Source organism: Pistacia vera, unplaced genomic scaffold, assembly GCF_008641045.1.
Source record: "Pistacia vera cultivar Batoury unplaced genomic scaffold, PisVer_v2 Contig973, whole genome shotgun sequence".
NCBI classification, from domain to species: Eukaryota; Viridiplantae; Streptophyta; class Magnoliopsida; order Sapindales; family Anacardiaceae; genus Pistacia; species Pistacia vera.
In genome coordinates, this window is record NW_022196860.1 from 411,754 (window position 1) to 537,500 (window position 125,747).

The 125,747-nt window shown below is 35.3% G+C and overlaps 13 protein-coding genes and 1 long non-coding RNA gene across 27 annotated transcripts; 7 read left to right on the forward strand and 7 right to left on the reverse strand.

The window, feature by feature from the left end:
- Positions 1–4,038: 4,038 nt before the first annotated feature.
- Positions 4,039–8,526, forward strand: LOC116121329 (U4/U6 small nuclear ribonucleoprotein Prp31 homolog). Its single transcript, XM_031407286.1, has 9 exons — positions 4,039–4,190; positions 4,315–4,371; positions 5,231–5,296; positions 5,536–5,673; positions 6,174–7,066; positions 7,164–7,234; positions 7,414–7,516; positions 7,668–7,743; positions 8,146–8,526. Exons 2-9 carry the CDS (start codon positions 4,369–4,371, stop codon positions 8,251–8,253), a joined length of 1,458 nt encoding a protein of 485 aa, XP_031263146.1. The 5' UTR covers positions 4,039–4,190; positions 4,315–4,368; the 3' UTR covers positions 8,254–8,526.
- A 4,290-nt stretch (positions 8,527–12,816) lies between these two features.
- Positions 12,817–17,000, forward strand: LOC116121347 (aldehyde dehydrogenase family 2 member B7, mitochondrial-like). The gene is made up of 11 exons (XM_031407311.1): positions 12,817–12,967; positions 13,474–13,608; positions 13,758–13,900; positions 14,016–14,169; positions 14,326–14,555; positions 15,058–15,147; positions 15,529–15,702; positions 15,790–15,927; positions 16,234–16,371; positions 16,462–16,523; positions 16,611–17,000. Exons 1-11 carry the CDS (start codon positions 12,904–12,906, stop codon positions 16,882–16,884), a joined length of 1,602 nt encoding a protein of 533 aa, XP_031263171.1. The 5' UTR covers positions 12,817–12,903; the 3' UTR covers positions 16,885–17,000.
- Positions 17,001–23,648: 6,648 nt separating this feature from the next.
- On the reverse strand, positions 23,649–25,013 carry LOC116121350 (probable xyloglucan endotransglucosylase/hydrolase protein 33). The gene is made up of 4 exons (XM_031407316.1): positions 24,747–25,013; positions 24,566–24,666; positions 24,284–24,492; positions 23,649–24,186 (listed from the first exon to the last, which is right to left on the reverse strand). Exons 1-4 carry the CDS (start codon positions 24,991–24,993, stop codon positions 23,775–23,777), a joined length of 969 nt encoding a protein of 322 aa, XP_031263176.1. The 5' UTR covers positions 24,994–25,013; the 3' UTR covers positions 23,649–23,774.
- A 4,728-nt stretch (positions 25,014–29,741) lies between these two features.
- LOC116121335 (U-box domain-containing protein 19-like) lies at positions 29,742–35,443 on the forward strand. The gene is made up of 2 exons (XM_031407295.1): positions 29,742–30,737; positions 33,959–35,443. Exons 1-2 carry the CDS (start codon positions 29,812–29,814, stop codon positions 35,085–35,087), a joined length of 2,055 nt encoding a protein of 684 aa, XP_031263155.1. The 5' UTR covers positions 29,742–29,811; the 3' UTR covers positions 35,088–35,443.
- On the reverse strand, positions 35,392–38,079 carry LOC116121316 (probable receptor-like serine/threonine-protein kinase At4g34500). Its single transcript, XM_031407264.1, has 8 exons — positions 37,425–38,079; positions 37,203–37,304; positions 37,031–37,141; positions 36,834–36,947; positions 36,252–36,470; positions 36,047–36,162; positions 35,701–35,961; positions 35,392–35,619 (listed from the first exon to the last, which is right to left on the reverse strand). Exons 1-8 carry the CDS (start codon positions 38,077–38,079, stop codon positions 35,392–35,394), a joined length of 1,806 nt encoding a protein of 601 aa, XP_031263124.1.
- A 6,941-nt stretch (positions 38,080–45,020) lies between these two features.
- Positions 45,021–48,224, forward strand: LOC116121338 (equilibrative nucleotide transporter 1-like). The gene is made up of 2 exons (XM_031407298.1): positions 45,021–45,777; positions 47,450–48,224. The coding sequence occupies exons 1-2, from the start codon at positions 45,246–45,248 to the stop codon at positions 48,178–48,180; spliced, it is 1,263 nt and encodes a 420-aa protein (XP_031263158.1). The 5' UTR covers positions 45,021–45,245; the 3' UTR covers positions 48,181–48,224.
- A 657-nt stretch (positions 48,225–48,881) lies between these two features.
- Positions 48,882–61,405, forward strand: LOC116121320 (methyl-CpG-binding domain-containing protein 9-like). Of its 2 annotated transcripts, none has more exons than XM_031407269.1 (10): positions 48,882–49,372; positions 50,209–50,812; positions 50,951–52,078; positions 52,185–52,784; positions 54,360–54,665; positions 55,430–55,765; positions 56,085–56,183; positions 56,373–56,807; positions 57,595–59,892; positions 60,570–61,405. In XM_031407269.1, the coding sequence occupies exons 1-10, from the start codon at positions 49,122–49,124 to the stop codon at positions 60,924–60,926; spliced, it is 6,414 nt and encodes a 2,137-aa protein (XP_031263129.1). In that variant the 5' UTR covers positions 48,882–49,121; the 3' UTR covers positions 60,927–61,405. The 2 variants fall into 2 exon arrangements, with proteins under 2 accessions (XP_031263129.1, XP_031263130.1); XM_031407270.1 differs by having other exon boundaries at positions 50,245–50,812.
- Positions 61,406–62,878: 1,473 nt separating this feature from the next.
- Positions 62,879–68,730, reverse strand: LOC116121321 (RNA-binding protein 25). 5 transcript variants are annotated; one of them, XM_031407275.1, is made up of 8 exons: positions 68,195–68,322; positions 67,515–67,562; positions 66,770–67,029; positions 66,475–66,627; positions 65,168–65,582; positions 64,291–64,983; positions 63,576–64,177; positions 62,879–63,134 (listed from the first exon to the last, which is right to left on the reverse strand). In XM_031407275.1, the coding sequence occupies exons 3-8, from the start codon at positions 66,995–66,997 to the stop codon at positions 62,883–62,885; spliced, it is 2,343 nt and encodes a 780-aa protein (XP_031263135.1). In that variant the 5' UTR covers positions 66,998–67,029; positions 67,515–67,562; positions 68,195–68,322; the 3' UTR covers positions 62,879–62,882. The 5 variants fall into 5 exon arrangements, with proteins under 5 accessions (XP_031263135.1, XP_031263131.1, XP_031263134.1 ...); XM_031407271.1 differs by lacking the exon at positions 67,515–67,562 and having other exon boundaries at positions 68,195–68,730; XM_031407274.1 differs by having other exon boundaries at positions 66,770–67,559; positions 68,195–68,321.
- A 3,470-nt stretch (positions 68,731–72,200) lies between these two features.
- LOC116121327 (ubiquitin-like-specific protease 1D) lies at positions 72,201–85,020 on the forward strand. 3 transcript variants are annotated; one of them, XM_031407280.1, is made up of 14 exons: positions 72,201–72,651; positions 74,438–74,480; positions 74,962–75,056; positions 75,145–75,413; positions 75,692–75,740; positions 76,184–76,284; positions 76,387–76,419; positions 76,515–76,610; positions 78,209–78,311; positions 78,838–78,932; positions 80,346–80,468; positions 83,913–84,027; positions 84,597–84,704; positions 84,798–85,020. In XM_031407280.1, exons 1-14 carry the CDS (start codon positions 72,292–72,294, stop codon positions 84,939–84,941), a joined length of 1,734 nt encoding a protein of 577 aa, XP_031263140.1. In that variant the 5' UTR covers positions 72,201–72,291; the 3' UTR covers positions 84,942–85,020. The 3 variants fall into 3 exon arrangements, with proteins under 3 accessions (XP_031263140.1, XP_031263142.1, XP_031263141.1); XM_031407281.1 differs by lacking the exon at positions 72,201–72,651 and adding an exon at positions 73,315–73,377; XM_031407282.1 differs by lacking the exons at positions 83,913–84,027; positions 84,597–84,704; positions 84,798–85,020 and adding an exon at positions 79,073–79,203.
- A 517-nt stretch (positions 85,021–85,537) lies between these two features.
- Positions 85,538–91,576, reverse strand: LOC116121351 (serine/threonine-protein kinase STY13-like). 2 transcript variants are annotated; one of them, XM_031407317.1, is made up of 6 exons: positions 91,194–91,576; positions 86,718–86,839; positions 86,446–86,612; positions 86,125–86,299; positions 85,895–86,032; positions 85,538–85,815 (listed from the first exon to the last, which is right to left on the reverse strand). In XM_031407317.1, the coding sequence occupies exons 1-6, from the start codon at positions 91,453–91,455 to the stop codon at positions 85,648–85,650; spliced, it is 1,032 nt and encodes a 343-aa protein (XP_031263177.1). In that variant the 5' UTR covers positions 91,456–91,576; the 3' UTR covers positions 85,538–85,647. The 2 variants fall into 2 exon arrangements, with proteins under 2 accessions (XP_031263177.1, XP_031263178.1); XM_031407318.1 differs by lacking the exon at positions 91,194–91,576 and adding an exon at positions 87,083–87,303.
- Positions 88,504–91,021, reverse strand: LOC116121352. The gene is made up of 5 exons (XR_004126717.1): positions 90,883–91,021; positions 90,648–90,728; positions 89,527–89,618; positions 89,379–89,394; positions 88,504–88,920 (listed from the first exon to the last, which is right to left on the reverse strand). It is a non-coding gene; the product is annotated as an uncharacterized LOC116121352 (long non-coding RNA).
- Positions 91,577–92,605: 1,029 nt separating the features above from the next.
- LOC116121340 (deoxynucleoside triphosphate triphosphohydrolase SAMHD1 homolog) lies at positions 92,606–99,810 on the reverse strand. 5 transcript variants are annotated; one of them, XM_031407299.1, is made up of 19 exons: positions 99,675–99,799; positions 99,448–99,589; positions 98,849–98,886; positions 98,730–98,752; positions 98,079–98,185; positions 97,944–97,995; positions 97,771–97,855; positions 96,970–97,060; positions 96,515–96,547; positions 96,331–96,398; positions 95,791–95,853; positions 95,543–95,598; positions 95,389–95,462; positions 95,181–95,273; positions 95,002–95,103; positions 94,767–94,847; positions 93,629–93,720; positions 93,481–93,496; positions 92,606–93,022 (listed from the first exon to the last, which is right to left on the reverse strand). In XM_031407299.1, exons 2-19 carry the CDS (start codon positions 99,562–99,564, stop codon positions 92,870–92,872), a joined length of 1,344 nt encoding a protein of 447 aa, XP_031263159.1. In that variant the 5' UTR covers positions 99,565–99,589; positions 99,675–99,799; the 3' UTR covers positions 92,606–92,869. The 5 variants fall into 5 exon arrangements, 4 of the variants coding, with proteins under 4 accessions (XP_031263159.1, XP_031263160.1, XP_031263161.1 ...); XR_004126716.1 differs by having other exon boundaries at positions 92,910–93,022; positions 93,481–93,541; positions 99,675–99,798; XM_031407300.1 differs by lacking the exon at positions 94,767–94,847 and having other exon boundaries at positions 99,675–99,810.
- A 1,138-nt stretch (positions 99,811–100,948) lies between these two features.
- On the forward strand, positions 100,949–103,555 carry LOC116121345 (photosystem I assembly factor PSA3, chloroplastic-like). 2 transcript variants are annotated; one of them, XM_031407309.1, is made up of 3 exons: positions 100,949–101,338; positions 101,493–101,657; positions 103,086–103,555. In XM_031407309.1, the coding sequence occupies exons 1-3, from the start codon at positions 100,982–100,984 to the stop codon at positions 103,404–103,406; spliced, it is 843 nt and encodes a 280-aa protein (XP_031263169.1). In that variant the 5' UTR covers positions 100,949–100,981; the 3' UTR covers positions 103,407–103,555. The 2 variants fall into 2 exon arrangements, with proteins under 2 accessions (XP_031263169.1, XP_031263170.1); XM_031407310.1 differs by lacking the exon at positions 101,493–101,657.
- Positions 103,556–117,510: 13,955 nt separating this feature from the next.
- Positions 117,511–121,404, reverse strand: LOC116121344 (formate dehydrogenase, mitochondrial). Its single transcript, XM_031407308.1, has 6 exons — positions 121,146–121,404; positions 119,912–120,083; positions 119,001–119,541; positions 118,518–118,642; positions 118,174–118,286; positions 117,511–117,863 (listed from the first exon to the last, which is right to left on the reverse strand). The coding sequence occupies exons 1-6, from the start codon at positions 121,221–121,223 to the stop codon at positions 117,750–117,752; spliced, it is 1,143 nt and encodes a 380-aa protein (XP_031263168.1). The 5' UTR covers positions 121,224–121,404; the 3' UTR covers positions 117,511–117,749.
- Between the last annotated feature and the right edge of the window lie 4,343 nt (positions 121,405–125,747).

Here is a 125,747-nt window from a genome sequence, read left to right on the forward strand (position 1 = left end):
ACTGTTACATTACATAGTTGATTATGAATGGACACATTAAATTCATTAACAAAATATACAGTTGGCCAGGAAGCTCAGGCACCTGACTTCTTTCAACAGTCAATCTCTTTTCAACCATATGCAAGTAATAACACATCTCCAAAATGCTTTAACAAAGTACCAATCTCAAAATCATTTACTAAAGCCTCAAAACACCACAATTAATACACCAAAACTGAGACCACAAACTCAAAACCTTGGATTCGGTTTCAAATTTATCATTAGAAACTAATCATACTTCTCTCTCCAAGTTTTCACCAAAAACAAGACCCAAGAAAGCGCCAGTAAACAATCCCCAATTACCTGCCTTGGCCAATCCCATGCCAAATCTTCAAGCTTTCTCTCAAAAGTAATCCTCCAAACGGCCATTGATTCCATGTCCTTCATAGAGGCAACCATCAGCGGCAAAAATCCAACAACAAATAGAAGCAAACCCGCAAAAGAACTGGAAATCTAGAGTGACAATTCATCTTGACGGGTTGATCCTGAAAGCCTTGTAGTCGTCTCAACACCCAAAACAAAGACATATGTTTCTTTGAGATAGAGTTACAAACGCACTCCAAACAAATCACGAACCATACAATCAAAAGAGGGCAAGGGACTTATTAGAAATGATGATCGGACTAACGAACTGGCGAACGAGATCGAGAAGAAGAAGACTCCAGTGGCAACGATGGAGGTTTAGGGCAAAATCTTGGTCGAAATGTTTATTAGAGCTGAGAATTTTCTTTTTCTTTTTATATTGTAGTTTTATTGAAATAAAAGGGCATATTGGTCACAATATGCAGATATGTGAGGATAATATAGGTACACCAATATTTCGTGGCATTTTAAAAAAAAATGATAATAACCAGGGCAATTTTGTTCGGAAAATTAAAAGACTGAGGCCAAATCCGTATGTTTGTGCAAATTGTGTAAATCGGTTGTTTTGTATGTGAGGATAGAATAAAACTATGTGCACTAACCAATGTGTACTAATCCAAGTACTAACATTGGAAATTTGCAATTCCCTTAAAAAAAATATTTAAATTTTCAATGTTAGTACTTAGATTAATACACATTAGTTAGTGCACATAGCAATACTCATGAGGATAATATGGGTAAACCAATACACTCTAGTGTACCATGCAACAAAGAGCCTGATCATTTTCGGCTATAAAATAAAGAATACTTAATGAATGGTTAGATTTCCATGATTAAAGGTTGAATGCGTCCACCATGCATGCCCCTAATATTGCTTTTAAATAATATATAATATCATGATCCTTGTTTTTTTTTTTTTTTTTTTTTAAATTATGATACGGTGATCGCATGTGTCTATATACATATTTGGATTATAATCAAGGGCCTCATTTTTTTTAAACAAGTTTTGAAGCGTGAAATTAATACATTTGAGTAATTGAGTTTTTTTTATTTTGTGTGATTGAGGATGTTTAGACCAACTTACATATATCTCAACTAATTCTTTAGGTCTTGAAGTTAATGACTGAATAAGCCTTTAATAGTCACCTTTATTAGGAACTGAGGTGGATTGAATTCATAATCTCCTGAGTAATATACCCAAGAGTCCTAATTGATCGCTTAAGCACCCAGTGGTGGTTAAGAGTGATTGAGATTGCATTTAAATATAATATTTCTAAAGTACATTAATTATGCAAGTTATATTAAATCTCAACCATTAAAAATGTTACTTTTACAAAGTTTATGTACAAAGTGACATGGAATTACCTGTTGATTAACACAAAACTTTGTATATTAACTTTATATGCACATTTTGTAAGAGTAATATTATTCTCATATATATATTAAGAATTATACTTGTAAATAGGGGTGAAAACCGAGTCGAGCCACTTGCGAGTGACTCGAGCTCAGCTCGGCTTTGGTTTAAATTTGACTAGCATTAGTTGAGTCGAATCGAGTTAAAGTACTGCACAAAAAGCTCGAAAAACTTAATTAAGTTTGAGTAAAACTCGATTAACTGAGCTCACGATTCAAACTCAAATTTGACTTTTAGGTACCGAGTTCGAACTCGAACTCAATACTGTAGCAAAAAAGTTGAGTTTGAGTACTCGACTTGATTTCAACCCTACTTATATATGATTAGACTAAAATGATATTTTCACAACTTAAATTCGATAATAACATACATAATCCTAACAAAATGTAACGTTTTGGCCCAAGCATCAATAATAGCTTTACCTCTAAATAACCTTAGAAGGATAATAGTAGACTTTAGTAGTATATAATTAGGCAATTAGCGAATGAAATTAAATGAGATCATATATAATTTTATTCTGTTTAGGACACTCATTGACTATTGATGAGGGCTAAAGGTAAAGGAGAAGTCGATAAACAATTGAAAAGCTCATAGAATATTCTCAGTCACAATTTCTTAAATAAATTTCAAGTATAATTTTACTCATCTTATAACAATATAATACTTATTAAAGGGTACTGTATAGTATGAGGCATCAGTGAATAGTTGACGGTGGAGTTGAGTAAGTGATAGATCATAGATTATAAATGTCAGTAAGATTACAGAATTTGGGAGATACACGTGTGTCTTGGAGAAATCATTGTCCTTTGCTATCTGAGAATCAACACATGTACAATGAATGGTTGCTATGCAAAACACTTATTGGGCTCTGTGATTGATTGTATTTGTCCCACCAAAATCATCAATTTGATCATGTTTTTTCAAATTTCAACTGTAAACCCAAAAAGTAAGGAATGAATGATTAAATGGTCATCGGTGGTTTGATGGGGCGGTTGCTTTCATTATAGTAAACTAGACTAGAATAAAACGATGACTTATTTGAAAGCGTGTGTGAAAGCAGTTTGATTTTCCACTTGTGGTGGTGGCAGTGGTCGGCAGCTTTTTTTTTTAATCATTATTTGAGTTAATTTATACACAATTCAACTAATTTTTTAAGATTATGAAATTATTGATTAAATAAGAATTATAGTAACGGCTCTTATTAGTGTTTGAGAGGATTTGAATTCAAAAACTCATAAGATCTACTTTTACCTTTTATTATCAAACCACCCAGCTGCTTCCCCTGCATGCTCATGCTTCCATTTTCAAAAATATTTTATTTTATATTTAAATAAGTATCTGATTGGATAATAAATATGTCATTTTTGAAAGAATTAATAACATTTTTATTTATTTAAAATCAATTAAATATACCCAATTTTACATGATTAACAATGTGGGGTCGAATTGGTTACAAGTTATAACTACACCACTTGACCTGGGCACTTCCTAGTTCCCACTAAAATTTCACAACAGGCAATGTAATTATGAGTGTGTTTCAAGAAAATGTGCCTCACTAAATTCACCTTCTTGTATGTCCTTTGGCCAAACACCCGCGTAAATGTTTTTAAAATAATAAAAATTAATTCACAATTAAATCTTATAAACTTTTTTTTTATAATTTGATATAACAACTCACAATTAGGTAGACGGGGTTCGTAATTGGATAAACGAGACTCGTTATGATCTATCATGTCGAAATTGTGAAAGAAAGTTTATAAAATTAGATTGTAAGTATAATATTACCTTTTGTAAAAGCACTCTTAAAAAAGAACGCTTTTATTAAAAAAAAAATTAAATTAAAACATTTGAAAGGTAACTTTTTCTCTTAGAAAGTGCTTTCAGGAATATAATAATATTCATGCGTAAGTGCTTTGGAATAATATTTCTGTCAAAATTTCAAATGCTTCTTTAACGTTCTTTGAATTGAAATAGAAGGTCAAATATATACAAATTTATGTTCCATTCCACTCACTCTTATCATACATTGACCATTGACCAAGCAGGAACCACATTTTCTTCTTCTTTCTTCACTGAGATTTCCACTGCAAATATGAAACGACTTGGTTGACCTGACTCTCCAAAGTCCAAATTATCTCTATTCTCTACTGGAAAAACTTGATGTGACATTAATAGAGCCCTTTCCCTGATTAAAAAGCCCAATACAATATCATCGGGTTTAACCCAAGTCGCCAAACCCAGATCCAGGCCCAGATATTTCTAAATTCTCAAACTGACAAAAAAAAAAAAAAAAAAAAAAAAAACTGTGTCCTAGCTCTATCTGCTCAGTAGAGTCGGTTCTCTCTCGAATTAGGGATTTTCATTTATTTGGAAGGTATTCGTTAGTTAATTGGGTTCTATACGATTCGGTTTTATATTTTTTTCCTCGAGTCTTGATCTTGAGATTTCAATATCTAAATTTTGGCTTCTCCACTTGTTTATTCGTTTTCTGTGTCCAGGAGCAAACCCTAGAGGAGGACTCAACCTGAGTTTATCCACCTGATCGCGAAAGAATGGTATTCCTCTTCGATTTTGTTATAATTATAATCATTACTGCTTTTTATATTATTTACTAGGTTTTTTTATTTCTTTACTATGCTCTTTGATGCGACCACAAATTTAAGCATGTCGTTGTACTATTTAGTTCATCATTAATTTTTTGTGATTGCATGATTGCGAGAATCGTAGTTTTTGTTTTGTGTTTTTGGTAATTATGGTATATCTAGTCCACCTATGGGTAGCCCAGCGTTAAGGGTGAACCAAGGGGGCTGCAAATGGTCTAACCCATAGTCCCAGGTTCAATTCCCCACCCGGGCGCAAAGATAGTACTTTTACCCATGATTTAACCCGTGTGCACATCTTGGGGGGATGCATGGCAGTGGGTTGCTGTGAGATAGCTCTCCATGAGTATTATTTGGGGTGCGCGTAAGCTGGCCAGGACAACTCAGTTATTAAAAAAAGAAATTATGGTATATCTGTTTTGTGCATGGGAAAACCTCATTATTAGAACTTAGTATACTATTGTTATCGTGGAAATTATCAGTTTTTTTTTTTTTTTTTTTTTTAAATTCTATTTTATATTAAACTTCATATGTAGGTTTGCTAGATTTGTTTACTGAAACTGAAATCAACGCAGGTTTGTACTACATTGTTCAGTGTAGGATTTAGGGTTAATAAATTTTTTGTGAGAAAGTTCTGTTATACTCATTTTACTTCTTGGGGAGTTTTTTCAGGTGACTCTTGCTAGATTTGTTTATTGACGCTGAAATTTAATTTGGGCTTGTATTACATTGTTCAGTGTAGCATTTAGGGGTACTAATAATTTTGTAAAGAAACTTCTCTTGTCCTCATTGTCTTTTTTTTTTTTTTTTTCAGGCGACTTTGGCTGATTCTTTCCTAGCTGACCTGGATGAGTTATCTGACAATGAAGCTGATATTATTGTAAGTTCATGTAATTATACTACATTTTTTCTTTTTCAATTTTGCTGCTGCTATTTTTTTTTTAGCATTACAGTTGATTTCTGCTAAGATTCTTTAATTAACATGACACTACATTGTTTTTGCTTATCATTTACTGCTGGGCGTTCTCATCCTGCATCCACCCATTTCTATGATTTTATAAGGGAGAAAGTCCATCTGCATATTATTTTTGACATTATGTTTATGTCTATATATTCCAGGAGGAGGATGAGGTCGATGCCTCAAACATGGAAGAGGACATCGATGGTGACATGGCAGATATAGAAGCGCTTAACTATGATGACCTGGACAATGTTTCAAAATTGCAGAAAACTCAGAGATATACTGATATAATGCAGGTCAGTTCATATATCATATTTGCTTCTATTTACACTATATCTAGTATCAGTGTGTTAATTTAAATTATTTTATTTATTATCACTATTATTTTGAAATTCTCATGCTTGTTCTATGTGGATTGTGGAGAGCATTGATGTCTCATAATGTGCTCTCTTTTAAATTTTTTTTGATGTTATATGATGCACACTTAATAGCATATTGTTTTTCTAGTATCAAGATTTCATTTCTTGTCTGTCCTCTCTGATCAGCTTTTTTTCTTAGCAACTGTATACAAATATACGCTCAATTTCCTAGAGTTGCATGCTTAACTAGGATTTTCCTCACAATTTAGATTCCGTATGCTACCCTTTGTTCATTCCTTGTTTCAAGTTTTAATTATAGATACACGTGCTTGGTTATGGGGATTGACGTTTGAAGTGACTATTTTCAGTTCTAATTCCATTTGCTATAATGCGCATATTGACATCTGTATAATGGGAATATGGTGTCTGCATTGCAGAAAGTTGAAGATGCACTTCAGAAGGGTTCTGATACATCAGATCATGGATTGGTATTAGAAGATGATCCAGAATACCAGCTGATAGTAGATTGCAATGCATTATCGGTCGATATTGAGAATGAAATTGTTATCATCCACAATTTCATTCGTGACAAGTATCGCTTGAAATTTCCAGAGCTCGAATCTCTTGTGCATCACCCAATTGATTATGCCCGTGTTGTGAAAAAGATTGGCAATGAGATGGATTTAACCCTTGTTGATCTGGAGGGGCTTTTACCCTCAGCTATTATTATGGTGGTTTCAGTTACAGCGTCAACCACTAGTGGTAAGCCACTCCCAGAAGAGGTCCTCCAAAAGACAATTGATGCATGCAATCGAGCTCTTACTCTTGATTCAGCGAAGAAGAAGGTCCTTGATTTTGTAGAAAGTAGAATGGGATATATTGCGCCAAATCTATCTGCAATTGTTGGAAGTGCGGTTGCAGCAAAACTTATGGGAACTGCAGGCGGTCTCTCAGCATTAGCTAAGATGCCTGCTTGTAATGTTCAGCTTCTTGGTGCCAAGAAAAAGAATCTTGCAGGATTTTCTACTGCAACATCACAATTCCGTGTTGGTTATCTTGAGCAGACAGAGATTTTTCAAACCACCCCCCCTTCTTTGAGGATGCGTGCATGTCGGCTCTTGGCTGCAAAATCAACCCTTGCTGCACGTGTAGATTCTACTAGAGGAGATCCTTCTGGAACTGCTGGAAGAGCATTTAGGGAAGAGATTCGCAAGAAGATTGAAAAATGGCAAGAGCCTCCTCCGGCAAAGCAACCTAAACCACTTCCAGTTCCAGATTCAGAACCCAAAAAGAAGAGAGGTGGTCGTCGGTTAAGGAAGATGAAGGAAAGGTGGTGCAGCCATTGTTGTCTATACTGGATATTTTATTCTCTTTTTGGAGTTTCTTGTATTGTTTGATGATGTTTTGCTTTTTATTTTTTTTTATAGATATGCAGTAACAGATATGAGGAAGCTGGCTAACAGGATGTTATTTGGTGTGCCTGAAGAGAGTTCCTTAGGTAAATTTGTAGTAGTACAAATCTGCATCAATTTTAACCTTTTTTCTTGGCATATATTATGACTTACGGGGTTGAAATTTCATTTGATTATTTATTAAATTTAAGAAGACTATGTTTTGTTAGGTTGAGACTCCTTTAAGATGCACCTTTCTTACTATTTATATGTTTTCTGGCGACAGGTGATGGGCTGGGGGAGGGTTATGGAATGCTTGGGCAGGCTGGGAGTGGCAAACTCCGTGTTTCAGTTGGGCAGAGCAAACTTGCTGCAAAAGTTGCAAAGAAGTGGGTCTTGTTTTATTTATTTTTCCTGCTTTTAGTTATTGTTCAAGTAGCAATTTTTTTTCGATTGCTTTTAGTTTTTGATTGTCAGTAATCTTATTTCATGCTGATTTATTAGTTGGTTTTGTAAGTCATGAGCAATTTTGTTTCTCAGGTTTAAGGAAAAGAATTATGGAAGCAGTGGTGCTACTTCTGGACTGACATCAAGTCTGGCATTTACTCCTGTGCAGGTATATGTCTAGTTTAAAATGAGTTAGGAATGCTAATATTATGCTATTTAGAACTTCCAGAGTGGTGATGCTGAAATTTCTGATCAAAATATTTGAAAGATAAAGCATTGTTTTTAATGTACAACGTGGACCATACAGCATAATTGTGCATCTCACTGTTTTTGTCTTCATACATATGTTTTGTTTCTCTGTTATTGATGAGTTGCGGTCGAGTTAAATTTTGAGTTAATCTTTAGAAGTTCTATGTAAAAGACTTGGTAGTTATGGATTCATATTTCTTTGAATGCGTTTGCTTTGAATTCACTATTAAGTTTTGTGAATTTTTTGGTGGTCTTTATGTTATTGATGTTTCTCTTAAAATTTTGATGCAAATGTTAATATATTGCATTTCTTTGCTTTCAGGGGATTGAGCTTACAAATCCGCAGGCTCATGCACACCAACTTGGCAGTGGAACTCAAAGTACGTACTTCTCAGAGACGGGAACATTTTCAAAAATCAAGCGGAACTAAATCATAAATGAACTTGCTTATATTATATATGCTCATAAGTTTGAAATTGTTTGCAAAGCTAATGACTTTAGTCTGCGGAAATCATGTATATATATCTGAAAAGAATGTGAGACTACTAGCTTAGTATTGTTGATTATGCTTCAACGTGCCCAGAAATCCTTGCATATGCAAACTGTCTTTGGTGGTATTGTATCAGTTTTGAAGCTTCTGTTGTCTGTGCTTCCCAATTTCTTTGGGGATTGATTTCCTTTAGTAGCCTGTATGAATTGTTAAGAGAGTTTCTTCCTATGATTATAGTTTTCACTGGTAATTAATATAGATAATATTTTGGGGACGTTTGGATCATATAATGTTTTATTATAGGGAGATTTTATTAACGGAATAAAAGATTATTTTAAAGATTACTAGGAATGTTTAGAAAATGTATTTGGTGGGTTCGAATAAATTGGTGAATAATATGTTTGGTTGGGAGGATAAATTAGTAGATATGTTATATAGATTATTAAATTGTCTTCCTTTTTAAATATGACAGTATTTTTTATTATTATTTTTTTAATAACTTCTTTTAACCCTTTACTTTTTAGATTTAGCAAAAACGCCTTAGCAACTAAAACGTTTTAAACTTAACAAAAGCACTCCTACCCATCCCAAGCTATTGTCGGTAGTTAACCATCACCGTTGGCAATGCCACAGATTTGGTCGTGATGTTGGTAGTGCTATAGATCTGGTCGTGAAACAGTCAGATCTGTGATTGTTTCATGGCCACATCTGTGGTTGTGAAACGATCATAGATCCGGTCGTGAAACAACCAAACGGTGCACAGTCGGCCATATACAGTCGATCGTACGCCATTATGATGACTTTTGGCAGCCTTCGGTGACGATCGACAATGGCTTGTGGTGGTGGCTAATTCTATGTATAATGACATTTCTGTAAATAAGGACAATAACAAGGGCAACATCGTCCAAAAAATTTAAAAAAATGAGGACAAAAGTGTCTGCATGAGTGAATTTGGTGTTTATACCCCCCAAATGTTACTATTTATTGTAAAATATTCCGAGAATATTTTTTTACAAACCAACCAAACATCGTCATCTGCTCAATTTAAAAAATATTACCCTAATTATCTAATATTAACCTCATCCAAACGGCCTCTTTATGTGAAAACTTTCTATATAAACTTTCTCATATAAACTAGTGTATTTTAAAAATGATTGGACGGTTTTAAATTAAAAATAAATTAAATAATAAAGAAGATTATATTTCAAACCTATATGGTTGTTACATCAATTTTTAGGGAATAATTTGTATACATAATATTACTCAATTAATATTTGATCATTTACCTCACTTTATGCATTATGTTTTCTTCTATTTACTGCGGTTTGTTGGCACCAACTGTTCCATCTTTATTACATGTAATAACGATTAGCAATTTAGCATGTTGCTTGTAATCACATGGTTTACAGTAAAATTTCTACTTTTTAGGGTCCTACTACCTTTACACCTTGTACCCAAGTAAGGACTCTCTGTTTTAAAACTTGGATTGGACTGGTCCGATCAGGACCAGACAGCTTCTTTGGACTGGTTTAGGTTTCAGGCAGGTATTTGTATATTTGAAATTTGTAGGGGTTACTTTGTGAATTTTAGGAGTATTTTTGTAATATTTCAAAACATTAGGGACTAATGAATTGTTGGGTATGTCAAGGTAGATTAAAATTTAAGGTACTAATTGTAATTTTTAAGAGTATTTTATAATATAATAAAATTTAAGGAATTAATTTGAAATTTTTTGAAAATACTTTTGTTGTTGTTGTGATCGATTGGACCTTCGACTTTTGACCCGATCACCTTGTCGGGTCTCACAACGGGTCGGTTTTTAAAACAATTAAATAAGAAGGAGATTGGATGATTCAAGGGCTAAGAGCCGCCTTATTTTCGTTGTTAGTTTAATCCTTGGTAGGGGCGGACCCATATGGGGTCAAGTGACCCCACTTGGGTTTTATTTTTTAATTTTTTTTCAATTTTTCCCCATGACAAAACTAAATTACAAAATTATAATAAACTAAATTAATTAAAATTTTTGACTTTCTCTAATAGTATCTTTCCCTATTTTTTCTCTTGCCCAACTCTTTCTCTTGCCCAACTGCCCCACTCCATCTCTCCGATCCCTGTTTTTCAAGAAATGTATTAAAATTGATGCAATCTTTAATTTTGTATTTAGTCTATTTATGATGAAAGATTTACATAGCTTTACAAATGAACTTTTTCAAGCAATAAAAAGAAAAGATCATGATATTGTAAATACTATGAATTTGGTTGAAACGTGTAAGCAACCTTTACAATTGATGAGGGATAGTGGATGAGAGAACTTACTTAGCAAAGTTTATTATTATTATTATTATTATTATTTTTGTGCCAAACATGACATTGATAATTCAAATATAGATGACAAATATTTTTATTCAAGGGCGATCACAACGGAAGACTAAAGGTATCACAAACGTGCATCATTACCGCATTAAAGTATTTTATAGTGTTCTAGATATGCAGCTTCAATAATTGAATAATCGTTTCAATGAGGTAAACATTGAATTACTTATTTGTTTGATATGCTTATGTCCAAATGAAAAATTTGTTATTTTTTATAAGCAAAAATTGATGCGCCTTGCTGAACTTTATCTAGAATATTTTTTTGATTTAGAACTCATGATACTTGATTCTCAATTTGATATTTACATTTTGGATATACACTCTAATATCAAATTTATGAAATTGAATGGGATTGGAAGAATGATAGAGTGTTTCTATTAGTTTATCTATTGATAAAATTAGTATTGATTCTACCGGCTGTTATTGCTAGTGTAAAGAGAGCATTTTCAACAATGAATGTTGTGAATAATCGTCTGCAAAATAGAATGAGTGATAAGTGATTGAATCATAATTTAGTTGTATATATAGAGAATAATGTATTTGATCATATTGACAATAAAATCATTATGCAAAATTTTCAAAAGATAAAATCTCATAAAAAAATAATTATAAATGTATTATTTTTTTATTAATATAAATATAAGTTTTTTTATCAAATTTATATTTATATTTATGTTAATTGTTACTTTAACATCGGAGCCTTTTAAGTTTCACTACTGGTCCGTCCCTGATCCTGGGCTTGTTTGTGTATTGACTTTGATTAGGGTATTTTATTCACAGTTTCACATGTTCTCTTCAGGGACTAATTTTAAATTTAATGGTGTTCCAGACTTCCAGGTAGATGTGACTTACCTTAGTATGGAGTGGAGGAGCATTTAATACAGGATATGTAAGATAAGAGATATAATATGATAGTCAAGAGAGAGACTGAGATCAGCATTTAATATTTGATACTAGTTCTCCAGGTAGGTCCTCCGAATCCTTTTAACGAAATCGGTTGACGTTATATGAGATGTAATTGAGTTTGACAACTCATTAGAACTCCAATTGTTATACATTCCCAATGGAATCTCTATCTCTTCACTTTAATTATTGCCCTTGATTTCTGGGATATGAAATCGTATCCTGGATCAGTGAGTTGCTGAGACGTGAATGCTCCTTCAACCAAAAAAAAAAAAAAAAAAAAAAACAGTTATATTAATGGAGTGTTGGAAGTACGAGAAGCATTCCACGCACCAGGGAGAGTTATGGCTACCAGGAGCGTCTCGTTTATGCTGTCGACTTGTTCTCTTCCACGCTCCTTCACATCTACCCTATTTTCAAGAGGTATACACTAACTCTCTGCCTTAATTTTATGTTTGATAGATATAAGTATGTTGACATTAATATTGTAATTAGAATTTGAATGTGATGAATTATTGAGGTAACTCGTCAAATTTGATTTGTTTGGGAGTTTCCGTATATAATCTTATATGAGATAAAAACAATGACGTGAGTTATGGGGCGATGACCACGAAAACGAAAGTTGCTACTTGCTGCGTCGTCATAGATATGAAGGCAGTCGTTGGTTAGTTCCGGTGAATGGATTGGCATAAATATTGTCTTTATCCTCTCTCGGGATTCTGGAACAGGCCCACTTCAACTCCCTCTGCTCAATATTCTCAATTATCGACAAGCACAAACTCTTAAACAAATGGGGCCGGCCAACTGCATGCAATTGAAAAGTACAGCCTTCCATTTTTGACACATATCCGCAAAATTGAATGTTTCTAAGAAATGTCAAAACTTGTATTAAATGCATTAAAAATTACATTATCATAAGAATTATGCACAAATATTCTCGTGATCCTATCGTCAAATTCATATGATCAGACTTTTTCTTTGATAACTTGTGTTTCTAAAATTGCCCTGTGTTTAGTGGGTTAGTCATGCGTCACAGCGCACACACAAACTCTCTCTCTCTCTTTATTGGTTTGATCATCCATACCCCACCGCTCCAGCCAAATTCATTTTAATTTTTCCTTAAAAAATTAGGAAAATATCATTATTGGATAACGACGAAACGTAAAAGGAAGGAAACAAAAAACAAAAAATAAAATAAAATAGTTGTAACCTGTGACAACTATAAATTATAATATACATAATTACATATAGACTGGAAAGCTGAGTTGAAAATCAAAGACATTCAGCAAAGACGAGTAGAGAGTGAGAGTTTTGATGGCTGCCAGGAGATTATCGCTTTTGCTTTCACGCACTGCTTCATCTAATCCATTTCTTAGAGGTAGTCCGGGTGACACAGTTAGCACTCTGCCTCTTTTGATTTGGTTTTCATGTCTCATGATACTCTCATTCATCTTTTCGATTGAAAATCATCTTTAATTTACAACTTTCTTAATAATATCTATCACTCTTCCCAATATTAGCATCTTACTCGGAGAAAAATGAGAACTTCAAGCTGTGAATCTTTCATTTGCGGTGATCAGAATATGAAATTTGTCTTTGTTAAAGAAAGAAAGAATTTTTAAGAGAAACGATCACGATCTAAGAGGCTTCTCTAACGTTGTTTTGCTTTTTGTTCAGTTAAAGGTTGATTCTGGGTCTGGGGCCAGGGGCCTATAATTATTAAATTCGTTTTGGTTCTTCTGTCTTCATGTTACTACAAATCTGAAATGTTTTTGAAATTATTTATCGCTCTGTTTGTTCTTCCTGGTCCACAGCTCTAAATAAATGCTTGGTTGTTTTCCTTTTATTTACAATTGAGTGACTGAGATTGTTTGTTTTCTTCAGGTAACAATTCTAGGCTGACCAGAGGAGCCTTTAGTTATAGCACCTCCGCTGCTATTGAGGAACCACTTACTCCATCTGTCAAAGTAGATTATACTCAGCTTTTAATTAATGGAAAATTTGTTGATTCAGCATCAGGTGAACTTTATATCACATGAAATAGTCTTTTCTGTTCTTTTGGGGAATTAAGGTTTTTTGAAAAAAAAAAATATTTTTGTTTTTTAAGTTTAGTATATTTTTTTTTTTTTTGGGAAGAATCTTATGCCTGGGGCTTTCTTTTGTTTTAGGCAAAACTTTTCCCACTTTGGACCCTAGAACTGGTAATGTGATTGCCCATGTTGCCGAAGGTGATTCTGAAGATGTAGACCGAGCAGTCGCTGCTGCTCGCAAGGCATTTGATGAAGGACCATGGCCCAAGATGACTGCTTATGTAACTACTCTTCATCTTAGATTGTTAACTTTTACTTATTTTATGGTATTACATGAAGTGAAATATATAAATATATCGTCTGAAATCTATCTTAATTTTTACTTTTTTCCCTCAGGAAAGATCAAGGATACTTCTGCGCTTTGCTGATTTGCTTGAAAAACATAACGATGAAGTTGCAACACTTGAGACTTGGGATAATGGAAAGCCATATGAACAGGCTGCCAAAATTGAAATACCAATGGTTGTGCGTTTCTTCCGGTATTATGCTGGTGAGTAAACTGAAAAAGATTTAACATTTCCTTCTGCCGATTGCTGTATTTTAATTTTAATTGTTCCTTGTATTCTCTATGTTTATGAAATATCTAACTTGTATTCTCTGTATTTATGAAATATCTAAGATATATGTCTTTGCTCAAATTCCTCAGGTTGGGCAGATAAGATTCACGGTCTCACAGTTCCAGCTGATGGAGAGCACCATGTGCAAATCTTACACGAACCATTTGGTGTTGCTGGACAGATTATACCATGGAACTTTCCACTTCTCATGTTTGCTTGGAAGGTTGCACCTGCATTAGCATGTGGGAACACTATTGTTCTTAAGACAGCAGAGCAGACTCCTCTCTCTGCCCTCTATGTTGCAAAGCTATTTCTTGAGGTATTTTCTGGAAGTAACTTTTGTTCACATTCTTTTCTTTTTTCAAATGAGCGCTTGTTTCTGTTTTTTTGATTTCAGGGTTTCTTTTATTTGTTGAACTCCATTATGAGTAAGATGTGTACCCGGACCTGAACTCTAACGATACCCTTAGTTTACAACTTTACATATAAGCATATGAGATGTGTATACACATTAACCATTTTCAATGATAAGAACATTTATCACATGTTATGAATGCCAAAATGGGCGAGTACATTTCTTGATGAGTAATTTTCACAATTTCATCATCATTTCAAGTGATACCAGAGTTGTCTGAAGTTGTACTTGAACTTTTTGTACATATACCGTGCACATATTTAAATCTTTCATTCTGATTGCATAATATCTGATACTCAACTTGCCCAGGGAATGCTCAAACATCTGCTCAGATAAGAGGAACTAACACATCTATAGGCCTATGGTCTTATCATACTTGTTCTGATGAGTTAAACTGTTATGACAGGCTGGACTTCCTCCAGGTGTTCTAAATATAATTTCTGGGTTCGGCCCAACTGCTGGTGCAGCTCTTTCTAGTCATATGGATGTGGATAAGGTATTATAAAACCTTAAAATCTTTACTACATGCATTCTTGAATTTGGCTTTCTTTGTAATTTGTTTGGAAGAATTATAAACTAGAGGTTAGTTATCCTCTCTGACTAATAAATGTAGCTCCACATATTTTTTCTGATTTTTAGTAATCTACTGTATTATGGAGTGAATCTATGTAATGGGGAGGATTCTAAAATGTGTAGTTGGGAACATTTTTGTTGATCAATTCTTAATACTTTTTTGTTGATCAATAGAAAAACACTATAAATCAGTACAACAGTTTATCCTTTGTATTGAAGGGTTGGTTTCATACTATAGTAGAATTTCTTATCTTTTTCAGATCATGAATTATAATGTCTACAATTATTTGCTAATTTCTTGCAGCTTGCTTTCACTGGATCAACTGAGACTGGAAAAATTGTGCTTCAATTGGCAGCAAAAAGCAATCTTAAGCCAGTAACTTTGGAGCTTGGAGGGAAATCTCCTTTTATCGTATGTGAAGATGCAGATGTAGAGAAGGCAGCTGAGTTGGCGCACTTTGCTTTATTCTTTAATCAGGTATTGCCTCAAAAAATGTTTTTTAAAAGTTTACTATAGGTTTGTATATTTTTTACTTTTGTTGATCATATTTTGTACCATCTGCAGGGACAATGCTGCTGCGCAGGTTCTCGTACTTTTGTACATGAGCGAATATATGATCAATTTCTGGAGAAAGCTAAGGCACTTGCAGTGAACCGTGTTGTTGGTGATCCATTCAAGGCAGGAATTCAACAAGGACCTCAGGTAAATCAGCAACAATTTCTTTTTTAAATTAATATTCAGGACATCATATTTGATCTACAATTCTAACCGGTGAAAGTTGTTTTAGCCTTACCTAGCACCACCACTTCTTGCATCCTGTATTGCAAATGCATGACTGCTGACAGTGTTATTACAATTTGCAATTGATACAAAACCATAATTTTTTTTTTCTAGAGAGATAAAATATTTAAATTAGTGAGAAAATTCTTAAATTGCAGAAGTTGCAATTGTTATTTTATTTTTAAACATGATGTAATTGGAGGCGCTGATACCAGTCTGCTCAATCAGATTGATACAGAACAATTTGAGAAGATCCTGAGATACATAAGATTAGGTGTTGATAGCGGAGCAACCCTTGAAACTGGGGGTGAGAGATTTGGCAGCACGGGCTACTATGTTCAGCCTACTGTTTTCTCAAATGTTCAGGTATTTCATTTACATTACCTAGTAACCGGTTAACCAAGAAATTTAAAATATGTGATGGAGTTAATAACTAATGACTACTGTTAATAATAGGATGACATGTTGATAGCGAAAGAGGAGATATTTGGTCCAGTGCAATCCATCTTGAAATTCAAGTGAGCAATGAACCTCCTCAATGCTGTTATTATGATTATCAGGGATTTCTGCATTACAGATATTAATGCTATTCATGGTGGCTGCAGGGACCTTGGTGACGTTGTCCGAAGGGCAAACACAACCCGCTATGGATTGGCTGCAGGGGTGTTCACCCAGAACATAGACACTGCCAACACCTTGACGCGTGCATTGCGAGCTGGAACTGTATGGGTAAACTGCTTTGATGTGTTTGATGCTGCAATTCCTTTTGGTGGATACAAGATGAGCGGACAAGGAAGAGAAAAGGGTATTTATGGTCTAAACAGTTACTTGCAAGTGAAGGCTGTTGTTACTCCCCTCAAGAATCCAGCATGGATTTAAACCTTTCTCATGCCTCTTCTTCTTCTTCTTCTCCAAAGCCAAGAATAAATAGAACTTTGAGAAATTTAGGTTCCTTTGCATAATAATAATAATTATGGTGGTTATGCTGATGAAAATATATTGCTTTGCTTATTTGATTGAAAGTTAATACATGGGATTAATATATTGCATAAATCTCCTAATAATAGTTTGTAAGAGTGATATTTGAATTTCTAGAGAGTGCCCGATAGAAAGAAAGAAGATAGAAGAAGAGTTGTCTTAATGGAATATAATAGAAATATGCCATTGCTACTCACTTTTTTTATATAACTCTTTAACATTTACACAAAATGAATCAAAAAGTTAATTAAAAAAAAATCAATTTTATAAATCCCCACATGAATAATACTATAATAAAAAGGTAATGACAAGACAATTTCAATACATTAGTTTAGGGAAAACTATTTAAAAGACATTTTTTTTTTTATATATAAATTAAAATCTCGCATTTTTTAATTGGTTTAGTAAATAAAACCTTTCATCCATTTTATTTTCCATTTCAATCCCTCCGCAACTTTCACGCCGTCACTATAGCTGTTTTAGCGCTAAAGTGACTACATTGAATATTTTTAATTTTTGTTTTAACTATTCTCCATATTATTCTTAGAAATTAATTATTAAAATTTCCTTAATTAAAACTTTTTTACTCGAACCCAAGAGTGGTTATCTCTGCTAGAGTAAAAATGATAAAAGTGGAAACAAACTTGATAAAAGGAAATAGGATAGATTTCAATTTGATCCCCGAATTTTTTTTTTTTTAAGTAATTATTTCATTAGTTTGTAAATAATTTAAATTAGGATTCTCTTCTAATTTGAGTTTTTAAAGATTTGTAATTGATAGGAATATACAAAATAAATATTTTTTATATGCAGTAATACTTAATTAATAAAACATTTTTTAAAAGTATGTCAAGTGTTTTGCCTTACCAGAATTCTTACAATAAATTTGAAATATTACACAAAAATTGGCAATAGTTGACAGCAATTAAAAGGAAGGTTCTTCGCAGTTTCGAGCTAACGCAGGCTTGTACCACTTCTTTAACAACTATCCAACTGTGCCATTTATAGCTACAGCTGTCTCTCACCTTATATCTTTACTTGGATCGTCCCTATTCCTTGATGTCACAATCTCCCCTTAATTCTCTAATTATAAAATCTTTTAATTATAATTAGAGTTAACGACATCTTCCCACCCAAAAAATGGCCATTTGACAAATTCATACCCATCCATCTTTTAAATACCCTTTTACTACTCAGAGCAGAAATCTATTAACAATTTTCATTGTGATAAACGGTAGTATGATCATAAGTCATTTGTAAGTAAGGGTAAAATGGTCAGTTGATAATTTGCACAAGAAATCAAAATCTCAAATTGCAATATGGGGAATGGGGTGATGAAGGTGTGCTCTGCATTGATTCCCCACCCTCCATTGACCAACTCAGGCTCGATTTGGGTTGTTCCCGTTGCCGTTGGCCTTCCCCGATCCCACCACTAACATCCCCACCCTCCATTGACCAAAATCCCCAAGGTCCTCGCTTGTCTACTCCCACCGATCGTCGGTTGTTGTTACGTTAGGGCTTCAGATTTCTTAGCCAAATTCCGATCGATTCTGATAGCCAAAACTACCCCCGCCACCACTCTTGGCATCATTGGTGCCTCCTCTTTAAAACCCATGTAACCGCACCTTCTAGCAACTCGCCTATCGACGTCTGTGATAGCACCGCCTACCACCGCATTTGCTCATCACCTCACCTGCCCCTTGCACAACGCCCACTAACTGTTCAACCATTTGCCCCAACCAGTTGTGCAAACACAAATCTAGTGGTGGCCTGCGATTGGTTGAGGCGCGAACACAAAAATAGAAATATTTTTAGTAAAACAATCAAGGGCATTTTCGTCTTTAAAATAAAAATATATGTTTTTAACGGAACTATTAACAGAATTTATGCTCCAGGTGGGTATGAATTTGTCAATGGGCAATTTTTCCGGTGGGAAGATGTCATTAACTCTTATAATTAAGTTTTATATAAAACAATAAATTAAAGCATAAACCTTGAGCTGTGATAAGATTTATGAAATAATAAAAATCTTTATGTCGTTAAATTGTACACTAATGAATATTGCTAAATTTTTATTCGACCATTTATTTAACGAGTAAACGACTTTTTCCCACCCAAGTTTTGCCTTAATGACACTTTCTCACCCTAAGTTAATATTTCGTTACTACCCAAAGCCGATTCCAAAAGTCGTTTACTCTTATTTTAACACCTAGGGTGCGTTTGGATCAGGGGCATATAAGATAATAGAAGAAATCTTCGTTTATTTTGCAAAATTCCAGTGTTTGGTTTGCAAGTAATAAAATACTATGATAATTTTTTTATTGCAAATAGTGTTTACTGTTAGTAATGTGGGGGTAATCTGATACCCTCCCCCATCCCTAGGATTAAAAGATTACCGAGTAATTTGATTTTTATACCTATTTTGCCCTTAATTAAATACTATTTCAAACACAATTGCCCTCAAATGTCTACCAGATAACAATTACATCCCCCCTACATTTGAGAAATTAGCTAAAACACCCCAGCCATAAAAAAAAGTTGAAAAGTTAACAAAATACCCCTAGCCACCCAAAACCACCGTTGGCCATTGCTTACCACCATGGGCCACTGGTGTCAGTCACTGTAATGGTGCACGGCCAGCGAGATCGGCCAGTCGAGCACCGGTAAGGCCTTTTCGGCCAGATTTGGTCTTTTCTATGGTTGTCAAATGGCCATGGATTTCTGATCCATAGTCGGAAATGGCTTTGTCGGCACACGGTCGACCATATACAACCAGTCATGCCCATTCTGTCGATAGCGGCTGGTGGTGGTGGCTGGCTGCCGACAGTGGCTTGGGGTGGGTGAGGTGATTTTCCTACAAATTAAAGTTTTATATGACTGAGGTGTTTTAGATAAATTTCAAATGTAGGAGGTTAAAATAAATGATTCAAAAAATAATATTATATTATTATTTAAAAAAGAGGGCGATTTAGTAATCTATATTCTATATAACATACTCACCCATTTATCCTCCCAACCAAAAATATTATTCATGAATTTATTCGAACCAACAAAACACATACTCACCCATTTATCTTTCCGTTAATATAACATCCCCCTATAATAAAACAATATATGATTCAAACGCCCCCCTAAAAGACTAAAACTTAACGACATGGAAATCTTTATTATTTATGAAACCTAAAGAAAGATTTTTATTATTTTATCATATAGGATTAATCTATTATGCTTAAAAAATCAAGGCTGATATAAGCTGATGTTAGAACCACCAATTAGAGCTTAAGAAGCACTTAAAGGCAAAATAACCTTAGCTGTCAAGACCAAATCGACCTAAGAGATATTTTATATCAATCCTATCCCATTTGGAGATAAAGATTAAGGAGTGGCTCCCACGTGTCAAGGTAACTTGCAAAAACACTCATTGCATTGACCTCAAAGGTATAAATGGGAATATCTCTTCATGAATGACAAGGCTAAAGGTTGGACATAAGAGAGCTTATTTTTTCTCTGTAAATAATATATTTCTCCATTTTTGTACGCATTACAGGCAATATCAAAAAAGTAGTCAGAGAATAATAAAATAACAGTGGATGTAGGACTCGCTTTAAGCATCCAAACCACTATAAAAATGCATCTTATCAATATTTTATTTATGTTTCTTCAAACATATATCATTTCAGCACCATAATCAACTCTCACAAATTAATCACGTGTAATTTCTAAAGTCAGCTTAGCACTTTACATGTTCAAGGTCATTGGTGTCAAAATCATGCATCAACAGTTTGGTGTTAGAAGGAGGGCATGATTCACACTAGCTCTCCATGTTTTTCTAGTAAGCCTCAAAATCTTCACATTATCTAATGTGGAAATCTGAGTAGGATGAAGTATGAATCTGGAGAAGCCACAAACATAATAATTGTAGCCCTTTGAGTTAGCTTTCTAATGGTCTAAGAATCATCCAAATCCGAGGTCTACAGCTCAAGTTATCGTCAAAAAACTGAAGTATGTTCTTGATCAGATAACTCAAATCGCACGCGTCAGATCTCTCAGATTGCGCGCTCAGATCGCCTAGATCATGTGCATCAAAGCTCTTAGATCACATAGTCAGATTGCTCAAATCGTATGCTCAGATCACTATGATCTTCAGATTCAGATCATGTGGCTAGATCACTTTGATCTTTAGCTTTAGATCGCATGGCCAGATTGCCCAGATCGCATGCTCAGATCACTCTGATCTTTAGCTTCAAATTGCGTGGCCAGATCGCTCTGATCTTCAACTTCAGATCGCGTGGCTAGATCACTCAGATCGCTCTGATCCTCAGCTTTAGATCGCGTGCATCAGATCTCTCATATCGCACGCATCAGATCGTCCAGATCACATGCAACGGAGCTCTTAGATCGCCTGGCCAGATCACTCTAATCTTCAGCTTCAGATTGTGCGCATAGATCTCTTAGATCACGCGCATCAGAACTCTTAAATCACGTGGTTAGATTGCTTAGATCACTCTAATCTTTAAATTTAAATCGCGCTGCCAGATCACTCAGATTGCGCGCTCAATCTTTGAGATCAGAATGAGCTCCTAAGCTCTGTAGCTCTCTAGCTCCTAAGCTCTTGAGATCATGCATTCAAGATCGTTGAGATCATGTGTTGAAGATCGTTGAGATCACGTGTTGAAGATCGTTGAGATCACAAGTTCAAGATCGTTGAAATCATGCATTCAGATCGCACTTTCAAGCGACCAAATCGTGCTTTTAAGCATCCAGATCGCGCTTCCAAGCACTCAGATCACTAACCTCGTGTTCTCAGATCAAGCTCCGCGCTTTTTGATCGAACTTCTTGTGTTCTCAGATCTAGCTTCGCGTTTTATGTTCGAACTCCTTGTGTTCTCAGATCAAGCTCCACATTTTCTGATTAAATTCCTGGTGTTCTCAGATTAAGCTTCGCACTTTCTGATCGAACTCCTCGTGTTCTCAGATCAAGCTTCACGCTTTCTGATCAAAATCCTCGTGTTCTCAGATCAAGCTTCGTGCTTTCTGATCGAACTCCTCGTGTTCTCAGATCAAGCTCTGTACTTTCTAATCGAACTTCTTGTGTTCTCAGATCAAGCTCCGTGCTTTCTGATCAAACTCCTTGTGTTTTCAAATCAAGCTTCGCGCTTTCTGATTGAACTCCTTGTGTTCTCAAATCAAGCTTCGTGCTTTCTAATCGAACTTCTTGTGTTCTTAGATCAAGCTTTGCGCTTTCTGACCGAACTCTTTACGCTCTTTGATCGAGCTCCTTACACTCTCTGATCGAGCTCCTTATGCTTTTTGATCGAGCTCCTTATGCTCTCTGATTGAGCTCATAAGCTCGCTCATTTGCTTGAGATCGTGTGCATTAGATCGTTCAAATCGCTTAGATTGCGTGCACATATCGAGCTCCTTAAACTCTCAAATCGCGCACTTCAGATGAAGCTCCTCATCTTGAGGTCGCACACTTTGGATTGTTCAGATTGCACTCCTCAAACTCTCAGATCGAGCCCCTATCATATCGCGATCAACCCCTAGCTCTCAAATTGCGATTAACTCTCAGCTTTGAGATTGCGAACAACCTCAGATCATGTTCTCAACTCTTAGATCGCGATCAGTTCGCAGTTCTCATATCACGGCCAACTGCCAGCGTTAGAAAAAACACATAGAAAACTCAAAATAGCCTTGAAACATGCCAAAACGATGGATTTTGGCCCTAAAAATGGCCTCAACCAGGTTCCCGAGCTTTTCGTGGATATCTTACGGGCTCCAAAACTCCTTCCAGATAAAAATTTATGGTTGTTTTAAGTTGACATGTTCATTTAAGACCTTTGAACCGTGCGTTTGGGCTTCTGACGTCAACTCTCTCCAGGAATTCATCTACTAGTCAGTTATCAGATCATGATCAGCTTCGAATCGCTCCAAGTTCTCAAATTGCAGTCCTAGTTCGCAACTCGAAGAGTAAACATCTCTGAAGACAGGTCCAGTCGCGACATAATCATGAAGTTTTTAAGATCCAATTCCTTGAATCTTAAGAATTGGAGAGCTTCTGTTATGCTTAAAAAATCAAGGCTGACATAAGCTAATGTCAGCACCACCAATTAGAGCTTAACAAGTACTCAAAGGCAAAATAACCTTAGCTGTCAAGACCAAACCAACCTAAGAGATATTTTGTTCAATCATATCCCATTTTGAGATGAAGATTAAGGAGTAGTCCACACGTGTCAAGACAACTTACAAAAGAACTCATTACATTGACCTCAAAGGTATAAATGGACACATCTCTTCATGAAAGACGAGGCTGAAGGCGGGACATAAGAGAGCTTATTTTTTCTCAGTAAACAAAGCATTTCTCCATTTTTGTACGCCTTACAGGTAATATTAGAAAAATAGTTAAAGAATAATAAAATAACAGTGAATGTAGAATTCGTTTTAAGCATCCAAACCACTGTAAAAATCTCTTTTGTCAATCTTTTATTTATGTTTCTTCAAACATATAGCATCTCAGCACCATAATCAACTCTCACAAATTAATGACGTGTAATTTCTAAGGCCAACTTAAAACTTTACATGTGTGAGGTCATTGGTGTCAAAATCACGTATCAACAAATTCATTTACTCTAAAATAAATATTAAGATAAATTCTTATACAAGGTTTATTAACATTTCACATGATACAATATTACAATAAAATCGTTTAATAGGTTTCATTTTCTCCTTGCAAGAAGGAAAAATCTAAGTATATGAAATTAAAAATGAAAAAGTGAAGTCTTTCTCTCAGTTTATTTGCACTCTGATGGCATGACTTTGAACCTGGATGTATCCTTACAATACGAGTAAAACATATGCTTGCTTCTTGCCCAATCCAATGCTGTAATTTGTTGCTTCGATAGCGAGATAAATTCTTGTCCATAAACCGGGTCGGACCTTGAACTACTTGAATGACTAGCCTTCGAACACGAAATAGAATTTGGGAGAACCGTTTCATTCGACATGCAGCCACTCATTTCCATTTCCGCCAATGAAGCAACAAACGGCGCATACTTATAATTAATCGGGTATTTTCCTCCATGAGTCGCCCAATCTGATCCGTCCCATATTGTCACGTAAACTGACATTGGCTTTGAAGGGTACACAGAAGAGAAGGCGCCCCTGTTGGGGAATTCTCTTACTGGTATACTGTCCACCAGAAACCTGCAATATTTTCATTCAAGTATATGCTTTTACCGTATATATTTTTTGTAAATGTTTCAACAATACAATTCACTTAAGAAAGTTACTGTAAACTTACACTACATGATGAGTGTTCCAGATAATGCTATAATAATGGTGTTGCGCCGTTGGGTCGAACCAAAAATAGAATTTCTCTTCTCTTCCTGTACTAACACCTCCATTAGCGTAAATATTTGTTTGCAGAACCCAGTTGTTTCTCTTATCGTGACCAAGAAGTTCAATATCAATCTCATCATGATTATGAGGATACTTATCTGCATTAGACAGCTGCAATGTATATATAGATATCTGATTAATTTTCAGCAAATTCTAGATGTTGAAACAACTAAAAACAACTTACATAGAAGGCAAGTACAACTCCTGAGGAGATACCAGCCGGCAATTTTATCGCGGCACTGAAGAATCCATAGTGAAAATCGTTCCGGGAGATCAGTCCGGAGCCTAAAGAAAATGAGAATGAAATTAAATTAAATAAATTTGATGATGCTTAGTTCATTAGTCAAAGAAAGCCAATTGATCACCTGAGGATTTGTCAAGAGCGATAGAGGCCATGGAGCCATTGTTGATGATCTTGATATTTGGTCCTCCAAAAAATGCAGAGAAGCCCTGATCAACCGAGAGTGGAGTAAAAAGATCGGTTAAGGGAGCAACAGTGGGAGGCGTGTAATGCCTGCTAGCAGTGTTTGAACAAACCAGTGTTGTTATGCAAAAAAAAAAGAGCCCAAAAATAAAAAAATTGTTTTGGAAAAGTGCCATATTATGATTCATCAAAGGCTCATTTGATGGATGGGCCACATAAGTTTATATATATACATACACAGAGAGAGAGAGAGATTGAGATCGCAATCTTGCTGGGTTGTAAATAGCTGGCCATCTATTTCCTAGTAACACTTTTGGTGTATAGTCTGGGATCTTGAAAGACAGTGATATAGAGTTCATGTGGGGATGATTTTGATAGGCTAAACAAAGCTCGTGGGGTTGTCCAAAAGTTGGGACCATGAAACTGACATTTACTTGATGCAATTTTAATGATAAATGTCGTCGACTAAATGGAAGTGTGGATGGTAGTATGGTACAGATTCTCAAATGGGCCAAGAGGTTAATAAATAACTTGTTTTTTTACTGTGATTGATTCTCCTTGCCCCTTGGTTGCATGCCAGTGCATGCACAGCTTTATTACCATTTTCTTTCTCTTTCCTTTTCCTATCAATTTAATTTAATATATATATAAGATTATTATTAAAATAATGTTATACTTACTCACAAACTTACTAACCGTCTTATCTATCTTTGTTAAAATTATATATGACATCCGTATTATGTTTTATATTTACACACATTAGTAAGATCGTTAATAAGTATAATATTATTGTTATTATTAACCACTTGCTTCTCAGTCCATGTATGTATTATTATGATATTATACCTCAAAAATGAACCTTTTTAATATATATATATTTCTTTGTAATAATGTTGAGGGTTTATGGGAGCTTGTTAGTTTGTTAAGTGCTATAATCAAATATTGCAATTAATTTCAATTGAGGTGGTTCTGAGAAATGTCTGGTTATTATATATTATATATATAATTAATTTGTTGGTGTGTGTAAAGTCAATCAATAATGAGCAGAGTTTTGCCAGCAGGGTTATAGCTGGCATTTGATATGACGGATGCAGGAGATTTATGGAATATGAGCATTTGATATAATGTCGGTTCTGTTTGTTTTGGGTGCCCAACTTGTTTATTGGAGTTTCTGTTTTGTTTTCGTGAATTCAATTCAACTATGAGTTTCCACTATTACAAAGTGCTTCCTTTTTTAAATCAATGTCAGATCTACCATCAATAATACACGTCAAAAAAACTCAATTAAGTGAGAAGAAAGAGTCTTAGTCTGTTTGGAGTATCTCCCATTTTCCTTTTTTTTTTTTTTTTTTTTTAAGTATCATTCGTTTAAATCAAGAACATCTTTATTAATTTTAAATATAAAAATATAATTTTTATTCAAATCTAAAAATTTTTTAAATTTAATAAAGATATTCTTTATTTTTAAGAAAAAAACTTAATGAGAGAGATAATTAATAAATAAATACATTGAAATTTATAGTTCATTAATTAAAATTAGGATAGAGAGTGAAATTTAACTCTCTAAATGTGGAGAGTCAAACTCACTCTAATTTATTTTAAAGATAAAGAGTATGTTGTATTCTTGTTTTCATGGTAAACTATAAAAAAGAGTTTGGGTTATATAAAGAGTCATTTGAAGTGCTCATCTTCAAAATATTTTATATGACCCAACTTTTTGTTATAAAGAGTTTGTTCATAAAAATAAGAGTCCAATAGACTATTTATTCTTAAAATTAAATTAAAGGAGAGTTTGACTCTCTATATCTATTTATCCCAATTTTATTTAATAAATATAAGTTTTTATGTATTTTATTATTATTCTCTCTCCTATTATTAAGTCTAATTTAAAGAGTTCATTGGATTTGAATACAAATTTTGTTCTTTATATTTAGAAATTAATAAAGATACTATTTATTTATGTAAAATATATTATTTAAAATGAATAACACTATTAGAAATGTTCTTAACATATAGTAATTAAAAATTGCATGTGAGTGCAAACTTTTTAGTATACATGGGATCACATGAATCAGACTGATTATATGATGCAGCTTTACTTTAAGCATTTACTATACACTGTATATAAGTTATAAGATAACCCATCCGATTTATTTAATTAAATTGGCTTTAATGAGTTTGGATTGCTTTAACACAAGGGCAAGTTTACCAAACTTATTAATTCAACGGATACGTACGTTCGTTAATCCTTATCTTCATGCACGGCCCAATTCAGCAACTTAATTGAATCAAGAGTAAACGACATATTCCCACAAGGTTTAGCTAAAATGAATACTACTGGTTTCATTTGTTCCAAATACCTACCCTTAGATTAACACACAGTTAGTGACTGTTGGGTTCTAACAGATACTATTACCAAACTGCCCTTCATCCCATTTCAAACCACCACGGCACCACCCGAGCCAGCCAAACAACCACCACAACCCATTCCAAACCACTACCATAGCCATCCAAACTATACCCCATTCCAAATCCCACAGCCGGCAAAACCACCACCACCACCACATCCTATTCCAAACCACCCCATCCGAAAACCACCACAGCGTCCAAACCACCACCACAGTCAGCCAAATCACCCCATTCCAAACCCAATAGCAACCACCAAAAATCACGCCATTTCAATAAGAAAAACAAAAAAACATAAAACAAAAAACAAAAAACAAAAGCAAAAACAAAAAACAAAATAGAAACCCTAGGGAGAGGGGGCTTAAATCGGTGTTGAAAGGTGAGAAATCGTGGACGGAAAGCATGCGGTTATTAGAGAGGGCTCTTTGATGAGTTTAATGGTGGGCTTGATTAAGATTTTTGGTGATGGGGCTGTCGGATTGCGACAGTTGAGGTGAAGGGTGACGGCAAAAAGGGGAGTCAAGGTGGTCGGGGGGATAGTGGGTTGGGATGGTGAGGCGCCGGGGAGGAGGAGGTGTAGAGGGAAAAAGAAGAAGATGGAGGAGGAGGCAGAGATAAGGAAGAAAGTGAGAAAGGGAAAAGGAAGAAGATGGGAGGAGGAGGCGTACTGGGGAAAGAAATGGGAAGGGAAGAGGAAAAAAAAAGAAAAAAAGAGAAAGACAATTTGCCCCTTTACTGTTAAAATAAAGAAAATGGTGTTAATTTAAGGGTGGGTATTTGGAATAAATGAAACCACGCGTATTAGCTAAGTATTTGGCTCAACCTTGGGTGGGAATATGTCGTTTAGTCTTGAATTAAATATAAATCCCACAATTGACTTATCAAATTCAAACAAGATGTCCATTCAAACAAAACAAAAGCCAAACGTCTGCACGCCTCTTCATTCAATTTCTTTCTATCTTCAATATTTTGGCCTTCTCACTTTCATACTTCAGTTTTCAACTCACCCTCTAAAACTCTGCATGGTTGTTGAAGATAATCTCCAGACTCTCTCAAAATACAAATACATATATCTCTATCATTATAGAAAATATGATTTCTCCCACCACACAAATTGAGTCATTAATTTATCTTAACACGTCTATTGACACTCCAATTTGATGTGGTAAATATTGATATCCTCCTTTGACACTAAACATAACTATCGATGAACATCATAATATAATTTACGGATCATTAATTTAATATAAGTGCCCTGGCTCATTTTTTGCTGACCCATATAATGACAAATATGTTGTTAATTAGAAACATGTTTATACTCTTATTTCATCGTTATTCTCATTTCACCAATTAAAAAAAAAAAAAAAAGNTATACATTGGATCACATGAATCAGACTGATAATATGATGCAGCTTTACTTTAAGCATTTACTATATAAGATAACCCATCCGATTTATTTAATTAAATTGGCTTTAATGAGTTTGGATTGCTTTAACACCAAACTTGTTAATTCAACGGATACGTACGTCCGTTAATCCTTATCTTCATGCACGGCCCAATTGAATTAAATATAAATCCCACAATTGACTTGTCAACAACGCATAATTCAAACAAAAACGTCCCAAACCCATGCACGCCTCTTCATTCAATTTCTTTCTATCTTCAATATTTTGGACAAATACATATATCTCTATCATTATAGAAGATATGATTTCTCCCACCACACAAATTGAGTCATTAACCCATCTTAACACGTCTATTGACACTCCAATTTGATGTGGTAAATATTGATATCCTCCTCTAACACTAAACATAACTATCGATGAACATCATAATACAATTTACGGATCATTTATTTAATATAGGTGCCCTGGCTCATTTTTTGCTGACCCATATAATGACAAATATGTTGTTAATTAGAAACATGTTTATACTCTTATTTCATCGTTATTCTCATTTCACCAATTAAAAAAAAAAAAAAAGGAGAGAGAGAAAAAGATATCTATACTCTTTAAAAGACAATCTAATACAATGTTAATTTTCCTAAATGAAAATGTATCGGAGGTGGACGACGATGACCATTTCAGTATTCTTCTTCTATCTATGTCGAAGTTTGACTCTCATAAATGATTCGCCCACTTGCAAAGACGTGTATAATGATGAATTTGATAATAATTTAACATTTTAATAAATTCCACGTAATATTTTCACACTAAAAAATTATAAAAATACATGTTATCAGTCGGTATTTGTCGGCTACCCATTTTCACGTACCTTCAATACCACGTACCTCTCCCATACTTCCCGGACACGTGTCCCTTCCTCATTGAATGATATACTATTCGGAAGTACTTAGGAAGCCGCCTCTCCCCCCATCTCTCGATGCCTCCACGTGTCAGATAACTCAAACCCTGCGTTAGATCTAAAGCACCCCATAGCAGCGATTACAGTTCATACACGTGTCCCGTCAGTTCACTACTTATATATATGGAACTAACTTAACGACCCTTCATCAAACAATCCAAATCAAGAAACACAAAAAGTCAAAATCAAACTTTTTCCCTTTTGTTTTCTCTTCTCTTTTATTTGTCTTTTGTTAGATGATCCATCAAGTTAATGTGTCGGGTCGCCGGGTTCTGACATTTCCGGCGGTTCATCCGTGTGAGTCCATCTCTCCATCCACGCTTCTCAACTCACTCATTGAGCTTGCTCAAAGTATATGTGCTTACAAGTCTCATTTTTTTTCTTCCAATAAGAGAAACGCTCATGAAACCATTCGCCAAGTCCAGAATGTTTTGATTTTACTAGAAGACATCCGGGTCGGATTATCAGACGTTCCGGATTCGTTTGTTCTCGGCTTGTCCGAGCTCCATTTAGCCTTCCAGAAGATTCACTTCTTGCTGGAAGATTGTACCTGCGAAGATGCGCGACTTTGGATGCTTATGAAGTCAGATAGGGTGGCCAACCAGTTCCGGGTCTTGATTCGGGCCATTAGTACGGGTCTGGATGTCTTGCCCCACGAGACAGTTGGTGTATCAAGTGAAGTGAAGGAGTTAGTTGAGCTAGCAATGAGGCAGGCGCGTAAAGCAAGATTTGAAGTTGACCCAGATGATAAACGGGTCATCAATGATGTCTTCCGGATCTTGGGTCGGTTTAAGGATGGGGTTGACCCCGATAGGAATGAAAAACAGCAGGTTTTGTATTATCTTGGAATAAAAAATTGGAGTGAATGCAATAAAGAAATCAAATTCTTGGATACAGAAATTGGGACGGAGTACTTGAATGAAGAGAAAAGAAGAGAATTGTCACTCTTAAGCAGTTTAATGGGGTTGTTGAGCTACTGTAGATGTGTAATGTTTGATCTCGTTGACACTAAAGCTAATCAACAAGTTAACCAATGGAGTACGAAGATGCTTAATGGGGTGAGCCCGGATGATTTTAGGTGTCCAATTTCGCTAGAGATCATGAAAGATCCAGTCACGCTGTCCTCAGGACACACTTACGATCGTGCTTCAATCTTGAAATGGTTTAGAGCTGGCAATTCTACTTGTCCCAAGACTGGTGAGAGGCTCAAAAATAAAGAGTTAGTGTCTAATTTGGCTTTAAAGAGGATAATTCAAGATTGGTCTGTTGAAAATGGAGTATGTATCGGTGAAGAGTCGAGTCACAAGAATCTTGATATTACGAGAACGGTTCTTGCTGGGAGTATGGCTGCTGAAGGAGCTGTGAAATTGTTGGCTAATTTTCTTGCTGGCAGGCTTGTAGATGGAACTAGTGAAGAGAAGAATAAAGCTGCTTACGAGATCCGGCTTCTCACTAAAACAAGCATTTTTAGTAGGTCTTGTTTGGTGGAAGTTGGTTGCATTCCAAGTCTATTGAATCTTTTGTCATCAAAAGATTCATCTACTCAAGAGAATGCTATTGCGGCTTTGTTGAATCTGTCGAAACACCAGAAAAGCAAGAGTATAATAGTGGGAAATGGAGGATTGGAATTGATTATAGATGTCTTGAAGAAGGGACTGAAAGTTGAGGCTAGGAATCATGCGGCTGCTACACTGTTTTACATTGCGTCTATAGAAGAGTACAGGAAATTGATTGGTGAAATTCCTGAGGCTATACCGGCTTTAGTGGAGATGGTTAGGGATGGAACTAATCGTGGCAAGAAGAATGCATTAGTGGCAATATTTGGGCTGCTAATGCATCCTGGCAATCACTGGAAGGTGCTTGCAGCCGGGACAGTTCCTTTGCTGGTTGATCTTTTGAGTTCTTCTAATAGACAAGAAATTGTAACGAATTCTCTAGCGGTTTTAGCAACTATAGCGGAGAAGGTTGAAGGGACATTAGCAATTATACGCCATGGAGCGTTGAATGTGATAGTGAGGATTTTGGACGACTCCACTTCACGGGCAGGGAAGGAGTACTGTGTGTCTTTATTGCTGGCTTTGTGCATCAATGGTGGTGCATATGTGGTTGCTCTTTTGGCGAAGAGCCCTTCTCTTATGGGATCGTTGTATTCCCTACTCAGCGAAGGCACATCGCGGGCTAGCAAGAAGGCCAGTGCTCTCATCAGAGTCCTTCATGAATTTTATGAAAGAAGCTCCTCTGGCGCATTGGCTCCCGTTCTTCCTCAAGAACGTTCTGTTCACGTTTGGTAACCCAAATTTTTAAGGGTGCCCATTCATCATTCATATCTTTGTGGCATCTGTCCACCGGTCCATGTAAACACAAACAATGTTTGCCTTTTCCTTGTTTGATTGTGTTATTAGCTCGCTTTTTTGAAGAGCTAATAGTCAAATCAGCTTCTTTTTTTTTTTTTATGAAGCTTTGTGTACAAAAACACTGTTGTATGTGATTATTTTTTCCTGATTCATGATAATAAGATTGTAATACAGTACTGCTGTAAACATCATCTGCTGTAGATTTCAAAATAAAGAACAATGCTTATTCTTTGTTGTATCTTCAATTTCTATCCATGAATGGTTTGCGAGAGATTTTACTTGTGTTTGAGACATCATGTGCTTTTTCTAGTCTTAATACCACTTGTTCCATGGACGGCCTTTGCTGCTTGAGACCTGTGCATGACAAAGCTAATTCGAGTACGAGGTTAAAGGCTTCGACTGAGTACTCTCCATTAAGTTTCGGATCAGCAAATTCTGATATGTTACCACCTCTCATATGGAATTTTGCCTGAAAAGTAAGCCCATTACGAAGTGTGGGAGCCAAAGTTGGAGATTTAGTGTTAGAGATATGGAAAAAGTTATTACTCACCATTTTATTTAGAGGCATTGGTCTATTGATGTTCAGATTGATGACCCTCTGCCCTGAAATAAGTTGCAAGAGTACCATACCGAAACTGTAAACATCTCCCGAAGCACTTACATGGTGGTTTCTTCTATACTCTGGATCAACATAACCGAATGTTCCTCGCACTTCTGAGCTCACATAGGATTGGCCAATGTCCATAACTTTGGATAACCCAAAATCCGCGAGTTTTGCGTGAAAGTCAGCATCAATAAGAATGTTTGTTGGCTACACATTTGACGGTAGAAATCAAACAAAGAGTGGTTGTTGAAATTAAGGGTAAAAAAGAACATACCTCCAGGACAAAGTTTACCTTGATATCTCTGTGAACTATGCGACCTTCTGGATAAGTGTGGAGAAACCCTAGGCCTCTAGCACTATCAATTGCAACCTCAAGTCTTTGAATCCATGAAAGGGTTCTATCTTTACCTGTTGTTCATCAGCTCTGTCGGTTTTCCAAACAAGGGAAATGCTAAATAACAATAAAAATAGCAACAGAAATGGAAATAAAAACATACCATATAACCACTCTGAGAGATTCCCATTATGGCACAGCTCATACACTAGGAAACATTCATCTTTGTCCTCACAAAACCCGAGCAAAGCTACAAGATTTGGATGTCGGACGTCGGATAAACTTCTAACTTCCCTGACAAATGTCTCTACATATCCATCTTTGATGATGTGCTTAACCGCAACATGTCGACCATTTGAGAGTATGCCTTTATACACCTTTCCTGGTGGTAGCAGCACATTATCAAAATCCAACTTTCCAATGAATTACAGGAAGAAAAAGGAATAAGAAATGAAGACAGTTTCCTAATTCATGCTGCTCTTATTTTTTGTTACACCTTCAGGTTTGTATGTGTATCTGCAATACAATAGAAAGCTCAATTCCTTGCCTGTGGGAAAGTCTTGTAGAAAATTGTTGGGATGTCAAGTGGGTTCTCTTTTAAACCCAATTATCATGTGCTTTTGTTTGTTTGCCTGATGTTTGAATACTCAAAAACTAATTGATAATCTTTGCTACCATCGTGACTAGTAAATTCATCCTTTACAAACTGAATCCTATATACTAAATTGTTGATATAGGTTCTCACCAGCTACTCCTTGGCCAATGAAGTTTGATGCACTGAGACTGTTTGTTGCTGAATAAATTTCCTTAACCGGTATCTTGAGACAGCCAGTTTCCTCAGTGAGTGATTCATCTGACGCTATCAGGTAAAACAATAAGGTAAGTAATTCCGTATGTGATTTACTTATTCAAATTAGGTTAATATAAATGATTATGAATTACCATCAATTCCTGGTAAAATACTTTGCTCGGTCCTTTTTCTATATATGATCCATTTTGCAATTACTACTATTACTGCAATTCCCACTGAACCCCCAATTATAATCCAAAGACCTGCCAAGGTTATTCAAATCAAAGTAAAAGAATGTATGGTTTAGAGCTGGCAATTCTACTTGTCCCAAGACTGGTGAGAGGCTCAAAAATAAAGAGTTAGTGTCTAATTTGGCTTTAAAGAGGATAATTCAAGATTGGTCTGTTGAAAATGGAGTATGTATCGGTGAAGAGTCGAGTCACAAGAATCTTGATATTACGAGAACGGTTCTTGCTGGGAGTATGGCTGCTGAAGGAGCTGTGAAATTGTTGGCTAATTTTCTTGCTGGCAGGCTTGTAGATGGAACTAGTGAAGAGAAGAATAAAGCTGCTTACGAGATCCGGCTTCTCACTAAAACAAGCATTTTTAGTAGGTCTTGTTTGGTGGAAGTTGGTTGCATTCCAAGTCTATTGAATCTTTTGTCATCAAAAGATTCATCTACTCAAGAGAATGCTATTGCGGCTTTGTTGAATCTGTCGAAACACCAGAAAAGCAAGAGTATAATAGTGGGAAATGGAGGATTGGAATTGATTATAGATGTCTTGAAGAAGGGACTGAAAGTTGAGGCTAGGAATCATGCGGCTGCTACACTGTTTTACATTGCGTCTATAGAAGAGTACAGGAAATTGATTGGTGAAATTCCTGAGGCTATACCGGCTTTAGTGGAGATGGTTAGGGATGGAACTAATCGTGGCAAGAAGAATGCATTAGTGGCAATATTTGGGCTGCTAATGCATCCTGGCAATCACTGGAAGGTGCTTGCAGCCGGGACAGTTCCTTTGCTGGTTGATCTTTTGAGTTCTTCTAATAGACAAGAAATTGTAACGAATTCTCTAGCGGTTTTAGCAACTATAGCGGAGAAGGTTGAAGGGACATTAGCAATTATACGCCATGGAGCGTTGAATGTGATAGTGAGGATTTTGGACGACTCCACTTCACGGGCAGGGAAGGAGTACTGTGTGTCTTTATTGCTGGCTTTGTGCATCAATGGTGGTGCATATGTGGTTGCTCTTTTGGCGAAGAGCCCTTCTCTTATGGGATCGTTGTATTCCCTACTCAGCGAAGGCACATCGCGGGCTAGCAAGAAGGCCAGTGCTCTCATCAGAGTCCTTCATGAATTTTATGAAAGAAGCTCCTCTGGCGCATTGGCTCCCGTTCTTCCTCAAGAACGTTCTGTTCACGTTTGGTAACCCAAATTTTTAAGGGTGCCCATTCATCATTCATATCTTTGTGGCATCTGTCCACCGGTCCATGTAAACACAAACAATGTTTGCCTTTTCCTTGTTTGATTGTGTTATTAGCTCGCTTTTTTGAAGAGCTAATAGTCAAATCAGCTTCTTTTTTTTTTTTTATGAAGCTTTGTGTACAAAAACACTGTTGTATGTGATTATTTTTTCCTGATTCATGATAATAAGATTGTAATACAGTACTGCTGTAAACATCATCTGCTGTAGATTTCAAAATAAAGAACAATGCTTATTCTTTGTTGTATCTTCAATTTCTATCCATGAATGGTTTGCGAGAGATTTTACTTGTGTTTGAGACATCATGTGCTTTTTCTAGTCTTAATACCACTTGTTCCATGGACGGCCTTTGCTGCTTGAGACCTGTGCATGACAAAGCTAATTCGAGTACGAGGTTAAAGGCTTCGACTGAGTACTCTCCATTAAGTTTCGGATCAGCAAATTCTGATATGTTACCACCTCTCATATGGAATTTTGCCTGAAAAGTAAGCCCATTACGAAGTGTGGGAGCCAAAGTTGGAGATTTAGTGTTAGAGATATGGAAAAAGTTATTACTCACCATTTTATTTAGAGGCATTGGTCTATTGATGTTCAGATTGATGACCCTCTGCCCTGAAATAAGTTGCAAGAGTACCATACCGAAACTGTAAACATCTCCCGAAGCACTTACATGGTGGTTTCTTCTATACTCTGGATCAACATAACCGAATGTTCCTCGCACTTCTGAGCTCACATAGGATTGGCCAATGTCCATAACTTTGGATAACCCAAAATCCGCGAGTTTTGCGTGAAAGTCAGCATCAATAAGAATGTTTGTTGGCTACACATTTGACGGTAGAAATCAAACAAAGAGTGGTTGTTGAAATTAAGGGTAAAAAAGAACATACCTCCAGGACAAAGTTTACCTTGATATCTCTGTGAACTATGCGACCTTCTGGATAAGTGTGGAGAAACCCTAGGCCTCTAGCACTATCAATTGCAACCTCAAGTCTTTGAATCCATGAAAGGGTTCTATCTTTACCTGTTGTTCATCAGCTCTGTCGGTTTTCCAAACAAGGGAAATGCTAAATAACAATAAAAATAGCAACAGAAATGGAAATAAAAACATACCATATAACCACTCTGAGAGATTCCCATTATGGCACAGCTCATACACTAGGAAACATTCATCTTTGTCCTCACAAAACCCGAGCAAAGCTACAAGATTTGGATGTCGGACGTCGGATAAACTTCTAACTTCCCTGACAAATGTCTCTACATATCCATCTTTGATGATGTGCTTAACCGCAACATGTCGACCATTTGAGAGTATGCCTTTATACACCTTTCCTGGTGGTAGCAGCACATTATCAAAATCCAACTTTCCAATGAATTACAGGAAGAAAAAGGAATAAGAAATGAAGACAGTTTCCTAATTCATGCTGCTCTTATTTTTTGTTACACCTTCAGGTTTGTATGTGTATCTGCAATACAATAGAAAGCTCAATTCCTTGCCTGTGGGAAAGTCTTGTAGAAAATTGTTGGGATGTCAAGTGGGTTCTCTTTTAAACCCAATTATCATGTGCTTTTGTTTGTTTGCCTGATGTTTGAATACTCAAAAACTAATTGATAATCTTTGCTACCATCGTGACTAGTAAATTCATCCTTTACAAACTGAATCCTATATACTAAATTGTTGATATAGGTTCTCACCAGCTACTCCTTGGCCAATGAAGTTTGATGCACTGAGACTGTTTGTTGCTGAATAAATTTCCTTAACCGGTATCTTGAGACAGCCAGTTTCCTCAGTGAGTGATTCATCTGACGCTATCAGGTAAAACAATAAGGTAAGTAATTCCGTATGTGATTTACTTATTCAAATTAGGTTAATATAAATGATTATGAATTACCATCAATTCCTGGTAAAATACTTTGCTCGGTCCTTTTTCTATATATGATCCATTTTGCAATTACTACTATTACTGCAATTCCCACTGAACCCCCAATTATAATCCAAAGACCTGCCAAGGTTATTCAAATCAAAGTAAAATGAAAGCCAAAAAAAAAAAAAAAAACAAAAACAAAAGCAAATCATAATTCGGACATGGTGGCCATGACTACTGCTAATGGGATTACCTATGTTTGCCTTGATGTTGCTACTATCTGTTTCCCCTTCTTTAAAACCTAAGAGTAAAAGAAGAGATTAGGCAAATATCAAGATACATATGAGAATGATGGTGCAACGATGAGTAAACTAAAATAATATTCAATTGCATTCTTAATCATCATTTCAAACATATTTACCAGTCGCAAAAGGCTGCTCTGCAAGGCAATCGAAAACTGCTTGTACCCATTTTTTATCATCTATCCGACTTCCTATTAATGTCATCAAAACTGCAAATCTGCACACATTGGCTTCAGCCTTTGCGGAGTCTATTTCTTCATCAGATGATCCACCAATCTCTTCCCACCTTCTCAAACATGCAGTACAAGCCTGATCTAATCTGCGGACTGAGCTCAAATTCTTGCACCCTTCATCTAAATTTTTCATTCTGTTTCCGAGCTTATTAAAAATATCTGTAACAATGTAGTCAGAACAGCCACCTGCTCCACTAGTTAGTTTCTGAATACCACAGCCTGAAACATCCTTGTCAGATGTCTCCATTAAATTTAAGCAGTTTTTTTGCTCTGTAGAATTCAGGAATATATCTCCAGTTAGGTTGAGCCTCCTGCCCATTGCATATAAGTAGTCATCAAATGCTTCTCTACAACAATTATTGTTGATAAAACCACCCCAATTGCCTGATTCACAATTTGAGATGTCTGTTGGAAATAATTGGATATCAAGGATGCAGCTATTGTGGGAAGTTTGTGACGTCGACAAATTTAGGATGGTTAGGAAGATGAAGACATAAATTATGCAGGTTGGTAGTGCTTGATACTTTGCTTGTTTAGACATGATGAAATGAAGAATGTGCTTAGCTATACAGCACCCCTGAATTTTTTTTGACATAGAGTGTGCATAAGATATTTGAAAGCGTTTCAACGGGATGACCTAGTCTTTAATCCTTATTTCTCAATAAGAAATTATATCTGGAGATGAATTCTTGCAAATGGTTCTATAATATTTTAGCCTACAAGGGAAATGGAGATTTCGTTATGGAGAATGAATATTTGCAGATACACCCGCGGTAGAGACAAGATGTCAATTCTGAAAATACTGACACATAAGATTTATCAGAAAGCGAGAGAGAGAGAGAGCCATTTTGGAACTATTTTAACTCTAGAGGTATGGTAGACAAATGGACGCGAGATGATGGACGAAACTTCTTCAGGGATTATATAGTATAGCACAATTAAAATCATTTTGACTTGATCAAAGTTAATTAAGAATAATCATTGCCGGACATTCAATTTCATTAACATATCATTAGCAATGCCCGTTTCTGATAAACTGATGCTGCAAAGGGGTAGAGGACAAAAGGGTCAGATAAAATGCGAAAGAAAAAGTAGCATCCAACAATCAATTTATATTAGATGTAAAGGGTATTCATGTAATTTACTTTTATATTCTTAACTGAGTTAGTTTTGAGTTAGTTCGCTCTTCAGTCAATAAGTAACTTCAGTCGATTGAAGTTACTGCTGTATATAAACGAACAGTAACATTCAGTAAAGAGTAGATTTTCACTTTCCCAAATTCAGCTTCATTTTCTTTTCTCTCGTTTGTTAGCATGGTATCAGGGCGACAGAATCTCCAGCCCTAACCTGAGAATGAGTCGATTAGAGTGAAGCTCTTTGATTCAGATAAGTTACAAATCAGCTTGAACACTTGATTTCTTTGCTTCATCCTTCGAATTTTTTAGTTCAAAATCGTGAATTATAGCTCGAAATCTTGAATTAGGTTTTCTGTTCAATCTAAATTCTTAGTCGATTCGACTTGAATTTGATTCTAGATCAATCAATTTGATAATTAGTTAATCAAATATGGTAACATCGACAGAAGAAATTACCATTTAGTCGATTGACTCCAACTCTCCCTTGTATGTCCATCCATCAAATACACCGGGCTCTGTACTGGTTTCTGAGCAGCTCGTTGGAGCTGAAAATTACAACATTTGGAGTCGAGCNTGGAGAATGAATATTTGCAGATACACCCGCGGTAGAGACAAGATGTCAATTCTGAAAATACTGACACATAAGATTTATCAGAAAGCGAGAGAGAGAGAGAGCCATTTTGGAACTATTTTAACTCTAGAGGTATGGTAGACAAATGGACGCGAGATGATGGACGAAACTTCTTCAGGGATTATATAGTATAGCACAATTAAAATCATTTTGACTTGATCAAAGTTAATTAAGAATAATCATTGCCGGACATTCAATTTCATTAACATATCATTAGCAATGCCCGTTTCTGATAAACTGATGCTGCAAAGGGGTAGAGGACAAAAGGGTCAGATAAAATGCGAAAGAAAAAGTAGCATCCAACAATCAATTTATATTAGATGTAAAGGGTATTCATGTAATTTACTTTTATATTCTTAACTGAGTTAGTTTTGAGTTAGTTCGCTCTTCAGTCAATAAGTAACTTCAGTCGATTGAAGTTACTGCTGTATATAAACGAACAGTAACATTCAGTAAAGAGTAGATTTTCACTTTCCCAAATTCAGCTTCATTTTCTTTTCTCTCGTTTGTTAGCATGGTATCAGGGCGACAGAATCTCCAGCCCTAACCTGAGAATGAGTCGATTAGAGTGAAGCTCTTTGATTCAGATAAGTTACAAATCAGCTTGAACACTTGATTTCTTTGCTTCATCCTTCGAATTTTTTAGTTCGAAATCTTGAATTTTAGCTCGAAATCTTGAATTAGATTTTCTGTTCAATCTAAATTCTTAGTCGATTCGACTTGAATTTGATTCTAGATCAATCAATTTGATAATTAGTTAATCAAATATGGTAACATCGACAGAAGAAATTACCATTTAGTCGATTGACTCCAACTCTCCCTTGTATGTCCATCCATCAAATACACCGGGCTCTGTACTGGTTTCTGAGCAGCTCGTTGGAGCTGAAAATTACAACATTTGGAGTCGAGCCATGACGGTCTCTCTCGGTGCTAAAAATAAACTTGGATTTGTTAATGGTAATTGCACAAAATCGACTGTAAATTCTTGATTGGCTCCACAATGGGAGAGATGTAATTCACTGGTGCTTGCATGGATTTTTAATTCAGTCTCGAAAAAGATCTTCAATGGTATAGTTTACTCTACAAAGGCTGCACAGGTCTGGCTGGATTTGAAAGAACAATATAACAAAGTGAATGGCACTAGAGTGTTTGGGTTGCATCGTGAAATTGTTAACCTAACTCAATGAACTAATTCTATAGCTAGCTACTATAGTAAATTGAAGTCATTATGGGATGGGTTGGATTCCTGGTCAGTCCTCCTGCACCTGATAGTGCCTCGACAAAAGCATATTTGGAGCATTTGAATCAGCAAAAATTACCGCATTTTTTGATGGGATTAAATTAGTCATATTCCATGGTTCGAAGCCAAATCTTGCTAATGAATCCTCTACAGAATGTCAAGCAAGCTTATTCAGTGGTCAATCAAGATGAAAGTCAGAAAATCTTGGCAGAGATGAGTTTGAATTCAGAAGTAACTACAACACTTTATGCCAATCATTCTGAAAATGGCAAAGGTCAGAATCAACGCCAAAAATATAACGGGAAGAAGCCCTACATTGAATGTGAATTTTGTCACATTCCTGGACACAAATGAGATACTTGTTACAAGTTGCATGGGTATCCACCTGACCATCAATTCACTGAAGGGGAAGCAAACTCTAAGTCAAAATTTACTGCCAATCAGGTGCATACTTCAGAGTCATTGGATATGGGAAATTCAGGATCAATGGTTAGCACTGGAAACTCATATTCAGTTGTTGGTCATGTTCTGACTATTGAGCAGTACAATCACGTCCTCCAATTGCTAGGAAGAAAGAATGTTTCCCCTCCCACTGTTAACTTGGCAGGTAATTCTATTGCCTTGATGTCTTACCTTGATAAGAATAGTTAGATAATTGATACTGGAGCATCTGACCATATGACTTTTGATTATTCTGTTCTACAATTACCTACTGCTATAGAACCTTATGCAAAATACCTTGTAGGGTTACCAAATGGAACAAGAACGTCTTTTAAACATGTAGGGTCTGTAGTTCTGGATAATAACTTACATCTACCAAATGTCCTGCATGTTCCAGATTTCCATCACAATTTACTTTCAGTCTCCAAACTTGCTGCTTCTAATAACTGTTTTGTTACCTTTTATCCTGATTTTTGTCTCATTCAGGATTTTTGCAATGGCAAATTGAAGGGGATTGGTAAGTATAGGCAAGGTCTTTATTTCTTTAATCCAAATTTGAAAATTTCCACTTTTGTATCAGACTTAGGACAATTAAATAAGGCTGTTTGTCATACTGTAGAATCATCGCAGATTGTACCTTTTGAGATGAATTTGAATAAAATGCCTATTTTCATGTTGCCATTATCTTCATCTCATGATTATGCATTATGGCATCAAAGATTAGGACATGCCTCTTATTCTATTTTGCCTCTTGTTCATCCCAGTTTGTCAAGGTCTAGTGCTCAAAGTAGTTTACACTCTATGCATTGTCCTGTTTGTCCTCTAGCTAAACAGACCAAGTTACCCCTCCCTAATAGTACATCTCAAACACAATTTTTTTTTTATTTACTACATATGGATGTATGGGGTCCTTATATAACACCTACGCATGGGAATGCTAGATACTTTCTCACTATGGTAGATGATTTTTCTAGGGTTACTTGGTTGTTTCTTATGCAATTCAAGTTAGACACTTACTCTACCATTAAACACTTCCTTCGTATGGTCCATACACAATATAGTTTGACTCCTAAGTGCTTTAGGACTGATAATGGTTTAAAGTTTTTTAACAAAGATTGTCATGAACTCCTAAGTAGTCAGGGTATCATTCATCAAAGTTCATGTGCTTATTCTCCTCAACAAAATGGTATTGTTGAGAGAAAGCACAGACACATCTTAGAGGTTGCTAGGGCTTTAAAACTTCAGTCCAATATTCCCACTCATTTCTGGGGGTACTGTGTACAAACTACAGTCTACATCATTAATAGATTGCCTACTGCGGTCCTTAAAGGTCAGTCACCTTTTGAGAAATTTTTTGTCAAACCACCTTTCTTGAATCATTTAAAGGTCTTTGGATGTTTGGCCTATGCTACAATCTTAACTTCTAAGGACAAATTGCATCCTAGAGCTGGTCATTAAGTTTTCTTGGGTTATTCTCTTACCCAAAAGGGCTATATTTTACACAATTTGTCTACTCATTCTGTGTTTGTCACCAGGGATGTCATTTTCTATGAAAATGTTTTCCGTTTTGCCTTGTCAACATCTTCCTTGAATCCTTTCCCTATTGATTCAGAGTTCCTTGTTTCAGAGTCAATTCCAACTCCTCATTTTACTACTAATTCTCCTGTTATCTAGACTATAGAATCTATTGTTTCTCATAATTCTGTTCGTGATCATTCCACTCTTTCTATGCCTAGTATTATTCATGTTTCACCTCCTGCTCTTAGAAGATCCAATAGACATACCAATCCTCCTATTTGGGCACAAGATTTTGTTTGTCCTACACTACATCATAAGCCTACAACCAATACTTCACACTATCCCATTATCAATTTTGTTTCCTATGCTCATGTATCCCCTTCCTATAAAGCATTCTTGTCCAATCTCTCCTTAGTTGAACCCACTACATTTACACAAGCTTCTAAAGATCAGAATTGGGTCACTGCTATGCAGAAAGAAATTCAGGCATTAGAAAGCAATCAAACCTGGTCTTTAGTACCTCTGCCCCTTGGTAAGGCTCTCATTGGTTGTAAGTGGGTATATAACCTTAAGTATAAGGCTAATGGTACCCTAGACAGATACAAGGCACGCTTGGTTCCTAAAGGATATACACAGCAGGCCGGGATTGATTATGAAGAGACTTTTTCTCTAATTGTAAAGATTGTTACTGTTAGAACAGTTTTGGCTTTAGCCTCCATGAACAATTGGCCTCTTTATCAACTTGATGTGGACAATGCTTTCTTGCAAGGGGACTTGTAAGAGGAAATTTACATGACATTGTCCCAAGGTTTTCCAAGGCGAGGGGGGCAGAATCTGGTATGCAAGCTCTATAAATCCTTATATGGATTGAAACAGGCTTTTAGAGCCTAGAATTATAAGCTGACTACAGCTCTTCTAAATGGTGGTTTCCAGCAGTCTCGGTCAGATTATTCATTGTTTCTCAAAAGAAGTCAATCTCACATTGTCCTGATTCTTGTGTATGTAGATGACATTGTGATAACAGGTGATTATCCAGCTTTAATCTGCCAAACTAAACAGCTGCTACACCACAATTTTAAGCTGAAGGATTTAGGTGTATTCTAGGCTTTGAAGTGGCCAGGTCCTCCAAGGGAATTAGCCTCGACCAACGCAAGTATGCATTGGAATTAATCTCATAATCAGGTCTTTCAGGTTCTAAGCCATCTTTGGTTCCCATGGAGTCCAATTTGAAGCTTACTACAACAGTATTTGGTCATCAGTTTACTTCTACCAACACTGAGAGTGATCTGTTACTTCCTGATCCAGTAGTTTCTCAACATTTAGTTGGCAAACTGCTCTACCTATGTATGACCAGGCCAGACCTCAGTTACTCAATCAGTTTATTGAGTCAATTTATGCACCAGCCCAAGCAATCACATATGGCAGCAGCTCTCAAAGTGGTCGGATATGTGAAGTCAGCCCCTGGACTTGGTTTATTTTTTCTTGCTCATAATACTTTGTCCTTATCTGCCTATAGTGACTCTGATTAGGGTTCTTGCTTGATGACAAGGAAGTCCATCACTGGCTTTTGTATTTTTCTTGGCTCTTCTCTGATTTCTTGGAAATCTAAGTGCCAAGCTACTGTTTCCAAGTCTTCCTCTGAGGCTGAATATAGAGCTATGGCCTTTACTGTATGTGAGGTAATTTGGTTAGTTCAGTTGCTCACGGAACTTGGTTTCCATGCTTATCTTCCTGTTACTCTTCACTGTGACAACTAGGCTGCCAACCACATAGCTTCCAATCATATGTTCCATGAGATGACTAAACATATTGACATTGATTATCGTATTATGCAGGGAGCAACTGAAGAATGGTCTGTTCACTACTGCCCATATTTTTTCATGTGAGCAGCCTGCTGATATTCTTACTAAAGCCCTTGGCAAGACTCTTCATCATCACATGTTGCACAAATTGGGTGTGCTAGATCTTTACTACCCTTCAACTTGAGGGGGGGTATTAAATGGAACATGTACTTTACTTTTATATTCTTAGCTGAGTTAGTTTAGAGTTAGTTCACTCTTCAGTCAATAAGTAACTTCCGTTGACTGGAGTTATTGCTGCATATAAACAAATAGTAACATTTAGTAAAGAGTAGATTTTCACTTTCCCAAATTCAGCTTCATTTCCTTTTCTCTCGTTTATTAACAGAATTCGCGTGAAGGGCTACTACGAAAATCAATGAAGTCATTGAATTTTAATTGTGATTAACAGCTCTGATATAGTGATATGGAGGTTGAATATAATTAGAGAAATTCAACAACTAAATGAGAGATCAATCTCTTTTCTTTCTTCAAATGGAACTAATAAGAGATAGAATCAAACAGATTTCCTTGATGCTCCAGTTGGTCCCACAACGTGAAAGGTAGTTAAATAAGTATATTTGTTTTATTAAAGAAATTGAAGAAGATATTGGGAATCCAGAGATGATCATAGTTTTGCTAATCCAGGGTGGGGATTTGTAGTTCGGGCCTTTTTAATAATACACATGATCTAAAAAGTGTTATAATAAAATATGGATAGGGTATTACCGTGAAGAATTCACTTGTTTACAGTAGTTGCCTGATAATCCAAAAACGACGTCATTTATTGTTCCCCGAATCTCTCGCGCAGCCTGCCTCGCCAACGAAACCAAATTATCTCCCATTATTAATGCACAAACTGACACGCTACTTAACTTTCTATACCAAACCGAACAATCCCCCATGGGTCTCTCCGGAAAACCCGAACCCGACTCGGAATCATCTCTTCTGCTCCAAAATTCAACTCTCTCCACTCAAAAACCACCACCTAAAGACACGTTTCATTTGGGATACATAATCTACTTCGTTTTAGGCATAGGCTACTTGCTCCCATGGAACGCCTTCATCACTGCCGTCGATTACTTCTCCTACCTCTATCCAGAAGCCTCCGTCGACCGCGTCTTCGCCGTCACTTACATGCTCGTCGGACTCTTCTGCCTTCTCATAATCATTTTCTACGCCCATAAATCGGACGCTTATGTCAGAATCAATGTGGGTCTGGGCCTGTTTGTGGTGTCTTTGCTTGTAGTGCCGGTCATGGATGCTGTTTATATAAAGGGTCGGGTCGGGTTGAAGGACGGGTTTTATGTCACAGTCGGGGCAGTCGCGCTTTCGGGTCTGGCGGATGCCTTGGTGCAAGGTGGGTTGATCGGATCTGCTGGGGAGTTGCCTGAGAGATACATGCAAGCGGTTGTTGCTGGCACAGCTGGTTCTGGTAATTTGTTTAAATTTTATTACTTCTTAAATTTTTTTTTGTTTTTTTGTTTTTTGTTTTTTTTGGTGCTAATGGTGAATGTTAGAGAATTAATAGATTGATAAATAAGTTGCTTAAGATTAAAGTTTAGTTTGAGTGAAGTATAATGAACTCAGTTGTTCACATGGGAAGTCAAATTTTAATGCTTGTTAGCTAGTTTACATTACTGCAATCTGCAAATGGATTTTCTTTGAGCAAACTCTTATTTGATGAGTGTTCCTAGAATCTAGTCATTTTCAAGCTTTTGCACTAAATAGAGCAAAGTATTTTTTTAGGCAGTGTTTGGTTGACAGGGAAAATAGGGAATGGATTGGGAATTTCCAAAATTAGATTGCTGTTCAGTTATAAGGAATCTCTACTTGTACTTTTGGGTTACTAAAACTGGGATTCCTTAGAAATTCTCACACTTCCTAATTCCTCTATAGTGAGATAGGCGTGATTCTTTCGTTTTATGCATGTCTAAATATTAGAATATATCCTCCTAATACAGTATAAATGCAATAAACTTTAATATTAATTAAAAGATTAAGAACTAAAAAATTGGCTCAGAAATCACTGTATAGACTACCTCCTGCTGCTCTCACTGCATGTTCATTCATACTATTGATACTAGATGGATCAGCAAACTCTAAACCATTCAACTGTTTAGATTTTCATCAATTTAGGATGTCACATTTGGCATGATGTGGTATGTGTTGTGGTGGCTACTGAATCAACTCATGCAGTGTGTGGCCAAATGTTGCTGATAACACCTGCATGGTTAGATGCATCTCAGCGCTGTGATTGCTTCTGGCGATTGGTGACTTATCTGACAGTTATTTATTTTCTTTAAATTTATTATTCTAACAAATTTTAATTATATGATAATTATTATTTATATTATGTTAGTATTTATTTAGTAAATATTTTTTATTTAATTGCTAGGGAAGCAATTGTTAAAGTGTACCGTTATACTACAATTTGCAATGGTACATTTGTAACGAATAAAATATCAGTATATAGATTATATTTTTTATTTTAAAATATATAATTGTGAATTAAAAAACTAAGATATATTATAAGAGTTTAAATGCTTATTTTTTATGATTAAATTATTTTGTATTTAAAAGTAAAGTTTTGATTTTATTTTGAAATTTCTATTAAATAATAAATATCGATTATTTTCAATTGTAGGGTATTTTTGTCTAAACTATTTATATTTTATTCCTTTCTATTCAAGATTCCATTTTGTTACCAAACAGTGGTATTTTATTCCTCCATTCTTTCTGTTCCCTTTCCATTTCATTCTCCCTACTCCTTTCCAAACATGTGCTTTATCTACAAACCCAATTCATTTCCAAAGATGACCTTAATCTACTAAAGGTTTAAGCAAACTCTAGCTCAATAGCATTTTTACTATTTTTGGAGGAGCAAGAATAGCTTTAAGCTCCTGGTGTAAGAGTTTATAGTATCTTTCAAGACTTATTTGTATGAGTTGAATAACCCTGTTACAAATGTGAATATGAGTGCCATTACCAAGTTTATGTGCATAATATGGTTTAACAGCGATGGAGTGCCTCTAGATTTTGTATTTTTCAAGTTGAAGAAACTTACTATGGTACTAATCAAAATTTCTAAAAATTGTTGACTGCAGGGGTGCTTGTTTCAGTTCTACGGCTTGTAACAAAAGCTTTATATTCACAAGATGAAAGTGGTCTGAGAAAAAGTGCAAACCTCTACTTTTCTGTTGGGATAGTGGTTATGGCTGTATGCACTGTCTTTTACAATGTTGCACATAAACTTCCAGTTATTAAGTACCATCAAGACCTCAAGATTCAGGCTGTAAATGAGGAGATAGAGGCGAAAGGTTCTTTGACTGGGCCTGTTTGGAGATCAACCGTGTGGCACATTGTCAGGAGAATCAAGTGGTATGGGTTTGGAATCATCCTCATCTACATTGTAACACTGTCCATATTTCCAGGATATATAACAGAGGATGTACACTCTGCTCTTCTTAAGGACTGGTATGGTATCGTCCTGATTACTGGCTACAATGTGTTTGACTTGGTTGGTAAATCATTGACCGCAGTGTATCTCCTCGAGAATGAAAAGGTTGCAATTGGTGGTTGTGTTGCAAGATTGTTATTTTTCCCTCTATTCTTGGGGTGCTTGCATGGTCCCAAATTTTTCCGGACAGAAATTCCAGTGACAATATTGACTTGTCTTTTGGGGCTAACCAATGGCTACTTAACAAGTGTATTGATGATTTTGGCTCCTAAAGTTGTTCAATTACAACATGCAGAGACGGCGGGAATAGTGATTGTGTTGTTCTTGGTTGTCGGTCTAGCTGCTGGATCAATCGTGGCTTGGTTTTGGGTCATCTGATGTTTTAAGCAATTTGTTGTGACATCCCAGAACTGCAGCAATTGCTACTGGAGCTTTCAATCTGTAAAGCTTTGTAAACTTGATGTTTAAATGCATTGTTTCCCGAATCTGTATTTAATTGAATTATCAATAATGTTATGTTTACTTACAAATTTATTAACCATCTTACTAATCTTTGTAAATATAAAACATAAGATGGGTATCATAAATATAGTATGGGTACCATATATAATTTTAACAAAGGTGAATAAAGTGGTTAATAAGTTTATGATGAAGCATAGTATTACTCTAGAGTTATAATTTGGTAATTGGATGATTACATATGTCTAAAATGGGAACAAAGCTCCATGCTGGGAAAAAGATCCTTCCAATTTTGGGTCATAATTGAACAAAATTTGTACTGTAGAACTTTTGATTAGATATTTCCTTTGAATCTTAACCAACGGATGAGATTGAACAATGTCTGGTCCCAGAGGGGAGAGAGAAACAGAAAGACTCCTTTGGAGAAGCGAAGCGTGCTCCGTGTCATAAACAAAAAGTCCCCCATAGAAGGAACATGATCTTGCCAACACAAAACAGTCAAAATCATGTCATTAGTCATTACTGTTAAAAACGACTTCGTTTCCCTCCACTGGCGAGGAGTTTTTCGTCATTTAGTTGCGTGGAAAGGCAGAGAAAACACGCTCAAACGCACTCTCTCTTTCGAGAGTCCCGAGAAGAGCCCAAATGTCTGAGACTGAGACTGAGTCCGAGTCTGAGCTTCACACAGAGAATCAAACTCCCTTTAGGTTCTCGTCCCCTTCATTATCTCCTTTTTCTCTATTCGACCTTCGATCTTTTCCTTCTTCCACCTCAATTTAGCTCAAGCCTCTCTATAATGCGCCTTAAAACACTCAATTAAAACTCTTCTTCCTTTCTTCTCTTTCAAATTTTAAACGGCCATGGAGCTTAACGGTAACGGCTCCCACTCCAAGCTTGAGGAGAGCCGTTCGAAGCCGTTTGACATCGATCTTAACGAGACTCCTCTCTCTTCTCCTCGCGAAACTGTCGTCACAGGTGCACCAGCTGACGTCACTCCTGAACCCCACCACTCCGGCCAGGGGATTCGCGCTGCCGGTGCTGCTGTTGGACTTCTGGACATCAATGCCTTGCCGCCTGTTGAAGAAGAAACTTGTGAATTCCACAACTCTGGGTATAATATTTAATTTCTGCTTAAAGTTGGTCCTTTGGACTTGATATTTTTTCTTTTTGTTATAAATTTGGAGTTTTTGTAGGTTTTTTCTCTTTCTTTTTTCCTCTTCTTTGTTGTTTGCCGCATTTTGAGTTATTTTTCTATAACTTTGCTTGGCTGTAACTTGAAATTTGAAACTTTTGGTTATATTTTCGTAAATTTTAATTAGAGGAAAGCAGCTGCTAAAAGTCTTACCTTTGAACATCTGAGCGGCTGCTATGCAATATAACTATAGTGTATTATGCCTGCATTATGCGGCAACTTGTGTATGGTAATGTTTCTTATTGCTGATTCACTTAATTGAGATTTGAGTAAAATGCTTAACAGATTTTCTTCAATGTCTTGATTAACTAGACCTTATTTACTTTTAGTCTTCATGTTCAATTTTAGTTAGATGCCCTTGGCAATGAAAATTCATTGCCTTAAGTTTAACATTTTGTGAGAAAACACATTTATTCTTGACTGAATTTTTTTATTTGCTGTGACGGGTGTTTTTGATACTTGGTTATATAATATGTTTCTCTTGTTTATAGCCATTTGCTTACTCGGTAGGAAAGACTATGATATCATGAGGGTACCGTACCACAGGTACAACAAGCCAATAATTTCATGCCATATTGATGGTCATATTATAGACCACTAATATTGCTTGCTGGAATAGATGAAAGAGAAAATAATGCATAGGTGGCATGAATTCATTGCTTAGTTGTATGGATGATGTGGTACCCCTGCTACACTGTATACTTTCACTAGTTTATAATGTGACAATTGATGTTTATATGGTTTGTGGTTTGTAGAGGGCTTAGTGCGTGTGATACTTCTTTAATTCGCAGCTCAAATAATGGCCTGGCAACACATTCAAGTTTGTTACATGGGCGGAGTCAGCTTGATCTTCTTAAGGCATCTGGTAGTGTGGCAAGCTTAGTTAAATCAGGCTACGAAGATATAGTGCAGCAGCAGCTGAACTTTGGTGGAAATTTGAGAGAGACTCCTAGCTCTATGGTTAAAGATAGTCTTTGGGCTTGTGATACTTCAATTCAGAGAGCAGCATTTCAGAAATACTATGCTCTGGATGGAAATGGGTTTGATTCAATGTTTGATGTTGCCTGCCATCTTGGCTTGGTGTCAAAGTACCATTCGGTGGAATCTCAGGGTAGAAGAGATGGCTTTGCGTTGATGCAGAAAGGATTGCATTTAAACCAAAAAAGAAAGGACTCCTTAATGTTTTCACAAGTCAAGAACTTAAAAGAATCTCAAGAAAATTTGAAAAGCAGTTTTGTTGCCGAGTACTCTTTAGGTATTGAGGCTGCAGAAAGTCAGGCCTGCAAGTTGAAGAGTAATTTGAGTGTCACACAAGCTAACACAAAGGAAAATGGTGCGGATGATTCTTTGCAAGCTAAAGTAAGTTTTAATATTTTGATATTTTCCAAAGTGAACATATAATTGCCATCATTAGGGATTATAATTTCAATTATATATTTTGCAATCAACTCTTTCAGCATTCTTTGAGACCTGATCTTTCTATAACAACCATTCCAGGTTGGACTTCCAGTTCAGTTTGAAGACTTCTGTATTTTAGCTGTGGGTGAGGTTGATCCACGACCCTCCTATCATAGTAATAGCCAGATCTGGCCTGTTGGTTACAGGTCGAGTTGGCATGATAAGATTACTGGGTCTCTTTTTGTATGTGATGTCTCTGATGGTGGAGATTTTGGTCCACTTTTTAAAGTTAAACGATATCCTTGCTCCACTCAGCCTATCCCTGTCGGGTCAACAGTCCTCTTGAGGCCAAGTTATGACCAACAAGATGGTAAAGGCCAAGTAGAAACTGATGATCCAGTCGGTATGCTTGATGATGATTATACAAATATTCAGTTGATATTCTCTAATGATAGCCCCCCACATTTGGAATATGATGCTTTATCAGATTCCGGAAAGAATAATGATGAAGCTTGTAATTCTCAACCAATGAATAATTCTGAAACTAAGTCAAACTGCCTTTCACAAAGTCCTGGAAGACCTACAACCAATTATATTGAGCTGGTGGATGACATTGGAGAATTTTTAGTAGAAGGGAGATCGTCTTCTTCGGTATGGAGAATGGTGTCTCAAACTTTAGCACATGCTTGCCGCAAGGTATATGGGCAAACTGGTGTCTGTAGATTTTGTTGCAAGCATGATGTACTTAGAATGTGGTCATCGTGCTTTGCCTCACTAAGTGAGGAATCAGCAGAATCTCTTGATTCATTGGCCAAATTTTGTTGTTTGTCTGGTCCTATCAACATCCCGCATAGCATCAGAAGCAATGATGAGCTTGATACTTCTTGCAGAGCACTGATAAAGTGGTTAGACCAGGACAGATTTGGACTAGATGCTGATTTTGTGCAAGAAATTATAGAACAGCTTCCTCAGGTGCATGTTTGTGCAGAATATATATTCCTGAATAAAAGAAGGGACAGATTGACATCACAAACCGTTGGAAGTGGGTTTCTTCAGGATAAAAGGAAGAGCGATATACATGACAAAGAAGCAGATGGTAATTTGTTCAGATGTTCTAAAAGACCAAGGGAGCAGATAAGTAGGAATCCTGGGATGAAGTCTTGTTTTCCTCCTGGAAAGCCATTAAGCTCAAAGCTTCCAACAGAATTAATAGGTGATGTTCTTCAGGTATGGGAATTACTACTGTCAACATATCTTGAAAAATTCTAGCAGTCTAGTGGAATACTCTTTTGTCAAGTTATGTATTCTTACCATTTTTGTTTTGTTTGTTTAGTCTTGGGAGTTGCTGTGGCGTTTCTCTGAAGTTTTGGGACTGGAAGAACCTTTATCATTTAAGGAACTTGAAGAAGAATTAATAAATGGTTATTCCCTCACTCTTGGGAGTTCTTCAACTTCAAATGTGCCACAGCAAAACGATCATGCATTTATTGCAAAAGAAACAGAGTATTTGAAGCAGGCAGCACATGTCAGACAGGCATCTAATACCAACAGTGGATGCACAGGTGTAGCTTTGGCAAATGTTCTCTGCTCTCTGCTGAAAATTTTACTTGGTGAACTTCAGTCCAAGGTTGCCACTTTTGTAGATTCTAATCTTGACGGTGGTGAATCTAAGTCAAGAAGGAGAAGAAAGAAAGATGCAGACAACTTGATGTCTGCTAAGAAAATAATGCTTGATTTGCTCCCAATAAACAGACTTACTTGGCCAGAATTAGCTCGGAGATATGCTTTAACTGTTTCATCCATGGAAGGCAACCTTGATTCTGTGGATTTTGTGAACCGTGAGAGTTGCAAAGCATTTCATTGTTTACAAGGTGATAGTCGAACAATTCATGGTTCTCTTCCTGGGGTGGCAGGGATGGAAGCAGAAGCACTGGTAGATTGACTTTCATTTCTTAAGCTATCATGTGATTATGTTTTAATTAACTTTTTATGAGGCAATGCAATTCTTTAGTTTTTTGTGATTGTGAATGGCTGAATATTTAATGTTCATTGGTTCTACCATTTTCCCCTGCTATAAACCGTCTGCATGCTTGCCATTCTGTGATACATAATGGTATCTTCAATTTCATATTGGTAAATAAACCAATTTAACAATCGTATATCTTTGAGACAAGATGTTTTCAGTTGCTGAGATAATGATGGGGATAAATTCCATCAGTATTGAGGTTTGATCTCTAGTATGAATAATGGTAATTCACAATAACTCTCCGAAGTAGTAAATAAGAGCATAATAAATTGTTTATGTCATATTATTAAAAGATACATAACTTGATGAGGATGTGAGATCTATTTTAGGTGTAAAATGTAAAATCTTACTGTTATGTCTTGTATTGAAGAAAAAAGATTTGTTTCATATTTTACATAATTAATATGATGGCATTATTTAGGTACTTGTGTTTTATAGAAAGAATGTCATTTTAGCTAATTCAGTCCACCATGAAGATCTCAGGTGCAATTAGAAAATGGTATAGTTGACTAGTTTAAAGGTCATCTGCGATTGTGGTCAAGTGCTATTTAAAGGAGAGATCACAGATTTATTTTGATGAGGAAGGGAGGATAATAATATGGGGAGGGGGACGGCTACCTTGTTTTCTAGTTTATCATCACTGTCGTTGAAATAATAATAATAACTTCACGAGTGTGGACAAGAATTTAAAAAGTCTGTTTATTGCCTAATACAACCTTCACCTGTATTTTTAAATTCTCTTACCATATTGATGTTAACCTGATCTATTTTTGTAAATTTAGAGAAGTTTTATCCTTTTAAAATTGTAGTTTCTTACATTGCAGCATGTGGCAACTTTTGTTTATGTATGTTCTAGTTAAGAGTCTGTATAGAGCTATGTTACTAATATGTGGGTTAATGCCGAATCAAGGATGCATTACTTGGACACAACTTGGTCAATTTTGGGCTGCTCAAACTATGTTATTTAGGCAGTAAAACTCAAGCTTCATCTTGGATCACCTTGGCCAATGATCAAGCTTGAATAAGTTAATTGATGAGCCAATGGTGAATTTGTTTACCACCCAATTAATTCCTCTATATCTGATTCTTGCTGGTCACTTTAAGCTGGAAGATTGTTCAAAGTTTCTATCTTTTCGTGCTTTATTGGATTTTGTGTACCTCACTTGTTATTGCCTTTGCATCAAGGTGTATTCATTTTGCCTATCGATACTATATCTACCATTTATGTATGTCTTGAAATGTTATTTTGTTTTCTTGTATCTATAGTGGAAACCAGATTCAGCTTACATATCTCCAGCTGTTTATTTGATCGTTTGCCTCTATAAAATTACCATTAAAGTAGTAATTCATCTCTTAATTTCCTTTTAATTTAGCCTCATAACTTCCACAAAGTTCCATATTTTGTTTTTGTTGTTGTTTCATGTTCCTGAATTTTATTGAATGGTTATTGAATTGTGATCCACTAATTTTTGTGATTCTCAGCTGCTTGCAGAGGCTACAAAGCAAATCTTTGGTTCATTGAAAAATACAACTGATATTTCAAGTGTGGATTTCTTTGACTTCGATGCACTTAGTTCACGTGAAAATATTAAGGTGAATGATGCTGGAATTCCTGAGTGGGCACGAGTTCTTGAACCTGTAAGAAAGCTGCCCACTAATGTGGGAGCTAGGATCAGAAAGTGTGTCTATGATGCTTTAGATAAAGGTCCACCAGAATGGGCAAGAAAAAGATTGGAGCACTCTATCAGTAAGGAAGTTTACAAGGGAAATGCTTCAGGCCCTACCAAGGTGATACCAGCAGTATCTTTTTAGTTTTTAAAGAAATCAATATTGTTCTCATAATTTTAATGCAAGCTGAAGTCCATGTTTCCAGTTATACAGAGCTATCTTCTGTATCTCAAGCATTCTGTAGATACAAAGTCATAAGATAAATCAGTCAAGTTTTTAAATTTTATCGACAAGATGTGACTGGTTTAGCAAGCTACCATTTTAGGAAAAAACACGTTTAGTCATGCTTAGTTGGGTTTTGCAAGTCTTTGTAATAGGCCTTGGTATACTGAATGTGGCAGGCATAAATATATTGGGGAGGGTTCAGCAGCCATTTTTTTTTTTTTTTACGCAGAATATGACACAATTTATAAGCCATTAGATCAAAGCACTTTTGGTGGTTGAGATTCAATATAATTTGCATAATTAATGCACTTTGGAAATACCATATTTAGATGCAATCTCAACCATTCAAATTCATTAATCTAATGGTTCAAAAATTGTGTAAAAACTTGTGTCAAAAGAAATGGGGCTCTTGAATATATATACTCTCTGTTTCTTTAAATAAAAAAGGATTTATTTAATCAGATCTTAATGATTGTTTTGTCACATTCAGCTATTATTTTCTTAATAACATGAAAATTTTATCTTCAATTACTAAGAGTGACTTTTTTGGAGCTCATTAATATTTTCATGCTTGTCCAAGAAAGCCAGCCCAGGCTCTTAAAGCATTTGCTCTAACAAGCCTGATGATGAACTCTGAACTTGTTCTTTATATATTGCAGAAAGCTGTTTTGTCAGTATTGTCAGATGTGTGTGGTGAAAGTCAGCAGCAGAAACCTAATAGGAAACGAAGAAATAGGCGTTTTAGTTCTGCATCCGATGTGATCATGAAGCAATGCCAGAAAGTGCTTCGTTGTGCTGCTGCCGCTGATGAAGAGAAAGTATTCTGTAATTTGTTGGGAAGAACACTTCTTAATACTTCTGATAATGATGACGAAGGACTTCTTGGATTTCCTGCGATGGTGTCAAGGCCTTTAGACTTCAGAACTATTGATCTGAGATTGGCTTTTGGGGCCTATGGTGGATCACATGAAGCTTTCCTGGAGGATGTTAGGGAGGTACACATTGTGTTACCCAATTTGCTTAACCTAGTAGTGCCCATGTGTTGCCTCATGCTCGGTACTGTTTGCATGTAGGGACTTGAACTATGCTATAAAACTCAATTTACAAAGTCTTGACTGATCTGCCCTATATGGTGCAATGACATGATTTATGCTTTAGTATTTTTGACTTTGTATAATTTCTTTGTTTTTTATTACTTGTGACATTTGGCAGATGGCACCTTTTGCTTCATCTGATTGATGGACATCTTGAGACTGTTTTGCTTATAGAGTCAAATAATGCAAACATCAACCCTATTTTATTTTCTTTTGGCAGGTTTGGCATCATATACGCACCGCATATAGTGATCAGTCTGATTTACTGGAGTTGGCTGAAAAATTATCTCAAAATTTTGAAGTACTATATGAAAAAGAGGTTTGTTGGTACCATTCTGCTTTCTTTCCCTTAATTTCTTTTAATGATTCCCCTCCTAACTGTTTATGTCTGTGTGCATGCACCCAATCTGCATCAGTGATTGTATTTGGGGAAAAGGGCATTATATATCATAGAATCTTAACATATTTGATATAATATGAGCTTTAACGTGTTTAATACCCGGTGCAGGTTCTCACCCTTGCCGAGAAATTTAATGATCGTCTCAATATAGAGTGTTTAAATTCTGAAGCCAAGAAAGAGATTGAGGATATTCTTGAGTCAGCAAGTGAAATGCCCAAAGCTCCTTGGGATGAGGGTGTCTGTAAAGTGTGTGGTATTGATAAAGATGACGACAATGTTTTACTGTGTGATACCTGTGATTCTGGGTATCATACATATTGCTTAAGTCCTCCTCTTGCTAGAGTTCCTGATGGGAACTGGTATTGCCCTTGTTGTGCTACTGGTAATCGTAACAATCAATATACATCACAAGTTCCTCAGGTCATTAGCCGTAGCCAAAAAAGGAGATATCAAGGGGAATTCACTCATGGATTTTTGGAATCTCTGTCTCATTTGTCTACAGCAATGGAGACAAGAGACTACTGGGAGTACAGTGCAAAGGAGGTTTGTCCATTGTCCGCTTCATCTCTATTTTTGATAGATCTGATTGCATTTGTAAGTGGTGTACTGATTTGGTATCACCTTAGTTATGTGATGTGTGCATTGCATACTATTGAGAATATGAATTTAATGCATCTCTATCTCAAACTTGTCTGCGGAATACCCTATAATAGTTTGCATGACACCTTTAAGTTCAATTATCATTCACCATTAAGATGGGAAAAATGATAATTGTTACAAACAGAGAACTGATTGTTATTTTCTTATTTGTATTGACAAATTATACATCAATATATAGGAAAATAAAGAACTAATCTAGGAAATAAATAATCTAATCTAGGAAATAAAAAATCTAACTTCCTATTTTACAGGTTTGTTCCTATTATGTATTGATTACAATCCTAATATCCTATTATAGATTTATACACTTAATCATGCAATATCTGTAAGATTTTGCATGATTATCTACAACAATAATATTATAGCTCATCTTTAGTAATCATGAAAAGTCTCATTTTCTGCTTCCATGAACTGATATTTGTTGTCTCATGTTTGCACACAGTGGACTTGTGTCATAATATTGTGACAGTAAGCTCACATTTTGTTGATGATCCATGGAAATACTTGGTATCTGACTTCTTGGTTGTATACTTGTACTCATTGCATTGCAAGAATAACTGCATTGGATTTAACTATATGATTAGTTTGTTTTGACTACTAACATGTAGCTGATTTTGTTTTTTTCTTGTTCATTCTCTTTTTTATGCTCTCTTTTTCTTTTTTGATGCAGAGAATATACCTTTTGAAGTTTTTATGTGATGAGCTGTTGAACTCTGTTATTATTCGTGAACATCTTGAACGCTCTGCCTCTGTTTCAGCGGATTTGCAGCAAAAATTGCGTTCATTGTCCTTGGAATGGAGAAACTTGAAATTCAAAGAGGAGATCCTTGCCGGCAAAGTGGCAAGAGTAAACACAAGTGTCAATAGTGCTACTGGAAAATCAGGAACAGAAGGGGTTGCTACTCTGCTAACAAACTGTGGGACATTGATGAGGCAGCCTCCTTGCACAAGCAGCTATTTTTCATCCTTACCCAGTGATCTGGTACCAGAGGATGGTCGGCAAATGTACAGGGCAAATGATTTTTGGAAACAACCTAGTTGGTTTTATTCAAAAGGAACTTCAGTAAGAAAGCCTAATTGTATTGGAAATCTAACTGGAAAGGCTCCTTGTTATGGGCTTCATGTACAGCAAAAGTTGGATAACAGTTTAAGAATTGATAATCAACAAAATGAATTGCCCATTCCTGCTCCTCAACCACCAACACATGACTCTACAGTAAAAGAGGCTGGCTGGAGTAACTTCTACAGAGGGCAGGAGTTACAAAAGGGTGATTATGATAGTCCTATGCTGTCTAGTAGTGAAGTTCCACACGGCAATGTTTCATCAGACACAATCAGAAACCATGTGGCTGACCCTATACATGCTATGCATACGATCTCTGAAGATCAGTTTCCTGACCATCATAGCATTGCTCAACATGACATGAATGAATTACAAGCTCATGATCTCAAAGTGAACCTACTTAGGAAAGAGATTGCTGTCTTGCAGGAATCAATTGCCTGTCTAGAATCACAACTACAGGCAGTATCTCTGCGGAAGGAATTGTTGGGGAGAGACTCTGCTGGACGACTCTATTGGGCCTTCTCCAGGCCATCTACATCTCCTTGGCTGCTGGTTGAGGGAAGGACAATGTTACAGCAAAAGAGCTTAGTAAAAGGGCATGGGACTTCATTAGCTGATAATTCATTTTTGAGATGTTATTCTCCATATGGAATGGAGAATAGTGGCATGCTGTCTCCTTCTTCATGGTTTTCTTATCAATCTAGTGCAGAAATTGAAGAACTTATTGAATGGTTGGCAGATAGTGACCCAAGAGATAGAGAGGTAGCAGAGTCTATTTTGCAGTGGCAAAAGATTGGAAATAAGGACTCTGATAAAGCAGGAAATTGTGTTCAGGATGAGAATCTACCTAGTTCTTCGAAGGACAAAAATAGTGAAGTAACCGTAAATTCTAATGATCTTGTGACTAAGGCTTTGACTGTACTGGAGAAGAAGCATGGTCCTTGCTTGGAACTAGAAACCTCCAAAATCTCTGTGAAGCAGGATCAGAATGCTGAATTAATTCACAATGAGAGAATGTACCGATGTGATTGCCTAGAACCTGTATGGCCTTCTAGATTCCACTGCTGCTGTTGCCATCTGTCATTTTCTTCTAGGTGTGAACTCAAGGAGCATAATGACAGCATGTGTAATCCGGGTGCAACTTCCTCTCAGAAGAAAGCAGATAATGATGCAACAGGAGGGAAGAGGTTGGCAAGAACTCAGACTTTACAGAGAGAGAACACGAAAAAAGTGGGAAATGGTATGTCTGGGAATGTAAAGCATGAGATGGGCTTTGGATTGTTTGAATTTCCAAAGGAGTTGGCATGCCCATATGACATTGAAGAGATAAGTGCCAAGTTTGTTACTAAAAACTCCATTAAGGATTTGGTTCAGGAAATAGGACTTATTGGTTTAAATGGTGTTCCATCATTTGTGCCAAGCACGTCTCCATATCTGAGTGACCCCTCGTTGAAATTAGTTCAGTTGTGTAGAAATGAGGTTAGTAAAAGTGATAAGTCTATAAATGTGGACAATCAGTTGCAACTTTCAGTGCCAGGGAACTTGAAATCCTGTGTGAATCACGGAAGTGTGTTGAAGAACTCAACCACAAGAATTGTGAGTGGCAATGATGAGGAAGTGTTGAAAAGTAGAAGACTAAATCCAAATTTATTGAATGATAGAGGAGAGCAATCTTCTCTGAAGTATAGAAGTTCAAAACTGGGGATTGCTAACTACTCTATTATTCATGATTGTTCGTTTCGACCTGTCATGGGAAGGGGTATTGAAATTCTTAGGCATCTCAAAATCAACTTGCTTGACATGGATGCTGCTGTCCCAGAAGAAGCATTGAGATCTTCAAAGGCTTCCTGGAAGAAAAGATGTGCCTGGCGTGCGTTTGTCAAATCTGCCAAGTCGATATTTGAGGTCTTTTTAATTTACTCTACTTTGAAATACCCTGTGTCAAAAGTGTCATTAAGTGTTTGCTCATAAACTCCCGAAGTTACCTGAAAATGCAAATATCAGAGAAGCTCTCTTACTCTGGTTCCTACATCTTTTTATCTTTTTCTTTCTTTCTTTCTTTTAGTTTTGTTCTGCATTGGATTTCATCAGATTTTATATGACCAAAACATATACTAAAAATGCTAAAAATCAGCTCTCAATAATTGATGTGCCTTATAGATTAGTTTGTTTTGACTAGATAATGACATAGTTACCTTCGAGTCCTGAATTTCTGGTAAAGATTCAAGAATGTCTTCGAAATGAAACTCACTAGAATTTCAAAAAGAAAATTATATTCTTTTTGGATGATATTTATGAACGATGATGACTTTCACTAAAAACGATTGTCTTGTCCCCTTTTTAATTCTTTGTGTCAGACAAGCTTACTGTGTGGAAATTTTTCGGTTACCGAAATTTTTTCTTTCACTTTTGTCAAACTACAAGAAACAGATAGAATAATAATGGAGAAACTATGCTGAATTGAAAATATAGTAACCTTGCTTGCATTACTTCTTTGCTACCTTAACTCCTGGCTTTCTGTTTCATTGAATTGAGTAAATAAGTGGAAATTCACTTTATTTTCTTTTCCTTTTTCCTTTCAGATGGTTCAAGCGACCATTGTATTTGAGGACATGATTAAAACTGATTACTTGAGGAACGGATGGTGGTACTGGTCTTCACTCTCTGCTGCAGCTAAAGTAGCAACGATATCCTCCCTTGCTCTTTGCATGTACACCCTGGATGCTGCTATTATTTATGAGAAGCCTTCTGCCTTATCTCCTTCTACAGAAATTTCAGAGCATGGCAGCATGTACAATAAAGATAATTCAACGACTAAAGATTCCACTAATAACACAAAATCCAGTAAGCCTGTCCCAAAGACTCCAAGTTCTGATTTGACTGACTTATCCAAGCTGAGAAGTAAATCTAGCAGAAAGAGGAAAGATATAGGAGGATGAATTTGAGGATGGATCCCTTATTCTGTGAGAAACCTGACCTTACCTAGATATGTCTTGGTGTGGTAAATGGTATGCCTTATACTTTATAATTCACATCTGACTAATACTGTATCTAGGCAGTCGATTTGTCGAATGGTGAGTGAAAAGGGGCCTTGCTGCCTGTGTGTGTATATATAAGAAGCTAATCTCACACACTAACCTAATATTGGATTGAAAATGGAGTTACTGAGTATCAATATAGGTGCGGATATTAACTGAATTCTGATATAGTTACACGTTGGAACTGGCTTCTAGGAATTTGATTGCAGTCTTCTTCTGGGGTGCATGAGCCACATCCTTGCTTTTAGTCAGTTAATGTGAAATATTTATTTGTGTAAAGTATATCTGTGAGTATAGAAAAAGGCCAGACAGGGCAACTGTGTTGTAATCTAATATATTTCATTCTTTTATGAATGTCCAGCAGCTTTTTTATTTTCAAATCTCATTTCCATATTTGTGAATTGAGCAATCATAAAAGGCATAGAAGAGTGGAGGTTTTGTACCAGCAGTTTGTGCATACGAGAGCAGAATTCAAACAATAGCCCCAGGCCCCCAGATGCCTGCCAGCATGGATCGCCATACCATTGTTAAGAGTTGTGATTTGTGAATGCTGACCACATTAAAGATTGAATTAGTGCATTAATACCATGAGGTTTAATTGAATAACAAAATTTTCTCAAAAAGCTTATGAAATAATAGAAATGAGTTAGGAAACTATGGTTTAAATTTTTTACTTAAATTATTCATACTTTTTGTTAACCCTTCATTATTGCTAATCCAACAGTTATAAAAAAAGAAGCTAAAAGATAAAATATTTATTGTCAACTCAATATCTTTTGGATCAATTGTGATGAGCGGTTTATAAGGAATATCAAAAAACCTAAGTCATAGTACCTTGACCCAATAGAAATTCTTGTCATTAAAATTTGAGTTAAAATACATAACAGGAGCGCAATTCGGTAAAATATTTATAAACTCATAATAATGTTCGAACGGTCCACTTTAAAGAGATTTTTGTTATTACACTAAACGGCAGGGCAGTTGATCTCTTTTTAACTCTTTAAAGATTTAAGAAAAAGTTGATAACTACAGAATTAGCTTAAGTTGGTCGATCTCAGGCTGGTAATCACTGAAGCTGAAACCTAACCGAGCGCTACAGATATTTTAACCGTTTTACAAGGCTTGTGCATTAGCTTAACAGTATTACTCTTTAAGTAAGAACAACGAATGCCACCGTTACGGCAGAGAACATTCACTTCACCAAGTGAATCATTGAAGAATCTTTACAAGTACAATAAAAAATTAAGACTATGCTGATTTTGCTAAAAAAGCACATAGAACCCTGGTTTCAGTACAAAAATTGGTTCATTTCTTGAGATGAAATTCCTGAAACAATACAGACTCGCGAACAAGGATATACCTAACCTTGAGTGCAATCCATGTTCTGACTACTGTAATAAACGGGAGATGAGTTGGAATGATATTCAAATATAACACGACTCAATCCCGCAGCCATGCAGGAACATTTTAAAAAAAGACCCATTCAAGATCTTGCCCTCAATGCAAGACCTGTCTCTACCTTCTTAATTTCGAAGATAAGCATCCTCCACATCTTGAGCACAAACATTTCAGCTTCATCATCTAAAATAGTTTGCAGCAACTCTAGCATTTGAGATGCCTTCACATGTTCTTGAGTACTNAAAAGCACATAGAACCCTGGTTTCAGTACAAAAATTGGTTCATTTCTTGAGATGAAATTCCTGAAACAATACAGACTCGCGAACAAGGATATACCTAACCTTGAGTGCAATCCATGTTCTGACTACTGTAATAAACGGGAGATGAGTTGGAATGATATTCAAATATAACACGACTCAATCCCGCAGCCATGCAGGAACATTTTAAAAAAAGACCCATTCAAGATCTTGCCCTCAATGCAAGACCTGTCTCTACCTTCTTAATTTCGAAGATAAGCATCCTCCACATCTTGAGCACAAACATTTCAGCTTCATCATCTAAAATAGTTTGCAGCAACTCTAGCATTTGAGATGCCTTCACATGTTCTTGAGTACTGGATACAATATAGTCTACCAGAGTGGTTTCCTCTTCTCCCAAAAACTCTGTTATCTTCTTTGAAATCCACGGTCTCATTCTCTCATGCAGCTCATGCTATAGTACATAACACATCAAAACCCAGTATCATTTTAGAACAACCATATCATGAATTCTAATAGAACATAACAAAAATACATGATACCATTACAGAACAGATAAAAATATTTGAAATCATATGCATAAAGCTCTACCCAAGACTATCCAAAGATTTTTAAATATATATTACTAAAGGGTAAATGATAAATTTATATGATAATGAGGAATGAAATGGGGAATTGTTATGCCACCATTTAAGGAATTAACTTTCTTAAGAATGTCCTTATCACATGCATTAAGTAAACAATTGAATGGGAAAAGAAGGAGATTCTCATTCTCATCCTCATTCCCCATTCAATTCCATGAAAAAACATGATCACGACCTAAGAAACAGGAGATATAAAAATTAGTTTCCACAAGCAACAATATAGATTAGGGGTTATAAGTAGAATTGATTACCTCATCATAAACAGCCCAATTTATCTCAAACGAAAACAACTCCTCTTTTGTCTTAGGGATCATATCAATCAATTGTTTAGCATCTAAAAGTTTTTTGTTATCCGGTGTCTTCGCCTTATCTAACCCATGTTCCCGATCTCTATCCCGATCAAGAATCTTCTCTTTTTTCTCATCTCTTGTGCGACTATTATCCTCACCACTACGGTCCTTCTCACGCTGGCTTGACCTATCATGAGAACGCCTACTTCTTTCTCTTTCGGAATCAAGCTTCTCGTCTTTGGAATTAACATTTGAAATGCGCTTTGCAAATTCTGCCGCTGCTGCCAAATTTGGCTGGTTTGCTCCAGAAACAATAGGTTGGGCTGCCTGCAGTTCCTCAGTGGAGTAATCAATGGGAACCAGGGGTCTCATCTTTTTCTCCTTCTGTGCATCATCATCATCCTCCTCATGGAAGACAGAAGGGACAGCAGTTCGTTTGCCAGAGCCAACAAGACCAAAGCCCAACTTTCTTGCTGGGGCATTACTGCTCTGCCGCATATCCAATGCAGAAACGGATGCATTCATTGATTCATCACCAGTACCATTTTGTAAAACTTCATCACCTGTCCCAGAAAATCATACAACATTTATGACAATATGAAGTGGCAGATAGAGAGAGTAGAAACAATAGTAAAGTTCAATGAGTAATATTTTTTTTTCCAGGGAAAAGGTTTACCAGCTACATGATTTTCATGAATGGAATCACCCTCATAATCCTGATCAACAGCAGTTTTATCTTTGGTCTCAACACCAGATTCTTCAGCCAATGAAGGTTTTTCAGTTCCATTTGCTTCATGCCTAGACAAAAGCTTCAATGCATCTCTTTGTTGCTGCTGCAGCTGTTCCTCCTCAGCCCTCTTCTTAGCCTCAGCAATTTCTTCCTCTTCTTTAATTTTGTCACTGAAATCATCCTCCTTTTCTCTCAGCCTCTTTCTTCTCTTGTCTTCTAACACACTCCTACGCCATCTTTTCCGTGAATCATCATCCTCATCTTCTTCATCATAAAGGATTTCTTTCTTCCGTTTGCGTTCCCTCTCTTTCTCCCTCTCCTTCTCATACTGCCTCTCTTTTTCTCTCTCTCTTTCTCTATACTCCCAATCTTTAAGACACCTTTCATACTCACGCTCGGCCTCCTCGATCTTCCTTCTTTGCTCTCTCTCTTTCCTGGCACGTTCTCGCTCCGCTTCCCTTTCATATCTATCAATTTCCCGTTCCTTTTCTCGTTTTAGATCTCGCTCTCTGTCTCTATCTCTACTTCTCCTATCATAAGTCCTACTCTTATCAGGTGAGCTTGTGTCAGGCCTATCATGCTCACTAGTTGCTTTGGAATCACTGGCTGTCTCATCATCAATCTTATCTTCAGCTAAATCTGAATATATATAACATCAAAGCTCCAAGTTATTCTAAGATTAAAAAAAAAAAAAAAAAAAAAACTGTGATTAAAGACAATATCAGATCTCGTGACAGTGATTAAAGATTAAATTTTCTTCTATATAAACTACCTGAATTAACATATAGCAATCAAACTATATATGCCAACTACAGAAACTCACCATTTCTCAATATATCCACATCAGAGTCTCCATCCCTATTTTTAGCTGGCAATTCTGAGTTTGGAATACCAAAACCATCAACGGTTGATTGAGCAGGGGGTGGAGGCAGAGGATTGGCCCTTAACCTCTCTTCAATCATGCTTTTAAGCTTCTCCAAAGCCTCTCGGTCAGCTTCCCTATCCTCATCAGTCACAATCCCAAAATTGGAATTATCATGACTCTCTTTGTCTCCAGTTTCATTTTCCTTCTTCAAGTCTTCAGAGGCTTTGGGAAGCTCTTTTTTCTCAACACCTTGCACACTTGCATCCTCTTTCTCAGCCCCTGCATCTTGAGTTTCCTTGAGTTTCTTTGTGTTTTCAGTTTTCTTCTCAACATGTCGCTCCAAATACTCTTTTGTTGCTTGAGTAACATTTAACTGTTGATCATGCAGAAAGTAAAAATACAGTTTACTATTAAAACAAATTCATGATCACTAATGAAAGAACAGTAAACCCAGGCACACATTCCTATCTACAGAACAAACTAAAACCTTGACCTCCCTGTTTTTCTGAAATCAGGATGTGGTGCTATCCAGGTCTACCATAGTCGACATGCTAGGCCCCATGTATGGCCCACTGAAGCCCATAGATTCCTTTTTTAATATATAAAATCTGGCTCCATAATCCTTAATATAAGTGACAAGTTGCTCCTCGAACTCATTTCCTAACTTTACCTAAGATTTAAGATCGAATCTAACACAAACTAGAACAAACAAGCTCAGAATTAATAGGAGAAAAGTAGAAAAATAAGAGAGTAATGGTGGTAATCTATTCACATACTAAATTGTGCCTCAACAATCCATAATGACAATTATGTATTGTAAACAGCTACAGAAAATATATAACGATAAAATCTCATCATTGAGATACTCCTGTAAACGTAACACACCCAGATAACTAACCATAACTGACTTGGTGCGTGAAGGTTCTGCTATTCAACAGCCAGTATCTAATTCACTCATTAACCTCCTCCATTCTTTTTGTTTTCTATCAAAAAAAGCCCCTTTACATATTAATTGAAGCCTACTTCAAGCTTAAAAGCATTCTATGTCTTGAAAAATAGGTGGGAAATCTCTCCATATCTAATTAAAATAACTTTAGGGAATGCTTACCTCACCTTCATCATCCATATACATGATAATGATTTCAATTTTAAAAAGGCATCTTGCAGATAAGTTGGTCAATTTATTTTCGCATCCACTACCTAACAGGCAGAGGCACTGAAACAATAATGACAATTAGATGAAAATATCATAAATCCAAACATACCATTAATTCTTGCCCATCAACGTTAAATTTACTGAGCAGTCGTAATGCACGAAGAACCCCTTCAGCAGACTCAAATTCACAGAACCCAAAGCCTTTAAGTGTCCCATTTGAGGGATGCTGAGGACGTTTCCAGCTCTTGACAGGTCCACATACCTTGCAAAGAAGTACAAATATCAGATTTGACAACACAAAGCTTATCAAAGATAGGACTTAAACAGAGCTTTAGGCACAGCAGTAAAGCCCAAATTTGTAAAGTAAATTTTTAAATGGAATCACAATAATATTTATCATTTACCTGAAGAAGAGAAAGCATAAAATCATTATCTGCAGTTGATGCTATCTTGCCAACATAAACAGTAGTTTCGGGTTTCTCTGCTGGTGTACCACCAGGAAAAACAGCTGGCCTAACAACTGGTGGAATTATCGGGCGAACACCAGCAATCCCGGGAACAGGAGGACGTGCCACTGCCGGAAGCACTCCAACAGGTCCTGGAGGACGTGGAGGAAATACAGGCCGAACCATAGCTGGGTACGGAGCAGGATACCGAGGAAGACCTGAATAAATAAAGAACAAACATCTATGCCAATATGTAAGAACAAGTTTACAAACAAAATACAGTCATAACTGTTTTCTCAGCACCTAAAAACTTCAAAAACATAATTAAATGCTGTTACCACACATTAAAAGCATATTAGAGATGGCACCACAGGCATGACAACTATCACCAGCTGAACAGATAACCTGAAGGAAACATTGAGAGAATAGCATCGAATTCATAATCATGAATATATGAAGACGCTTACCTTTCGCATCCACGTGTTAAGTAGCAGTGTGTCACAATCCCATGCACCAATTGCACAATTTTGAAATAGCATAATGAGAATTTTCCAGCATCTCATGCTCATAGGTGAATTATTACACAAATCTATGCTTGTATATGTGGCCATTTAAATTTATCTCAACTGTTAGAAGCCCAATGTGCAGCATGAAGAGGACAAAGAAAGGAAAGAGAAACTGTAAACGAAAGAATTTGCAATACCTTAGAATACAAGGCCAACGAGCACTCAGTTGCTAACATGTTCTGCTGCTGGCAATTCATAAGGCAAGTATCCTTATAACTACCAGAAAGTAGCCTACTAAAATGAACATGACACAACCAGACATAATTTAGCATGACATATTGTAAACACTCTTTAGGCCGACTTGGGCTTGACAAAAGGAAAATCTTTCATTTAAACTACAATTACTCATATCATTTATTCTAAATGCAATAAGGAAACCAATCAAATACGTGCATACCAAAAAGGGGTTGTAGAAGTGGTTCTCTTAAGCAATATTGAAGCCTCCCAACCTTTCTCACCGTGTACTCAATCATGACACTGTACGAGAAAACATCCTGTCATCGATGCCCCTTATCTAACTAACCAACACCAATTTTCTAAATCTCTCCCATATCCTACATAACTTTAACATATCAATATCCCCCGACTTAACCATAACGTAACCTTGTTATAGCAAATACTACAACATATAAATCAATAACCAATACTTTCTCGTCAACTGAAATACACTATAAAGCCAAAAATTATAAATCATTCATACAAATTCCACAACACATGCAAATAAATCAAAAAAAATATACCTATATATATTCATTTAAAATAATTCTCGTTTGCAAAGCATCGTACATAATCAAGAAACATAGAGAGAGGGACCCACCCGGAGCAGGTGCGTGAACGACACCGTATCCATTAGGCATTGGTGCATAAGGTCTAAGCGCTGGATTCGGAACCTGACCTGGGACAACATGATATGGCATCATTGGCGGAGCCATCGTCACCGCAACGCCACCACTAACGCCCACGCCCGGCGGCTGCACGCCAGTGTTTTGGAAATTCTGAACAGGAGAGAACTGCGGCACCGCCGGGATCGTCACAGGACGGTACGACGGTGCCGTCGGAGGCACCGAGATTGGCTGTGGCGAAGCATAAAATTGGATCGATGGAGGCGGTGGCGCCTGGTTACTGTTAGGGTTTGGCGTCGCTGATTGTTGCTCTTGTGGTGGTACGGAAGTGGATGATTGATCGGGTTGACTAGCCCGATTTTCGGACTCGGGTTGCTTACTGTTCGGGTCTACGTTCGCCGGAGATGGAGGCGAATCGGCCATAGTGAGTTTGTGATGAACGGACCCGTGGATTTGCAGAGGTGGTGGTTGTATTTGGTTTTCTTGTTTCTGTGCCCTAGAAAAGCAAAATAAAAGCTTGCTGATTTATTTATTTCTTTATTTTATTAATGTTAAGCCACTTGTCGGTTTTTTATTGGGAAATAGTATTGGAGCCGCCTAAAACTAACCGGAGCTAAGTTGCTTGTACTTGGTTGTCTTGGCGTTTTGATTTGGTTTTGGTTTGGCATCTGATGAGTGATTCAATAATCCTAAGCTTTAAACTTTTCTCACAACCTGTAATTCATAATTAATCAACAGAATTTTATCGGTTATAATCTATTGTAAACTGACTTATTATAAGTTAATCAATTTTCTTACAACTCGTAGTAACTCATAATTGGTCAATATAATTTTATAGGTTAAAATATATTATAAACTGATTCATTGTAAATTAATCAATTATAAACTATCACATTAAATTTGTGAGATAAAGATTGCGAAAGAGGATGTAAAGGAAACATTACTTCAGCATGTTTTCGTTTGAAAAGTACAATATGAGTGGAAAATATTTCCTTTTTTTCATAAGTAAAATATATAATTTTTTTTTTTTTATTTTCGCCCGACAAAGTACAAATATAGAGAAAATTTTCAATAAAAATATCTCCTCTCTCATGAGATTTTATTTTAAATCAATGTTTTTTTTTATAAACTTTTAAAGGGGAATAAAAAAATTAACATATTTAAAACAAAAACGAATAAGATAAATAATAATTTGAAGAAGTCTTATCTATTGTTTAGTGGATAAATTTTGGATTTTTTTTTTTCATTAATTTTAGCGTTTTTCAAACAAAAGTGTGTTCATTTTCACATTTTTTGAAATCTTATTTTGAGACAAATATGTCAACCACTTTTTTTAATCATTTTTCAATGTTTTCAAAAAACAAAAAGTAGATTCATAAAATTCCTAAAAAAGAAAAACCCACCCTAAAATTTGCTAAAAGTGGCTCACTTTGGTTAATTGGTTCATTCAAAATTGTTACTTAGGAACCACCACTGGGTAAACTCTTGAGTTCGAGTCTCCTCAACCACGAATAGGGGTGACCATTATGACTCTTACTGAGTCGACAGTTTCAAGGTTTCGAAAGATTAGTTAAGTTATATGCAAACTAGCCTAGACACCTCCAATGAAAAAAAAAAAGAAAAAACCACAGGTTACTTAGGAATTAGGATGGTAACTATTGTAAATTTAATTAAACTCTATTAACTAAAATTTATCACTCACCATTCCCAAAATCACAGTTGTTAACAAACATAACAATAATAAAAAAAAAAGCCTCATGGATTTGAATAATACTACACCAACAACCTTCTTTTATAACCCTGATGTAGCAACTCATATTTAGTCAGTTCACAACGGGTCTCACATAGGTCCTACCAATTAATTGTAAACTGACTAATTATAAACTGTCATGTCAGGGTTATGAGAAAAAATTTATAAGAGATAATTGTTAGTGTAGTATTACTCCGTAGATTTTGATCCAAATAGACTCAAGTCAAACTCTAACGGAATGTTTTGGATACCTAAAATGATGTACAATCTAACCTATCATTTAATGAATGGAAGGAAGTATATAAAAAGTCCATATATTAAACATTGATAAATATATATGACTGATATGTTAATAAAAGAAAAACATCACATCAATTTGTATATTCTCTTATATTTTTCCTCGATTAATTAAGTCCATCATACTATGTTAGGATCCCACATCAATATCTCACACCCACCAAGTATATTACTTAAGCCTAGAGGCTCTTCCACCAATTAGGCTAGTCTTTTGGGTTGGACTCTTCCTTGGGTTTCAGTTCTAACATTTGTGTTTTCGTTGAGAGCTGAGCTACGAAAAATACTGCCTATAGGCTAGATTAAGGTGCAATGTGCATTGAATGACTAATAGGTGAGTAAAGCCGTCCAAAGGGGAAAAATGCTACCGTCGGGTCAGTATTGATAGAGTGAAAGCCACCATGAACGTCGACTCTTGAAGGGGGGTGCAATGTTAGGATCTCATATCGAAATCTCACATTCACCAAGTGTGCTACTTAAGCCTAGGGGCTCTTCCATCTATCAGGCTGGTCTTTTGGGTTGGGCTTGAGTTCTAACATACTATTTTCCTTCAATAACTTAACTATTGACATCCCTAAATTACTAGTTTTGATAGGATGATAATATGATTACAGTAATGTGTGATGTTGATAAGTTTCTCATGACTAATAATGTGGGAAGAGATTAGAGAATATTAATCATAGAATTAGAATAGATAATTAAGATAAGTTTTGTCCATTATATAAAAGTGTTGTCCTTAGTGTTTTCCAACAAAAGGTGATGTGAATCGGGCCATTATACCTGTTAAAATCACGAAGAAACCAAATGGGACTAATGGTATTCTTTTACCCCAAGAAGAAATGGAGGACCAAAGGATAGGTGATGGATCGGCTCATTAGAGTTGGTGTGCTCAAAATGAGTTTAAAAAGCCCAGTTTTAGCCTAAACCGCCCCAATTTCCCATTTGGTGACTTTCTCGACTTTAGTCCAATATTTGGATGCAATGTAAATTGGTGGCATTCAATTAATTTAATAGGGAAGGAAATTATGGAGGGAAAACCAATTGTGCACATGGGCGCTTTTGCAAGCCTATCGAGTTACCACATTGCACATGGGAGCTCTTACACACTTTCTATTTTCGGCCAAGAGCCAATATCACAACACTTGGGTGGCTCTTTGTCCCGGGAAAGTCTCAAATGCTTGAGTTTACTTATCTCATTGATTTCTTTGACTTAAACCACTTTGAAATCATCTACCATATTTATGGTTTACTTGAAATCATTTATGATTTACTTAAAATTATTTATGATTTATTTGAAATATTAAATTTGTAGGTCCAAAAATTAGTTAAGGTATACCTAACTAATTCAGATAATATATATATAAAAAATATAAACAAATTCTCAACGGTGGAGATGAAACTCACCGGATTTTAAGATGCTCAAGAGCCAAGAGGTAAATTTCATTCATCACCAGTAATAACTCTCACATCTATTGTCGGTAGACAAATTATTGAGATAATTATAAAATCATAATGAATAATCCTTGTATATATTTATTTATTAATTGCCTTAATAACAAAAGCCAATACAGATTTCATTTTAGTATAGAGGGTCACCGATATTTTAAGTAATAAAAGTTAAATTTGAGAGCACAATTATATATGTGTATATATATCTATATATATTCGAGAAATTAATTTAAAAAATAAATAAATTATGGGTTTTATAATGAAGTAGGAAGAGAATATTTTGATTGATTGTATAATTTGAGTTTCATCGTAGCAGTGTTAATTATTTCTTAATAAGTAATATTATGTTTATAACTGAATTATATAATTGAGTGATATAAACAAATAAAAAATAAAATATAGAATAATATTTTACGTAAATTTTATAAGATTTTTATTTAATTATATGATTTAATTGTAGACAAAAATATTTTTGGGCTTTACACATCCCCCAAAGAAAGGCAACAAGCAACAAAACAGTTGCAGAAGCAAAAGAGCGTGGTAGAAAAAAACACAAGTGTCTCTGAAAAATTTACATGCATGGAAGAGCAAGAGGAGAATCGGAACAAGAGGAAATTAGACATTGACTGGGAGGAGGTACTTACAGCGGGAAACGACGACCCACCGGCTGAGCTCATCGTGAAAAAGGAGGAACCGCCGTCGGCGCCTCCGAAATCGACGACACTCCCTGGTTCCAGCGATGACGCACTCGCAGGAGATGAATTTTATCAGCAGATCACCGATCATGAGCTCGAGACCAAGATTACCAGTATGAAAAAAACTTACGAAAACTTTAATCGAACTTTGGCCGATAAAGGTCAGAAGATTCTGGATAAAATTAAGCGCCTAGAGGACGAGAAACAGCGAAGGAGGCTTCGTCGGGCGGAGATGGATTGTTTGGTTAGAATTTTTCACCTCTCACCTTTCTTCTTTTTTCTGTTTTCCTATTTCTTGTTTGGTTCATGAGAAAATCGGAGAAACGGAAGGACAACAGTTTTAGGATTTAGTACCAAATTGTTCAGACTGTTTTCACAGTTTTCTGTGGTCAATTCCCTTTCGATTAAAATTTTATGCAAAAACTTTATTTTTCTTTTACCTGTCGCTAAAAGTTTGATTTTCTCTTTAAAATCAAAGGGTTAGTGTTTGTTGCGATAAGAGGTTATTAAACTTGTAAGTACTGTTAAGTTCTGTTTGGTAGTATTCATTTTTAGTTTCAATTATATTCTATTGAAATGAGCACAGGTTGAGTTCATTTTTCTGTGATGGTAAAAAGTTAGATATTTTAGTTTGTAATTTTAATATATTAAACACTGGAAATTTGGGGTCTCAGTTATATTGTGGATTTAGCAAGGGATCGTGCCAACTTTATAGCTTTTGTTGTTGGGGAATTATAGTGCTTGCTCATGGGGAGTTAAATGTAGTATCTCTTATGGTTGGTTCTGTGTTGACACAGGATAGAGGTTCCATTTTAACTCTAGTTTCTGTGCTTTTTTTACCCAGCCATATGCAGTGACACTGGTGATGTAATCAGTATATTGTGTACCGTTTTTTAGGTAACATCAAAATTGTTATTCCGCAATGGGTTTGGCGCCTCTCTATTACTACAGAAGTACTGGAACTGTCCATGTCTTTTAGATACTTATCATTTCAATCGAAAATGTGAATGAAGACCTGTCAAATGGTAGATTGTAGTAGTTGATTGGTTTGATAGAAAATTGACAATAGTGAGTGGTTCAAACTTAAATCAAATCATTCATAATTTCTGCGGTATATGATATTTTCAACCTTTTAATCAAACATAAAATTTAGACCATTATAATTAAAGGATGATTCTTATCTATTTAGTATGATTTTTTCTGACTCTTGTATCATGTATGTCCTACATTGTTATAGGTTTTGATCTTTGATCTCAATAATAATATGAGAGGGTACAAGAAGTAATGGAATATTCCTACTTTTAAAATAATAACCTTTTACTGCTATATACCTGAACATCCTTACAATGTTTAATGGAGTCTTCATCCCAATTTATAAAAGCATGTTGGTAATTTTGCGACTTGATCCATGTTGACTTTATAGGGTTTATCCTTAGTGTCTCCAAGGCAAGGGCAGTTTCAGAATTTGTCTAATTGAGTATATCTTATGTTTTCAAACACGTGATTCTCTGGTTATACACCTCATTTTTGGATAATGAGGTGTTGGTTGTTAACTGACATTTAAGACTTTACCTTTGTTTTTTTTTAAATATTCTTGAGGAGTTTCACATCCTCTAAACAAATTATATGTATATTGCGTGTTTGGTTTCTCAAATATGTGCGCCTTTATTTGGTATTTAGAGCTTGTTTGGTACCATTTCCCAAAATCTGTTTGGGTTTTTGTAAACACAAAATTCTTCTTCTCCAAACTTCACATTGTCTTCATTAATTTCATTGTTCTTAGAAAACTGTTTTCAGGTACATTTCCATACATGTATTTGATCTCGGAAATTTAAAATTTGATTTCTTGTTTCCAATATACAAACAGTTTTGAAAACCATTTTGCAAAGCAGTATCGAATGAACACTTAACATCTCCAAGCATTTGTACTGTGTTCTATAAAGTTCTTAGCTGGTGAAAATATATTCATTTCATTTTTAATGTTAAGGGTGGATGCTTAGACTGATTTTTTTACACTTTTTATTGCACAGGATGTTGATCGGTTCAAGAAGTCCTCAAAACCCACAAACTCAGGTATTATCAGATTATCCTAGTTGTTAAACCTACAAGTTTGTGACCATTTTATTAATGAGTACATAGTAATAGTTTTCTTGAGTTCTATTTTTTATTTTATTTTTCATAAAAGAGTATACAGTGGTGGTACATTAACAAAAGTTAAGGCTTTATTTATTTATTCTCATAACAAAAATTTTGATTGTTGTGTGTTTTTAAACTTATTAATGAGAAAAGATCATTTTGATAATGTTTGGAGTTTTTGAAGAAATACAAATTGATGTCACTATTTTTCTTACACAATCATGGCTGGAGACTTCTGATATAAAATTGTTTTTCTGTTAAATAATTTCTAGCTATTGAGTAACCACTAATCCTTATGGCCTAAGTTTGTACAGAAAGAGCCTAATAATGCTATTTCAACTATATCGCATCCAGTGGAATTAAAAAAAATGAACATTTAGCAGAATACCTAATTAAGGAAATCAAACCTTTCCAATAGGTGCTTCAGATGGCTTGATTCACGGGACCACATCTTCTGAAGTCCAATCGCAATCCTCATTTGCAACTGTTTTTAGTGAAAAGATGGAAGAAAAAGTATGGCACTCTACTTTTCATATGACCTTTTTTCACCTCATTAGCTGCCAACTTAATTGCTTTTACATATTTTTAATTTATTTAACAGAGAGATTGTATGGTAGTGAAAGTATTTGATAAGGAATTATCAACCTTGGATCATTGTGGTCGCCGAAAAATGAGAGCTGGTAGACAGTTATCACAAAGGGAAAGAAAAGATCGATCATCATCAAGACAATTTCCTGTTGAGTACCCTAGCAGTCTCTCTTGTAAAATAGATAAACCTGTTTACTCAAATGGTGACCATAAGGGCAGAGGTTCTACCACTTATTCTTCTCTCCACACTGGGGATAACCTGTCCATCTGTTTTCCTAACAAGTATGCATTTCATTTCGTATGACTCCTTTCTCTCTTTTGTATTATTTACTCGTTATACTGTTGCTTGTTATTGACTGCTGCTGTTGCACTTAAATGTTGTCATCTATTAGCAATCTTGTATCCTACTGAGTGTTTGACACATCCTGTGTTTTCTTATATTTTAGGGTCAGGATATGGTAACTAAATTTATTGACAGAAAATTCTGCTATTCTCAATTAGTTGACTTGAATGAATGTTTCTAATGAATTTTTCCTCTCTTTTTCCTTCTTGTGCGTTAGGAAGGATGCATTTGAGGTTCTACGATCAAATATTTCAAGGCATAAAAAGGTACTTTTTTAGATGCTTTCTTTTTATACTTTTGCTTGCTCATTTTGTCAACAATGACCATAGTATGATGATTTTGTTCTTGAGATGAGTTTAAGTCCTTCATTGAAAAGGGAAACTATTTTAGAGCCGTGGGTATGGGAGATTAACTTGTTTTTTCACAAACATCTCGGTGAATTAGTTTAAGTGTGGATATAAATAGAATGGATAAGTAATTAGCCTTTGTAGCTAAGAAGAAAAAGGGGGAACTTTACCATGAGATCCTAGAAGAACCAATTATGTTGATGGATGAAATTGTTGCAGCTCTGGGTAGTACGTAGAAGTTTTCTGGTTACTAGTCAGTGTAATTGTTTAGCTTGCCTGCAATGGGTGTATATTCTGTCTCTCCTTCATAGGCTTTTTATCTTGATTGACTAATTAGATCTGTGGCTATTATATCCGATCAGGGACAGACCCTTGTGCTCCTGGATGAGGATGAAATTGAAGAGTCAACTGTGGAAACTCCATGTGTAGAGACAACAAAGCAAGCAGACAAGCTTGCTGAATGGTAAGTGGACTTCTGATACTGGTTAATAGTTATCCTACTCTATTTCAGCTTGGTATTAGGGTTTGAGTTTAGTAACAATTTATATTTCTGTAACTTTTTCAGTGAGAGGGATGCTAAGATTGACTACCCATCGAAGTACACACCTAACTCTTCCCTGAAAATGATAAAGAATGGTTTTTTTGGCTAACAGTTTTCGTTAAAGAACTCATGTTTACTGTTTTTTGAGCCAGGGATGACCCAGAATCTGTTGAAATTTATTACAAGGATATAGATCGCCTTGCTCCTGAAGCTTATCTGACATCTTCAATTATGAACTTCTACATTCGGTAAGCATTTTAGTATAGCTGATGCTAGGACTAGGAGGATGATAGTTATTTTCCCTTGCACAAACTACCTTTTATACTAGTTTTATCCCCTATCCATAGTGTGATACCATGTTGCATTAACATGTAAGAAAGCATGTGAATTCCCCCCATTCCCCCAAACAAAAGGAAAAGGGAGCCTGTTTTTCAGACTATTGGCTTCAACTGCAGTGAGGTATGAGGGTTTAACCAGATGGTCAAGACTGTGGTTTGCTTCCACAAAGTCTGGGGTTCAAGCCCCCTCATGTGCATTCCCCTTTTCCCAAAGATTGCAGGGTTCGACTCCAATTTCGAACTTGGGCATCTGAAGCAAGTATGAGGGATTTTTGAATTACCAAAAAAAAAAAAGGAGTACTGTGCACCTTTGAATGGTGCTGGCCATTTGTAGGCTATAAGTTGTTTACAAGTTGTATTTCTTAAAGTGTGGTGCTGGCCATTGGTAGGTTATAAGATGTTTACAGGTTGTTTTTCTTAAGTGGTTGTTTTTCATGTGAAGGAGTCAAGCGTAACTTCCATAATTTTGAAGGGTATTTTTGTTTTAAAACTCATTTAATAGAAAATAATGGTATTTTTGTTCATTCAGAAATATTTCTTGAATACTAAAAATATCATCTTGATAAGAAGCTATTAACTTATTGCATAATGGGCCTTGAATATTTTCACTATGTCTTGCAATATTTTTTGTCTTTTCTGTTACTACTCAAATTTTTCTTCTCACCTTAAGTTGTTAAACCATTAATATTGAAATAAATATAAAAATTCCTAGGTGGAAAAGAAAAGTTTTCGATATATATATATATATACTGATTGAGGACACACGTGCATTTATTAAGATGAACCCACTGGGTGGTGCTACTTTTTCCCTATTATTCATATATGGTGCAATGTTATTGCTTGCTAGGGTATTTTGTAAAGCTTACATTTTTTCCCCCTGTTGAGTATCCTTGAAGTACTAACATCTTTGAAAGGTGTTGACACTGCAAATGTTATTGATTGATTATTATTATTATTACTTTTCCTTTTTGAGAAGAAACATTGCAATATCATTGATTGATTATTATTATTATTACTTTTCCTTTTTGAGGAGAAACATTGCAATATCATTAATTGAAATAGTTACAAAAGAGTGAATAATCAATCTGTCCATAAAAGTTAAGATCTATCTAAAGGATCACAAAAAGATCTATACAGTGGAGGTTAAACAGGTCAGACAACTCAAACGCCAATAGATCATCAGTATCTAATGATGTTGTTGGTAGGAACCAATAATATGGTTTGATTACTTTTTTCTAACAATATGACATCTGGCATGGCAAAGTTGCTCTGCTTATTCTGTATGTATACGTAGCCTTGGGTAAGAGGAGATCTGGATTTTCCTTATTTTGTTTACTTTGGAGTTTTAATGCAAATATCTTCACCTTGTGTGCTATTTAGTTCTTGTTGACAGTGTCTGAAATGTCCTAATGAGGAATCTATTATGTTTGTTGTAGTCTGGGTGAATTTTTCTTGTGGACTTGCTTTTCAGTGTCTGTAGTTAATCAATTGTGAGTTCATCTTTCTAGGTATTTACAGCAGCAAGCATCCCCAGCAAATAGGGCCATATGGGATTGCCATTTTTTCAACACATATTTTTACCAGAAACTCAAGGAGGCTGTATCACGCAGGGTAGCTACTTTCTTTATACTTAAAAATCTGCTTGTTATTCTATAGCTACAGGGAGAGTTATGTTTTTGAATCTGTAAGCCATTTTGAGTTGGAGTTTGAAAAAACACTGAACTTTTAGAATTAAATATCTGATTAAATTATTAATACTGTGGCTCTCAAGGGCATTGAATATGTGCTTGCCTGGAGATATATTGCCATGGCTTTGCTAATGTTGATGTTGAGGACGCTTGGCTTTTGTTAATTCTTTTACTCCATGATTTATATTTAGGAAATTATAAGGATTGGACACATTTGTGGTCCAACTTACAAGTTTCTGGTGATCTTAAAAAAAAAAAAAAAAAAAAAAAAAGAAAAAGAAAAAAAAGAAGCTTTTTTACTGATATATTTTGGATTTCATATGTTAATGTGTCAATGTTTTCGTTGAAGAATTATGCTTGATATTTGAGTGGTGTCTTTAGTTGTAATTTTATGCTTTCTTTTTTCTCTGGTGATACTACAAGTAAGTTTTCTTCTTTTGTTTATGTAGAGGGGTGAAAAGGATTCTTTTATCAAGTTCCGGAGGTGGTGGAAAGGTGTCAATATATTTCAGAAGGCATATATATTTATTCCTATACATGAAGAGTAAGTTCTCTTTGTGGAGGATTGCACAATAACTTTAACCAAACTTTTGAATATGAAAAATTACCATAATGATCATATGAACTGTAATGTTTAGGTTGTTATGCATTGATTTTGACCTCATCAGTTATTTGCAAATAAAGATTTTGTAGGTTCATTATTGGGTCCAGCAAGCACTTCTCAGTTCTTAGTGGAATCACAACTTATTGTTGTCATGAACAGAATGAGATAATTGCACAAGTGAATTGTTTATTTTTATGTTTAGTTTTATCTGGTAAACAAGCTCTGTCCTTTTCCTATTCCTGAACACTGCTTATTGAAAGGTGTGTTCACCATGATTGTGCATGCAAATTATTCCTGTATCTTATTGTAGTGTCGGAAGAATCAATGCATAGCATGCTTAGTTGGCTTTTTTTATTCAAGGATCTTGTTAAACAGCCAATTAGTCTAAGAACTAACTTATTCTCGAATTTAGTGGGTCATATTGAGCTATTTATTATAAGCTTTAACTAAGCAGCAGAAATTTAGGTGGGTCATCCTAGCCTCTTGTTGTGACTTTCTTTCAGAACACTTTTATGGCTTTGGTGAAGGAGAAAAGGCCAAAGTCTGTGGAGTTGTGCAGCTTTAGCTACTTTTTGGGCGGTTTGGTGAGAAAGAAACTGAAGTTTAAAGAAAGATGCTGTGAAGAAATTCATATTTTGTGGGACATAATCCTTTTCTTGCTTCTCTTTGGGCATTGGTTTCAGAATCTTTTTGAGATACTTATCTTTTTTCGCTTAAATTGAGAATTTCTGCTTATATTTTTGCTGTTGGCATGATTTTTTTCTGTTTGTCTGTAGCTGGTCTTAGTGACCTTTTCATCATATTCTGTATATTCCTATTTTGTGGATAGCTTGTTTGCTCTTTTGTGATTATCATTTTTAATTTATAGTAGTTACTTTGTTTCTTCAAAAAAAAAAAAAAAAGAAAAAAGAAAAAAGTGGGTTGGTTTTGCAGAGTTTTGGTATGTACATTTAAAAATGGTGCTTTGCAATGATCTGGAGACAATCAACAAATCAATTAGCCATTATTTTGTGAGGGAACGGAAAATTGTTGCACAGTAAATTATAAAAAAAAAAAAAAAATAGGATCATTAAGCTAGATGAGGTTTTGTTTATTTAATGAGTTTTCAAGATTGTTTGTCTCTGTGTGACAAATGATGTTTTCATGTGTGAATTATTGAGTGATTTTGTATCTAATGTCTGAGTAGATCCTATTTACTTTTTGCTTTTAATGTCCATTTAGCATGCAACATGTATATAAGTTGTATAGATGTTTTAATAGGTCATGCTCCTCCATCCCCCCCTTTTTTCTTACTGTTGTTGGGATTGCACTACTTCTCATATTTGAATTCTTATATGGTGCTGATGGATTCAGTCTTCATTGGAGCTTGGTGATTATTTGTATCCCGGATGAGGAAGATGAGTCAGGGCCAATTTTACTTCATTTGGATTCATTGGGTCTTCACTCTAGCCGATCAATTTTTGTTAACATTAGAAGGTGAGATGAAAGAATTTTTTGCAGAGCATTAAGTTATGTCTTTATGATTAATCACTTTTAAGTTTCAAAACATGAAATTATAGTGAGGAATCTCTTGTTTGCTACATGCTCAAATGGTTGGAGTGCGTATGATTTTTTGTAATAATGTTGAAATTACATGCACAAGCTTTGATGAGATCATTAAATAGTTGTAAATTCTCTTGATTATGTAAGATGATTAATGATCAATGTTCTTTACATAATGCCTCTTTATTTTTTAATGGGNATTGAATATGTGCTTGCCTGGAGATATATTGCCATGGCTTTGCTAATGTTGATGTTGAGGACGCTTGGCTTTTGTTAATTCTTTTACTCCATGATTTATATTTAGGAAATTATAAGGATTGGACACATTTGTGGTCCAACTTACAAGTTTCTGGTGATCTTAAAAAAAAAAAAAAAAAAAAAAAAAGAAAAAGAAAAAAAAGAAGCTTTTTTACTGATATATTTTGGATTTCATATGTTAATGTGTCAATGTTTTCGTTGAAGAATTATGCTTGATATTTGAGTGGTGTCTTTAGTTGTAATTTTATGCTTTCTTTTTTCTCTGGTGATACTACAAGTAAGTTTTCTTCTTTTGTTTATGTAGAGGGGTGAAAAGGATTCTTTTATCAAGTTCCGGAGGTGGTGGAAAGGTGTCAATATATTTCAGAAGGCATATATATTTATTCCTATACATGAAGAGTAAGTTCTCTTTGTGGAGGATTGCACAATAACTTTAACCAAACTTTTGAATATGAAAAATTACCATAATGATCATATGAACTGTAATGTTTAGGTTGTTATGCATTGATTTTGACCTCATCAGTTATTTGCAAATAAAGATTTTGTAGGTTCATTATTGGGTCCAGCAAGCACTTCTCAGTTCTTAGTGGAATCACAACTTATTGTTGTCATGAACAGAATGAGATAATTGCACAAGTGAATTGTTTATTTTTATGTTTAGTTTTATCTGGTAAACAAGCTCTGTCCTTTTCCTATTCCTGAACACTGCTTATTGAAAGGTGTGTTCACCATGATTGTGCATGCAAATTATTCCTGTATCTTATTGTAGTGTCGGAAGAATCAATGCATAGCATGCTTAGTTGGCTTTTTTTATTCAAGGATCTTGTTAAACAGCCAATTAGTCTAAGAACTAACTTATTCTCGAATTTAGTGGGTCATATTGAGCTATTTATTATAAGCTTTAACTAAGCAGCAGAAATTTAGGTGGGTCATCCTAGCCTCTTGTTGTGACTTTCTTTCAGAACACTTTTATGGCTTTGGTGAAGGAGAAAAGGCCAAAGTCTGTGGAGTTGTGCAGCTTTAGCTACTTTTTGGGCGGTTTGGTGAGAAAGAAACTGAAGTTTAAAGAAAGATGCTGTGAAGAAATTCATATTTTGTGGGACATAATCCTTTTCTTGCTTCTCTTTGGGCATTGGTTTCAGAATCTTTTTGAGATACTTATCTTTTTTCGCTTAAATTGAGAATTTCTGCTTATATTTTTGCTGTTGGCATGATTTTTTTCTGTTTGTCTGTAGCTGGTCTTAGTGACCTTTTCATCATATTCTGTATATTCCTATTTTGTGGATAGCTTGTTTGCTCTTTTGTGATTATCATTTTTAATTTATAGTAGTTACTTTGTTTCTTCAAAAAAAAAAAAAAAAGAAAAAAGAAAAAAGTGGGTTGGTTTTGCAGAGTTTTGGTATGTACATTTAAAAATGGTGCTTTGCAATGATCTGGAGACAATCAACAAATCAATTAGCCATTATTTTGTGAGGGAACGGAAAATTGTTGCACAGTAAATTATAAAAAAAAAAAAAAAATAGGATCATTAAGCTAGATGAGGTTTTGTTTATTTAATGAGTTTTCAAGATTGTTTGTCTCTGTGTGACAAATGATGTTTTCATGTGTGAATTATTGAGTGATTTTGTATCTAATGTCTGAGTAGATCCTATTTACTTTTTGCTTTTAATGTCCATTTAGCATGCAACATGTATATAAGTTGTATAGATGTTTTAATAGGTCATGCTCCTCCATCCCCCCCTTTTTTCTTACTGTTGTTGGGATTGCACTACTTCTCATATTTGAATTCTTATATGGTGCTGATGGATTCAGTCTTCATTGGAGCTTGGTGATTATTTGTATCCCGGATGAGGAAGATGAGTCAGGGCCAATTTTACTTCATTTGGATTCATTGGGTCTTCACTCTAGCCGATCAATTTTTGTTAACATTAGAAGGTGAGATGAAAGAATTTTTTGCAGAGCATTAAGTTATGTCTTTATGATTAATCACTTTTAAGTTTCAAAACATGAAATTATAGTGAGGAATCTCTTGTTTGCTACATGCTCAAATGGTTGGAGTGCGTATGATTTTTTGTAATAATGTTGAAATTACATGCACAAGCTTTGATGAGATCATTAAATAGTTGTAAATTCTCTTGATTATGTAAGATGATTAATGATCAATGTTCTTTACATAATGCCTCTTTATTTTTTAATTGGCATAGTAAGGAGGTTTCTTTTTTTTTTTTTTTTTTCATGTGGTTACTTCTTGAACTTGGTTAATAAGTTCTTTTCTATTTTTCCTGAACACCCATAGCATAACATATTTTTTAATAACATATTTATTCTAATATCTGCTTTATTTAGAATTGCATCATATAGAAATATAAGTAGTCATTAATTCTATAATTATTTTGATTGATGCATGATGGTCCAGCTATGAACTGTCTCCTTGCTGATCATCTAGTTTCTATGGCTATAGCTGGTGACAGTCCTTCATTTTGGAACTTTTGAGGTGTACCATGATACAGCATATCTAATGTTGTAATGATGATGAGTTGGTGGGGACTAGATAGTATGGGAGTGTTGGCTAATATTTGAACTTTCTTTTTTGGAAAATTTAGGGTCTGGTTTGATTTGTGATATTAAAATGTTTTTTTGAAAACTAAGATACAATCAAAAAACTTTTTAAGTTTTATCTAAATATCTGTAGTGACTGAAATTGCTTTTGAGATGATATTCAAAAACTGTTTTCAGTTTTAAACATTATCAAGAGTAGTAAAGTTTTTTGTTTTTTGTTTTCTGATTTCATGTTTCTTAATAGGATTATGGTGAAATTGTTTTTTTCAAACATTTCAATCAAATGCGTTTTCTTAAAATTTCCTATTTCCTTTATTTTCAAACACAAAGAATTGTTTTTAAATTTTAAATCAACTGAGCCCTGGGATACTTTTAATTAGATATTAAGCTTCTTTTTGCTTAATCCTTTTGTGTTTATCCCTGTTGGCATTCTCTAATTAATATTCACATATCAAAGAAATGTAAAATTTGTGGGATAGTAGTTCTTGTTATCAAATCTCCATTTGATTGCCTTCTTAATGTAATTCTAAAGCTAATGATGATGCAAATTGTGCTCTCCAGCTATCTTAAAGAAGAATGGAACTTTTTGAATCAAGAAGCTTCTCCTTCAGATATTCCAATTCCTGAAAGAATATGGAGACACCTTCCTCGTAGAATTGTTGAGAAAATAATTGCGGTAAATTTCATGTAAATTACATAACGTTTTGTTGTTGCATGGTGTGGTTACTTGAATGTTATTGTGATTCATATGGTACTCATACATATTCAATGGCAAACAAAACATGGTTACTAAATCTTAGCCTAACCTAGACAGAATATATTGAAAGTTTTGATTGTCAAGCTGTCTTGCTGACAAGGGTCATGCTTTCTGTTCAATGTTCTGATACCAAAAGTTATTTGATTGTTTTTGTCACAGAACTTTTTGCTTTTTATCTGTGTGGCTGCAAATTTAAATAATGTTTCTATTAGTCCTTTCTGCAAATCAAAGTTTCATATAGAATTGTTATTGAGTGTTGTGTTACAATGAATTATGAATTATAATGCATTAGATGTTATTCTTGATTTTTAAATTTGTTGCAGCAAATTAGTGTGCTTGCTAGAAATTTTATCAATGTCTTGCTGGCCTTATTTGAATCTTCGAGATGGATTTTTAATAATGAGCATTACACATTGATATTTACAAGTTGAGTATATATGTTTCGAAATTTACCTCAATGATTTCCTTCCATTAATATTTTCAACCAGGTTCCCCAACAAAAAAATGATTATGATTGTGGTCTCTTTGTACTTTTCTTTATGGAGCGCTTCATTGAAGAGGCCCCAGAAAGGCTGAAGAAGAAAGACCTAGCAATGGTACTTTTTTCGCCCCTAATAATTGAGATTGGTAAAATTTTCTTTATGTAGTCATTTCCCAAAGAGGTTGCTTTTGGTTTAACTCTTTTTCAGTTTGGAAAGCGATGGTTTAGACCTGAAGAGGCCTCGGGTTTGAGAGTAAAAATACGGAATTTACTTGAGAAAGAATTTCAACTTGCCAGAGAGAGCTGTAGTATTGTGGAATCATCCTCATCTTCAGGTGGCGCTCTAGGCTGACACTGACATATTTTGCTGGTGGATTTGGTGTGTTCTCAATGTTTAGCCTGTATAAATGATTCAATTATTTGGCTTCTCTCCTGTGGAAATGTGTAAAAAGTTTTGGCGATTAATTCTGAGTAAGCTGCAAAATCGGTCCAAAGGAAAATCGGTCTACAGGCATTGTCATGAGGATAAATATGAAGGCTGTTATTCTGACACTCACTGGTCGTTCATACTGATTGGGTTAGAAACCCTCAATCGCCTCATCAGCTTTATCGGAGCAAAAATTACTGCTGATAACTAGTGATGGTGGTTTTAAAACATTTCCGATGTATCTGAGGGTTTTAACTTTATGATTTTTTACCCTCCCTTAGGGAGATGCGAAGAGAGGGTTCATGTAAGTATCTCTGCGCTGAATTCAATTTCTAATTTAATGCCCATTAAGAAATTTGCAGGCAGATAAAGGAATGTCAGTTTTCATGTGAATGAGAACACCCCATTACTCTTGTTTTTTCCTTTTCGTCAACGGAAACTCACACACACAAAGCCAAATGTGGTATTTTTTTTAGTTGTCTAAATTAGTCATCTTAAATAGTATTTATATAAAGCGCAACTAATTAGTGGAAGAGGAAATGAACTACAGCATGAAACAAAAAGAATCGCTGCATTCCTCCCACAGTCACTTATTTACACTATCATAATACAATCTTGGTTGGTTTCACTGCTACCGAAAGCAGAAGCAGCCATACTCATGATTGTGGACGTCAATGGTTTCTAGCATGGAAACCACTTCTTCCATCTCTGGTCTCTTTTTGGGGTCTGCGTCCCAGCATCGCCTCATTACTTGTGCTAGAAATTCCGGGCAACTGTTGGGTATTTGTGGCCTCAAATTCTGCAATCCACGAATTCAGATTTTGTTAACCCTTTTTCTCTTTGTAAAGACTTGTCAGAATAAATAATTAATTATATACCTGATCGACAATAGCTGCTGCTAAAGTGAATTGGAAGTTGATATTATGATAAGGCCTGTTACAACAACAAATCTCCCACAAGCAAATTCCAAAACTGTACACATCGCATTTCCTGTTGTATGGTTCACTTTTTAGAACCTGCATTGACACATAAAATTTGATGTTAATTATTAAGGTTCAGAGAAAAAAGATATTGAGGTAAAAATTCTTATCCTTGTTGATATAAATACCTCTGGAGCCATATACCCGATGGTTCCTGTACTGCCTGTCATGTCTTTAGGATTTAGAGCTTGAAAACGAGAAACTCCAAAGTCCGTTATCTTAAGTGCATGATTCTTGTCAAGAAGCAAATTTTCTGCCTTTATATCTCTGTGGACAATCTTTTTGGAGTGAAGGTAACTCAAGCTGTTAAAAAGACATAAGAGAGTAGAAGTAAATATACTCAGCTGTTTTAGCTCCAACATAAGGCATTTTTGAGATGAAAAAGCTCATATTGTATTGAAAAAGGAAAATCAAATTAAATCACATAGATGAAGGAAATAGAGACTGACCCTCTTGCAAGATCTAGAGCCAATTTTATGACAATCCTGAAAGGCAACTTCTTTTTTCGGTTCTTTATCAAGTAAGACCTCAAAGTACCTCCAGGAAGATACTCAGCAACACAAGACAAACAACTTGGTTTTCCAGAGGTCAGTAAGCCCATCGTAGCACCTATGAACTGACCAGGACAGAAAAATCAATACAAATGTTTAAAACTCGTTCGAATCAATAAAATTCTCAACACAAAATCCTTCCAAGTTGGGAGGAAACAAAGTTATAATACCTTTGTAATATTTGGATGATTTAGATTATGCCAAAGAGAAACCTCCTGTTTAAAAGCTATCCTCAGTGCAGCTATTTTGTCTCTTGTCCTTGGAACCTCTTCTCCCCAGTCAATAATTTTAACTGAGAATAGCGGGGGGAAAAGGAATCTCAGTCACGAAAAATATGTTTATATCATTTTTATGTCCTTCCCTAATACAAATAATATAGTTTGAATATGTAATATGCATATCAAACTTATATATCAGCCTGCTTTACTCCAAGTAATTTTCGTGGTTTCATGCAAGAATGCCTTCCAAAATATTCTTAAACGGATTCTTTCTGTCTTTTCTAAATTTATATATTACGTTCTAAATGATTACGTACCTGCAACTTCTTGGCCATTGTAGAGCCCTCTGTGGACAGAACCATAGGCACCTCGACCAATCACTTCTTCTATGATAAGTTTACGGGGATCGATTTCCCACTCTTCTTTGGCACTCTCCTTCCCTCCGAATTCTTCCAAAATATCAATATTTTTCTGTGCTTTCCATGGTGCTCGGTTAAAAAGTCTTGAAAGCTGTTCATCCATCTTCTTCAGATCAATATTCTCCGTGCTCGCTGACCTCTCTTTACTTCTTTCATTCATCTCTTTCAACAAGCTCTTTGTTCTTGGCAGGGGTCGTTTTTGTTTTTGTTTTCGTTTGTGTGATAGGTTTAGATGCTTGTGCAATAAGGTATCTGTTTCCGCGTTAAACTGAAATTTGATTTCTGCTAAAAGTTTTGACTCTTAGACTTGAGCCAATCGTTGATTATATTTATATTAATCCTATTCAGTAGATATTGCAGTAACTTCAGAAAAAAATCAAAAGGATATTGTATAAAGTAATACTGATAAAATTCTTACTAGGATTCTAGATAAATTATATTTACTTTCTTAATTGACTTGTGAAAAGCGTTTTAACTGTTATATAAATTAGGTCAAAGGTTGGATTGACTTGACTAGTCAATATTTGAATTCCCTTACGTACTATATATATATATATATATATATATATATGTTCATCAAAAAAACACTTGTAAGAAATTAAAAACATTTAAAAGATCATTTACAATTTATTTCAGAGAAATAGTATGTTATGTAAATAGAAAATATATATATTTTCCAGGTAACACTTTTATTATTATTATTATTATTATTTTGTAGAGAAAACTTTCATTGAAATATAATGTAAAAGTACGCTTCAAAGATTCATGAAATTGTAACCCCAAAATAGAATAAAGTTAGATAAAACGTAACGTAAATTATTTCCATAAAGCATTGAAGCCAGGTTGTCGGTCAATCACTAATCCAACTATGAATTTTGCACCGAAAAGTATAAACTGAATAATATTCTGATAAAAATAAACTTAGGAATTTGATCGATGTACGTATCAGGTCTTTTGCTTTGGGTCAACAATTTATTTCGAAAGAACACAAAATAATTTCTCTGACCATGCGTCTTATGATTTATGATAATATTTTGGTAAAATATTGAATTACATGCAGGTTCTAGTATGTCACAAACAATAGCTGCTCTTTGTTTTTTTTGGCAGAGTTGCCTTTTGTATGTTAAGGCCAAGAAAAAAATGTTTTAATAAAAGCCATACTCACAATTGACATAACCAGACAACAACTACAGGTTTAGAGAAGAATTAAAAATAAGCCAGGCATCAAAGTTTTGGATGCAGAATGATGATATACGGATTACTCCACACGCCCATAGCAGTCATATGCATGTTAACATATATGGATTTATACAATTCTGTAGTTTTCTTTTTTTCTTTGACAGTCAATGGTTCTATATGAATATGTATAGTGTTTGTACGTATTTATATATTGGGCAAGGTAAGACGAAGAATTGCAGCAATTATAGTCGGCGTTTCTTCTTCTCAGGAGTAGCATACACCTGTGCTGTCTTACCAAACATTTTTACCTGGAAATTCTCGAAGGCCTCAGAAATTGCTCCCACCTGTATGGATGAAAAAAATTTGTTCATTCACGGGAATATTTAATAACGCCAAGTAAATTGTTAACATAACAATATTAATTTAGATAATAATTTTTCACAAACCAGTTCGGGCTTTTTAGAGTACACCCTCACAATAGTATCTTGGCAGCATGCAGGCAGCAAATGACTGATGTGATCATCCCGAATGGGAAACTTCTCATCGCAATCATAATCCTGATAAAACAAAAGCTAATTAAATCTCAAAACTGCAACTAATATTTCTCCTCTATTTTATTTCAGATTCAAGGGGGATTTAATGACACAAATTTAACCTGTTAAATTAGTTTCTAATAGCGCTAGCTCACATACATTTGTCAAACTCTGTTATTAAGGTTGTCTTACAGAATTCACCCCTTCTATCCGGCAAAAAAAATAAAAAAAAACAGCTAGGAGCTAGCGACTACAATTTGGAAAAAAGGCTCCAGTTACTTGTCTGATTCATTGAAGAATATTATTTGCAGCAGTCATTGCACTGTGATCAGGTTCAAGTAACGAATTTTTTAAAGTAAAAATAAACAGAACTCCTGGAAGTCCTTACAGTTAAAGTTCGCTGACTTTATTATAAAATTCACTAAACAGTTAAGCTGTCCTATGCAAGCAGAATATAATGCAGAGAGGAAGTGAATTTGTACCTTGAAAAAATTAATGCTGCATGGGAATATACATGCACAAAGGAGAGATCACAATCAAAATCTATTAGCAGAGCAGCATATCAATCAAAAGGTTCAGGAAAAAGACTAGGCCTCCATCAGGATTACTGTTTGTGTCTTTCTCATGTACCTTTCAAGGGGGTTGTTCTTTCCGCGAGTCAAATCAATCCTAACATTGCTCACAGCAACATCTTCTTCTTTTAGTGAAACACCACCAGCTTTCTGATTGACAAATTACTCTTTGAGATACCACGAGTCCATGGTGCGATAAATATATAAATATAAAAAAATTTTGCACCAATCTATTTGGCATCTGACTCGAACGTGACCACGTAGGACACAATACAGGTATTCAGTGAATGAACAGCCATCCAACAATTATAGATGCCCGTTCATATCTTATAGACGACCGTTCATCATAAATGGACGAGAGTCTAAAAAATATCAATGGACTCCCGTCTATAATGTCCCGTCCATACATTATAGACGGGAGTCTCTTTATTATGGACAACCATTCATCATAAATGGACGACCGTCCATCTCAAATAATTTTTTTTTATTTAATTTATAATTTCTTTTTCATTTATAAAAAAATTATCGCTTGTCTAAGTCAAAATTTTTAGATGAAATATTCATTTTTAAAACACAAAACTTTTAGATGAAATAAAGGGAAAAAAAAAAGATTTTTAAAGTAAAAAGCATGGACGTTAGTCCATCTAATGAGATGGTCATCCATTGTAAAAATGAGATAGACTAGCGATTATACTCAAATAATTTTTTTTTTTAAATTTACAATTTTTTTTTTTCATTTATAAAAGAAATGCAAAGCAAGAGAGATAGATAAAAAGTATTCATAATGTAGAATTTTTTAAAGAAATTTTTTTATTGAACTAGAATTTGGGTATAGACGTCCATCTTACACGAACGACTATTCATTGTATATGGACGCCCATCCATTATTAGTTTTTAAACTTTTTTGGACGGACGACCATCTTATATGAATATCCGTCCGTATTATATGAATAAATCCATTGATATTGTCATGGATGATCGTTCATTCATGATGAACGGTCGTCCATAACGTATGGACAACCATCCGTGTAAGATGGACGGCCGTCCATTCACGGAATCAGTATTTTTTGTCCAACATGACCGCGTCTTAGTGGATGCCACGTCGTTCGGTAAAGAAATTCAGTGTCTATAGCATTAGTCTATAAATATACACTATAAATATACAGAGTATGTCTAGACCTGAGAACAAACAATATCTTGTGGAGTGATGTCTTTGAAATGCTCTAGCTTGGCCTTTGGAACTGAAAATTCATTGCAGAACTGAAAAAACATAATAACTTGCTATGATTATACCGCACTTATAAGTTACAGCATGCTGAAAAGCTTCAAAGAAATAAATTAATTTCATTATTGACACAGATGAAAGAGTAAACAAAGCTAATCATTCACTGTCCCGACAATAATCCTAAGATACCTGGTATATTTCCCTTCTCCGAATACGAAGGATTAAATCTCTTGCTTTCTTGAGCTCTTGCCGGGGATCAGTCAAAATGGTTTTCACTATGGAGTCATCTAACTGTACTTTTGAGAAGAATAGTTTAGTGCCACAAACATACAATCGCTATATAGTTTGAATATGTAATATGCATATCAAACTTATATATCAGCCTGCTTTACTCCAAGTAATTTTCGTGGTCTCATGCAAGAATGCCTTCCAAAATATTCTTAAACGGATTCTTTCTGTCTTTTCTAAATTTATATATTACGTTCTAAATGATTACGTACCTGCAACTTCTTGGCCATTGTAGAGCCCTCTATGGACAGAACCATAGGCACCTCGACCAATCACTTCTTCTATGATAAGTTTACGGGGATCGATTTCCCACTCTTCTTTGGCACTCTCCTTCCCTCCGAATTCTTCCAAAATATCAATATTTTTCTGTGCTTTCCATGGTGCTCGGTTAAAAAGTCTTGAAAGCTGTTCATCCATCTTCTTCAGATCAATATTCTCCATGCTCGCTGACCTCTCTTTACTTCTTTCATTCATCTCTTTCAGCAAGCTCTTTGTTCTTGGCAGCGGTCGTTTTTGTTTTTGTTTTCGTTTGTCTGATAGGTTTAGATGCTTGGGCAATAAGGTATCTGTTTCCGCGTTAAACTGAAATTTGATTTCTGCTAAAAGTTTTGACTCTTAGACTTGAGCCAATCGTTGATTATATTTATATTAATCCTATTCAGTAGATATTGCAGTAACTTCAGAAAAAAATCAAAAGGATATTGTATAAAGTAATACTGATAAAATTCTTACTACGATTCTAGATAAATTATATTTAATTGACTTGTGAAAAGCGTTTTAACTGTTATATAAATTAGGTCAAAGGTTGGATTGAGTTGACTAGTCAATATTTGAATTCCCTTACGTACTATATATATATATATATATATATATATATGTTCATCAAAAAAACACTTGTAAGAAATTAAAAACATTTAAAAGATCATTTACAATTTATTTCAGAGAAATAGTATGTTATGTAAATAGAAAATATATATATTTTCCAGGTAACACTTTTATTATTATTATTATTATTATTTTGTAGAGAAAACTTTCATTGAAATATAATGTAAAAGTACGCTTCAAAGTTCATGAAATTGTAACCCCAAAATAGAATAAAGTTAGATAAAACGTAACGTAAATTATTTCCATAAAGCATTGAAGCCAGGTTGTCGGTCAATCACTAATCCAACTATGAATTTTGCACCGAAAAGTATAAACTGAATAATATTCTGATAAAAATAAACTTAGGAATTTGATCGATGTACGTATCAGGTCTTTTGCTTTGGGTCAACAATTTATTTCGAAAGAACACAAAATAATTTGTCTGACCATGCGTTTTATGATTTATGATAATATTTTGGTAAAATATTGAATTACATGCAGGTTCTAGTATGTCACAAACAATAGCTGCTCTTTGTTTTTTTTGGCAGAGTTGCCTTTTGTATGTTAAGGCCAAGAAAAAAATGTTTTAATAAAAGCCATACTCACAATTGACATAACCAGACAACAACTACAGGTTTAGAGAAGAATTAAAAATAAGCCAGGCATCAAAGTTTTGGATGCAGAATGATGATATACGGATTACTCCACACGCCCATAGCAGTCATATGCATGTTAACATATATGGATTTATACAATTCTGTAGTTTTCTTTTTTTCTTTGACAGTCAATGGTTCTATATGAATATGTATAGTGTTTGTACGTATTTATATATTGGGCAAGGTAAGACGAAGAATTGCAGCAATTATAGTCGGCGTTTCTTCTTCTCAGGAGTAGCATACACCTGTGCTGTCTTACCAAACATTTTTACCTGGAAATTCTCGAAGGCCTCAGAAATTGCTCCCACCTGTATGGATGAAAAAAATTTGTTCATTCACGGGAATATTTAATAACGCCAAGTAAATTGTTAACATAACAATATTAATTTAGATAATAATTTTTCACAAACCAGTTCGGGCTTTTTAGAGTACACCCTCACAATAGTATCTTGGCAGCATGCAGGCAGCAAATGACTGATGTGATCATCCCGAATGGGAAACTTCTCATCGCAATCATAATCCTGATAAAACAAAAGCTAATTAAATCTCAAAACTGCAACTAATATTTCTCCTCTATTTTATTTCAGATTCAAGGGGGATTTAATGACACAAATTTAACCTGTTAAATTAGTTTCTAATAGCGCTAGCTCACATACATTTGTCAAACTCTGTTATTAAGGTTGTCTTACAGAATTCACCCCTTCTATCCGGCAAAAAAAATAAAAAAAAACAGCTAGGAGCTAGCGACTACAATTTGGAAAAAAGGCTCCAGTTACTTGTCTGATTCATTGAAGAATATTATTTGCAGCAGTCATTGCACTGTGATCAGGTTCAAGTAACGAATTTTTTAAAGTAAAAATAAACAGAACTCCTGGAAGTCCTTACAGTTAAAGTTCGCTGACTTTATTATAAAATTCACTAAACAGTTAAGCTGTCCTATGCAAGCAGAATATAATGCAGAGAGGAACTGAATTTGTACCTTGAAAAAATTAATGCTGCATGGGAATATACATGCACAAAGGAGAGATCACAATCAAAATCTATTAGCAGAGCAGCATATCAATCAAAAGGTTCAGGAAAAAGACTAGGCCTCCATCAAGATTACTGTTTGTGTCTTTCTCATGTACCTTTCAAGGGGGTTGTTCTTTCCGCGAGTCAAATCAATCCTAACATTGCTCACAGCAACATCTTCTTCTTTTAGTGAAACACCACCAGCTTTCTGATTGACAAATTACTCTTTGAGATACCACGAGTCCATCATGGTGCGATAAATATATAAATATAAAAAATGCTATGGACATCCAATGCAGATACCGAAATTTTGCACCAATCTATTTGGCATCTGACTCGAATGTGGCTACGTAGGACACAAAATAGATATTCAATGAATGAACGACCGCTCAACAATTATAGATACCCGTTCATATCTTATGGATGACCGTTCATCATAAATGAACGAGAGTCCAAAAAATATTAATGGACTCCAGTCCATACATTATGGACGGGAGCCCCTTTATTATGGACGACCGTCCATCTCAAATAATTTTTTTTTTTAAATTTATAATTTCTTTTTCATTTATAAAAAAATTATCGCTTGTCTAAGTCAAAATTTTTAGATGAAATATTCATTTTTAAAGCACAAAACTTTTAGATGAAATAACGGGAAAAAAAAAAAAAGATTTTTAAAGTAAAAAGCATGGACGTCAATCCATCTAATGAGGATGGCCATCCATTGTAAAAATGAGATAGACTGGCGTCCATACTCAAATAATTTTTTTTTTTTTAAATTTACAATTTTTTTTTCATTTATAAAAGAAATGCAAAGCAAGAGAGATAGATAAAAAGTATTCACAATATAGAATTTTTTAAAGAAATTTTTTTATTAAACTAGAATTTGGGTATGGACAATCGTCCATCTTACACGGACGGCTATCCATTGTATATGGATGCCCATCCATTATTAGTTTTTAAACTTTTTTGGACGGACGTCCATCTTATATGAATACCCGTCCATATTATATGGATAAATCCATTGATATTGTCATGAATGATCGTTCATTCGTGGTGAACGATCGTCCATAACGTATGGACAACCATCCGTACAAGATGGACGGCCGTCCATTCATGGAATCAGTATTTTTTGTCCAACATGGCCGCGTCTTAGTGGATGCAATGTTGTTCGGTAAAAAAATTCAGTGCACAAATTCAGTGTCTATAGCATTAGTCTATAAATATACACTATAAATATACAGAGTATGTCTAGACCTGAGAACAAACAATATCTTGTGGAGTGATGTCTTTGAAATGCTCTAGCTTGGCCTTTGGAACTGAAAATTCATTGCAGAACTGAAAAAACATAATAACTTGCTATGATTATACCGCACTTATAAGTTACAGCATGCTGAAAAGCTTCAAAGAAATAAATTAATTTCATTATTGACACAGATGAAAGAGTAAACAAAGCTAATCATTCACTGTCCCGACAATAATGCTAAGATACCTGGTATATTTCCCTTCTCCGAATACGAAGGATTAAATCTCTTGCTTTCTTGAGCTCTTGCCGGGGATCAGTCAAAATGGTTTTCACTATGGAGTCATCTAACTGTACTTTTGAGAAGAATAGTTTAGTGCCACAAACATACAATCAGTATCAAGAAATCATAAATTATCATGCTAAACCTTCCAAAATTCAGATGGCTGTTGAATTGAGGACGAAATGTCAAGATATTGATTTGCTTCTGAAAGAGCATCAACAAGCATAAGTTCTACTGCCTGAAAACAGAAATACGGTCCAACATATTACCATTCAAATGCATATTAATAAAGGATTGACATTCATGTCATCACTACAAGTGATAGACAAGACAAATCAATTGAAAATAGGTACCTTTACTTTTGCATGTGTATAGACTGTCCGATGTAAATCAGCACGTGTGGCAAATAACTTGTGAACAGTAAGATCTGACCAGAATATCAAATTTTAAGTAACATAAGACACTACCTCTCTTAAAATAGATAAAAAAAATTTCAATTATACTAACAATCCTTGGCTCGGTAACATATCTCATCACCCATAACTCGCATTGTTTCCATTAACCTGCCAATTGAGAAAAAGAAAAACAGAAAAAAAAAAAAAAAAAGATTTTATATAGTGTAGATAATAAATCAAAAAGCTCGCTTTCAACCTCTGGACATTCACACACATCGCAATAATTTGAACTTAAACAGAAGGATGAGCATTATCATGTATCTGCCATAAGGCTAAACCTCCAAAGAAATTGACACATACCTTTCAAACTGAAAATTGCAGCCAAGACCACAAGCCCGGGAATCACGAACAATGTAATCAAACCTACAGACAAATAAAGTGCAATGACTCTCTGTAGTCAAAACAAGGTTTTAAAACCCGACCCAGGGACAACTCGGCCAAGCCACTGGGTCACGGGTTTGAAGGGTTGAACGGTCCGACCGACAGGTCGGACCATGACGTCAACAAAAAACAAAAAAAAAATTAAAAAAAAATACAGATTTTAATTTTTAACAATGATAATAAAAAATTTTCAATTATTTTTTTATATTTCACTGTAGCAGACCTAGTTTATACCGATTCGACCAGTGGTTTGTCGCAAAAAAACCGGTCCAACCGCAGGTGGAAGTGGGTCAAATGCTAATTCCGGTTTTTTATATGAACCGACCCGGTCTAACCATTGGTTCCCGATCAAACCGGTTCAACCGGCCGGGTTGAGCCGGGTTTTAAAACCATGGTCAAAACCATATGGATCAATTTAAAAATTACTCGGAAAGAGATGAGAAAAATTAGTTGACTCACTTGTCTACATCTATTCCATTTCGACCATTTGCAACAATGTCATATAAAAACTGCTTTTCCTTTGTACTCTACATACATCAAAGAATATGAATTTAGAACTACTAACATAATGTTAGGTTCAGAGTTTTCTAATTTATAGTGAGAAAAAGCCAAGTTAAAAAGGTTGGACCATTAGATGACTTACTCTATCTGAAGCATGGCTAGCAATGATCATTTCCTGTCAAGAAATCAAAAATATATCAGGGCCCATATTTCTACATGTAAATTTTTACTCATGTATACTTAGAATGATCGGATAAAGAAACTTTAAGAAGTCAAGAGTGAATATGGTAACCAAAAGATGCAAACAAGACAGGATACCAACATTTTGACAAACATACAAAAACATAAATTGGCCGTGTCTCAGGGGATGATGGGATAGGATGCAATAAAGAGAAGAAATTCATTCAAATAAGACTGGTTGCCAAGTAGGTGGTCTTGGAGCAACATGCTCCTACCATCAATAGCTGAACACATTGCATAAAATTCTGCAAGTTTCATCTTCTGTATCATGATGGAACTCCAATAGAGGGGTGCTTATGAACATGAGGTTATCACGAGGAAAGTGAAAGAAGAAAATAGAAGGTTAAGTAATGTAACCTTTACTCTGTTGAGGCTTTCAGAATCAATCTCAATATTGTGCTCATCAACAATGTAATCTATCATCTTTGTAGACATGTCCTCGTGAGACCTGAAAATATTTAATTAGATTAATTACCCAAAAACAATGTATTAAATCTCTGACTACAAGAGACCTATATCAATTTTCACAAGGTCACCTCAAAATTGAAAAGAATATTATGTTTCATCAGCCTAACTAATACCACTGGAAGGTAGGGAAGAGTTGCACTTTATTATGTAACACCTAACGGGAAATCAAATTATATTATTTCTTCTCTACCATAGAAATGTCTTCAAAAACATTGTTAAAATATAACTAATGTAAATTATATTGAATACATATTGTTAAAGTAGAGAGCACTTTGTGATATAAAAATTTGATAAACATGTATCTATATGAAATATAGAGTTCTAAGATGGCATTCTAATGAATATTCAAAAAGCAGTCATCTATACTTACATACTGAGCGAATTTAAAATCTTAGCATGCACAGGAGGAGCATTTTGTTAACTCCACTTTTCCTTGTTAATGAACAGAAATATTACATATGATCACTGAGTCACCTAATATATACTTCAATAAATAAGCAGTAATTCAAAATTGAAATCATACTTATTAAAAAAGGCTATAATTCCAACATCTTTATTTGACAGTTGTCACCATTGTTACTCTATCCACTGACTCCATTAATAGCATTGGAAAAGGTAAAACGAATTATGCTATGGTTGTCTATTCTGGGAGAGGACAAAACATGCAATCTACTGAAGAAAGTAAATCACCAGTTGGATCCATTAAGAACCCGGGGAAGAAACTCGCGCTCAAACATGTGACTAAATGGCCCATGGCCAATATCATGTAGTAGTCCTGCATAGAAAGTAAACAAAAGAATAAGACAGATTCAAACTAACGACTAAAAGACAAAGAAAATCTGCTGACGAACACAATTCATTACCAGCAAGTTTCACAGTCTGTATATCAGCACGATCAATATCAAGCTCAGAGCCCTACAAGGATGGCATGCATGTAAAGAAAGATTTCCATGTGATTGCCAGAATGAGGATAACCAGACAGAAAGAGAAGTTCTTACTTGGAAAGCTTTAATTGTCCGAATAGCAGCGCCAGCCAGCCAATAAACCCCTAGTGAATGTTCGAACCGAGAATGTACAGCTCCTGGGTAAACCAAGTATGCTAGACCTGCACAAGAGAAACTTTAAGTTTCGCAACAATTTTGAGCCCACAGGGAGAACTGCACTTGGAAGCACCATGTCCATATAAAGAAAATATAAAGTATTATATATGGAGCACTCTTCAATTGACTAGTCATATTATTACACATTTATTCAGCATGCTGAACTCAATTACTTCTATCTCGGCTGTCAAAAAACCACCATACTAACAAAGTCAAAATCTTCATATCACAGAAATTAGTTATGGTAACCGTTAACAGAAGCATATAACATAAATGTATATCCCACCATATTGGAATTCACCAATGATGCAAAATAAACCAAAGTTCTCTATTGTGCCATAAATAATGCAGGGACAAAAGCAAATTTAGCAGTCATAAATTTGATAAACCTTTAATTCTATAGAAATTTCTATAAAGTATCACCAGATCATGAGATAAAATTTTCTACAATTTCAATAAACTATTACGAGGACTTCAATACTCACCAGGTTGAACCATATTTAACGACAAATTTCTTAGTAGTTAAGTCAAGAAAAGGTCACTACTCACCAAGTTGTTTTAGATCGCGAAGTCTGTAACATATAATAAAAGATTATCAGAAGACAGTCTTAATACACAATTGAAAGGAAGACAAATAGAAATCCTTTCAAATCATTCGAGTATCTTGCCTCTGAAATTGTTCAGTATCAATAAACTTCAAAGACAGCTGCATTTAGAGAAAAGTACTAATTAAGTTTAAAAAATAGCAACATAATTGTACAACAATGAAATGCGTGCAAGGCACTGTAAGTGACATGATACATCATACACAGTTAATGACCACTCAGCATTTTCCAGGACCGCACGGCAACGACAATGACGAAAAACTATAATTATATTGTGAACTGTACATCATTCTGACGTACATGTTTTTTTCCTTTCTCTCCTTTTAAAGTTTTTCTTCATGCTTATCAACTTCTAAGGTCATATCTCCATTTTAAAATTAATATAAATAAATTATGGATCCAGAAAAAGAAAATAAAAATTCAAACTCAAACTCAAATTCAAATTCACTTCTACTTGATTCAAATTCATAATGAAATACCGGGTGAATAATTCTTCAAAGTTCAAAAACTAATTAAAACAAAATTTGCAATTCAATTAAACGTTTCAATCAGGTAGCCACATCAAATTACAAAAACAAACATAAAAAGAAATAAAATATTATAGAATCAAATCAACAAACAATTCAAAAAAACAGCAAAAGTAATGTAGAAGAAGCTATTACCTTATCCAGATAGATGTTGCCGTGGACATTATCGTGAACATGTTTTGAGAATCGTCGGTCATACAAAGGCTCCAAAGTTTGTAGGTGAGAGAGCTGGTCGTCCGAATAAGTTCCCATTGTTAACTTGGTGAAACTCTGAACACTAAGAGAACAACAAAAATAGAGAGAATGAACTTCCAAGGAAAAAAAGGAAAAAAAGAAAAGTAGATTTAAAAATTGGTACTCACAAGGTATGGCCTAGGGTTTTGAAAATTTGAACTGAAAAAAGGGTGTGGTTAACGTGTAATATGTAGAAAATGAGAGAGGGAAAGAAGCGGTTATATATACAGTGATTTTGGAGGAGTAGTGGTGAAGTGATGCCGCCAAAAAAGTGACTGGCTAACCACGCGCGAGTTTATGGACGTGGAATGCACTGCGGCGCAATCAGGAGTCGTGCGTTTCGCGGTGATAATGAGTAATGTTACAGTTACCGGTAGATGTATCGAATTTGTATATCGAATAATATGATATAATCTTAATCGTTGATTTATTATCAATTAATATTAATTAATGGTCAAGATTTTTTTACGTCGTTCGATGTATAAATTCAATGTAAACTTTTCAGTAACTCTATTATTTTTCGGTGGTAAATTCTTATAAATTTGGAGGGAAGAAAGGACATGAAACGGAAGAAAGATGAATGGTTTAAAATGAAACGTACAGGCAACAGCGAAAGAGATAGTTGAAAGGTTATGAAACTCCCAAAAATGGGAATAAGTTGACCTGCTTTTTTGGCTATCTGGATTACTTGAAGGTTGGTAGTCCGCGTGGTGCACACATTGTCGGTGATGGATCAATCATTAGCAGAAATACATTTGTTTTAGAATGAGTAACAAGATTAGACGCACATTGTGGATTTCATTGGAATTAAGATGATGAAATGAGAATGTTAAGAGTTGAAATTACCATTTTCCTCTAAACAGTAAAGGAGGGATACCAGTTGGTCCAATAAATTATAAGCACGTTGACAGTATTATAATCTTAACATGAATGAGTTGGGNTCAGAAAATTGAAAGCAATTTAAAAAACCAAAAAAGATAAATTTGAGAAATTTTTTTAGCTTGATAGATTTCTGGTTAATTTTTCTAAAATTTATTATGCGTTTTTGCTCTTTTAATTAAAAAACTTATTTTTAAGGGTGATGTTGTTACTTAATGGTCAAAATTGGTCAAATGTTAGTTTTGACGGAAAAAATAACGGCAGGAGAGGTGGTTAGATAATTCGGATGCCACAAGGAGAAGATTTATTATCGGATAACTCAGGGGTACTAAATGGATGTAGTCCAAATTGAGTATTGTATTTGCATTGTTGGGTTTGGCATGAGATTGGCCCAAATTCAATTTCTTTGAATGAGCCCAAATTACATTGGTATAGATGAATGTTTGATCAAAACACAAACTCACTTCACTGGATAACGTATATAAACGAGAGGCCAAAAATGAAAACTTAATTACAAAAACCAACGAAATTAACTTCCAATATTTTCACAACCACCATGGTTGTGACATCCTTAAGCTTAACGAGTCTATCTTCTTGCAATCAAATTTCATCTTCGCTTCATGTTTTCCGCCCCATTCAAACCAACCCCACGTCGAATAAAGTTGCGAATTCCTCCTCTTATGGGGCCTTATCTATAAAAGCCTACCACGAGAACCAGAACTCTATCTCTGGTTTTGTAAACAAAGTCATTGGTTCACTGCCGCTTATTGGCCTTGTAGCTAGAATTCTCAGTGATGAAGGTGGTGTTGGAAGTGATACTATTGATTTTGCTGAGTTTCGAAGAAGGGTTGGGAATAAATGTGGCATCAATGATTCTAAAGCTTTCTATGACTTCCAAGAACGGCGTGGACGGGTACTTGTGCTTTAAGTTTTCTTTCTTTTTCTTTTTCTTTTTGGTTATATATGTTTGATAGTTTTTTATTTTTTTATTTCTGGTTAATTGGTTGTAAATTGAGTAAAATGGAATATGAAATTAAGTTATCGAGTTGGGTCTTGGTTTTGGGTAGGCAGGAGATCCTTTGTATGTTTTGATGTGCTGCTGGGTAGCTGCTGTTGGTGCCGGTCTACTCAAATCTGAGGACATTTTAGAGGGGGCGGCAAGGCTTCGTATTTCGAATGATCTCGAATTTGAAGAGCAGAACTTCATTGCCTTGATGAATGAGGCCAAAGAGGTTGGTTAATCTCTTATATCCTACTTAATATCCATTGTTGGTCAAACATTTTTAATTCCTGTGGTCAAAGACTATAGGCTTGAATTGAGTTTATTTGGAAGAAATTTGTTGGATGAGATACCCAGTTTTGATCTTCTTTCAGTTAGGAATACTGAGCACTAGTTTTAGTTCAAAAGCCACTTGCTGGCACTCCATCAAGTAATGTACATTAATACTTTGTTAGTTCAAAAACTCATTTGTATACTCACTGTGCTCATGTCTGGTGGGAGAGATTCAAAGTGATAGGCTTTGTCTGGTGTTAATTGGATTAAGAAAGTTGCGTCTCGAAACTCCAAATTTTGTTGTGTTGATGTGAAAAAAGATTTAGTATTTCTTATGACTTTCTATCACTACCCAAACCAATCAAATTGTTATTCTTTCTTTTTGGTTGGCTGCATTCCTGTAGATAGCATGAGATGGATGTCCGAGTTTCACTAAACTCATAACAATGAATCATGGAAAGGACAATTTTTGTCTGCATATCATCATGATTCTTTTATTTCTGTATATCACTGCGAGTGTACACAGGGCGGAAGGGTGCACAAGTTTTTTAACACTGACTATTCAGAATAAGTAGATTGGAGAAACAAGACATCTGAGGTGGGGGACTAGTAGCTAGTTTTGGCTAGGGGATGAAATACAGCTAGTCGTAGCTGTTGGTTGTTAAAAACTTATTCTGTCTGTATATTGTTTGGATACATATTCCGTCCAGAGAACGAACACCTTTTCTCTATCTTATGTTCTACTGATGTTAAAAGAGGTAACAGTATAACTACTGCTATATGATTAACATATCTTTAACCATGTTTTGGGGTACTAGCAGCTTTATCTAGTAAAGGTGTCTCCCAGCTATATAGGAAGTCTTGTTCTTGTAACCAAATCTTTCTCACACTGTCGTCGGGATACTTAACCATTCTGTCTATGCTATTTTATTTTTCATTCTCACAAGCTACTTAATTGAAAGATCACCTTTTGAAAGCTAAATATGGAGATTATTCAGTTTCACAGATATAGCTGCTTCAGATTGAAAACGTAGTAGCCCTACTGGATAGCCTATTGGTTGGGGGGTATCTTAAAGCCAGTATTTGACTATAAAAATATTAGTTTGTAGCATCTCTTCATATTATTTCATAAAGCCTAGATCTGAAATGCAAACTTGTAGAAATGTTTCATAAAAGGCTGTCATTAAAAAAATTGTATCATGAAGCTTTTGTTTTATTTTGATCCATGTTATAGTCTCAATACTAATTGGTACCTAGAAGACTTTCTAGATTTAAACTAAATGTTATAGGCTTCAGCATCTCAGCATTAACTGTCAATATCTTACTAGTTAAAAGTATGACAATGTCTACGCATAATGATCTAAATTCTGATTTAAATGCTGTACAGCGACGAGCTAAATTAAATGCTGCTACCCCAAGTGTCCCAATGGAGGTTCGTGCTGAGAAGGCTCTTGAAGCGGTATATGTTTGTTGCTTCGGGAAGAAAGGCATAGAAGAGGAGGACGAGAGACTTCTAATTATTATGCTTAGTGCTGTTTTCCCATCAGTTAAGCAGGCGGAGATAGAGAGAATTGTGAAAGACAAGGCAAGGAAGGTAGCCGAAGGCAGCGATGAGAACAGTTTCCCAGAGCCGACACCTATACCAGAAGAAGCTGTAAAACTTCAAATGAAGGACCTTCAATTTCTTCAACAAAATAGAGACACTTGAATCAAGTACTAATCACAACATTTGAATAGTTTTTGGTGTTAGTAAAAAGAAAGAACGAAGCATTGCCTACTGAAGACGTTTTCTTTTTTACTTTTAAATTTTACTTTAAAGAAATTAATAAGCAGGCTGAAAATTAAATTGTTGAGATATTAGTATTGCTCTTCGGTGCAACGCTTTTGTAACGTCTTATTTTTTTATTTTTTTTAGAAAAGAAAAAAAAGTAAATAATTTGTAACAAATTACCCAAATATCTTCACTTGTCTCTATCACATTATTCATATTTTCAAAAATTAGGATGGAACTAGAGGTGGAAAAAAATGGGTTAGGTTAGGAGGGTCAACCCTAACCCAGGCCTGGCTCGAGTAGCTCGCCCGACGGTTTGTTTTTTCTTAAAAAAAACTGTCAAGCCCAGCGGGTTGGCAGTTAGCAGCCAATGGGTTGACGAAAAAAAAAAAATATGTATAATTTTTTTGTCAAAAACCAATTTTACCCTTCAATATAACCGTTTTATAGCGATTGAAGATGTCTTTTTGATCATTTTCTTTTCTCATTATTCTCTATAAATAGGGCCTCATATTTCCTCACATCTAAAATTCTCTCATTTTCTTCAATTGTTTTATTTGCTCTTACTCTAAAAATCTCTCAAATCTCAGTTGTCAATTTGCTCTCATTTTAATTTTTACTACTTTTTGCAATTTTCAATTCATATTTCCAAATTTCAATTCTCCTTCTTTAATTCTTTTATATCCAATTTTTTTTTTTTTTTAATAACTAGAATGGAGATATTTCCATAATCCCACCATCAATTTCGATGATGAAGAAAATTATCCCAGTTCCCCTGAATTTACTAACATAAACATAGTAGATTCAAACAGTCCCGCTTTCCCATTCTCAGATTCTAATACACCTCATAATATTCTCTCCCTTCCTCCCCATGCTGCTACAACTCCTAGTGGTTGTAACGCCATATGAAGGTACGTAATTTAATTTATGTTTTTATACCTTTAGTTGATTTTTGCTAAAGTTATTTTAAGGAAAATGTGAAGAAAATGCCTTAAACTTACATTAAGGGTAAAATGATCTTTTCACTCAAAATTAGTTGAAATTGTGGGGAGTGAAAAGAGATAGAATTTCATGGAGAATGCAATAAAAATGAGGGCATTATGGTAATTGACTAAGGGACATAGATAAAATTTTAAAGAAAGTGCAAGGGCAAAATGAGAAACTATATATATATATTTTTATGTTATATCAAATTGAAGAGTGAAACCCTAGCCACTCTTACCCATTTGCACGCCATTTTCACCTCCATATTCTCTCAAATTTTTCAATTCTTCTTCAAAGGAAATTCATAGATCTTGGGTATTTTTAAGTGGATTTTCAATCCCAAACACCTTTAGGTAAGATCCTTGCACTAAGAAGTGATTTTTAATTTTTAAAGTTATTGATTTTAATGGTTTGTGCTCATAGGATTTAAGAAGAAGAGAGTTTGATCAAAGAAGATTCTTAAAGGGGTTGGATTGCTCATATCAACGGTAAGTAAATCTCACCCAAGTTATGATTTGAGAAATCAAGTGTGTAGAGATTTTACATATATGTATATGTTTATGATTTTGAGAATTGTTGATGAAATTGATGAATTATTGATGAGTTTCATGATTATTGATTAATAGAATTTAGCTATGAGAAGTGGTTTTGGTTGTATAATGATTAATTGAAGTTTGGTTGAAGTTAGAAAGAGTTGAGTAGAATTTTTGGGAGTGTATTGTTTTGGACAGGTTTGGTAATTGTTTAAGGGAGTTTTACTCCAAATATTGGTGGCTTGAGAAAGAGATAGAATTGTGGTCAAATTAGAGTTTGATTATGCATGCAATATGTTTGATGAAATGTCCAAGAGAAGTGTATGCATGAGTTTTATTCATTTATGAATTGATATGAGTTTGTAGATGGTAGAGAGAAACTTATTTTTATGCTACATGGCATCCTTGCATTTAGAAAGAATTATAAGCATGAAACCATCTACATGCATACATATTCATAAGAGCATGAAAAAAGCCATAAAATATGTTAAAGAGAAAATAGAAAGAAATGAGAATAATAAGATATTCAAATCTGAAGTTTTTAGTTAAAGAAGCGTAAAAAGATAAAAAGAAGAGAAGGTTGTTGCGATGGGGAGCCCATGAGTGACATAGTCCCACATGCATGCCACCTTTAGTGAGCGGCTTCAGAATTCAAAAAGAAGAATTGTATAGTTTGTTAGAAATGTGTGTGGATGAGGACTGTACCCAGAATTAGAGACTTCACTCACATGGCCAAGGCTCCAAATCCATGCCTCAACCGAGTCTGATCGGCAAGAAAAGAAAGAATAGAAAGAAAGAAAAAATAGAAAAGAAAGAAAAAATAGATTAGAAAGAAAGACTAGAAAAGAAAGAAAGAAATAAAGAAAAAGGAACAGAAAATAGAATAAGAAAAAATAGAAAAGAAAATGCATACTTTATGCATTTGTGCATTTGCATCATGAATATGCATAATACCATGCTCATTATCATGAGTAGTAAAAAAATTAGAAAACTGAGAGAAAAACAAAGAAAGAATGAGAAAGAATAGAGAAAGAACAGAGAAAGAATAGAGAATAATCGGGAAATGTGATGTAAGGAAAGAAAATTCAAAACTTAAGCAACGGAGAGAGAAGGGTAGCATAGCGGGTTTACTTACTGAGTGATTAGTGTTCACTCCGTTGTTTTCAATGTTTTTGCAGGTAATAGGTGAGTTGCAATCACTTGGAACATCGTGCAGTGGAAGGGTTGGGCTACACTGTCAAGTTGCTATTTTTGAGTATATTTTGTAAATATTTGTGCATAAAGAAAAATTAAATATGGGCCCATACTTTATTACTTGTATATATGTGTATTTTCTTATATATGTTTCTAATGAGTTTTATTAATTATTTTACGAGTATACTAGCTAGAAAGAAATCATTACATTTTTGGTATCAGAGCAAAGGTTTTGGGATTTGACAGTGTGCCTCTCTTGCCACGTTGATGTTCTGTAGCCGACCACTGTAAGTTATTTCTTTCCTTACTTGTTGTCGATGAGTTGATTGAGTTGACCAAAAGTGTTGGTTTATGTAGATGAGATGTAGAACCCGAGGAAGTAGTAGGGAGGAAATGAGCATGGGTGAACCTTCTAACCCTCCAAAATCTACTCCCCTGTCCTCGATAAAGCGAGGATTCGTAATATTATACAGCAAGTCTTGGCAGAAAATCAGGGAGGCTCCGTACCGGAGAGAGTTGAGACCCTGGTTATTGTACTGACCTCCAGAGAGGAGAAAGAGAGGCCGGTACCCCCAGTAATGTAGAATCGTATTAAGCTGATATATAGGTTGCCTAGTCAACACCAGCCGTCAGAATTTAGGGGTACTATGGACCCAATAGTGGCAGATGAGCGGTTTAGATCAGTAGAGCGTACGATCGTACTTTTCCCTATGATAGACCGGGAGAAGATTCAGTATGCTAGTTTTTAATTTAAGGGTGATGCCCGTATATGGTGGGAATTGATGGAGGATACTCATGATACAACTTTGATGACCTGGGGAGATTTCAGAAGATTGTTTGAGGCAGAATATAGAACAGTTGGTCGAGTCCATGAAAAGATTCAAGAGTTTATTAATTTGTAACAGGGGGCTAATTCAGTGAAAGAATATTCAATGAAATTCAATTCCCTGGCAAGGTTTGTGCCAGGTGTAGTGAGTACACCAGAGTTGAGGAGAGATAAGTTCGTGCATGGGCTGAAACCAGAAATAGCCCGAGATGTGATGGCCAATGCCCAGCCACCTCAAAAATATAGTGAAGCTTTGGAACGAGCTTTACAGGCAGAAATATTGAGCTAACCTTGGCAACTCCATCACTAGTAGCCCCCACTGTTCCACCTTCTGCTCCACAGAGAGATAGAGTTGATGCCCCCCCTAATAGAGATGTGAGAAATAAGAAAAAATTTCAACCCAAGAAGAACAGGAGAGATTGGCAAAATAAGAAACCGAGAACCAGTGAAGTTCCCAGTGCCAGAAGTGTGGAAGAAATCATTATAGGGAGTGTCTTAGAGATTTGGGTCGAAATGTATGCTATAGATGCCGGCAACCAGGGCATATGATGAAAGATTGTAAAGCCTCTTCTGCACCCGCAGCATAGACACCTAGAGGTACCAATGCTCGAGTGTTTACAGTAGACCAGAGTGAAGCTGAAGGTAGCCCATCCGCAGTTACTGGTTAGTTATTATTTCATTCAGTTCCCCTTTATGCATTAATTGATTATGGAGCCACACATTCATTTATTACACATGGGATTTTAGAGAGATTAGGTTTAAAACCTATTAGTGTGGATTGTTCCATTAAGATAGAGTTACCAGATGGTGTTAGTGTAATAACTTAAGAGATGCTTCCAGGGAAGTCCGTAGTGATCCATGGAAGGGAGTTGCCAATGGATTTGATAGTGTTTGATATGCCTGATTTTGACGTTATTTTAGGCATGGATTTCCTGTGGAGATTTGGAGTAGAGATTGATTGTCGAAAAAAAAAAGTAAGATTTAATCTTGATGATCGAGATAAGTTTAATTTTGGCGAGGGTCACCAGCTTAGTATGTTAATCAATAGTGTAAAGGCCAGAAAGATGTTAAGAAAAGGGTGCTCAGGGTATATTGCTCATATAGTGCACAGTAGTGATGTCCCACAACCAGAGATTCAGAAGGTGCCAATAGTTCGGGAGTTTTTATATGTATTTTCGGAAAATTTGCCGGGTTTACCTCCGGAAAGAGAAGTAGAATTTAGTATTAAACTGGCACTAAGGACCGCACCAATTTCTAAAACCCCTTACCAGATGGCCCTATCCGAGCTTCAGGAATTGAAAAAGCAGCTTCAGGAACTCTTAGACAAGGGTTTTATTCGACCTAGCCATTCTCCCTAGGGCGCTCCAATTTTTTTTGTGAAAAAGAAAGATGGATCGCTATGGATGTGTATAGATTACAGAGAGTTAAATAAAGTGACAGTGAAGAATAAATACCCGTTACCTCGCATAGATGATTTGTTTGATCAGCTGAAAGGAGCAGTAGTGTTTTGAAAGATTGATTTGAGGTCGGGTTATCACCAAGTAAGGGTTGTAGAGCAAGATATTTCCAAGACTGCTTTTCGGACTAGATATGGCATTATGAGTTTGTGGTGATGCCTTTTGGGTTAACCAATGCCCCAGCAATCTTTATGGACTTAATTAACTGGGTGTTTCAGGATTGTCTTGATCGATTCATAGTGGTGTTTATTGATGATATCCTGGTTTATTCTAAGACAGAAAAGGAAAATGAAGAACACCTAAGATTTGTGCTACAGCGATTGCGAGATAAAAAGTTGTTCGCCAAATTTTCTAAGTGTGAGTTTTGGCTAGATCAAGTTATCTTTCTGGGCCATACGGTCTCAAAGGAAGGTGTATTAGTGGATCCAAGTAAGGTAAAAGCAATTATGGAATGGCAACAGCCGAAGACAGTAAAGGAAGTTAGAAGTTCCTTGGGGCTAGCAGGCTATTATCGGCAGTTTGTAGCAGGGTTTGCTCAGTTTTTTAAACCGTTTACAACTCTCACTAAACAGAGAACTACTTTCATTTGGTCGAATGCCTATGAAGAAAGTTTTCAAGAGTTGAAAAGAAGATTAACCACAGCTCCTATTCTTGTGTTACCACAGGAGGGTGTAGATTATGACATTTATACAGATGCCTCATTTCAGGGATTTGGTGCAGTATTGATGCAGTTAGGTAGAGTAATAGCCTATGCTTCTCGTCAGTTAAAAGAGTATGAGGCGAGATACCCTACACATGATCTAGAGTTGGCTGCTGTAGTTTTTGCACTGAAAATATAGAGGCATTATTTGTATGCTAGTATACTCATAAAATAATTAATAAAACTCATTAAAAACATATATAAGAAAATACACATATATACGAGTAATAAAGTATGGGCCCATATTTAATTTTTCTTTATACACAAATATTTACAAAATATACTCAAAAATAGCAACTTGACAATGTAGCCCAACCCTTCCACTGCACGATGTTCCAAGCGACCGCAACTCACCTATTACCTACAAAAACATTGAAAACAACAGAGTGAGCACTAATCACTCAGTAAGTAAACCCGCTATGCTACCCTTCTCTTTCCGTTGCTTAAGTTTTGAATTTTCTTTCCTTACATCACATTTCCCGATTATTCTCTATTCTTTCTCTGTTCTTCTCTTTGTTCTTTCTCTGTTCTTTCTCATTCTTTCTCTGTTTTTCTCTCTGTTTTCTATTTTTTTTTCTACTCATGATAATGAGTATGGTATTATGCATATTTATGATGCAAATGCATAAATGCATAAAGTATGCATTTTCTTTTCTATTTTTTCTTTTTCTATTTTCTATTCCTTTTTCTTTATTTATTTATTTATTTCTTTTCTTTCTTTCTTTCTAATCTTTTTTTCTTTCTATTCTTTCTTTCTTTCTTTTTTTTCTTTCTATTCTTTCTTTCTTTTCTATTCTTTCTTTCATTCTTTCTTTTCTATTCTTTCTTTTCTTTTATAGTCTTTCTTTCTATTCTTCCTTTCTTTTCTTTTCTAGTCTTTCTTTCTATTCTTTCTTTTCTTGTCGATCAGACTCGATTAAGGCATGGATTTGGAGCCTTGGCCGTGTGAGTGAATTCTCTAATTCTGGGTACAGTCCTTATCACACGCACTTCTAACAGACTGTACAATTCTTCTTTCTGAATTCTGAGGCCGATCACTAAAGGCGGCATGCATGTGGGACTATGTCACTCACGGGCTCCCCATCGCAACAACCTTGTCTTCTTTTTATCTTTTTACAGTTCTTTAACTAAAAACTTCAGATTTGAATATCTTATTATTCTCATTTCTTTCTATTTTCTCTTTAACATATTTTAGGGCTTTTTTCATGCTCTTATGAATATGTATGCATGTAGATGGTTTCATGCTTATAATTCTTTCTAAATGCAAATGTTTAAATGCAAGGATGCCATGTAGCATAAAAATAAGTTTCTCTCTACCATCTACAAACTTATATCAATTCATAAATGAATAAAACTCATGCATACACTTCTCTTGGACATTTCATCAAACATATTGCATGCATAATCAAACTCTAATTTGACTACAATTCTAACTCTTTCTCAAGCCACCAATATTTGGAGTAAAACTCTCTTAAACAAGTACCAAACTTGTCCAAAACAATACACTCCCAAAAATTCTACTCAACTCTTTCTAACTAACCAAAATTCAATTAATCATTATACAGCCAAAACCACTTCTCATGGCTAAATTCTATTAATCAATAATCATCAAACTCATCAACAATTCATCAATTTCATCGACAATTCTCAAAATCATAAACATATACATATATATAAAATCTCTACACACTTGATTTCTCAAATCATAACTTGGGTGGGATTTACTTACCGTCGATATGAGCAATCCAACCCCTTTAAGAATCTTCTTTGATCAAACTCTCTTCTTCTTAAATCCTATGAGCACAAACCATTAAAATCAACACTTTAAAAATTAAAAATCACTTCTTAGTGCAAGGATCTTACCTAAAGGTGCTTGGGATTGAAAATCCACTCAAAAATACCCAAGATCTATGAATTTCCTTTGAAGAAGAATTGAAGAATTTGAGAGAATATGGAGGTGAAAGTGGCGTGCAAATGGGTAAGAGTGGCTAAGGTTTCACTCTTCAATTTGATATAACATAAAAATATATATATAGTTTCTCATTTTTCCCTTGCACTTTCTTTAAAATTCCATCTATGTCCCTTAGTCAATTACCATAATGCCCTTATTTTTATTGCATTCTGCATGAAATTCTATCTCTTTTCACTCCTCACAATTTCAACTAATTTTGAGTGAAAAGACCATTTTACCCTTAATGCAAATTTAAGGCATTTTCTTCACATTTTCCTTAAAATAACCTTAGCAAAAATCAACTAAAGGTATAAGAGCATAAATTAAATTACGTACCTCCATGTGGGTGTTACAATTCTCCCCCTCTTATAAGAATTTTGTCCCCGAAATTCAAACAAACAACTGTAGATAATGGTTCTGCATATCTTACTCCACCTCGCAAGTAGCTTCTTCAACTTTATGATTTTTCCAGAGGACTTTCACTAAATGGATACTCTTGTTTCGGAGCTCTTTAATCTTTATGTCCAATATCTAAACTGGACGGTCCTCATACACAAGATTTTCTTTTAAGTCCACATCCTCTACACTTAATATATGGGAGGGATCACTTACATATTTCTGAAGCATCGAGACATGAAGTACATTGTGTACTCTGTCCATGCTGGGTGGTAAAGCCAACCTATAGGCTACCTTTCCCACTCGCTGTAATACTTCAAATGGACCAATGTATCTCGGTGCTAACTTTTCCTTGCCATCGAAACGCATCACCCGTTTGTAGGGGGCAACTCTTAGAAACATTTTATCACCCACTTCGAATTCAAAATCTTTCCTCTTTAAGTCTGCATAGCTTTTCTGCCTATCTTAGGCTTGTTTCATTCTACTTCTGATTAACTTGACATCTTCTATCATTTTCTGAGTTAGTTCTTGCCCAAGAGTTGTATTCAACTCATCTTTCTCGCATATCTCATCCCAATGTAGTGGAGATCTACAACGTCTACCATACAAGGTCTCGTAAAGAGCCATCTTAATTGTAGACTGATAGCTATTATTATAAGCAAACTCCACCAAGGTAACATCTCATGCCAGGACATCCTATAATCCATGCAACAAGCCCTCAACATATCCTCAAGTATCTGATTCATTCTTTCTGTCTGGCCATCTGTTTGAGGATGGTAGACGGTGCTAAAAACCAATCTGATACCCAAGTTTCTCTGTAAACTAGTCCAGAAAGCTGAGACAAATCTGGAATCTCTATCTGATACTATTGTCTCGGGTACTCCATGCAATCTCACTATCTCTTTAATGTAAATTTGGGCCAATTAATTTGAAGTAGCGCTCTCCTTTACTGGAAGAAAATTGGCTGACTTGGTCAATCTGTCTACTATCACCCATATAGCATTACACCCTTTCTGCACTCTAGGGAGACCTATAATAAAATCCATCGAAATACTCTCCCATTTCTATTCAGGAATATTAAGCGGCTGAAACAACCCTGATGGCCTTTGGTGTTCTGTTTTCACTTGTTAACAAACCAGGTACTTAGCTACAAAATCTCCAATATCCTTCTTCATACTTGGCCACCAATAGCCTTTCTTTAAGTCTTGATACATCTTGGTTGCTCTAGGATGAGCAGTGTATGGTGTGTCATGAGCCTTCGTAAGAATTCTCTTCTTTAACTCAACATCTTGAGGAATACAAAAACGACTTCTGAAACGGAGGACACCATCTAACAGATGGAACTCTGGTATCTTACCCTCAAGCACTTGTTGACTTATTTTCTGACACCACTCATCGGCAGCTTGCTTTCCTCTGATTTCTTCCAATAAAGTAGACTGAACCTCTAGCCTGGCAATCCTTCCTGGTATGACCTCAATCTGTTCTTTGCACATTCTTCTATTAATTCTTTTAGCCTTGTGAGTCGGGACAAGTAAGCTTTTCTACTCAAGGCATCGGCTACTACATTGGCTTTCTCTGGCTGATACTTAATTTCACAGTCATAATCTTTAACTAGCTCTAACCATCTCCTCAGTCTCATATTCAGCTCTCTTTGGGTGAAGAAATACTTCAAGCTTTTATGATCTGTATAAATGTTACTCTTTGCTCTAGAAAGAAATCATTACATTTTTCTAGAGATCGTTCTCGTAATCGTCTTCCTCGTACAATTCCATCTAAAGCAGAAGCCAGTTCATCAACTACAACTACTAAAACCAACGACAGGCACACATCAAACGTTTGGATGCATTTCGTAAAGTTTTATGAGACAAAAAATGGAGTTCAAGTGAAGAAAGTAAGATGCAAGTATTGTATAAATCTTTATAAAGCTAATGCAGGTAATGGTACTAGTACTTTAAAAAGGCATGCTGGTAAACATATAAATCATCATGGAAATAGAGAAATCAATCAAACTCAAATAACTAGTACGGGTAATACTTGGTGTTATAATTCTGATATATGTAGAGAACAATTAGCTTTATATATTACTGCAACTGATCAACTTGTTAATATGACTAAAGATAAATATTTTGAAAGATTTATTAAAAAATCATTTTTACCATAATTTAAAAATTATTCTAAAACTGCAACTAGGAATGATTTAATGCAAGTTATTTAACAGAATGAAATTAGAATTAAGAAATAAAATATATAGTTGTCATGTTAGTGTGGCTCTAACTGCCGGTATTTGAAGTGGTAGAGCTAACAAGATTATATTTGTGTGATTAGTCATTATTTTGATAACGAATGTAAATGAAATAAATCTTTATTATGATTTAAATTAATAGATGTAGATCATAGTTGTCAATAAATTTATTTTTAAATTTTTGAAGTTTTAGAAGAATATGATTTGGTTAACAAAGTCTAACTTTAGATAATGCAAATGCTAACAATAGAGCTGTAAATTTTCTTAAACTAAATTTTCCTTTTTATGACAATTTGAAGTTTTTTCACCAATGTTGTGCATGTCATAAAAAGTGATGTGAAAAGAATTAGAAATAATATTGATAGAATTAGGGATTGTTTAGCTTGGATTACTAGTAGTAATAGAAGAAATTCAAAATTTAAAGATGCTTGTAAAACTTCAAATTTGTCTCCTAGAACTTTTACATTGACATGCCAGTTAGGTCAAATAGTATTTATTTAATGTTTGATTCATGTTTACCTTATACAAATTAATTAGTTATTTTGTAGCAAATAAGAGGGGTCCTCATTTTTTGGTAGAGAGTGATTAGCATATAGCTCAAAAATTTCATTCTTTTCTTAAAACTTTTTATGTTGCCACTTTAAAACTTTCTGGTATATATTATCCTACTAATCCATTGATAATACATACAATTTTAGAAATTTCAAATTTATTTGCTCGAAACAGAAACAATGAAATTTTAGCGGGTCCAATAGAAGCAATGGAATTTAAATTTAAAAAATATTAGAAACTCATTCCTTTTCTTTATTGTTTAGCTGTCATATTTGATCTTAGGCTTAGATTGGCGGGTTTAGAACAAGTTTTAGACATGTTAAGTGAAAATTTACAAGAAGAAGACTATGCTAATCAACTGGGACAGATAAGAGAGTGTCTTAGAGAGGTATATTTGTAATATGAAAGCAGGTATGGGAACCAGCGAAGAGACGCAATACCTGAGGAAGAACCAACAGAAGACACAAATGCAGACTTCGACTTCTGGAGTGCAATTGATAGGCGGAAGAAGACTTGAACCCGAAGCACATCCACCTCTTCAGAAGCATCAACAACGAATATAATCTCCTCCATGCAATTACAGAGTAACGAGCTTCACCAATATTTGGGAACAACTGACTTGCTACCAGCAGATCCACAAGAAAGAGCCAACTTTGATTTCTTAAATTATTGGAAAACCAAAAAATATATTTTTTTGGTACTATGAAGACTTGCCCTGGATGTTTTCTCTGTTCCTATTTCTACCGTCTCATCCAAAGAAACATTTAGTACAAGTGGAAAATTTTAAATGAAAAGAGGACTAAACTTTCACCAAAATTAATTGAAGTCCTCACATGCCTTCGAGATTGGGAACGATTGCGCTATCAAGATCAATACGAGGTTGTCAACGATACTTTAATAGAATCATTTCAATTTTGTAATTTAGATGATACAGATAAGGGAGATCCTAGTCAACCCTCAAATTAGTTGTTTTGTAAATTGTAACTTTGTAATTTGCAAATTAACTGTCAATCATTGCACTCTTTTTTTCTTACCAAGTTTTTATCATAATTGAGTTTTTCTTGGTAAGGTTTTTAACGAGGTAATAATTGTTGTAATTTCTTATTTTTTATTTTTTAATAAATGAATAAATCTAATTTTTCTTATATTACAATTTAATTATATTAAAATTGAATTAATATTTGAAATGTTAACTAAAAAAAAAATTAATTTAATTTAATTGAAATTTGAAAAGTTAACTAAAAAAAATTACACAAAAGACAAAAACATTAAAAAATAAAAATTAATTTTTTTGATGGGCTGGCCGGCCCGCACAACAACCCACCAGGTTAGGGTTACTGAACCAGGCCGGGCTGACCTTTTGAAAAAGAGGCGGCCCGACCTGCAAATTGGCCAGGCCACTTTTCCACCTTTAGATGGAACAATAAATAAATATTTAGTTAATCACAAATTATTTGGATTTGGGACTAATTTTTTTCATGAATAATACTAAATGTATAAATTCATTATACAAACTAGCACTTTCTCAAGTTTTTTTAGCGTTGATGTTATGAAAAACAACTTAATGTAACAAGTCTCAATTCATTTAAACATACAGTGCTCTAGTTTGAATTTCTTCCACTGTTTTAAACCCGGACTGGAGGGCAACCCGTTCTGTTGCCTGGGTCATGATTCAACCGGTTGGACCGGTGACATCATCACACAGCATGCTGAGCACATTTAAAAAAACCTGTTTAAATCGATAATTTGTGTAAATAATAACCAGTTATTAGGGAGTAGACATCTTCTAATTTGTGCAAATAATAACCAATTATTAGAGAAATTAAAATATGGCAAAATACCCAAAAAGAAAAATTAAAAAAACCATTGGATTCTAAAATAATCTCACCACCACTAAATCAAAATCCCCAATTCTCTTTCAAATAACAAACCATAACCACCACCACCACTGTCTATCCTCTTCCACCACCACTCACAACCTCATTGCCAATCTCAACCATCGCCTATCCTCTTCCTCTTCCACCACCACTCTCAGTTGAAATGCCCATTTCCCTCACAGCGAAATGTGAAGGAAGAGGATAAAACCACTCTCAACCGCCGCCGTCCCCTCCCTTCCCAATCAGTCACACCACCTTCCTCTTCCTTCACAGCAAATGATGCCACTGTCCACTCCCTTTCACTGTGAGTGACGCTATCATTCTCTTCCCTCGCCGTGAGCAACGTCGTTGTCCTCTCCCCTTGTAGTGAACGATGTTGTAGTGCTCTACCCTCACTATGAGCGACGCCATAACACTGCCGCCCTCTATCCCTCCTCAGCTAGATTTCTAGTGAGGGAGGAAGACTTCGTCGATTTCCGGCGAGAGAGTTCAATTGCGATTTGGTGAATGCCGAATGGTTGCAATTTCATACTTAGGGAGTGGAGTTGATTGCGATTTGAGTGGGATTTCAAAGAGAAATTTTCGAAGCGAAGCTGAGAAATCTGAGAAATTTTAGTAGAGAAACTGAGAAAGAGAAGAAGCTGAGAAACAGAGAAAGGAAATCAATGGAATGGGCTGTGCGATAGTGCGTTTGTGTAAGGTTAGGGGTATTTGAAATCAGACTGGTTTATCCGGATTCATTGACTTTATCTCGGTTTTGACCGGGTTAAAGCGGTTTAATGCATAATAACGGGTTTAATATTGACTCGAACCGGACGTGTGACCGGTTCCCGGTCCAACCAGTTGGACCGGCCAGTCCGGTCCGATTTTTAAAACAGTGATTTCTTCACCCTTTTTTTTTTTTGTTGATGTCCGAGCTAACTTGTGGTACCTTAACTAATCTTTCGAGGCCCTGAAGTTGACAGCTGGATAAATCCTCTAAGGCTACCCCTATTAACAACCTATGTGGATCGAACTCAAGACCTCTTAAGTAATACACCCAAAAATCCTAGTTGACCGCTTGCCACTGAGTGATGGTTATCCTCACCCTTATTTTCACCTGCACTACATGCAATACATGTTGTGAAGGATTAATTGGGCTGTTCAAACTTGGAAGAGTTAAATGAAAGAACATTGATGAAGGATTGATTGACCGATGTTGATTTGGTTAAAATCAAGGAAATATTAATTAAAACTTCATCACATTACCTTAATTTATCGTTCGTAAAGTATGTGACGAAAGAAAATCTACATTAACCAGAATTACAAGGGAGATCAACAATAATTATATTTTCGAAAAATTTACTCATCTCTAATGCCAAATTCACTGGTGATTTCATTCATAGATCATAAAGTATAGGTTCGCCGAGCAGTTATCACATAGTTCTGATATTACAAAGGTTTATTACTTGAAGAATGAAAGAAAAGACATCTGCTGAGGCACATTACTTCAGAGGGAGCTTGCTGATAGAAAGAACAACATTGCCAATGTTAAACCTTCAGATGCTGCATAAATGAGAAGCGTGGACTTATCGGTACTGGGGTGCCAGTTCGCCTGCCTTCACTATGTAATTTTGTTCAGGGAAATCTTGTCCCTTGAAGTACCTCTCAAGCATATCCTTAGTTCCGGCAGCATATCGCAACTGTAAAATTTCACATTATTTCACTTGTGAGCCAAAAATGAAACAGAGAAGCATGAATTCAGCAAGAATAAAAGAGCTGAGAAGTATATACTTCACCTCTGGATACTGACACCGTATAAATGAGTTATGACATAAACTATCATTCTTTGGATATGGGAATACAAGAGCTATAATAAGTAGAACTTTTAACTAGGTGAAGGTTAACCTTGACTGTCAAAATTGCCACATCAGAATGAAATATTTTAAGTCTGATTTTTTAGATCAATACCCATTAATACCCGTGAAATGGAAACTTTGATAAATAAAATACCTGTGCATCAATAGTTGTACCCGAAACATGAGGAGTCATAGCGTGATTTGGCATGTAACGCCAAGGGTGGTCCTTTGGAGCTGGCTGTGGATTCCAGACATCACCACTATAACCTAAAAATGTGGTAAAAAAGAAAACCATTAGATAAAAGAGAGGATTGGCACGCCTTCTTTTTAGTAAATGTAACATTGATATTCAAGAACTCCTCTCTGAGAGTATGGAGGAATGTCTTTTGATGGAATAAATAAATAATTAAAAGATAAAAGAAAACAAACAGGATGCAATATCTTATATGTGTAGCACACCAGCTTCACAAATGACATAAACTAACTTATAAAAATTACCTCCAATGTGTCCACTTGAGCATGCATCAACGACTGCTTGAGTATCCATGATGGCTCCTCGAGCATTGTTAACAATCATGACTCCCTTCTTCAACTTCGCGATCCTATTTTTGTCAAACATTCCTCTGCGACAAAATGAAAATGTTGGACATAGCATAAAACCTAATTGACCAAAAGAATAAATATGCCATATTTAATTAGAAAACAATATTAGTTATTGTCTATCATATAATCTATATTTAATTAGAAAACAATATTTGTTATTGTCTATCATATAATCAAGCTCCTTAACCAAAATTGAATCATCTGCAAAGAAGAAGTGGCAGTGAACAACCTCAATAATGTATGCCAACCTAGCAGTCAAAGATTAGTTAAGATTCAATTTAGTTTTATTTTTTTAAACCAAAAAAAAAAAAAAAAAAAAAAGACAGACATTTGGAAAAGCTAAGTTTGAAAAAATCAGACCGGGAATATCAATTATACCTTGTTTTATCAGTAAGAGGCATGTTGATGACAATTACATCGCATTTGGGAAGCATTCTGTCAACATCCTCCACAAATGTTGCCCCAATCTGCTTCTCCAATTCTGGATCCATTTTCAGCCGGTCATGATAGAGGAGATTACAATTAAAAGGTTTCAACCGTTGGAGTAAAAGCCTGCCAATACGTCCACAACCAACAGTTCCCACTGTCTTCCCCTCAAGATCGTAAGCTCTATAAGAAACACCTGCAACATTCCATTCCCCACTGACAATTTGATGGTATCCAGGTAAGAAATTACGGAGAAGAATAAGGATTCTCATGAGCTCATCTTCTGCAACTGAGACTACATTGCTTCCAGTGACCTCTGCAACAGTTAAACCAGCGGCAGCAGCAGCTGGTAAATCAATATGATCAGAACCAATTCCAGCAGTGAGAAGAAGTTGCAAATTTTTGGCTTTCTTGATCCTTTCTGCTGTAACATAGGCAGGGTGGAAAGGGGTTGATATGAGGACATGCGTATCAGGAAGATGTTTCTCAAGTTCTGCAACAAAACCACAAAAATGAATATCAATAAATTTTGCCAGGAAGCTTCCCACATCAACTACTTGACTGCATAAGGAAACCACCAATCAGTATGCTTCAAGGTATCCAAGGAATTATAGTTCTTATATAAACCATTAAGCAGTGATATTAAAATTTGAATGATTTACTCCAGAGATTGAATTCATGATTTCAAATGAGGCCTTCCGGTCAGCCAATCAATCTCAATAGTTGCTCAAAAAACAGAATGATAGGAAAACCTTATAAATTGCATAGCAAGGTGGCATCTGTATACAAGCTTATTCACATTCTTTCAAATTATGATGTTTACTATCATTTTGCTTAAAGGTACTTCAAGTCAAAATACTAACCACAGTTTGGTCCTTCTTTGTCATCAGTGACAATATACTGATGACCTTGCGATTCCAGCCAGTCACGAATACCCAAAGCATTCTCCGTACAACCCAAAAAGTTAGGATTCTTTGAAGCATATTCATCGGCCTTGTAAAACACCCCAACAATCTTCTTGCTTCCAGAAGAAGCCTGTTTGCAATCAAATAGAGGAAACTTGATTAAACAAACCATAATAGCAGAAATAGAAGAAATGCAAGTACAATGAATTAATCAGTTAAATGTAATAGGAGTCCAGCTCCAGCATACATCAAAATCTCATATTAGATATTTCTTCCACTTCTACTGCAAATCATGCTGGTTATGCAATTAATCTGCCATTGCTCATTATCTCATAAATTAAACTGGTACAGTCTTTCAGTACCTCTCTTAATTTGTGAAGAAAACTCTTCTAAATGTATCATTAGGTTCCATGAATACATCGAATTAGCAATGTTTGGAGCTGAATACAACAAGAGACATCAAATAACGAAGAACCACCAGATTCTAAACATTAATAATGAAGGCTTGTAAAAACATACAACTTACTTGGACTAGTTTATATGATCATTAATTCATCACTTTTAGTGGTGAACAACATAGCAAATTGCAGAATAGCTGGCATCTAAATAGTTTCAGCATCTTAACGACTAAAATTAACTTGAAAATCATTTCAGGCAATCATCCTACTGTATAAACAATAATCAATAGCATGTTGCAATTATATAGTTAAAAAAACTGCAATGAAATTCAGGGGAAACTTTCATCAACTTCCGATCAAGTCGGTTAAAATACAGACCGATCCAGTTTGTTTCTAAATTCTTCATAATCCTCCCCTGAGGCTGAAATTCATTAAATTTATCAAGAACTTCCCTCTGCTAGAACTGGTCTTTGAACCCCTAAAATTTCACAAAACCTCAGGGAGATAAATAAAAGTTACCAGAATCAACTGATTTAGTCTGATCAGCCACATGAGATCGACATGCACAGTGAAAGTCACTCTTTACACATGCAATTGTGCCAAATCCACCCACCCGTAGGCCCTTGGCTTGACCCATCATCATCATCCTCATCATCCACCACTTCGATGCATGCAAAATTTAAATTATCTTTTCCCCTCAAAGACTCACAATCCGATCACCGACAATTAATGAAAAAAGAAAGAAATCATGTAGACGAGACTAATTTTTATACGAAATAAAACTAATTGCTTACATGCGCTTGTCTGCTGAAAACCGTTGACGAAGAAGCTAAAGCACTGATCGCAGAATTAGCTACACGCTTCATGGCCATATCTGATTTCTCTTTAGGTTCGAAATAATTTTTATCTGATCAGTGATCTCTGCTCTGCCACTCTTGTGCTTATATACTACCAACCAAGAGTAGTGATTAATTTTGCGTTGCTGTAAAGGAGAAGAGAACGTTTTTTCTTTCTTTTTTTAGTTATCAAGAGAAGAGTACACTTGTATAATTATTGCCGTTTCATTTCTGCATTGAAAGAGATGTGATTGGTACGTACATCTTACATTCAAATTACGCGATTGTTATTGCCATGCATTAAGCTCTCGAAATAATGCTGAGGGGGGCCCCACGCACTCGCTTCTATCCGTAATTGGGACCCGACGGCTACCAGCTTTACGTGGCGATTGGAGAATTCCAATTTGTTTGTCTCCCTTCCAGCTCACTTTTAACGTGGCGAATTTCAATTTCTTCTTCTCCGTTCCATCTCACCTTTGAGTACACTATTTATTTATTTATTTTTAATGCGATGATTTTTCTTATCATTTTAAGATATGTCCTTAATTTTATTTTATTTTTATTCTTATAATATTTAAATGGATATTCATATAAAGGGAAGTTAGTAATCTGTATCCAGAAATGATTCGCATGCATATTTTAAGGTGCATTATTGTTTGTATTATTTGACTAATGCACCTTTTCNTCCGTTCCATCTCACCTTTGAGTACACTATTTATTTATTTATTTTTAATGCGATGATTTTTCTTATCATTTTAAGATATGTCCTTAATTTTATTTATTTTTTATTCTTATATAATTCTGTCCCGGGCCATGAACTTCAATATCTGCACTGAAATTCATTCTTATAGGATTAAGATAATTTATCAATCAATAAATCAACTTATACTGGATTGTTATTCTGTCACTAGAAGTCATTAAGTCTTCTAGCCCTAAAGTATGAATTTGAAGAATCATAATCCATTTAAGATTTGGATCCTAGAGACTAACCATATATCATGGTTTAGCAGTCCCATAGGCATCTCCCAAAGCCAGGTTAGCGTGAAAACCGCCAGCTAAAACTTTTCCAAACGTAAGCCATCGTCTGTCCAGTAAAGCAACCTGAACAGGTACATTCATTCTTCCACGAAATAATCCTTGTACACGTATTTGTACAACATCAAGTTGTACATAATTATACTTGCTATTTGCCCGTTTGGCAAGATTTCTAACCTTCCGTAGCCACTCATCGTTCAAGAGTACCAATTCACCTTCTCAAGACTGAGATAAAACTACATGAAGCAATAGTATATTTTTCAAATGAAAACAAGTCTTATTCATACAGACTTCATCATTAGAATCATTATTCATGCTATAGAACTTTCAACAGGTTAATAGGTCTAGATTCTCCCTTCTTCCAAAGCTCTGACACCATTTACACCCCCATAATATTTGTTATACCTAGTCTAACAAATATTATTACAATTAATAACTAAACAACTTAGTTAATTAATAGGAGAGAAAAACACATATATTTAGTTTTAAAGATTAATTCATACCTGGGTATCAATCTTCTTGAATGAACTTTTTTTTCTTTGCTTCGAGTTTGCAATTCAAAAGTAAAGCAAGAGATTGAAAGAATGATTTTTTTTCACAAACTGAAAATATTATTAATTTTTCTCTGATTAAAATTGTACATAAGCTTCTTCTTATATAGAGAAGTCCGGATTTCAAATGAATTAAATTCGTGAAACAATACAAAACAAATCAAAACAAAGATAATGACATTGGGGTTCACATGTCTCCCACATGTCATACAAAAAAAATTATTACATCTTTAATCATTACAAAAGACAAAACATAATTATTACAAAAGACAAAACAAAATATAATTATTACAAAAGTCAAAATATAATTATCATAAAAGACAACATTCAATGCCTTCTTTTAATCTAGATCGTTGACTTCTATCGGCAAAATCCTGGATGTTCACGCATTATTTTTCGCTTGTTTGATACACGTCAGCGTATTATGTGTTGGACATTTTCGGTTGTCCAAATCTTCATCCTCTAGATTTTATCAGTCTTTGAAGTTATCCACTTCTATAAAATCAATAAAATCTTTAAGAATTTCATCTTCTTGGGCTTTCTAGTCTTGGGCTAAGACCATCCTCAGAAGATCAATAATACCTTCCATTAAAGCTTGCTTTGGTAGATGGGCTAAATCAAACCCTTCTAATAACGTTTTTAACTAAGCTTGGTTATGCTTGAAGAGTGTATCCTGGATTGTCGCATACCTGTCTGGTAACACTACCACTATCTTATTATGGATATGGACAATAGCATTTGCTTTAATAAGCTCTTCCAGTTTGGATTTAACCAATAGCAATTTTGCAATATGCAGCCTGGGCCAATCTTCCTTTTCTTTCCTTTGAATTTCTTCTAGTGCATAAGAACTCATTTTTACCTCGTTATCTAGCATAATTCGATACCATGGTTCTCCTATAAGAAATTCTCATATCTGAACAGGTTGAACATTATAGTTCTCTTGCAATGAGGAAATAATCATGCAAGTAAAAGTGTCGACCTTTCGATTCAATACACAGAGCGTTTGCTTAACCGCGTCTGGCATATTCGAGTCCACCATCGCTTCCTATACTTCAATTTCCATTGTATCGATCCATCCTCTATCCAAAAGGTTTTTACAATAACCTTTTCTAAAGATTTTCCATGGAACGTACAATTCCATAGCGCCATTAGGATAAACTACTAATCCTTGGACTAAATCTGCCAAGTCAGTTTTTCCTCAATTCACTATTAGATTATTCAAATTCTCGAGTTGAGATTTACCATGTCGAACAAATGACATTTTCTCATTACCTCGAGTGTTTTGAATTCCTACTTCATAAAGCAAAGCAGTTCCTCTAAACTCATCGTCCTCATAAAACAGTTTATCAGCTTCCAGTCATGCTAACCTTCTTGCTAGCTTCTCTAAACACCTCTGCAGTTGTACTTCCCCTTGACATGTCGCTAATGCGATTCTAATTTGGGTTTCCAAATCCTCCCAGAGTGTTTGACTAGCTGAAGTTAATCTTAAGCTTTCTGGAAAGCTAAACCTCTCACAAATATCTGCGTCAATTAACCGCTTTTTTTGTGGAGTGTGTGGAATCACCACGCTTGCAGCGCCTGATGATAAATCCTTAGAAATTTTTGTCTTTGGCTGTGGACAATTAGCCCGTTCATGTCCTTCCTGTTTACAAGACCAGCAAACTATTGCTTTTTTCTGAGTTTTTTGTTTTTCCTTCTTAGGCAAAACCTCATTTTCAGAAGTAATTTCCTTCGTAGAAGTACCCTTCAATCGTTGAAATTTCGAGTTCCTTCTTTCCGAAGTATCAGAGTCATAATCTCGACTCTTTCCTTCTCTAACCTGCTTTGCTGCAGTGGCCTGCTTAGGAGTAGAGATCACCTACTTATCCGTAGCCTTCTCCTTTTTAGTAGTAACCTTTGAAGCCGAAGTTATTTTCAAGGGACAATTCCTTCTCAAGTGTCCTTGTTGTCTACACTTGGAGCATGAGAAGTGATTTCCAGTTTCCTTCATGTCCACCATTATCTTGTAATTCTTCAGAGAAATGTCTGGACAAAAAGTCAGCAACAAAGTTAGATTTACCTGAAATATATTCAAATTTGATTCTATAATTTGCAAACTAAATCTAGCATCTGATTAGTCTAGCTTTGTCATCCTTTAAAGAAAGATTCATAAAAGTTTTTAAATATTTAGAGTTTGTCCTTAAAGTAAATTCTTGACTGATTACGAACAATCGAAATCGATCGATACATTCTTTCACTGCTAAAACTTCCTTTTCATGAACAAGCTTTTACTAGCACGTATTAATTACTTTTCCAGCAATTCCGGTATTTGCTTGCTAAATTCCTCCTCTGCATTAGGAGTATAACGATAAGATTTGGTAGTTATCATATCATCATCCTTCCTTAATTTAAGCAAAGCATATATACCGATCCTTTCCCATAACTTTAATGGTTGATCATCAAAGCATGGAGAAGGTTCCTCTTTAAAGGATTTTACAAGCTTCTCAATCCTTAAAGAGTTCTTTTGGCGTTTATTTTCAATCTTTAAGATTTTCTCCTTATGTGTGAAATTATCCAAGCTCTCAGGGCATGCTCCAGAGGGACCAACCTCTTGCGATATACCCTATGCGATCCGGTTTGTATGATGACTAGGATACAATCTCTGAAAGAAAACATTACAAGCCTCATCCACTTCTTCTACTTCAGAAGTTTTCAACCACCATTTTTCCTTTTCCAAAATTTGGAAAACAATGTGATCTACTTCTTGAGTTAGTTTCACCAGTGTAAAATCGTTTCTAACTTTTGAAACTTCAGGCTTAATGAGAATAGGGATTTTATGACCTCCAAGGATAAAGTGGTCGTTATCCTGAGTAAATGGTCTAACTTTTGCTTGCCCTCGTAGAAAGCTATTCCCAAGAATAAAATCTACTTTGTATCTAGAAATGATTCGCATGCATATTTTGAAGGTGCATTATTGTTTGTATTATTTGACTAA

What these genes read in the sequence shown, in the direction of transcription:
- LOC116121340 (XM_031407299.1), bottom strand. Translation starts at nt 99,564, where the DNA reads ATGGGAACTTATTCGGACGACCAGCTCTCTCACCTACAAACTTTGGAG. An exon ending in TCGCGATCTAAAACAACTTG is followed by an intron (nt 98,186 to 98,729) that starts GTGAGTAGTGAC and finishes TCTCTTGTGCAG; the next exon opens with GTCTAGCATACTTGGTTTAC. An exon ending in AATGGAATAGATGTAGACAA is followed by an intron (nt 95,854 to 96,330) that starts GTGAGTCAACTA and finishes ATTTGTCTGTAG; the next exon opens with GTTTGATTACATTGTTCGTG.
- LOC116121345 (XM_031407309.1), top strand. Translation starts at nt 100,982, where the DNA reads ATGGTTGTGACATCCTTAAGCTTAACGAGTCTATCTTCTTGCAATCAA. An exon ending in TCCAAGAACGGCGTGGACGG is followed by an intron (nt 101,339 to 101,492) that starts GTACTTGTGCTT and finishes GGTTTTGGGTAG; the next exon opens with GCAGGAGATCCTTTGTATGT. An exon ending in TGATGAATGAGGCCAAAGAG is followed by an intron (nt 101,658 to 103,085) that starts GTTGGTTAATCT and finishes AATGCTGTACAG; the next exon opens with CGACGAGCTAAATTAAATGC.
- LOC116121344 (XM_031407308.1), bottom strand. Translation starts at nt 121,223, where the DNA reads ATGGCCATGAAGCGTGTAGCTAATTCTGCGATCAGTGCTTTAGCTTCT. An exon ending in CCTCTTACTGATAAAACAAG is followed by an intron (nt 118,643 to 119,000) that starts GTATAATTGATA and finishes ATTTTGTCGCAG; the next exon opens with AGGAATGTTTGACAAAAATA. An exon ending in GTACAACTATTGATGCACAG is followed by an intron (nt 117,864 to 118,173) that starts GTATTTTATTTA and finishes GAAATTTTACAG; the next exon opens with TTGCGATATGCTGCCGGAAC.
- LOC116121347 (XM_031407311.1), top strand. Translation starts at nt 12,904, where the DNA reads ATGGCTGCCAGGAGATTATCGCTTTTGCTTTCACGCACTGCTTCATCT. An exon ending in GTCATATGGATGTGGATAAG is followed by an intron (nt 15,148 to 15,528) that starts GTATTATAAAAC and finishes AATTTCTTGCAG; the next exon opens with CTTGCTTTCACTGGATCAAC. An exon ending in CTGTTTTCTCAAATGTTCAG is followed by an intron (nt 16,372 to 16,461) that starts GTATTTCATTTA and finishes TGTTAATAATAG; the next exon opens with GATGACATGTTGATAGCGAA.
- LOC116121351 (XM_031407317.1), bottom strand. Translation starts at nt 91,455, where the DNA reads ATGAATGAAAGAAGTAAAGAGAGGTCAGCGAGCATGGAGAATATTGAT. An exon ending in CAATGGCCAAGAAGTTGCAG is followed by an intron (nt 86,840 to 91,193) that starts GTACGTAATCAT and finishes CGCTATTCTCAG; the next exon opens with TTAAAATTATTGACTGGGGA. An exon ending in TCGGGTATATGGCTCCAGAG is followed by an intron (nt 86,033 to 86,124) that starts GTATTTATATCA and finishes GTGTCAATGCAG; the next exon opens with GTTCTAAAAAGTGAACCATA.
- LOC116121321 (XM_031407271.1), bottom strand. Translation starts at nt 68,642, where the DNA reads ATGGCCGATTCGCCTCCATCTCCGGCGAACGTAGACCCGAACAGTAAG. An exon ending in CGTTCACGCACCTGCTCCGG is followed by an intron (nt 67,030 to 68,194) that starts GTGGGTCCCTCT and finishes TTATTTATTCAG; the next exon opens with GTCTTCCTCGGTATCCTGCT. An exon ending in TCATGAAAATCATGTAGCTG is followed by an intron (nt 64,178 to 64,290) that starts GTAAACCTTTTC and finishes TTTCTGGGACAG; the next exon opens with GTGATGAAGTTTTACAAAAT.
- LOC116121320 (XM_031407269.1), top strand. Translation starts at nt 49,122, where the DNA reads ATGGAGCTTAACGGTAACGGCTCCCACTCCAAGCTTGAGGAGAGCCGT. An exon ending in TGTGAATTCCACAACTCTGG is followed by an intron (nt 49,373 to 50,208) that starts GTATAATATTTA and finishes TGTGGTTTGTAG; the next exon opens with AGGGCTTAGTGCGTGTGATA. An exon ending in GGATGGAAGCAGAAGCACTG is followed by an intron (nt 52,785 to 54,359) that starts GTAGATTGACTT and finishes TGTGATTCTCAG; the next exon opens with CTGCTTGCAGAGGCTACAAA.
- LOC116121335 (XM_031407295.1), top strand. Translation starts at nt 29,812, where the DNA reads ATGATCCATCAAGTTAATGTGTCGGGTCGCCGGGTTCTGACATTTCCG. An exon ending in CGTGCTTCAATCTTGAAATG is followed by an intron (nt 30,738 to 33,958) that starts GTTTAGAGCTGG and finishes AAAGAATGTATG; the next exon opens with GTTTAGAGCTGGCAATTCTA.
- LOC116121329 (XM_031407286.1), top strand. An exon ending in GATATACTGATATAATGCAG is followed by an intron (nt 5,674 to 6,173) that starts GTCAGTTCATAT and finishes TCTGCATTGCAG; the next exon opens with AAAGTTGAAGATGCACTTCA. An exon ending in GCCTGAAGAGAGTTCCTTAG is followed by an intron (nt 7,235 to 7,413) that starts GTAAATTTGTAG and finishes TTCTGGCGACAG; the next exon opens with GTGATGGGCTGGGGGAGGGT.
- LOC116121350 (XM_031407316.1), bottom strand. Translation starts at nt 24,993, where the DNA reads ATGAATCATAATATGGCACTTTTCCAAAACAATTTTTTTATTTTTGGG. An exon ending in CGCTCTTGACAAATCCTCAG is followed by an intron (nt 24,667 to 24,746) that starts GTGATCAATTGG and finishes CATTTTCTTTAG; the next exon opens with GCTCCGGACTGATCTCCCGG. An exon ending in TGGAACACTCATCATGTAGT is followed by an intron (nt 24,187 to 24,283) that starts GTAAGTTTACAG and finishes AAAATATTGCAG; the next exon opens with GTTTCTGGTGGACAGTATAC.
- LOC116121316 (XM_031407264.1), bottom strand. Translation starts at nt 38,079, where the DNA reads ATGTCTAAACAAGCAAAGTATCAAGCACTACCAACCTGCATAATTTAT. An exon ending in TATTTTACCAGGAATTGATG is followed by an intron (nt 36,948 to 37,030) that starts GTAATTCATAAT and finishes TTTACCTGATAG; the next exon opens with CGTCAGATGAATCACTCACT. An exon ending in TCTCTCAGAGTGGTTATATG is followed by an intron (nt 36,163 to 36,251) that starts GTATGTTTTTAT and finishes GATGAACAACAG; the next exon opens with GTAAAGATAGAACCCTTTCA.
- LOC116121327 (XM_031407280.1), top strand. Translation starts at nt 72,292, where the DNA reads ATGGAAGAGCAAGAGGAGAATCGGAACAAGAGGAAATTAGACATTGAC. An exon ending in TCCATCTGTTTTCCTAACAA is followed by an intron (nt 75,414 to 75,691) that starts GTATGCATTTCA and finishes CTTGTGCGTTAG; the next exon opens with GAAGGATGCATTTGAGGTTC. An exon ending in ATATTTCAAGGCATAAAAAG is followed by an intron (nt 75,741 to 76,183) that starts GTACTTTTTTAG and finishes ATATCCGATCAG; the next exon opens with GGACAGACCCTTGTGCTCCT.
- LOC116121338 (XM_031407298.1), top strand. Translation starts at nt 45,246, where the DNA reads ATGGGTCTCTCCGGAAAACCCGAACCCGACTCGGAATCATCTCTTCTG. An exon ending in TGCTGGCACAGCTGGTTCTG is followed by an intron (nt 45,778 to 47,449) that starts GTAATTTGTTTA and finishes TGTTGACTGCAG; the next exon opens with GGGTGCTTGTTTCAGTTCTA.